This window comes from Dipodomys merriami, unplaced genomic scaffold, assembly GCF_024711535.1.
Source record: "Dipodomys merriami isolate MVZ:Mamm:240054 unplaced genomic scaffold, mDipMer1.0.p SCAF_34, whole genome shotgun sequence".
Lineage (NCBI taxonomy): Eukaryota > Metazoa > Chordata > Mammalia > Rodentia > Heteromyidae > Dipodomys > Dipodomys merriami.
The window spans coordinates 4024052-4163934 of NW_027204937.1; the positions used below are offsets into that span (position 1 = coordinate 4024052).

A 139883-nucleotide genomic window follows, 5' to 3' on the forward strand; every position below is an offset into this window, starting at 1 on the left:
AAAGTATGTGCCAGGCACCGTGCTAGTGACTAGAAATACGGCCATGAATAAGACAAAATTCTTGCTTTTATAAAACTTACATTGCTGGGGAGATGACAGAAAACCTGGTAAACAAATACGTGGGATATGTCATTTGAGGTAAGTGTTACTAAGAGAAGTGTCATTGCCTATGCATCTTCCCCAATGGGAAGAATAACAGACAAACAATCTTGAGGACAGAAACCCTGCCTTGGATGGGAGCTTAGTTCTGGTGCATATTTGTTACATGAACAAATTAATATGTAACACTTTACCCACACTTGTTGAGCTTCAGAGGTGTGAAGTACTTTAGAAGAAGCAATCTTTTTTTTTTTAATTTAATTTTATTTTATTTGAGAACATACTGTACAGAGGGGCTACAATTACATGGGCAGGATAATGCATACATTTCTTTTTTTTTTTTTCTTGTAGTACACAGAATTCTTTTTTTTTATTGTGAAAATACCATACAGAGGGGTTACAATTACATGGGCAAGGTAATGAATACATTTCTTTTTTTTTTTTTAATTTAATTTTATTTTATTTGAGAACATAGTGTACAGAGGGGCTACAATTACATGGGCAGGATAATGCATACATTTCTTACCAAGCATTGCAGCCTCCTCCTTTGTTTACCCTTCACCTCCCTTCCCAGCCTCCCCCCTCCCCCCACCCAATTATACCCCCCTCCCCCCCCACACCGACATTGTAAAGTTGGTTTTGACATGACATTTTGTACTTCTCATTGTTGCAACAGGTCCACCTGAATCCTTAAACGACTTGTTTGTCCCCATCTCCTCCACATGTTATACTGACATCAAATAAAGTGAAAGCGGGGGTTACACTGTGGGGGAGGGACATACAAAGCAACAAAGAAATAATCTTATAAATGCGTTAGAAACACATGCATGAAAGAAACGAAAACATTAAAATACATATTTAAGGGTTCGTTTTCCTAACATCACATTATCTGACCTTTTCCGCTTGACTCATACCTATACTAGATATTGCAAATAAGGGAAACCATGGGACCTATGTTTCTTTGGGCCTGGCTTACTTCACTTAATATAATTTTTTCCAAGCCTTAGAAGAAGCAATCTTAATAGTGGACAAATGCAAACTCAAAGAGAATCCAGAGGATAATATAAAGAGAAAACTTACACACACACACACACACACACACACACACACACACACACACACACACACACACACACACACACCAAAATTACTTTTTAAAGCATTTTTTCAGGAAAAAATAGGATGGTACTGAAAAGAGGTAGGTGGTAGTGAATAGGTGGTAGTGACTCTACCCACGCCAAGAGAACAATAAGAAAATTCCCCAGATGGCAGCGGAGCAGTAGGCGTGGAAAGCAGGCTAGGGCTTGTGGAGATATCTCCATGTTGAAACAAAAAGAGGAGGCTATGAGACAAATGAGCAAAACTGTTGGAAAGCAATTATTGATGAAATAAAAGTTAAATCTATTTACACCGTTCTTCTGTGAACCTTATTCCCAATTAAACTTAAACAATGGGTATGTGATGGGTGGGGGACAGGGGTGTGACAGAAAATGCCAAATGGCCAGATCAACATAGACAATGAATGGCACCTTGGTCAATGTGATACAAAGGGAATGGTGGTAGAAGCATGCTATTTAGAAATGTAGAGATGGTTGGTGAGATAGGTTGCCAGTAGATGGTAGAACCAAGGGATGGAGAAGTGCTAGGTGTGTTCCACTTATACAATGTGCATGCACTAATTTGATGAAAACTTTTAAAAACGAGTGAGCCACTGATTTACAAGGAGGGACATTGACTTACCTATGAAAGAGAGCTGATGCATGTTAGCCAGCGAAGCCATTGTCCAAACTCTTCACTGCTTGTTGAGAGGTACAAGGAAGGCCAAGTGACTACTCAGGGCGATGAAAGTATCTGTGACAATCATGCTAATCTTGTGACATGCGCTCTTCAAAATAAATATTTGGAATTCCATTTTACAGGAGAAGAAACTGGAATTCAGAGGCATTGCTTTCTTCAAGTAATTGACCTTCACTTTCCAAGTTGTTGCTGTTAGTGATGGAGCAAGGATTTAAACTCAAGCTCATTGATTCCAAAGCAAAAGCAAATCTGGAGAGAAAACAAGCTCTAAAAGGCAAAGCTGCCCCATCCAACCTTGTCTTTTACACTGCCATAAAACCTCTCCCATCTGAATGCAACTCCTTGCATACACACCCTTCACCTGAGCAGGGCAATCCTAGGCCTTGTCTCTGCTCCTTACTCACAGTCAACACTGTATATACTCCTCCGATATTTCTACCTGGATACAGATAGATCCTTTCAAAAAACAAATAGGATCACAGGATGCATCATCTGTGTTCTTTTTCCTTTTTCTCAGCTGACTTGTCTCTGCCGAAGAGCAGAGACAGCACCATGATCTATTCCATAGAAGAGATTACCTTCGTGCATTTAATTTATTTGACATTTTCTTGGTGTCATTTGCCAGCATTATGCCATCCTGATGTCTGAGAAAAAAGGTAGTGTTATTTTAGCTTGGAAGATAGAAAATGGAGGCATAGGCAGATAATCTTTAGCATTAGCTCATAACTCTACAAGACAGGTCTGGCAGGGAATATCTGCTACAGAGAAACACACTCAAAATAAAAAAAAAATGCTCCTTGCTGGGCATTACCCTTCGCCACAGACTACTGCCTCACTATCTCTAGGCAACAGGTGAATTTAGGGCTCCCAAGGTCTGGCACTATCTGCCTCAATCTGGACAATCACAGTACTATCCACTGAGAGTTCTGTGGCTCTCATGCTGTGGTTCAGCTTCTCTTCTTCCCAGTCTTGCTGTTCTCACTTCCCCACACTCCCATATCCATACTGGCTCGGATTACATCTCCAGGAAACCCTGTAGGAGATATTACTTATCCGGAATTCAGTTTCATCCATTCTCCAAGTTGTGCTTCTACATGTGTTCATGGCACTTACCAATCCCTGCTATATGATTTTATCCATTATCTGGCTTCTTTTGTCCTCAGAATGTATTTTTGCATGAAAACAGGGATTCTGCTTTGTTCTCTAGTGTCTCTAGCACCTAAAACAGGGCCTGTCACTAACTAACAAGAAAACATAGAGTAATTGAATACAACAGAGAATTATGAACGTGGCGGACAGAGTGGACAGTACAATCACCCTTGGTGTCGGTCTGACTTCCATGAGTAATGGGGTTCCACCTCAACCCCATTTCCAGGAGAAACGTTAATCATCTAAGCCTCAGTTTTCTCATCTATTAAATGAGGCAAGCGATAGGACCAGCCTTACAGGGTTTTGTGATAGCTAAATTAGATAATACATGTAAAGCCTTTAGAATATAACCTAACCTATAATAAACGCTCAGAACTGTTAGATGGGTATTGTTATTCTGAGCAGACCTCTCCAAAAAATAATTACAGAAATCGAATTCTCAATCCTTTTTCTAGACCATCAAGTTAAAATACTTGGGAAAAATACAATTAGGTAATTGACTGTCTCTCCCAAACCTGCTGCTGAAATATTATCCCTAATCACTATGTAGATTCCATTCACTGGATCTGCAACATCCAGTCCAGCACACACACACACACACACACACACACACACACACACACACACACGCACATGCCCACACACACACACATACACACACACACACACTCAAACACACACACACACATGTGTGCGACACAGCACCTTCTGTATTCACTGAGACAGAGCTTTGTGAGCTTTTGGAAGCTCTCAAATGCAGCCACCTGCAATAGTAGGTGTAATTTGGAAAATCTGGGTGGTGGGATAACTGTTTTTCAAAGAGGTGATATAGAATTAAGAATATGAGAAGAAGCTTTTCTCTAAGTCCTTGTCACTCTATCTGATGGCCATGTCATCTGGAATAGGCCACCATCCATCCATCCAACATTCAGCAGGCACTCCCTGTATGACTGATGCAGTGATATGTCAGACCCTGGAGGTAGAGAGGAGCTATTTCAACTCTCAGAGATTACAGCCATCAGGAAAGAAGACAAAACAATTTTGTAAATAAGTGTTGGGCACCTGCATTAAGTCCAACATGTTATGGGAGAGAGTATTGTGTTGGGAAAGAGAAGGGGCAGGAGCCACTTGTTGGGGAAAGTCAGGAGGAAAAAGAAGGAATAAATTTCTGCACCAACCCAAGAACAAACAGATAAGGACATAACACACGGGTTTTACATTCTATTCTTTTTGTTGATTTTGTTGTTTAAAATGGTTCATAAACATAGTGCTTAAGTGTGTCTACTATTCCGTTGTGTGTGTGTGTGTGTGTGTGTGTGTGTGTGTGTGTGTGTGTGTGTGTGCGTGCGTGCATGCCAGTCTTGGGGCTTAAAGTCAGGGCCTGGGCATTGTCTCTGAGTTGATTTTTTGCTCAAGGCTAGTGCTCTACCACTTGAGCCACAGCGCCACGTCTGGCTTTTGCTGAGGAATTTATTGGAGATAAGAGTTTCACAGTTTCCTGCCTAGGCTGGCTTTAAAAAGTGATCCTCAGATCTCAGCCTCCTGAATAGCTAGGATTTCAGGTGTGAGTCACCAACAGCCTGCTGTATCTACTATTCCCAAGTGCAAAGAAACTATGAAGTGCCTTATGAAGAAACTCACCCTTTGGATTTTTTGCTATCAAGTGGGAATGTGGGGATTTGTCTTCTACAAAATTGGCTCCTGGGACCTACTGCATCCATTCACAAGAGAAGCTTACTTGGCCTATGGTTAGTTAGGTAGCTGACATCTACACTTCTCGGTGTTAAGAGGCAACTGAAGCAGTAGGGGTCACTGTAGCAGCAATACTCCACCAGGCCCTATTACTAGCTCACAAGTTCTAACATCAATTTATCAGTAAAAATTACCTGTGACCATTCCTAGCAGTCTTTATCAAGACCCAGGATGTAAAGGGTCTCCAATAATTTCACATGTATTCAGTTTCCTAGATTAAATTTACAGTTGGTTCCATTTCCTACACTGAAAGGCTACCAATACATTTAAATAAGAATACTAACAACATCACTATGAAAATAATAGCTCTGCTAAAAGCAATATAATGGTAGCTGATATTTATTGAGTGCTTTGCTACATTCCAAGCAGTGTTTTTGCTTGTGTTTTGCATGTGTTGACTTATTTATGCTTCCAACAATCTAAGTTAGGTAATGTCCGTAAGTCCACTTAGGTAGGAAGACACTGAGACACAGTTTCCCAAGGTCACATACCTAGCTATAGTGGAGGTAGTTACACCTGGACCTTTCAGAACTGATGCCACAGAATAATAGTGGCCAGAAAAGATTCATTTTTAGGTGTTCTGTTTCTATCACCAAACCCAGAAGTCCCTGGCCCCTCCCTATCTTTAACATTTAAAATCACTATTAGTCCCTTGTAGAGGACCAATAAGATTTGAAAACACAATTTCATCATTCTGATTAATAGTCTCTTCTCAGAATGAATGGCAAAACTAGCTCAGCAAGGTCTAGATAGGACCGTCCCTAAATCAGGTCTAAGTTGGGAAACAGGAAAATTTGTCTATTGACATTAAGAGCTCCAGGAAACTTACAGAGAGGGCAGATCTGGGATTAACCATGGGCATATCTGGAAGTTTACTTATGTGATATATTTTTATTTCTCTTACTCCTAAGTCTACCACAACTCCTCTGGGAGTAAGGACGATATAGGCTATTTTATCTGTCTTTGCTGGGCACATGTGTGACTGATCAGGGCCTGGGTGTTGTCCTTGAGCTTTTTTGCTCAAGGCTAGTGCTCTACCACTTTGAGTCACAGTGCCACTTCCTTTTTTAAAAAATTTTTTGAGATGTAATTCACCCACCATCAAAGTCACCAGTTTCAAGTATGGTTTTAGTATGTTCCATGTTTTGTAAGTATATTACCATCGCCACCATCCAACTCCAGAGTATTTTCACCATCTCAAAAGGAAATCTCATACCACTAACCACTCAGCCCCCATTCCCTTCTCTCTGCCAACCTGGAAACCATTCATAGACTTTCTCTTTCCATAGGTTTATTCCAAACATTTCATGTAAAGAGAATCATACATTACATGGCTTTTCATGTCAGGTGTCTTCACTGAATACAAGGCTTAGCCATGTTGCAGAGTATGCTATTACTTCACTGCTTTTTTTGTGACTGAATTAGTATTCCGTTGCTTGATTATACCACCTTTCATTTATCTATTCTCCCATTCATAGCCAATTTGAAAAGTCTATGTACATGACTTTTATTCAAGATTTGTGTATGTTTTTTCATTGTAAAAATGCTGTACAGAGGGGTTACAGTTACATGAGCAAGGTAATGAGTACATTTCCTACTGAGGATTGTTGTATCCTCCTTTGTTTTCCCCCTACCATCCTTTCCCTACCACCTCCACAACTACCCCCCACCCCACACAATGAAGTTGTAAAGTTCATTTTCAACATAGTGTTTTGTACATCTCATTGTTACAATGGGTCAACCTGTATCCTTATTTAAGCATTTTGTTTTTTCCCTTCCCCTCCCCGAATTAGAAAAGTGTACATACAAGATGCAGGGCACCAACATCAAATACAGTGAAAACAGGGGTTATACCATGGGGGAGGAACAAAAGAAATAACAAAAAAATCACGTGGTACATTATAAATGTTAGAAACAATAGCAAGAAAGAAAAAAAATATTTATATCCCTATCTTGTGTCCCTATGATTTTGCTTAACATCATTTTATATGGTCATATAGATATAGCTATGAATTGATCAAGAAAATGTGATATATATATATATATATATATATATATATATATATATATATATAGTGGAATTCTATGCCTCCATCAGAAAGAATGACATTGCCCCATTTGCTAGGAAATGGAAAGACTTGGAAAAAATTATATTCAGTGAAATAAGCCAGGCCCAAAGAAACATAGGTCTCATGGTTTCCCTTATTTGCAATAACAAGATTTTCTTTAAACAGAAATCTCTGGCTAAGTAAAAGCCAGAGCCGTAGTGGCATAGGTGATCCTACCTTTTAGCATGTGATGATACAGGCTTATGACTTCTGGAACCACTTTTCCCAAGGAACATAAATACCCCCTCCACAATGCCATCTGATACCATTGAGTTCTGACCAGTTCTGCATCTCATTCTGTGGCCAGAGACTCAGCCACATCCAGTGTGCACAACCTGCTGGAGATCTCCTCTTGACCCTGCATGGCTCCCTGGGGCCTTGAGTAGAGTGCTCTCCCTGGCTCTGCCAGTTCACATCCTGTTCTGTCTTCTACTGAGCAAGTTTTCAGTCAGAGAGAGATCCAGTGCACCTACTGCATAGCCTCACCACGCTGCAAACACAAAAGAAACTGCATACTGCATGGAAATGTGAAGGCAAGTGCTGGATCCCATGTCCATGGCTCTTTAGGTGAGCTTGCTGTAGATGATCCTTTCCACCTCCTTCTGCAGCAATGACAGAAAGCCCCTGGGCCCTTCACAGCTTGTGCTGTGTGTGTCATTTTGTTGATATATTCCATCCAAGGAGGAGAAGGAACCCCATTCTGGGGTCCAGAGAGCCAGGCCTGCCCATTTGATGGCTTACCGGCCTCTACTTGCCTCTGGTTAGAGAAGTTAGGCGGCCATGACTCTTTGGGCAAAAGAGAACTGCGGTTTCTTGAAGGGCATGCAGCCACCTATTCCCACTTACTCAGTCAGGGCTGAGGCTGGTGCTCTCCCAGGTACAGAAACCACTTGTTCAAGATTCAGAGCTCGTTTTACTGGCCAACCTCCAAACACCAGGCACCCTTTTACATTGTAAAAGGGATGTTGGTATCTGGTTTTCATTTTTGAATAATTTTCTCCACATATAATGACCTCAGAAAAGAACAGTTCCCCCACCCCACTTCCTCACTTGTAGTAATAAAAATACTTCAAATTTAAATAGGCAAGGATGCTGAAACTTCACAATTGCACACATTATGTTGTACTTTTGATTAGAAAATGCAATTACATTTATAGTGTTATAATCTCACCTGCCTTTGTGTTTTGAGGAAACTGCAAAAGAGGTCATCTTTTGGACCAAGCTGCCTTCGCCAAATCATGTCTCCTTAAACTCTCATTGAGTTTGAGTTAGTAAAGAAACACTTGTTTTTCAGAGGTATTCTGTCAGTCCGCCACCACTGTGATAAAATACCTGGAGCGATAAGTTTGCAAAGAGCAAAGATTTGTTTTTGGCTCATGGTTTCAGAAGTTTCAGTCTATGGTCGCTTGGCTGTCATTTTGCACCTGTAGTGGGGTTTTTAATACATCACAGAGACATGTAGCAAAGCCAAGGTGCCCACCACACTGCACTCAGGAAGCAAAAAGAGACAGGCAGGGGCTGGAATCCTAATATTCAACTCAAGGGCATGACTCAGAGAACTAATTCCCCTGTACTAGACACTTCCTCCCAGTAGTGAGTGCCATGGGTTGGCCCAAGTCTCCAATACATAATCCTTGAGACACATCCAAGATCTAAACTATAGCAAGTACACAACGACTGTACTCTATAATGCTGATTTTTCAAAACATGTTCCTGTCCCCTTCTTGTACTGTAGTATTCGCCCCTCTGTGCTATCTATGGATTGTACAGTCCAAGATCCTGACAGACATCTGAAACTGTGTCTAGTACTAAACCATATATATCTATATCTATATCTATATATGTTTTTAAAATCCTTATACATTCATACCTATGATAAAGTCTGTGAGTTAGTCACAGAGAGAGATGAACAACAATAACTAATAAAAATGGAATGGAATTTTCCATTTAATACGCTTAGACCACAGAAACTGCAGATAAAGAAACAATCAAATGTGGCATCTGTGTATAACAGAGTTCATCCCCTCATGTCCAAATTCTGTTTTCCATTGTTTTCTTTCACTCAGTTACTTGTTCATTCATTGCACTTTATAATTGACAGTAGGTATCATTTTAGGCACTGGAAGTACAGAGTTTAAAGGTAGGTGCCATGATCTTCAGCTCATAGTTCTTGGATAAGTAAAGAAACAAGAGCTGGTGTGACTGGGCTCAGAGAGATACATAATATCAAGGTGCTGGAGGAGCCTAAGTGAAAAGCCCTAACCCAACCTGGAGTAAAGGATGACAAGTTAAGGCAGATTTCTAGGATGAAATGATGTTTGAGTTGAATTTTGAAGGTTTGTATAGAAGGAAGAAAATGGTCAGACCAGGAGAGAGGACCAAACACTAGGAGAAGTGTGTAGAAGCCTGTAGGGATAGGGCTGTACATGGGATTTGCCAATTAGTTCAGGATGATTGGAGCACAAAAGGCAAGGGTGAGGGTGTGTGCACTGGAAGTAAGAAGTGGAAAAACATGAAACTGGAGAGACAAATAGAGCACATCTGAGTCTCCTATGCTTCCATGTAGGAAGTAGTACAGAAAGCTCCATGAACCACTGACGTTTTTATCAGAGAAGTTACACAGATTTGTGTTCCATCAAAAAATGCCTCTGGCTGCAGTGTTGAGGAGATGGAAGCAAGGAGACAACTTTTTTAAAATGTAAGATGCTCTTCTTATGAATTTACTTCCCCCAAGCTTGGCCATACCGTGGAGGAAGGCAACCATATGTAGCAGTTTCTGTCCATAAGACAAGGACCATTTTTTCTGTTGTCTGGACTCAAGTCATGCCTTAGCACATCATCTCTTTGGTTGCTCAGGGAAAGCAGGGATTACCAGAAGTATACATAATCTAAGAATGCTGGATAGAGTGTGTAGACTTTGACCACAATGTGGCCTTTACTGTGCCTGTGAATTGGACAATGAAGTTTCTTCTCTTAAGGTGTGCTTGAGCTAAATTATTCCTTAGGTTCCTTCCAGTTCTGATAGCAGTAAAAGAGTTCAATGAGCTGGTCATTTAGATCTATTTGAATTCTGTTTCTGTCACTGCTGGCTGTCATGTTACTTAGAGCCTTTAAGGTTAAGTTTAAAATAGGAATAAGAAAACTCTTCTAGGGTTATTGCAGGCTCTACATGTGATCCAATGAGAGCTTATCTATCCATACATGGGCAGATGACAGTTATAAAAGAACGTGAAACAAAGATGGCTAACTTGGAGAGACTATGGAACAAAGAAACTCACTCCAGATCACAGCCCATGGGGAACCAGACAAGTAAATGTACTACAGTGCTTATAAATCTGGACGCATATACACAACCTTTTTTAGTGTCAGGATAGAGATCTCCAGGCTTCTCTTATTGTGAGGGTGCACCCCCTAGTGGCTGTAAGATATGAACATTTCATTAAGATGATTGAAACAAATGTGGCTTTGTGGACAGGTAAGCAAACATGAAGTATTTGGGGTGTTGTTAATCTTTGATAAAGCTAATAAAGCTAATCTTAAAGTTAGCAGAATATCATTAATTATATTAATTTTAATAGTAGTTCTTTATTCAACTTTCCCATAAAAGTCATGTTCTGGGCATTTATAAGAAAGATCTTGCAATTCTAAAAGAGAAAATTACATTTTAAATTAAAACATAAATTATATTGAACATTGGAATTGCACATAAAACCTTTAGGGTAGTTCTTTATGTCATAAAATTGAAAATTATTTAGCACCCCCCAAAAGAAATGTGCACTAATTCTGGGGCTGAATAGCCGAACTCTTTAGATATAACCATGCTTCTAATTTGGTTATGTGACTGGAAAAGTTGCTACATTTCTGCAGATTTGTTTCCTCATGTTAAAATATAGCACTCTAAACCTGAACATTTGTAAGGTCTTTCCAGTTTTAATATTCTTTGTTTTGAGACAGGTATTATTATCAGTAGTAGTATTTGGCATATTGAACTCAGGGTCTGTGCTTGCTAGGCAAGTCTCTATCCCTTGAGCTGTGTCCCAGCCCCTTTGCCCTTTTTTTTTTTTTTTTTTGCTCAGTCATGGGGCTTGAACTCTGGGGCTGGGCACTGTCCCTTTTCAGCTCAAGGTTAGTGCTCTACCACTCAAGCCACAGTGCTACTTCTGGCTTTTTCTGTTTATGTGGTGCTAAGGAATCAAACCCAGGGCCTCATACATGCAAGGCAAGCATTCTACCACTGAGCCACCTTCCCAGCCCCGCCTTCATTATAAGTCTCACTTTTGGCTGGGCCACCCTGGACTAACATCCTATTTATACTTCCCTGGTTTGTATAACAGGTGCATGCCACCATAATTTTTTGGTTCTTTTTGCCCAAGCTGGGCTCAGGCCACGACACTCCCAACCTTCTAGCTAGAATTACAAGGCTGATTCATCACACCCAGTTTTGAGGCATGTTAACTAATACATTAGGAAACTGCCTTCACTAATTTTCCTTAAGGAACTTAGGGTCTCAAGCATCATGATTTATAAGGACATTGTGCTTATGACAGTTTTTTCCCCCCCAAATTTTAGCCATGTGGAACAGAGTGCTTGTCACTAATTCATGGGCCCCCCCTTCCATAGGGTAACATAGTTTCTCCTGGAGAGACTATGGAACAAGGAAGCTTGTTCAATAGGAGCTGCTCAATCAGGACTTGATTTAATCTCCTCTGAATCTATGTAGGACTAGTGTTGTGCAAAGAAATGTTAGCAAAAGTGATGTGTATACTTCCAAGCTAAAATAGATACGATTCTCCATTCTTTGTCACCTGTCTCCACTACAGAAGGCTGGAAATAAAAACAATTGGAAATATGCTATTTTAGAAAAGCCAACCACTCAGAAACACTGAAAATTAGGGAAGACATGTGATTAACTATAACTGTATAGAGGAATCAATGGCCAGCAAATGTCTTGGAATAAAAATTCAGAATTTCATTGTATGTTGTCACTTAAATTACTTTTACTGAGGGACCTGAGTTCAAATTTGCTATATAAACAAGAGGAACCATGCTTATGCTACTATGAAGGAAAAAAAAATAAGTCCTTTAAAGGACTTAGAAAGTTTAGTTTCTCCACAAATACTAACATCTCAAAGATGCAAAGTTCTTGACCTAGCAACTAATGCTCTACGAATCTATTCTCAAAACATTGATGATAAAAAAAATAAGAAAATAAAATCATCCTTAACTAGAAAAACAGTATCCTAAAGCTTTACTCAAATGCATCAAGTCAATGACTTCAGATGGATACTGCAGAATGCAAAGGATGACCAGCTCTTCACATGCTCATAAAAGCTGTTTCTTTCTCTTGTTGCAGAACCTTACAGTCTGAGTGAGCAACCCAGAAAGATGTTCTGAGAAACGTGTAGAAGCCAAAGATATGACCTTGTTTTTTAAATGTGTAAGTTTCTTACTCACTAGAAAAGATGAGAAAGTTAATGCTAAGTTAATGAGATTTCCACTTACTTTATATCCTTGCTATAATTTGATTTAGCTGACTGAACGCTGGCTGCTTCACAGTGAACATGTTCATATAACTATCAATGGACAAAGCATTCTCAGCACTCTCAGACTTTCACTTCTTAGTGCAACGCCTTCCCCCAAACACCAATGAACCAAACCCTGCCATGTACCTCTTCCAAAGATGGATCTGTTCTCTCTAGTCATCCTTTATCCTTAAATGTTCTCTGTAGGCATTTCAATCACAGCTTGATTCCTAGTGTCTTAGCAAATTGTGTTTCCCCCCCTCACTTGGTAAATAATAGCCTTCTTTTATGAATAAATGCTTTTCTTTTTGTAATTCAATATGCATACTGCTAATAATTTAGAGACAAAATGATCACCCATTTTATTTTCAAAAATTTATTTTCATGTAATCCTTAGCAAGTTTCTCCTTAATTTTTATAAGATAAAATCCCAAGTCTTAAAGTTAGATATATAATGGTATATCACAAGTAAGCATGGAAGAAAGACCATAATCATTTTGGGGTAAGATATTTCTTAAGTCTATAAACACTGATATTCACCATATTCTTTAACAACAGATATATACAACATGGTATACACAAATGTACAATGGTTGAAATCACTGTATTGTTATAGAATATTTTAAACTTCAAACCAAGGAAAAAACTCCAACACTGATAACATCTGGGAAAAATAACAGTAATTGGTTTATCAACAAATCATGTAGATATCTAGTAAGTTTATATATTCAAAACGTCCTGTATACATCAAATCCACAAGTTTAAAGATATTTGACAGATCTACTTATAACATGCTGAAATGTAAACAGGCTGAAACCAAAGTGTTTGGTCACCTATAAAACAGGAATCAAAAGTGTGAAAACATTTAACAGACTTCAAAAATCCCAAGACAGTTTACTAGGAAACCTCAAAGAAAACAAACCAGGCCCTCTGGAAATTAAAGCTCTCCTGAATATATTCAAAAACACCAAAGGAAGAAAATGATTAACAACCTAGATACTGAGATTAATTTACCTTCTGAATTTTAGATCTGTAGCAATTATGGCTATGGCATAATCATAGCTTCTCTGGGTTATACATGATTTAGTGGGGACACCATGTCCATAAACTCTTGATTCTAGGAACTTGATGGGGCTTAGAAGATCAATTCATAAATATCAGAAAGTGTAATTATAGGTTCAAATGGAAAACAAACAAGCAGAAAACAGAGTTTCGGGTTATATCACACATAAAACCTTAAAAAAAAAAAGGCCAACCAGGACATAATGAACTTAAGTATATTACATTATTCTTTAACGGTGATTTTCTGGTCATATTGTAAAATATATTAATTTGTAAGAACACTATTAAAATTACTGGCAAGCTGTGGATTCAGATCAAATTTGATAATTATTTTTGTGCTTCTGCAAAAGTTTCTCTTGATGCCATGTGTCATGCTAGACTGAGTCTCTAATTATTATTAGCAGAGGAAAGTGTAAGGGGAGAAAATGTGGGTACCCTGACTCAGTTCCCATGGAGAAAACCAGACCGAAGATCTGTTGTTGATGCCTTGTGAATGGGCAGCAACAAACCAGGTGGTCAGGTATAGTGGCTCTTTTGTTGGCACAGGATAGAGTACTACTCCTAGGGATCCTGATTTCAGCTTCCTCCAACTTCCCTTGTTAGGACTCAGCAAAATACATGGGAAATGAAAGAGCATGAGGCATCCGTGGGTGGTACGTTAAGCCCTACCTCTTTCTGCCCAGAATAGAGCCCTTGACAGTTTGCAGGTGACAGACCTCCCCCTACTCCTGGAGGCAGGGAATGCAGAACATAATAGAGAAGGTTGGGGAAGTACTAAACAGCTGCAGAGAAACCTCCATCTCCAGAATTCTGGTCAGAGTGCAAAGGGATGACATTGCAGTGGTCAAACTTTAACAGCGGGATGGCAATGCTCTTGCAGGGGCTGGGGTGGTAGTGGTGGTGGTGGTCAGAACACAGCAGGGACAACTTATCCATGAGGCACAGTGCCTCAGGCTTGTAGTATGAAAAGCCCATAAAAATGTTTTAATTTAACTTCATGAGAGGAAAAAATGGATCTTTAAGGGAAATGTTTCCATTTAAAACATTAATGAATTCTTTTTATACAAGCTGAATCATAGGATATAATTTAAATTCTGTATAGAATGAGTCCAAGATTTGCTTGAGGCCCACAAAAGTTGAGGCAGCTTTGAATTTATGGTCAAACCAACTACAGAAATGGAAAACACAGCTTTAAAAGACTTAAGAAGAATGATTCAGGCTAGAATGGAGGGGCATAGACAGACAGTTTAATCCTGCTTGTTTGCTTGGTGCTTGAGAGCCCATTTCTGAATGTTATTTTGAATTTGTTTGGAACTGAGCTAAATCTAATACCAGAGAAGTGCTAGAATCAATTTTCATTAGCTAAGCTGGTACAAGAAAGAAATTAAGCTCACTATTTGACAGTTGGGTGCAATAATAAAAGTCTCAGAATTAGGATAGAGCTTCGGGATTTTAAAGCCCTTTCTCCATTGGAAAAAGCCTGAGTTCAGCAATGTTCTGGACTGAATAGAGGTCACACAGCAAAGTGGGTAATGCAGTTACAATAGAGCTTAGGTTCCTTGATTTCTGGTCTAGACTCATACTCCCAGCCCTCAAAGTAATTTCATAAACTATGTTGTCATGGGAAAACGACTCATTTTCTTTAAAAAAAAAAATGTTAACATGGGAACTGCACAATCTCAAACTAAAAAATTCCATTAACAAATGGAATGAATGGTAAAATTTTAGACCTGGAAGGACAATAAAAGGTAATTTAAATCTCAGGCACACAAAAGAATTGATGCCCACAGAAAGTAAACTATTATCTCCCCAAATAACAAGGTTGAGACAAGCCCAGGTCACCTAAAACCGCAAACTCCCATACTGCCTTACTCTTCTTTGGTTACTGATTACAAACAAATAAAGCAGAAATGGAGAATAACTTCCAACTGAAATATACTGAAACTGTTCATAAGAATGCTTGGGTATAAATTAGTTTTTTGGTTAGTAGGAATAAACTAAAACTTACGGAATTTTAATAAAAGAGGTAGCATGTTTATTTCTATTTGGAAATTGGACTTAAATGTGGATCAAACTTATGATTTGTTGTCTCTTCACAATGATCCAGTACCAATTATCCTCTTAGGTTCAAAAACATACACTAAATTCTAATGTTTTCAGTTCTCTAAGATCAGTAATCTATAATTTGTAAGATATCACATAAAATGTTTTTACATTTTCAAAAGTTGTAAAACAATACAAAAATATATGAGGGGCTGAGAGGTGTGGCTCAGTTGGTAAAGCGCTAGCCCATGAACAAAGGCAGGAGGTACTGAATTTGAGTCTTAGTATCAGACCAAAAAAAAAAAAAAACCACTTGATAATGTATGTCTGAAATCGTCTAAAAGCTGGATTTTCTATAAAACAAGCACGCTTTCACTTCCTATTCATAAAGCATACAACAATGAGTTAAATATGTAGAATATTAAAAATTAAATCTCTTATTCACTTAAACTTTATTGCAGCGGATGTCTTTTTTTCTTATAGTAGATATACATATACAAGCAAGCTATTGGAGGATTAGTTACCAGGTCTAATTACTACAATACTGAGCAGATAGAAGAGCTACTATTTCATGTGTGTAAAATCAATAAAAATGTTTTTAGAGTGCTGAGAAAAATGTCATAACTTATAGTAATGTTGCTATAAAAGAACAAATATCCATGATTAAAAATTGGTAACTTAATTCTCTCCTTTAGGACACTCCCCTGGTTATTTTTAAGATTCTCTCCTGGCCCCCCTATAGTATGTTATTAGATTTATCAGTTTGTAATTATCGCAGTGACTACCAAACTATATCTCATTTGCAACCCCAAACAGCCAACACAAATCTCATCAGAACATATACAAAGATTCAAAGTCCTGCTAATGAGATCTGAGATGCCAAAATGGAAAATAATAAATGATTAGTTCAGGAAAGAAGTGAAAATTAGAGATTCTTCATTGATAAATCTGAATATAACAGTAAGGCAGACTATTTGCATAAATTTTCAGTCTACTGAGTTACTTAATAAAGGACAGGCCTTTACAGTGCACCCTAGTTTATATAGCACCTATACCCATTGTATAAAAACAAGTTTAATCCCTCCCTTTTCAAGTGATTTAGGTGGTAAATTGAGAATTTTGTGAATTAAGAGAAAAAAAACGCTATTTGTGCCACAGTCAAATTACAGTAATTTCAAGGTTATGAGCTTTGAAAATAGGATCTATCATGTCAAAATTACTTTGTTTCAGTTACATTATCAATTCCTTTGTACAGTTCTCTTCAGTTATTCCATTTTCTTGCTTGCTTTTGTAGTCAGAAATGAACAAATTTTCTATCTGAGTTAAGAATTCCTCAGCAATGAAGCAATTGGTTATGTTGCTCAGGGTTTTCCTCAGACACTCCAAAAGCTAGTAGAGAATAAAAAGTTCATAATTAAGTACCTAGAAAGTGTAAGAAGAGGGTTTTGTTTATAGCTTTCTAAACCACACATTGACAATTAAATAGGCACCAGTTAAAAATTAACTTGTGTTCAGTAATTCTATGCTGGAACAATGAAAACTCTGCTAAGGAACACAGAGTATAGTACCCTTACAATTTCACATAGAAAGACAAAAGTGGAACTGTTATGTGACATTCTCTACTCTGGACAAACTTGCAACTTTATTCACTCTACTTTTTGGGGGGATGAGGAGCAGTTACATTTACAGAAGAAAATAATCTTGAAAGATTAAAAGACACAGGTCTTCTTTTGATGATAGAGCTCCACAGTCATGGTAAATCTTCCTAAAACCCACTGGACTATCTGTAAAAAGTATGGCAGCATCAACACCCCAAAGTGACACTGGCTTGCTGGCTGTTAAGAAATGCAAACATTCTGAACTCAGAGGATATAAGAGAAAGGGCCATGTGATCCAGTCCTGTTTCATCTTTTATTCTGTTATAAAAGTAATAACATCATGAATGAAATAGAAAAAGAAGTTATGGGGCTATGGCCGAAGTAGTGAGCCTGGTCACTATGTACAAGGCCCTGGGTTCCAAGTCCCAGTAGTCAATAAATTGAAAAACAATGAACCAAACATATATTCAAAATTTTCTATTTCTAATTGCTATTAAAAACAAATCAACAAAGATAAATGCTATGATTCATTACAGAAGCAAAACGAAGTGAAATAAAAGAACTTAAACCCTTTATTTCCTGCTTTAGAAAATTTTAAATGACCATTTAAATGTTAAGATTTTTACTATCATTCTTAAGAATGATTAATTGTTAAGGCTAACAAGGAAACATGGTGCTTTTCAGTTTAATAAAATCAGAAAAATCTCCACTGTGCACAATAATAATCTGCTAAGAAATTTATCAGTCAACACTGACAAATTTATTCTAAAATAGTATTACTTCAGTGTAAGCTTCGGTAACAAAACACATTACTAATTATCTTCTAGAAATTAATTTTAGGAAGGAAAAAGCAATAAAGAGCTACCCAGAAAATGTATCCACAAAGCATAAGGCATCATGGGAAAACACATTGAGATAAATAGCTTTGGATTCTGTGAACAATGGAACCAATTATAATAAAGGCAGCTTACTTTCTGCAAACAAGTTAGGTCAGAATCCCGGCGAAAGATTTTATCCATAGGGACACTGCTGTAGGAAGAAATATGAAAACAAACTGATGAAACAAATACTATAAAGTAATCAGTTGTGTAATAAACTATCACTGGTGCCATACATCACAATTTTATATCTAACTTGGGTTTTCTCTGAAACATAATTTAATGAGAAACACTGCAGATGTGCAGCCATCTCAAACCACAACACATACCTGCGGGAGAGCCTGTATTTTTCTATTATCCATCTTGTCTTTTCAAACACTAATCCCCACTGAGGTTCTTCTAACATCTGTTGTACTTCAAATTTGTAAGGTAAACCTAGAAAAGCATAACGAAACACATTTTTTTCAACTATTTCTTAAATCTCCACTCTCCTTTTAATTACTTAAAATTCCCCTCAGTGTTTTTACAACCATAGTTTGGCAGACCCGCTGAACAGCACTTAGAACACACTGGGCATTCATTAAATATTTACTGGCTGAATGTACTTGGTCCATCAAGCATTTTAATGCTGATCTATTAATAATAATGAAGAAAAGTAAGAGTGCCACTTTCATGACAGTTCTATGCAAGGCACTATAAGAGATAGGATGATCACATAATTTATCACTTAGACCAAGAGACCTTCTGAATGGAAGAGAACACAATTAATAACCATGCCAGAACCAAAGGCTACTGTCTTAGGCAAGCCAAGACATACTGCCATCCTAGTGATAAGCACACGTTATTAAGCATATTACATTGCTGTAACATGATAGGTGGCATTATTCTTATTTTACAAATGAGAAAATGAAGCTGAAACAGCCAAGTAATGTGCAGCAAGTGAGAGTTAAAGTCTAAATCCTATTGTGTTGCCTTATTTCTGAGCCCATACTTTTTCCACCTTTCTATAGGCACCAATCTAAGTCTAGACAGCATTAACCCTGGAGAGGCAGAAACCACGCCTAAATAAAAGCTTTAAACCTAAGCTCTAGAGGAAAGAATGTCTCAAGAGGTAGATAGACATCATGTATGTAGCTAGGAAGGGAAGAGTACCACATAGTGAGCCACCTTAACTAATGCCCACATATCCTTCACATTCCCACATAAAGTTATCTGCAGAATACTAAAGAAAAAGCTTACGGTGTGTTGCATGGCTCAAGTAGTAAAATGTCAGAGGTTCAAAACCCCAGGAGAGGGAGGAGGAGGGGAAGAAGGAAGGGTAAGGGAAAGGGGAGAGGGAAGGGGAAGGGGAGGGGGGTGAGAGTGCCAGAGCACCCAAGCAAGCCACGGACTCTTCATTACTAATGAGTATATGATGCTTACCAGTACCAGGCCTGATGTACTTTACATATGTGAAATCATTTAAAGGACACAGCTACCATTATGTCCTTTTTTTTTTTTTTAAATAAGGACACCGAACCATGGAAGGGTTATAAATTTGTTCATGATTGTATATAAGAAGCAAAATTTGAACCCCAGTCAGTTGGAATTAAAGAATATGTGTTCTCAATATATTACACTGCCTCTTTAGTGGTTTGTTTTTCTTTTTTTGCTATAAGGCTTTCAAGCAAAGCCAGGAATGTGCTATAAAAGGGCTCCCTTCGATAATCATCTCTTCTTCCTCTTATTTCTCACTTCTTCCCTCCTGTTTTACTTCACCCCTTCAGAAACTTAAGAATTACAAATACATTGTAGCACAAGTGGCTACTGAGTAAACTTCTGGTGATAACAATAATGTACCTGACATGCTTTGATTACCTACTGTGCAATTACCACCTATAATCACAGCTACCTACTGAAAAACCTATTATTTACTAAATACTTCAATTCCTCACTCACAAGTTTTATAACTATATGTCCTGTAAACCAGTTTTTTTTCTCATTTTACAAAAGTAAGAAAGACATGAGAGAGGTAAATTAATCTGCCCAAGTTAAAATAACTAGAAAATGTCTCAGCTGGGATCTGAATATAGTTGAGTGACTTCCCTTCTTAATGAAAGCTGAAAATGGGAATAAAAGGAGGTAAACAACGTATTTTCAGCCAGGGTTGATGTGAAAAATATAATACATACATACATAAACTATATATAGCCCCATTTGGTATTAAGAAGCACATACTAAATTTTAAAGAGGAATTAAAGTAAAAATTTCTTTTTGTACACACTTTCTATCCACTATAGTATTAAATTAAAACCAATTCTTAAGTATGTTTCTTGGCTTATACAAGTTCAGGACACTGAACCATAAAAGATATTTTAAAGACAGAACGTGGCCTTTTGGCTAAGATCAAGTATAGTAAAAGTACTGTAACACATGCCATCTCATAGCTTGTGGAAAACCTCAATCTTTGCACCAGGTTTGGAGAAGCGAAACAAAGAACCTAAGATTAAAATTAAAAACTCAGTTTTAACAATGGACAAGTCATTTCAACACAGGCGTCCAACAGAACGTTCTACAATGATAGTAACAATGAACAGCTGTGTCCTATCCAGGAGTAGCTTATCCTTCCCCTGCCTGGGCTAGTTTCTTCACACTCATGTGCTGGTTTTAAAGGTATACTTGAAGGTGTATCTTTCACAATACACTGTTTGTTCTCTGGGAACTTAGCTGCTTTGGTCTTAACTCTGTGTCTTCAAGAGTTGGCAGGGCCCTTGTTGGGTTTCTCCTCCTTCTGCCGTATCTGAAAACTATATACACATTACTGGGGATTAAACCCTGGGCCTAGTTCACACTAGGCAAATGCTCTCATCACTTGAGCCACATTTCAGCACTCTGTTTTTGAAACAAGGTCTCCCTAATTTTATCTTGGCTGTCTTCCTTATCCTTCTGCCTCCTGAGTGTCTGGGTTATAAACATGGACTATCATGCTTACCAATCTGAAAACTCAAGACAGTATATTAGGGGTAATATGAAGCTCAACTGATTTGTCTCCCATATCTCAGTAATCACTTGCCTTTGCTGCCTAAAGTTGTATCCTAAATACCACTGTTTTATTTCCTTCGGTTCTGTGATTGCTTCAGAATGGTCTCTGTTACTTTACTTTGGTCAGAAGTTGAATCAAATAAGCTGAATGGTAAAGGTCACTTAATTCCAATGAATTTAAAGTCACATGTACCTAGTGACAACTGTATTAGATACTATCAAAATAGAGGCTTATGACCAAAACCTAAAAGACTGAGAGAAAAAAAGAATGATTTAAATAGAAAACAATTTAATTAATTAATTTATTTTTCTCCTGTAACTTTTTTGTAAAACTATAGTAATTCAAAGGGTTATGTGGTGTGCTCAGATTGGCATACTGGACTAAGGCTAATGCCACCATTACCCACACAGTAAAAACTCATGGTGGTTGACTGATCCTAGATAGAAGGCTGTGAACTAGGCACTACAAAGACTATCCGTTGTTAGTGTTTGGGTATTTAGTTTAGCAAGATTTGCTAAATATGACATGTGGGTAATGCTGAGAAGTGTTGACCAAATATGTAGCATCCAAGGAATATACTTCAAAATGAAGAGGAATTAGCTATTAAGCAAACCCACTTTATCCTAGACCCTGTGTTAAACAGAATAATAAATACAAAGATCTCATGATTTAACAGGGAGTATACTATTGTAACTGCAGTGAGGTATACAGAGGAAATCCCTACTCAAGAAATAGCATTAAGAATATCCTAGAAGTGTCAATTCTTTCTCTATCCATGCTCCATTCCTTCTTCTAGTCTGTCTCCTAGTCTGTCCAAAGTTGACTGCATCATGAGTAGATATAACCTAAGAAGAACCAAGCTGGATGATAAGCTATGCCAATCAAATTTATTCTTAAGTTAGAATGGGAATTAAGACGTAAAAGCAGACCTTAAGTGCTTGGCACCTGTGACTCATGCCGGTAATCCTATCTACTCAGGAGGCCAAGACCTGAGGATAGCAGTTCCAAGACAGCTTGTGGAGGAAAGCCCATGAGACTCTTATTTCCAATAAAATACAAAAAAAAAAAAAGAAATCTGGAAGTGGAAATGTGGCTCAAATGATAAAGCACTAGTCTTGAGTACAAAAGCTCAGGGGCAGTGCCCAGTTCCTGGGTTCAAGCCCCAGCACTGGCACCAAAAAAAATAAGCAAAAGTAGTCTCTAGTAAGCCCAATGTCACTGGGAGGTGAAGGAAAGCTAGAGTCATTTATGTTTTTTTCATTTATATGACATTGCAGAGAAAGCCAATCTACATTTACAAAAATATTTTCATTAGAACAGGAATTCTGTCTTGTTTTTACTGTAGTCTTTCCAGTGTCCAGCACACACACTGCTTGTCTACATTTTCATCCTTTGCTGATGGAGAAGTGATTGCATTAGGCATCACATCTAGTGTCACCTTCCCATCAAATGCTTTGCACAGTTGTTTCTGAGATTCAGAAATGAGGTTAGGATTGATAAGAGGTTGTTACTGTTGAAAACTTACGATAGGAGCCATCTGGGCTCATTTCCTCACTTATTACCAGGCAGGTCATCTGGGAGTATGGGAAAGGATTGTTTCGATTATACGGACTAACAATCATTCCAATGAATTTTGCACCTCCTCTGGAGAAATAACTCTATAATTAGAAGAAAAACATAGTTTTAGCATACATATTTAAATCAATTATTTATCCATATCAATATTCTAAATATCTAATAGGAAAAAAGAAAACAAAAAGGAACATTACGAACCTCATATCCCAACAACAACTAATTAATAACTACAAATAGAAACCTACAGCAAAAACACACAAGTTGCAGAATTTTTAAAAAAAGTTTTTTCTCCAAGTGCAAACTATATTGTTTCCAATTATATTAATTATTCACTCAATCAATCCCTGTCCTAGTTCTTCCTAACAGTTTTTTAAGTTCCTGTAAGAATTTATTCATGTTGCATTCATGGCTTTTCTATAATAAACAAAACTGCTGACTTTCCAAATGCTTAGATAAACATGTATCCCACCAATTGGGAAGAAAAAAAAAAGGCAAGTTAAATCAAAGTCCCAGCTGTAAAATAGTGGAAATATAAAGTTAAAAATAATCAAAGTATATTTAATAAAAAATCAGAGTGGGAATGTGATTTTGTTTTGTTTACTGGTATTGGTCCTTGAGCTTGAATTCAGAGCCTGGGCACTGAGCTTTTGTGCTCAAGGCTAGCACTCTACTACTTGAGTCACGGCTCCATTTCTGGCTTTTTGGTAGTTAGAGATAAGCGTCTCATGGACTTCTGCCCAGGATAGATTCAAACCACAATCCTCAGATCTCGGCTTCCTGGGTAGCTAGGACTACAGGTGAAAGCCACCAACACTCAGAAAGGGAAGGAGTGTACATAATAGTTTACAGAATAAAACCTATGAGCATACCTGGTATTTAGCTTGTGTGTCAATATCTCGTAAGGAAGGATTAGGGTCAAATGCAGGATGAGAATGATACCATCCAATAACGCTGTAGCCTCTTACCGCTAAGGTTTCTGAGGCTTGGGTTTGTGATACAGGGTCCATCTCACACTGCAGTCCTGTACTCAGGCTGTTACATGGTTCTGCTGCACAAACCTACAAATATTGATCCTTATATTATTACACTGAAATCCTATCAGTTTTATTTTCAAATCAACTGTATTCCGAAAGTGACTGACTATGTGCTAGTATGCATTTTCTATTCTAACTGGGTAATAGCAATTAAGAGTAACGTAAAATGGTAAAAACTGTAACGTAAAATGGTAAAAAAGGATTCTTTTAACGAATGATTCATTAATTACAACAATAATTGGTAGAATAATGCATACCAACTTCAACTGTAAGAATTAGCATGTGTTTTTGGCCTCTTAGTTGTAGTTTTATGTTGGCAAAGGTAACCAGAAGCCAAGGCCTAGTAGTATTCTATCCTTGATAGGAAAAGCCAATAGATGCTTAGTATATAGAATATTAAGAAAATATGTAACTTCAGAGAATTTTTACATTTGCATATTTTCACATATATCCTAAGTCATCTACTTTGGTAATATTCATGGAATTCTACAAAATATTTGTCATAGCAGAAGGATAATAGTAACTAAACATTTTTTAAAAAGAAAGCACCTACTTCAACCACCTTATCAGCTTCTAAGTATCTTCCTCCTAATAGGCCAATTACTTCTGCCATAGAAACATGAGCATGCTAAAAAAAAATACGAGATAGACTTAGACCAAATGAACAAACCCATCTGTCAAAAAAAAAAAAAAAAAAGAATAATGCTATCATAGGATAGACAGTCTAAGTATGGTAACCATGCTTGTCTATAATAAAGTATAATGGGAAGGGAACTAGTTGCTGGAGCAACCAGGACTTAGATTTAAAGTTTATCTTTACTGATGATTGAAATAGTTTGAACCAAATGACTCCATAGTCCTACTTTTCACTTACAAAATGAAGATACTACTTGCCTAAATCTTTTAAGTAAAAACCTTCCACAGAAAAGTACCACAAACACAACTGTTAGAGGTACTGATAGTTTAGTGCAAACAAGGAACCTCCAAATTACAAGTGTTGTGCATTGTTTCAGTAATCTAAAAGGCAGCAGACATGGGATATTAGGAAATAGAAACAGGGTTAATAATGGTAAACAGTCTGCAAAACTCACATTAATTTATTTTCTCTAAAATATGGAAACATGCAATTGTCTGGCTTTTCTCCAAAAGAAAAGACTTAGTTTAGATTCCTTGTAAAAGAGGATAGTCTTCCATACTCTTATGCCTGTAATAAAAATACACAAGAATAGAAATCAGAACAACTAAGAAAACACAATAGATTATCCTTACCAAATCCATTATTAAAAGTGCTTCTGAAGCCACTTTCACCTGAAATGGCTCCTGAAATATAAAAAAAACAAAACAAAAACAAATGGGAGCATAAAAACAGAGATTCTGTTCTCATTAAGCAGAGATCCACCCTTTCTCCTTCACCTGTCCCCAAAATCCTCACTACCACGCAAGGAACAACACAAGCAGAGTTTACTATCTTGGGGTTGTTGTTTATTCTTCAAACCCCAGCACAAAGAAATTCCTTCTTTTCCAGCTATTAATACCTATCCCTGTCTGATTTTTTTGTTTTGTACTGGGGCCAAAACCTAGGGCCTTTTCTTTTTCCGGGCTCTTATCCTTTTATATACACATGGCTTATATACCAGAAAAAAAAAAATAAGTATGCTCTGTCTGATGGAAATACTACTTATGATCATTCATTGATATATAAAGAGTACCTGCTTTTCTTCACTGAAAAAATTACAAGGTATCAGTTGGAAGGGATCAAATGAGCTGAAAAAGGGAAAAAAACCATTTTTAATATAATAAGATTAGGAAGAAAATACTGATTTGCAGATTTGAGCATGTGTTATCAACAATAAGCTTAAATTTTGTATTTGAAATTAAAAGAATTTCTCATGACATTCCATACTACCCTTCTGAAAGAAGTACTGTTCAGATTTGACACAAAAAAAGCAAGAAAGAAAGAAAAAAGGAAGACAATCTGAGAAAGAAATTCGGTTGTCTTAAATTCCTTTAACATTTTCCCAAAGAAACACGATAGTTAGTTTTGACTTATATAGAAAGCAGACTTTAAAAAAATTCATTGAATCTCAACCCAATATCTGATATGAGATCTGCAAGTTCAAGGAAGATAGTTTTCAAAAACACTCCAGTCAATATAGGCCATTGTGCCCCTCACAGAGCAAAGACTCATTAAATGCTGAATGAATAATGAAATGTTCTGCTACAGGAAATAACACAAAGTCCTATGACAAAACTCTAATTTTAAAATGTAAAGAGAAAGAAAGGAACCTAGCCAAGGTTAGATACAAAACCATGTGTAAACCCTGAAGAAACATTAGAAAGCTGTGGCTAGTAAAGAATTGAGGTTCAAAATATATTACAAATAATGCAAAGGTTTTTTTTTTTAAATGCTATATTCATTGAAAGAGAAACAAACATGTTAACAGAATATAACACAAAGAGTATGATATTTGGGTCCCATTTTACCAGAGTCTGTTAGTACTGAAGAGGATACATTTGTTTTGCTTGACAGGAACCAAAAACAGGGCTCCAAATACAATATACATTCAAACTGTATGTCAAGTGAAGCTCACAAGTTTTTAAATTAAATGAATAAAAAGAAACTAAAGGCCAAGACAGATGGGGAAAATATTAAACAGCTTTGAAAAACATGGCTGGGCACTTAGGAAGCATGAACATGACCAACATCAATGTTTGTGATGGCTGTAGAATGAGAAATTACACATGAATTTAAATAGGTTCTGACAAAGCCAGGTGCTGGTGGCATGTGTCTGTAATCCTAGCTACTCCAGGGGCTGAGTCTTCAGGACAGATGCTTGAAGCCAGCCAGGGCACACAAAGTCTGCAAGATTCTATCTCCATTAACCGGCAAATAGCCAAAAATGGAGGTGCAGCAAAAATTGTTGACCATGATCTAAAAAAGCCAAGTAAAAGCATGAAGCCTTCAGTTCAAAGCCCCAGGGCTGTCAGAAAGAAGAGGAAGGGCATGAGGAAAGGAGGCAGGAGAAGAGGTAAGAGGGAAGGAAAGAATGATGGACAGAGAAAGAAGGAATGAGAGGAGGAAAGAGAAAGAAAAGGTAAGGGAGGGAGGAAAGAAGGAAGGAAATAAAAGGAAAAGAAAGAGAAGAGAAAAGAAGAAAAGAGAAGTTGTTTCTGACAAGCTGGAATGACCTGAAATGCAAACCTCACATACAGATTGAGAAAATCAAGTATGTGGATTCCGGATGAGGAATTCAGATAAACGATGATTCATATAGATAAACTTTGTTTCTTATATATTCTACCTACTTCATTTGCATGACAGTGTAAGTTTTAATTTGTTCTGAAAAGGCAGTATATAGATATCAGATTACATATTACCGGGAATAAGGATTTTTAAGTTTTGTCTGGCTTAAATCACAACTCCAGCACTATAAACATTAATATAAACAAGTTACTATAACCTCTCTTTCTACTCAATTTTCTCACCTGTAATATGGGAATGATAATGTAAAACTACTTAAGAGGACTGAAATTAAATGGGCTACTCTAAGTGAAGCATTTAAAATTAAGCTACCACTTAATTTTATTTTATAAATGGCAACTCAAGGCTTATGCAAGAACACAGAACTGCTAGCAAAGTGTTCTATTGGCAGTATTAGACATCTGGTTTTAAAAGAAGTAAAATTATAGTCTATTTAATAGGGCAACTGCAGGAAATGAGAGATCTAGAAAACTTAGATATTTAACCTACTTGATGATCCTTAATTCTACAAATTACATTTGTAATATATATACACTCAAAAACAAGTCCTACAACTACCATGTATAATTAGCACAAAGAGAGAAGTTCAGAGGTGAATGGCCACTGGTTGTAAACAAGACTTCTTTGTAACATATTGGTTGGATCCCATGTTTACGAAACCTGAACTTTAAACTTCAGCTGGAAGGTTTCCCAAACTAATAATTAGTGAAAAAATTTTTTACCATTTTTTAAATTTTTCTAACTAGAAAATAGTAACTGATATTCCTTAATATGAATAATGTAATAAAGCTATTGGATATTTTCCCACAAATTTTCTAACCATGTGATTAAGTTAAAAACAATTACACTTGGCCAGATACTGGGTTGGCGCACACCTGTAATTCTCAGGAGGCTAAGATCTGAGGATCAAGATTTGTAATCAGCACAGGCAGGAAAGTCTGTGAGACTCTTATCTGCAATTAAACACCAAATAGCTGAAAGCAGAGCTGGGTTCAAGTGGTAGAGTGCTAGCTTTGAGCAAAAACGCTTAGAGACAGTGCCCAGGCCCTGAGTTCAAGTCCCCAGGGACCAGCACATACACACAAAAAAACAAGTACTAAGTACAAAAAAATCAAGTACCTTTATACAATGTAAAGCCATACCTTTTTGTTGGTCTTGACGCTTTTGAAGATTTAGTAGACTTACATTTTTCCTCTTCCCTTCGTTTTGCAAACTCCTCAGCAGACAGATGCTAAAAAAATAAAAGCCATCAGTTAATTAAAGAGTATATCAAATACTAAGAGTAGGAATAAATATGTCTTTAAAACCAAATTTAAGAGTGTATGAAATTAAGAAAGATTAAATTGGCACAGGGGGTTTCCTTCTTTTAACAAACAGCAAGAATTTACTGGAAATTCTGTCTGTCTGTCTGTCTAGATAACAGTCCTGGGCTTGAACTCAAGAGCCTGGGCACTGTCTCTGGGCTTTGATACTCAAGGCTAGCTCTTTGCCAGCTGAGCCACTTCTAGCCTTCTAGCTCATTTATTTATTTATTTATTTGTGGCTAATTGGAGACATGACTTTCCTGCCTGGGCTGGGCTGGCTTCAAACCTAGATCCTTACATTTCAGCCTCCTGAGTAGCTAGAATTATTGGTTTGAGCTACCCAGCACCTGGCTGGATAATGCATATCTTAACTCATTAAACTACATAGCCACATTAAAAAAGTATTGTTCCTGCTCTTGAGCTGCCCATGTCAATAAATAGGATCTATCATCCAGATTTGAAAACTCATAATCACAGAAGTATATTTTTTAACCTATTTCAAGTTACTGAGATGTTGAATTTTCTTTCACAATGGATAAACAATGTAATGGTTAAGAGCAAAATTCCACAGTAATAGAGAACCTAGCATGTGTGAGTCACTGTGCTCAATCCCTAACACCAGCAAATCCCCAGCAAAGAGGAAACACTACCATAAAGATTCTAGAGCTAGAATGCCTGGTTCTGCTCCTTATTAGCTGATGACCACAGACAAGATCTGAACTTTTAACAGTTCAGTTTCCTATCGTAATAACAATGCCATGGTGTTATAGTAGAGTTAATGAGTGAATGCTTATATCCAGTCATTTCCTTTTATCACCATTCTTATAATCTAGACAAAATCAACCATGCACCTTTTCCAGAATGTATCTAGTATTCTTCATATGTACCTCTTGGCTTGTGCCACTCTCTAAACCTGGAATGTTTCCATCTACTTTTCAATGATCTTTTTGCTGAGCTTGTGAATCAGATAACCTGTCTTTTGTGAACCTTTTCTGATCACTCTTTGAGGGGATCTTTTTTCATGTGTGTATGTGATTTAACAGTGCCTGGCCACTGTCTCTGAGCTTTTGTGCTCAAGGTTAGTGCTCTACCACTTTGAGCCACAGAGCCATTTCTACTTTTTAGTACTTAACTGGAGATAAGAGTCTTACTGACTTTCCTTCCTGGGCTGGCTTTGAATCTTGATCCTCATATCTCACTCAGCCTCCTGAGTAGCTAGGATGACAGGTATGAACCACCAGCTGGAGAATCTTTTAATTCTTGGACTAGTGTCTGGAACTTACCATAGGTTTTTTTTTTTTTTTTTATCTCCTACTAGAAATATAAATTTATTATGAACAACAGCATGTACTAATATGACTAGAAGATTGGGAATAGGAAATGGGGAAGACATTTAGAGTAACATTTATTGAGTACCTGTGCATGCAGACTTATTGAATACCTAACCGTAGGACCTTTATATATTTGGTCTTTTATTTCTTGTAAAAGGTATTTCTTTTAGGAGGTATTACCCACATTTCATAAATTAAAATATGAGATTCAAGCTAGGCACCAGTGGCTCACGCCTATAATCCTAGCTACTCAAGAGTCTGAGATCTGAGGATCGTGGTTCAAAGCCAGCCCAGCAGGAAAGTCTATGAGACTCTTATCTCCAAGAAACCACCAGAAAACCGGAAGTGGCACTGTGGCTCAAGTGGTTGAGCACTAGCTAGCCTTGAGCTGAAGAGCTGAGGGAGAGCATCCAGGACAAGTTCAAGTCCTATGACTGAGAAAAAAAAAAAAAGTTTCAGTGAGGCCAAATAGTCATCCAAAGTAACAAAGCCAGTAAACATATTCATATTCTTTCCTTTTTATTATGCTGGTTATCTACAAGTTATATATTTAGGGCTCATGTTTATATACACACAAAAGCACATTCATTGCTTGTTATGCCTATGACTTTAGGTTTTAATTTTTTTTGTAGTACTGGAGTTTGAACTCAAGGTCTCCTGATTTCTAGGCAAGTATTCCATCACTTGAACTATGTCAATTGCCCCAGGACTCCAGTTTTTATTAGCAGAAATTACATTTCAGTAGTTATAGCTCAGGATGTCAAATGTATAGAACGATCTTTTAATTGGTGTATCAACATTAGTTAATAAGTATTTAATAAAATGAACTGGGTACATTAACTTCTTGGCCTGGCATATATTATTAAGACAATCAAAGTTCAGAAAATGAGGCATGTTCCTAGTTACCTTTACTACAATGGCTTCCATTTGATTGTTTACTGATAAATTCCAGACAGACAAATTGACATGGGAATATATATGATACTAAGATATACAAATATTTTGCCAATAAACACTGACCGAACACTTTTCAATGATGGCTCATGTGAAAAGTCAAAGTTACCTCAAATGTTTGTCCTTCTAAGTCCTTTGCATCACACCAGTTTCCCCAGGGGTCCCGTACCCTACGTCTCCTTGCACGCTATAAGAGGTTTAAAATAAAGCAAAACGATTAACCTGGAGAAATCACAGCACATTAACATACAAAATTTAAAACAATGACTATCTAAAATGATTACTTTATGTAAACTTAGAAATTCATGTTCAAAATAACATTACTGATATCAGAGTAAGTTAAGAGGAAGAAGACTGCAGAAAAAAGCAGGGTATAGGCCTGGAAGTGACAGCTGGGTTTATTCTTAAAAGTTAGTGATGATTTTGTATATTTTACTTCCATTTCTTCTTTAATTTTCAGTTTCATCCATAAAATACTGTAGACCATCAGCAAAATGAATTCTCTCCAACCTTCTCTACTAAAAACTTTGTAAGGACATACAGAAAAAAGAATAATATTGAGAACCAGAAACAAAATTACTTCCTGGCTTTAAAGTAAAAAATTCACTGATTCTATTACTAATGTCTAGTTTTATAAACCTCATTATTGAATTGTTTGAAATGGACCAACTGCCAAAGGGCATTATAGTACTCATATTATCTCTACCTAGTTATTTGAAAACATTCTTAGATAAGCACATCTAGGTAGAAATGATTTATACTTTAAATACTCAGAAAAATAGCTACTCAACCATCTATACACTTTTATTCTCTTTCTCTTACACTACATGCAAAACTAACAAGATCTTTTTATAACTCATAAGAGACTTACTGGATAACTTTATTTTAAAAATATGATTCACCAATTTTTAAACATTTTAAAATTCACTGATTTCAACATATGAAACACAAAGAGCAATTATTCCAAAATGGAAGAGAAAAAGAAAACTGAACCATAAACCATATAGCTTTAAAAGACAGATTTATAAATCAAACTGAATAGCTGAAGGCCATGTCAGAAACACATTATGGTTCTAAATGGTTTGTAAGTCAATTTTGAGAGCTTGTTTCGTCTTGTATACCAAATGGAAATTGGAACAGAACACAGAAAAGTGCAAGAGAAACCAGTCCTTCTAACAAAGTCATTTGTAAGCAGATATAAAAAATAGGCAAGGGGCTGGGAAGGTGGCTCAGTTGTAGAGGGCTTGCCTTGCATGCATGAGGCCCTGGGTTCGATTCCTCAGCACCACATAAGCAAAAAGAAAAAAGCCGGAAGTGGCGCTGTGGCTCAAGTGGTAGAGCGCTAGTCTTGAGGTAAAGAGCTGAGGGACAGCCCAGGCCCAGAGTTCAGGCCCCACGACCAGACTCCCCCCCCCCCCAAAAAAAAAAACAAATAGGCAAGCTGGGCACCATTGGCTCACACCTGTAATTCTAGCTACTCAGGAGGCTGAGATCTGCGGATCATGGTTCAAAGCCAGACTGCACAGGAAAGTCTGTGACTCTTTTATCTCCAATAAAGCACTCAGAAAACCAGAAGTGGCACAGTGGCTCAAGTGGTAGAGCGCTAGTCTTAAGCTGAATTGCCGAGGGACAGGGTTCAGGCCCAGAGTTCAAACCCCATGCCCCACAAAAAAATGGCATACCTTACTAAAGTAAGGAATACAGTGAAAAGACCACTAAGCAACAAAGCTGACTGCTTACCATAGATTGCAAACGCTGGGCAAGTTGGTAAGCTTCTACTGCATCTTTTCTGTCTCTGATTCGTACTTTATCAACTGGTTGTGGCTTGTTATATACAGCTTGTTCTATTGGAATTCAGAAATTATAAAACAATGTATCATTTGTGAAATATGTTCATTAAGTAGGACAATACATTTATAGCTGAACTCCTGTGATTGTTATTTCATGATCATACATCTGGTGTGCTATCCTGCCTTTCTCAAATAAAGCATTGCTATAATTCTAAAAAAAAAAAAAATTTAATAGCCTCAATATTCAGGGCATTGGGCAAACCAGGCCACTGAAATGAAGAGCAGACCTCAAGGCAGATGTGTATTCTCTATATAATATGAAATCATTTCTATCAGCGAGTTTTGTAGTTGTTGTTTCACTTTCATAGACAAACAATCACAGAATCCTGTTCTTTAGCTATGGAAGTTTTGTAGTTGTTCCTTCGTTTTCATAGACAAACAATCACAGAATCCTGTTCTTTAACTATGGAAGTTTCGTAGTTGTTGCTTCATTTTCATAGACAAACAATCACAAAATCCTGTTCTTTAACTATGAGTGGTGAGGTTCCATTTACCTTATGACTATACACAACTATAACTATTAGCTTTCTACAAGTTCTTGTCATGTTAATTCAATGAGAGGGTAGAATACATTTTGAAATTTGCATACTAATCAACTCCAAACTTGATTAAGGTAAAAAAACTTTTTTCAATGAAAATATTTTAGTGCTTTTATTACATGTAAGACTCCTACACTATTTCCTTTTATTTAATCATTGCTAGATACCATTTCCAGTGGGAGTTCAGCACAGGTTCAGTAATCATTATGAAAAACACTTGGGACAAGAAACATTACAAATTTCAGAATTTTTTGTATTTTAGAATATTTGTATAAAATGATCCCAATATCTGAATCATTTTAAGTGCTATACTGGCCTCAAGTTGTATTTGCAAATTAGATAACTTTTCACTACTTTTCCTAAAATTATATTTCCACTTGATAAAGAACTATGTTCCCAAATTGTTTCTATTTAGATCAAACACTTTTAAAATTACACTTTCAATTTTTACTGTAGATAAAAAAGAAACAGTTCAATCAAAAAAATTTTACAGCAAAATCTTAATATAACACATCTATTCCAAAAAAACTATGGTATATTGTGAATTTTACATACTTAAATCTACTTGAATTGTAATCGCCACAGAAATTAAAAGGTGCTATCAGGATAAAAAATGTTGTTGGGTTTTTATTTTTACCACATCCAAAATTGATTGCTCCTATCAACTCGAGGTATGTATGAATCCGTCCAATACAATTAACATCCCCACAGTTCTTCAGGCCAGGACGTACTGAGGTCTTATTTAAGTATTTCGGTTTGCATATCTCCCTAATTAAGAGATGGAAGTAAAATTATTTTGGATGAATGAAAACATGCAAAAAAGATTTCTGGGGAAAACGTCTAATATATAAGAAACCTTAAGAAAACCTTATTTTACTCCTCTCAATGTGTAAATGTGTAGTAAATATAATACTAATACCCAAGTGTATTTTTTTCTGAAATAAGATATCTTTAAATGACTCAATAACTTACAAGTACATGTATTGTGCTATTTTCTCTTATAGGTATCATTCTTTTTCCAATGTTAAAATCCATAGATTCCAGTTTTCCTAGATTTTGAACTCAGAAGCTTCACAGATCTAAACTCAAATCAACATCTTTGGACAGAAGGTTTATTTGTCTGAAAGAATGTAATACTAGACATTTCCAACTGTTTTTCCCATATGGTGCAAATCTTAGGCCTCATACATGCTAAGTGTTCTATCAGTGAGCAATATAATCAGCTTCTACACGTTTCTAACTCTTAGTATTACTACTTACATATTACTCTACCTCTGCCAAACAAACATTTAGCTAGCTCATAAATGTTTGCAAGTTTTACATTCATTTTGAATCATGATACCAATAAATATTAAGTGCTCATTCTCAGTAACAAACAGAAACAGGTATACAGGAGACTCCAGTGGAATTAAGAAACTCATGAAGACTATGAAGGAAATAAAGAGGCTCATATATGAGCCTAAGACATGTATTTACTGAATGAATGTAAGGAGTTGTGCTAGGAAACATAATTAAGGTTTGAGAGTAATAAAAAAGTTAGTATTAGAAACGAGTTTGTAAGTAACTTATTGTGAGTTACACAACTACCTTCTTTACAACTTTATAAGATACATTACTCTCATTTTAGAAGTGAAAGAACCAGTGGGTTCACAAGGCATTTACTTAAGGAAATGAGTGAAACAGGATTCAAGAACAGATACTATTAATAAGTATTCAGATATATATTTTATCCTATATATATTTGTGCGTTGTATACCAAGCACTGTTTTAGAGAATAGGGCCAAGTTCCTGACTTTACAGAACTAATCTAGTGGGGGAGACCATCAAATAATCAATGAATAATGTATACTACATTGCCAGACTGAAATAGTGCTAAAATGAAAAAGAATAAGAGGACTAGAATATAAAAAACAGGCACAAATTAGGCCTTTCTTTTTTTTTAAATAAGTTTTTTTAATGTGTTTAGGCCTTTCGAAACACAGAACAAATTTAAAATCATAAATCTCATGAAGTCCAGAGAAAATAGAAACTTCCATATAAAAGTTTCAGGATGTCTTGAGAGAAAAGGAAACAAACTGTACAGACAGTAATAGGAAAGCAAGAAAGAACATGTCTACTAAACAATATCATACGAGTATACTGACTTTACCAAAAGATTATCTAAATCAAAAGGCTTTAAACAGAACCCAGTAATCTACACAATGGCAAACAAGTGATAAGTACTCTCAAGACTTCCATTCATCTAAGACAGATGATATATACATTCAATAATCTTTTCTCCATAACAGAGCGCCTTCTATATTTGAAGCACTGTCCTAGGCAGTAGAAAATTACCAATAAACAAAACAGAAATCTGTCCTCTTGTTGCCAGTATTCTCAAAATAAGAAGACAATATATTTTCAGTGGTGATAAGTTCTATGAAGAAGATGAAACAGAAAACAAGAAGAAAATACATTTTAGAGACGGTGTCCAGAGTCCTTTCATTTCTCTTGAGGAGACCTGAATGAGTTAAGAAGACAAGACTACCAAGATCTGGAAGGAAAGATGCAAGATAGAATCATCAAGGCTCTGATTTTGTGAAAACACAAAATCAAGACTGAAGTACCAAATTAAGACTGCAGACTCAGTGGCTATGGCAGTAGATGTCAGTATTCCCAGCATTTAGAAGACTCAGGCCAGAAAATCACAAGTTTGAGACCAGCCTGGATTATACAATAAATGTGAGGCCAACCAGGTTGTACAGAGAGACCTTGTCTCAAAACAAAAAACAACAAAAAAGACTCTGAAATCACCTTCACCTAGGGTGACCCGGAACAAGTTCTTTATCCTCTTATCCTGTGACTCTCATTTTCCTCATCTGTAAAATGAGGACAAAGTTGTCAAGAGGACTAGAGAAAATTTAAATATAATGCATGGCATTTGGCAAGAATTCAGTAACAGCATTGCTTACTGCTTTTTTAATTTTAAAAATTCCCCTAGACAAAGAGTCTACTGCATCTGCTTTTATGGAAGGATACTTTCATCTACAAACAAATCTGGCAGGCCTCTTTATTTTTAAAACTTAACTCCCTATCATTGCTCCTTTTTAAAAATCACCACTCTCATCCCTATTTCTTAAGAGAATAGATTTGAATTCTGTTGAAGAACACTTCTTTTGGTTTTCACACTGTTCTACTAAATCAGCATGTTTAAGTAGAAATACTGAGATGATTTCATGAATTATGGTAATGCTTTACAAAATTACTCCCAATTTCATGAATTATGGTAATGCTTTACAAAACTACTCCCATATAATTTATAGTACCTATGTAAATTATTTTGCCTGATTTAGAATCTAAAATTTAAAGTAATAAATTTAATAATCATAACATTAAATACACAGATTATACCTCAGAGGTCTCTAAGTAACCATTAGCAGTTATTCCTTTTTTATCATGATGCAATCCTTAGCCAGTAGTCAAACCTTTAGTAGTTTAACCAGTACAAGATGACCATGTATCAAGATCAAGAACAAAAGTTCTTCTTTCAGCATATGGGCATCTTTAAAAGCCAAATGTTTAAGTGATATTAACAAGTGATTGATCTAACAAGTTCTTTTCTTTTTTCTGATAACAGTCTGAGATTATAGCAGAAAGCTAATGCAACAGGACAGGAAAATTCTTTTTTCTTTTTCTTTTATTGCCTGTCTTAGGGCATGAACTCATGGCCTTAGTGCTATCCCTGAGCCTGTTTGTGCTTGTGGCTAGCACTCTACCATTTGAGCCACAGTGCCAGTTCCAGCTGTCTCTTAGTAGTTTATTGGAGATAAGAGTCTCACAGACTTTTCTGCCCAGGCTGGCTTCAAACCACGATCCCCAGATCTCAGCTTCCTGAGTAGCTAGGATCACAGGCATGCGCCACTGCACCTGGCTAGGAAGATTCTTAATATAACAGAAGAAAAAAAAACAAGAAACAAAGCAGAATCCCTGCAAAGGAAATGGGAATCCTTATGTAAAGATGGCCTTATACAATTCTTAAAAAAAAAAAAAGAGTAATAGTAATTATGAATGTTTAACGATGGTTTGATTAATAAGTTATTAAGAAAAATTCAACTTTCAGAGTATTCAGGTTAATAAGGTGAGAAGTGCCTTCTTTTGCTCCCTCTCTCATGTAGTTCCAGTAAAATATACCAACAATTTAGAGTGTAAATTTCATGCATCAGAAAATTCTTGTATCCTCATGAAGCCGAGTTCTGCAATCTAAACAAATTTCATGACACCATGCCTTAATCACCAAATGTTTCCTTCTCTTTAGTCAAGACATATGAATAAACCTGGAAAGACACTGTTGCCTAGGTACTTATTATATATTTATAGTTTCCCAACACTGTCCTAAGAAATTGCTTCTTAAAGCAATCATCAGTCACTTTTTGTTTCAAGCTCAAACACTCTAAGATGGATTATGCTAGCAGTAGCATTTTACAAAGTCCACTATGACAAACTTTAAATCTTGACTACTGAAGTGATAATAAAGATGAAAGCTCTCTGGATCATTTGCAAAATTTTAAATTCTGCATAGACCTGACTAAAATACTTGAGTGTAAGGTTTTTAAAACAGCATCTAAATAAAATGTAATACTTACCACTGATCCAAAATGTAATTTCTAATTTTCAAGTAACGTTCTGGTGTTTTAGCTTGTCGCCCCTCAAAAAACTCAGGAATTGCTTGTTTTTCTTCTTCTTGAATGACATTTCTATCTATTTCTACTTCTTGTTCTGGTGGCTTAAGCTCTTCTTCCTCATGGCTTTCTTCCATCATTTGGCAAGGAGAATGAAAAAGCATTTCATTATCACTCATATCTTTCTGCCTTTTACAAGGCTCTAGAGAAACCCACTGTCTGGCATCATCTAGCATTCCATTTTCACCTTGCCCATCAAAGCTTTTAATCTGTTTATATTTCTGATCAATTAATTCAACTGAACTTTTGTCACTGTTGCTCTGTTTTCCAGTCTGTAATGCAATTTCTGAGCCTGAAAGTAGTTCCATTTCTTCTTGTTTTACATTCTGAAGATATTCCTTGGAAGATTTAGAAAAGGGACCAGACTCTGGGTGTACAAATTCTCCATGACTGGTTTCATTTGTCTTACTATCAGCAATGTCTAGTGAGAGAACACTGCTAGAATTCTGTTGTGGTGGTAGGGAAATCAATTCATCTACCTCATCTGTGATATCTACTTCTTCATCATCAGATAATGTTTCAATTTTTATAGCATTCAAGTTGGGATCAGCACGCCCCCTGAGAGATGACAGTGTCCATTCCTTTGCCCCTTTATCTTCATTTTTAACCTGTAGATTAATGTTGCTCTTCTGAGTTGACATTTCTGTCTCCAGACCCAGTTTCACCTTCAGAATCAGAATAAAATCCCCATAATATTAAGACTTTGAAATTTAATGATCCAGCAGACATAACATATTAACAGATATAAAAATATTAAACTGACTACATGTTAATCATACTTAACCTGACATTATATTTTCAGTATGTTTTAAATTCAGAAATAAACCATACTTTTTCAGGTTCACTGAATGCAGTTTCAGCATAATAGTTTGTATTTTAAACCACAAAATTATCTTCAATATGTCCTATTACAGAAATATTTATCCTCTTATAGATAGAAATAACATTTTTCTACAGAGGCAATGAGTAGGTATGACCTTTTCCCCTTGGTTTGTGAATAGGTTGGTCGGGGTTGAAACGAAGGCCTCATCCATGTTAGAAGTGTGCTATATTACTGAGTTACATCTCTGCCCTTGAATATAACTTGAAATGAAAATTTTGAAGCTGGAGGTGTGGTTCGGTTTGTAGAGTGCCATCAGCAAATGAGCAAAAATGTCAGGTTCAAGTTCTAGTCCCAGTCTTGTACAGAAAGAAAAGAAAAAAGAAAGAAAGAAAGAAAGAAAGAAAGAAAGAGAAAGAAAGAAAGAAAGAAAGAAAGAAAGAAAGAAAGAAAGAAAGAAAGAAGAAAGAAAGAAGGAAGGAAGGAAGGAAGAAAGGAAGGAAGGAAGGAAGGAAGGAAGGAAGGCAGGCAGGCAGGCAGGCAGGCAGGCAGGCAGGCAGGCAAGCAAGCAAGCAAGAGAATCTTTATAATAAAGTTTCTGATAAGCCTTGTAAATGGTAGCAAGGGATATGGTATCTTTCAGTGAGAAACTATTTATAGATCCTTTACTGAATCAAGTTCTAAGATCCTATATTTGAGGTTAACTGGCTTACTTTGTAGAAAATACAAAGGCAGCAGGAGGACAAGAAAATTAGCACATACAACTTTACAATAGGCTTTAACAACCTTCCCATTTATGTGCAGTCTCCTGTTTACAATCTTAAAATTTCAGATGAAATTTTGCTTTGGGTTCATGAAATACTAAGTCTGTTATAATACTGAAGTATATCCTCTACCCCTAATCTTTGAATATAACTGAGGACCATGGTGATAAAATAACCAGGTAAGCTTTTATTTATTTATTTTTTATTTAATACCTCAACCTTATTTAGCTACCTTGAAACTACTTTTGGTAGTTGAAAATTGAGGTATATAATGAATCTATTCCAATACTTACCACTTATTCCTAGCTAACACTATGCCAGATCTATCTCGTATACAAGGTACAATACATTTATATTAAAACACGTTTCACTTAAGATATTCCCAAGTTTTATATAATTTTTCCTAGAACTCAAATAAAACATGCTAAAAAAAATTCCATATATCAACCAGGAGCTGGTGGCTCATGCCTATAATCCTAGCTACTCAGGAGGCTAAGTTCTGAGGATCATGGTTCAAAGCCAGCACAGGCAGAAAAGTCCTCGTGAGACTTTTATCTCCAGTTAACCACTCAAAAACTAGATGTGGAACTGTGGCACAAAGTGGTAGAGTGCTAGTTTGAGTAAAAGGGCTTGAGGTCAGCACCTAGGCCCCACAGGCCCTGAATTCAAGCCCTACAACCACAAAAAAAAAAAAAATCCATGTATCAAAATCACACAGCTGAGCCAGGTGTGGGTGGCTCACACCTGTAATCCTAGCTACTTAGGAGGCTGAGATCTGAGGATCATGGTTCAAAGCCAGCCTGGGCAGGAAAGTGTGAAACTCTTACCTCCAATAAACCACTAGAAAGCTAGAAGTGGCGCTGTGGCTCAAGCAGTAGAGCACTTGCCTTGAGCTGAAGAGTGCAGGGACAGCACCCAAACCCAGAGTTCAAGCGCCACGACCAACCCTCCCAATCACAGAGCTGCATCAGCACAAATTTCTTGAAAATTACATCTTTCTAATCAATGTAATCAGCTGTATCTAATCAATGTAATTAAAGTTTTTGATTCTTAAAAAAAATTGAAAAACTTGTGATTAAATAGATTCCATTATCATTTATATTATATTTATCATTTATATCATATTATCATTTATATATTATAATATTATATTATATCATTTATATTATCATTTATAAGCTCTAAAAAGTTTATTCTGAAGTTTCAATAATACCTATACTTAAAATTCTGAAGTTTCAATAATATATATATATACTTAAAAGAAAACATTTTCAGAGGAAACAGTAAGATAAGACTTCTAAGAGTTTCTCTTTGGAAGATTATTTGCTGTATAGGATGCCACTGACCACTTATTTGTTTGGCTGATAAAATTTCAACAATAGGATTTAAATGCTTATATTAAATAAATATTTCCACTCACCATTTTATCTTAAATATTGCTGTAATTAAGTAGGCTATTTCTATTCTGCTTACCTTATTTTTAAAGTACTGTCTGGCATAACTCTTCACTTGTAAAACAGTACGGCTTCCAATTAGCTTTGCAATTTTGGTCCACCTTCGGCCAAATTTAGCCTGTGATATCAAAATGGAAAAATACTCTTTTCAGTTAGCTCACTTATATTTCAAGCAACTGCAACATTTCAAAAAACAACAAATGAAAAATTCATCTTATCTATCTTCTAAAGCAAAAAATGAAACCCCATCAACAGATTCAGCTTTTAAAATCAAAGCTTACCTTCCTCATTGAACTTCGAATTCCAAAAATTGAACAAAATGACTCACAATACCTTTCTGTATGAATTCATACTAAACATTATAAAGTTCTAAATATAAGATATCTTCTTAAAAGAAACAAGTGCCTAAGAGAGAAGTAGATTACATTTTCCACTTGTAGGATCAACTGAATATGTGCACTAATTACAATTGTTCTACTCAGATTCTATTCATATCTCAATATTATCCACAGAATGTCCCACAGCAGATACTCCTATATACGCTAATATCACAGTGAGTTGACTCAGAAATAGAGCAGAATTGTTATCGGTATCTTCCTTTCAATGTACCTCCTAACACCTGAAACTGTTGAGGAAGAACAGAGAACATGGCAGGGGTCCCATATAAAAGTCACCTTTGCAATTTTAGAGATGACTAACTTACTGAAGAATTAATTCTCTTTATCATGAGGTAAACAAAAGTAAGTAAGAGGACAGCATGAAACACTTTTGAAGACAAGAGTAACTGGGTAAATAGATCACTTGGGATGATAGGGGTATAGTCACAAAGAAAATGGGAGGAAGAGAGTAAAAAAAAAAAAACTTTCCAAAATGTTTAACAGAGTAAAAAGATAGTCCTATGCCAAACAAAAAGAAGAAATTCCCTTCAGAAAGATTCAGTCTTTAAGCAAACTTTATCAATGGACTAAGGTAGAAGGATGTATTACCAGTAATTCAGAGGATTTTGTGTGTAAGAAAATATTTTAAAATACCTTCCTGTACATATATTTCTAATTATCTCTGTGTAAGTAAATTCCCATTTGTTTATATATGGATAACGTATCTTTGGAAGGATACAGAAAGAGGAGAGCACAGTTTACCTCAAAAGTGAGGGAGCCTTAACATCTGGTAACTTTAGGTAGTCATCTGAACTTTATTTGTTGTTGTTTTTGTCAGTCATGGACTTGAACTCTGGGCCTGGGTGCTATCCCTCAGCTCTTCAGCTCAAGGCTAGTGCTCTACCACTTGAGCCACAGCACCACTTCCTCATCTGAACTTTGAACATGTAAATTAAGTCTCTTCAACTACCACCAATATCAACAACAATCAAAAAAATAAACCCTAAATTCATAAGCCACTTGCATAAAGGACATATCTATCGAATGTCAAAATAAGACTACGGATCTCATGCAAAATTGTTAGAAACCTTAAGTAAAAGATTGGTAAAGTTAGACTACCATGCAATGTGTTAAAGTGCTGATACAAAAAGTATCAAGAGCACAGAAAAAAATTTTCAAACAGATTAAAAACTTGAAAATAGATTCTGTTTTTACATAAGAACATCATGGAGTATACATATTATAGTCTTAAAATGCATTTTATTTCTCATTCATAAAAATGTTAATATTTAGCCGGGCGCCGGTGGCTCACGCCTGTAATCCTAGCTACTGAGGAGGCTGAGATCTGAGGATCACGGTTCAAAGCCAGTCCAGGCAAGGAAAGTCCGTGAGACTCTTATCTCCAGTAAACCACCAGAAAACCAGAAGGGACACTGTGGCTCAAGCAGAGTGCTCGCCTTGAGATGAAGAGCTGAGGGACAGTGCCCAAGCCCAGAGTTCAAGCCTCATGTTCGACAAAAAAAAAAGTTAATATTTTAATTTGCATTCCAAATCTGTAATTATGCTCTCTATATAATACATAAATATAATCTCAAAATTAGCAAAATACTGAGTAACATACAGCTAAAATACACAATGCAGTCTTGATCGTTTAAAAAATACTAATGATAGTTTTAAAAAATGAAACTGGGCATGATGGCTAATAACTGTTATTCTACGTATTCAGGGAGAAAAGATCTAGAGGAACTATACTTGAGACCAATCCTGCCAAAAATTTAGCAAGATCCCATTTCAACCAACAGAGGGTGTAGTAGCACGTACTTGTCATTCAGGTGCATCAAAATAAATAAATAAATGGGAAGGTCAAGGTGCAGGCTAGCCCAGGCAAAAATGTGAGACCCTATCTCAAAAATAACTAAAGCATCAACAGCAAAGCACCTGTCTAGAAAGTACAAAGCCCTGAGTTAAAACCTCAGTATCACCAAAAAGAAAAAAAGATCTGAATATTTTGCTAAAGATTTCTTTCAGAGTCAGGAGTATTTTCAGAATTAGAACACCATGTTTTCCCCCCTTATATGACTTCTGTATATTTAAAAAGATCTCAGTGAGACACATACAGTAAAGAAAAGTTACTGGTCTTCAAACATGTGTAGTCAAATACATGGACAACATTATCCCAAACAGTCGGAGGAAAAAAGAACTCAGCTGACCACTCAGTTTCAAATACACAGGTTATTACTTGGTTTTGTTCTGTTTTCAGAGAAAACAACTAAATATTTAATAGTTTTAGTTCAGGTACTTTTATTTCAGATGTCATATAAAGAAACAGCCAATTTCTCAGATTTTTATCACTACCAAAAATATGTAACTATCCAATTTTAGTGCCTTGGAAATAGGTGAAAAAGAATTTTCTTGTACTTACACTATAATTGTGAAAAATGAAAGGTAAGAGTAATAGCAATTACAAGCTTGGTCTCTACAAATAAGTTTAATCTTACAACTGTATCAATATTTGCTTCTAGAATCATTTTACTACAAATTAAAAATTGCTCTATTTACCAGCCCTTGTTCAAACAGTTCTTTTTCTTCTATCGTCCACTTTACTGAGTAACTGGCTGGTTTTGTAGGAGAGTGTACCCTGAGGGGAAAAAGAGGAATTGCAAAAAAATTTTCTGAAATGGAACATTCCATATTTATGCAACTAAAGGTTATAGATAGCCATGGGCTAAAATCAATATTTTTTTGAGTCTGTGAATTAAAAAAAACAAAAACAAAAAAAATGCTGCAGCCTCTACCCAGGGGAATAGATTTACCCTGTTATATATCTCTACTCACAATGATAGAAACCCCCAAAATATATGATTTGAGTGAAGATAACACTAAAAACCATCTAAGGAAGTCAAGAGGTAACAGAGGCATGTAAGTTTAAAATGGTTCTACAAATAACTCTTTGGTTCATCTGTATAAATTACATAAATACTGAGCCAGAAAAGAAGTCAGAACTATGACATTACATTTATTTCTTTTTTAAGTTAGTGTTTCAAGCAATGAACAACCATTAAAAAAAAAATCACCATTTACCTTTCCATTCACTTTGTTTATTCAGCAAAATGTAAATGCCAAAGGCTGCACAGCGTTCAAACTCCTGAGCACTTAGAAATCTACCCTTAAATAGACCATAAACTTGCAAGTCTACAAACTGTAAATAATGTCAAATTTTATCCAATTATAAAGATATTTTAAAAGTTAATTTCTGTAGATAATTTTGTGCATGTGCGTGTGCTGGTCATAGGACTTAAAATCAGGACCTGAGCTCCTTTGCTCAAGACTGGCACTCTACCACTTGTGCCCCATCTCCACTTGTGGCCTTTTGGTGGTAAACTGGAGGTAAGAGTCTCACAGACTTTCCTGGCTTTGCACTGTATTCCTCAGCCTCCTGAGTAGCAAGGAATACAGGTATAAGCCACCAGCACTTGGCAACTTCTGTGGGTAACTTTTAAAAGCCACAAATCAAAGTTAATTTTGTTGAAAATTTAAAATTAGCTGATAGAGCAATAGGAATCAAGCCAATTCATATTAGGTAGGCGCTTCTAATAATGTTTCCCTATAGCTCTAGTCATCTTTTCTGTAATATGAACTCCCTATAAAAGGTCATTAAAAGAATTTGGCAAATAAACAACATAAAATTATGCATTCCAACTTCTGTACAAAACACTTTGTTTTTACATTTGTTTTTCAATCAAGAGTACCTTTCCTCTAGCCAATTATAAATTTAAAAAAATTCTCTCATAAACTCTAACCAATCAAAAAGGTTTAAAAATATAAAACAAATACATACATGATTTTTGCTGTTTTCTGCAGACTGCACATGTAAAAAGAAAAATAAGGAAGCCTGTGAAAAAGTTTCTAAAAATACAACTCATATTTTTAATAGTATTATAAATTGATTTTTTACCTGTTCATGTATTTTTTATTATCTTCCTTTTGATCAAGCCAGAATTTTCCTGGATGTGATTTTTTTGATAAATAATATCTATATAATTATTAAAGAAATTTAAAAATTGTTATTGGTGATAATGCCCTTATGTGATTTATAAAATGGGCATTCCCAGACTCAGAGTTCAGTAAAACTTAATATTTAAGTCTACCAAGAAATTTCTTCTCAAACTTCTTCAAAGGAGCCTACTATATAATACTGTTATATTCGTCTGAGACATTAATCATTTAGCAAATATTTACTGTTTATTATATTATATTATGCATTACAAGTAACTGTATTGAGGACAAAATTATAAAAAAAAAACCACCATCCTAGTCTTCTATGCTTCTACTAAGTAACTGATTATGTATCTCTTATGCTTATATGTAACTAAATATTTATATAACCCTTATTCTATTTGCTTCCATATCTGAAAAGGAACAAGTGGCTACTAGCCAGCCACATGTGTGACTTCTGAGCATTTGAAAATTGGCTTGCATGAACTAAGATGTAATATACAAATAAAATACACATTGGGTTTCAAATACTTAGTATGAAACAAAGACTGAAACATTCTGCTAATATGGACAAGTATTGAAACAAGAGTATTAAAATTAAATATGTATTATATAACTAAAATTAAGTTTGCTTATTTTAAGTGAAGCTACTAGGAAAATTTATAATACTTATGCTTCTTGTTGAAAAGCAATAATCTAGATTATAACTGCAATGTTTAGGGAAAGTTAGCAAACAAGAAAACACAAAAGGGGATAACCTACAATAATTAAAGTTACAGATTCTAAAATTTACAGTAACAAATAGGAACAGGAAGAACAGAAATTATGGCTTACTGTGTAGAAATCTATGAAATGCAAACAGAAGAGTTAAAAATAAATCTGTATTTATTAGACTATTGCCAAAAATTCAATTGTTTTGTTCATTCCTTTCATCATACTTGTAAGAAAACCAAGTCCCAAGAAGTTAATTACAAACAGCAAGCACAGATGAAGGAAATCCCAAGAGGCAGCAAAATGGCTGGACCTTAGGGAAGTATTCACAAATTTGGAAGAAAAATGTTCATTCTGCTATATATGTTTTGTGTTTTTTACATAAGTTTCTTCCCCCAAAAAAGTTATAAATTGTAAGAATTGAGAATCAGTTGAGAATTTTGCAAATTCTAATTCTGTGTCCTTGGGCAAATGGACATATTTGAGTTTTAGCTTATATAACTAAGAATGAAACTGTGGACTTAGGTTCTAACTTAAATATTCTATAATTCCTCCTCAGTATTCTTATATCATAAAGAGTTGGCTGAAAAGATGAACTGGTAGTAAAGCAGAACCTGAAGAATACAATGGTGTCTTCTGTATCAGGAGGTAATGTGATAACAGCAGTATGCAGCTAAATAAAACTCATCTAGTAATTACAGTGACCTATTTCTGTAACTTTTGCACTGCTTTTTTTTTTTTTTTTTTGGTCAGTCATGGGGCTTGAACTCTGAGTCTGGGTGCTATCCCTCTCCTCTTCAGCTCAAAGCCAGTGCTCTACCACTTGAGCCACAGCACCACTTCCTGACAGATTTTTTTTTTTAACCTTGAAACTTTTACGTTCTTCATAATCAGTAAAGGATACTCTTCTTCCAACAACATTTTCTCAATTACAGCTTTGTTCTCTTCACTGATAGTGGTATCCAGAGTCCAAGGCTATTTAAAAAAAAAGTTTTATTAAATGTATTAATTTGTTTTGTTAAGTAAAATACATAATTATATAATAACAAATATTAACAGCCTGTGCCTTTGATTCTCACAATAACATTATGACATAGGCATTAACATTTCATATACACATCCATCTCCCTGCTAGCATTTCCAATGAAAGAGATTTGACTTAGAGGCATATATTCTGGATTCCAGGGTTCATGTTCCTAACCCATGACAGGGTAAAATGGCTGATATCATGTACAAAAGAACATGATATCAGACATTCTACTAAACACTTAACCTAGTTCCAAAACTCAATACTTGTGTCCCTCAGCAACAATCTCTATAGATCATCCACAGGATGGATGGATCCTATTGATCCATCTATGGATCAATTCTCAAGGTTACATATTTTCAGCTCATAGTGCTTTTCCAGGCTCTCGACTATTTTATCAACTACTCATTTGAAATTTCCACTTAAATATATAATTGGCTTCTCAAAGTTAACATAACAGATCTCATTATCAGGTCTCCATCTACTTCTTCCCCAGCTTTTCCAATTTAGCAAAATATATTAATAGTCACTAAGTGAATCTACAAAGATAGAATTGTGTTTTTCCTTTACCTTAATTCTGATATCCAATCTAACATAAAGCTCTACTTCTAAAATATAATTCAAATCTATCCGTTTTATCTTTTCTGCTACCAACCAAGACAAAGATTACTATAAATGTTTCCTAAAGGGTACTTATAATTTTATTTCTGCTTCCCTCCCTTCTAATATTTATTCATTGAGCAAGCAAGATAAATGTTATAAAAATGAGCCTACATCTGTATTAAAAATATTTATGAAATGTATCAATGCTTTAGTTCACTTATAAACAATTAAAATGCTTTGGCATGATCTAAACCATAGGCAGAGATCTTACATTACTTTTCAACTGTGTCACTTTTTTCTACCACATTCTACACAGAGATTAGAGTTCTTTCAACCACAGCTGTTCCATTTGCTGTTTATTCTGCTTCGAATTTTACTTCTCATCCATTCACATATCTACCTAGTCTTCCCATGACTTTAAACTTAAATACTTCCTCAACATTTTCTTCATTCACAGCTTTATCTTAATTATCCTCCTACACTGAGTATTCTGTCAATACTTTGATTTTTTTTTCCTTCATAAACTGTAGTAGGGTTTTTCACTTGACTTTTCTTTAGAATAAAAGCTCCTTGAAAGAAGGGCTATGTCTATCTTGATTATAATTGTATTCCCTAAACCTGGCCCAGTGTCTGGCACATGGTAAGTATTCAGTAAATAATTGTGAAATAACAAAAACATTCTGTGGTATTACCCATTTCTTAAATTGAAGAAACCAAGACTCACAAACTTGAGAAGTGGTAACAATTTGTACCTAACTCCGCCTGACTCCAAATAGCCTCTACCAGACCATTTTTTAGTTAAGAAAGACAGTTCTCATATTTTCAAAGTGAAGTACTGCTTCTTTAATTTTTGAGAACAAGAACTTGGGCAATGAATAATATTTAACAAAATACTTACAATAAGGCCATTCTCATTTCTCCATGAATCAAGATAGTGATCAGCATGTAAAACTGATGCTTCATTTCCATCATTTCTGTAATAATTAAGGGGTAAAAAATTATAATGTCTTAGTAAATGGCTTTAACTTATATAGCAAAGAAACTAGCCAGCTGTTCATGTTAAGAAAATAGTTCCACACTCTCCTCAGCAGATTTAATACTACAGAAACACCCACTTTACTTTTACCCTCTGAGGAAAAAAATAACCTAAATGAACCAAAAATCCAGATTTATCTGTGTGGGGGGAGGTGTATGTGTGTATATAAACTCATTCAACATTATTAAATTCTTTAGTTGTATCTAAGCCATAACATCTACCATTTCCAATACCACCCCAAAATGAAGGAAAAAATGAAATTAGAAGAATCAAAATAGAAAGTAATAAAGGAAGTCTTAATACCATCTCATAAAATTTTTTAAATAATTTGGGTTATTTGGAGGATTCCTACGTTCATGGAAAAATCAATCTTAGTTATTTCTCTCATTCATTTTATTGAACTAATACATGACAATGTACACTTCATATGAAAAAAGGTTTAATAGTTAAGTTTTAGGGGTCCCTATCTATGACATAATTTAGCATTTTACTTTTGCCTGTATGAAACTACAGTTTCTGAATCAAATTACTGAGTATTTTTTCCTCAGAACTAAAATTTTGGAGTTCTAAAAGAGCAAAAACTTATCAATTAACATATATACCTTTACCTTTAATTAGACCTATAATGGTTACAACAGACTGAGGGGCTAACAGGTATTCTCTACCATCAACTGAAAGCAGTAGTGTCTTTCAACTGTTTATAGCACACAAGTTTTAACACATGTCAAATCTAATCTAGACAAGGTTAAATACAGGTTATAAGACATATTAGCAGAAGGAAAGCATTGCAGAAATAACTAAGTCTTCCAAGAGTATAGGAGGTGGGACTCGTACCATATCACATTCATTGCAGAAATCTTTTCATTACTATTCCTTAGTAAGGATCAGCAACATCCACACTCTGATATATACATATGGACACCAATCTGAATCTTTATAGGTACCACAAGTTAACAGGTTTAAACCTAAATCACCTTTCCTTCCAAATCTAGTATTCTTCCATTGTTATGAAAGTTGTCTTAGCCAATGACACTTCTATTTTTTTCATTGCCCCAGCCAGAAATACTATAAGCCTGAAATATAAGCCTCCTTCATAATCCACAGTCTGTTGCCATATTGTCACTTTTTTCCAAAACAATCCTATGGTATATCCATACTTAGCAATGAGGTCCCATAATTTCAGGTCTTAGTGTTTTCCTGGGCAAGTATAAGCAATAAAGACAAGCCATTTATCTTCCTTCCATTTACCTTCATCTGACATACATAGTTTATATGAGCTTTTTTCAACAAGAAATTACTTCTGAACATGGCTTTTTATAACTGTTATATGCTCAGGGCTTGGACTATAGAAGGTACTCCATCAACATTTGTTAAATGAGCAAAGAAGATGTATATGGACCACGAAGGTTTTCTGTAGGTAGGTAATGAAGAATTTTATGACAAAACCAATTGGAGAATGAAGGGAATATCATGATCAGATTTGCATGCAGGAAAGACTATCTTCAGGAAATAATAAAAGGGGCCAAGGAGTAATAAAGTAATAGTGATTAAGGTGAGAAAGGTGGTAGTAACCTATATCTAAAGAATAATCTTTGCCATTAGCTGCTTAAAACAGAATAATCAGCGTAACCAAGAGGAGTGAGTACATATAAGAGAATAGTTAGACAGGATGAGCAAGCCCTTAATAACTGATAAAATGCAGGAAATGGAAATTAGGAAAAAGACTGAAGTTCAGGTTTGTTCTCTGGGTGACTGAATGGATGTTGGTGCTGCTCACTGAACTAGGAACATTAGAAAGGCAGGTTGGGAATGTTTGTAAATTGAGACTCAGGTACTTGTGAGATACCCAAATGCAGATAGATTCAGAGTTAGGCAAATGAGTCTGAAGCTTAGGACAAAGATTTGGTTGATAAGAGATTTTGGAAATATCAAGTATTAGGTTGAACTTAGGTAACTGACATTTTTGTAGGTCAGAATGGTAGGATATTGGCAATACTGCAGTAGTGATAAAATATCATATAGAAATTAAGTCTGAAGAGATCCAGGGCTATGTGTACATAGTTCTATGACAAAACCTCTTCAATCTCATGACTTAAACAACAAGAAAAGATGAGATGAAATGGTAGAAGGAAAAGGTAAAATGCTATCTTTTAACTTTGTACCTTACACTTAGCAAGACCTTACAAGTAGTATGTTCTCAATTCTCAAGAGGTCCACAAATGTTCTGTTGTGCTGTATCAACACACCTCAAAGGGCATAAGTCAAACTCAATCACTTATTGTAGATCCAACACTATGACGCATCATTTGTCAGAACATAATGAAAATGCTGCTCCTTGAAATTATATAAACAAGGCTCTGACCATCAGAAACCAATATTTGTAATTTCACTTTATGACATCAACACTACCTAATGCTCAATATGAAAAAAGAAAGAAAAACTACAGTCAGAAAAGTTACAATAGACTACGGAAGCAGCATATAGTCAATGCCATCAGGTGATCATCATTGTCTCCAAGACAAATTCACTTCTTTATAGACTAAATGATACATTCCTGACTACTTTTCTCACTGACTTGTGAAAATTTTATCAAACATGCAAAAAATACTTAAAATTCAAAAGCTATTTTAAAAATATGAACATTAGGGGGCTGGGAAGGTGGCTCAGTGGTAGAGCACTTGCCTTGCATGCATGAGGCCCTGAGTTCGATTCCTCAGCACCACATAACAAGAAGGAAAAAAAAGCTGGAAGTGGCGCTATGGCTCAAGTGGTAGTGCTAGCCTTGAGCTGAAAAGCTGAGGGACAGCGCCCAGGTCCAGAGTTCAGGCCCATGACCGGACCGGAAAAAAAAAAAAAAAGAACATTATTATTATGAAAGGTTCCTTATTGATCTGCACAACTTTGGATGACTTTAGACTCAAGTGACTATGCAAATTTAATTATCCCTCACTTATTTTTTATAGTGCTTTAAATAGTTTACTTGAGCAAACCCTCCAGAATGGCTTTTTGACAGTTAACTGGAGATAAAGAGTCACAAGGCCTTTTCTGCCAAGGCTGGCATCAAACAATGACCCTCAGGTCATAGTTCCCTGAGTAGCTAGGATTACAGGTATGAGCCAGCAGGCAGAGAGAGAATTCATCGTTTTTCCTTAATGCTTCATGGTTAGGTCTGATATGTAATATATGAAACTGCCAAGTTACAGGTAAAAAATAATCTAGTATTAGGAACTCCATAAAGTTCAACTTAATGTTATTGACAGTTACAAGTCACTTTACACAACACTTAGAACTCAGGTCTTGAGAGTTCTAGACCTCTTCCAGAAGGAGACAAATTCCTTACTCAAAAAGAAAGGAGGTTCTATTTAAAATAACAGGCCCTGGAAGGAAGGGTGAGAAAATGTAGTTAATTATATTCAACGTGCATCATGTAAAAACTGAACTAGTAACTTGACGGTAAAGGTGTGTGTGTGTGGGGGGGTGTTGATGAGGAGATGGTGGAAGGAGTGACACTGATACAAATTTATCACCCACAACCTGACTTATGGAACTGAAATCTCTGTACAACTACAGTCCTGCAGGACTGTCTTCCGTGATTTCACCTGAGCTTGCCAATATCCATGCTTTTTTTCCGTTTACACCTGGGCGCTGTGGGACTCAGACAGACCGTGCGCCTGTCACTCGGGGAAGCAGTAGGGCCAGCAAAGACAGAAGGAAGACCTCCAACTGTTCCCCTCTGAAGTCTGACTCCTTTCACGTCGGTCACAACGCGCCTCCCGTGGCAGGAGCGAATGCAATGACGGGCCCGCGGGGGCCGGAGCTCGCGAGGGGCGGCAGGAGGGTCCCTGCGCTTCGGGCCCGTCGGTGAGGCGCCTGGTGCTGGTTACTGTCCGGTGGATTCTGCGATGGAGTGGACGTGAAAGGAACCGACTCGTGCTTCCACTGCAGGCGGCAAAACGCGAAAAGCCGCCCTCCAGGGCCCCGGGCCCGCGCGCCGGGCTCCGGGACGCCGGCGGCCGCGATGCGCCGGGCCACTTCCGGCCCAGGCCCAGGCCCCGCCGACGGCCCCGGGAACACCTGCGACGTTCCCAGGACCCCCGCTCACCCCTGGCGGCTCTCCCAGCCCCGCGTCCCTCCGCGCCCCGGCCAGACCCAGTCACTACGCCTCACCCGGGGTGTCCGGCTGCCACCACGTCCCCTTCGACATCCACATCCGCCTCTTCTGCCGCCATGATGGCACCTGACCCCGCCCGTGCTCCCGAGAGATCTCGCGAGAGATCAAGAGGCTGGAGGCGCGAGACCGGATGTATCTCGAGACGAGAAGCTGAGCCTGCTCCGACCCGAGCCAGGGGGGCGGGACTTCCAGTGGACACCCCGCCCCCCTCCCCCAGGGGCCAGTGTTGGTTATTTTGAATTGGTCGGCCTGGGAAAACTTAGGAAAGCGGCCCTGTCTGGACTTCTCAAGCGTATGTTGTTGAGCAAATACTTTTCTCTTGTGTAAAATGTAGAAAAACAGCAAATGGCTTTCTAGATCAAAAGTCATGCCAGATCTGCTTTCCTGAACTGTGCAGTGCAGGTGGCAGACTGAAAGTCAGTGTCTCAGCCTCCGTCTCTAACTCTGCCTCTGCCTCTCTCTCTAACTCTGGATCTCCGCCTCTTTCAACAGTTTTAAACATTGATGTGAGGATAAGAAGTTAACTTGTAATTTTTATAGAGATCCTTAGAATTTAAAAATCACTTTCATAGCTGGGCGCTAGTGGCTCACACCTGTAATCTTAGCTACTCAGGAGGCTGAGATCAGAGGATCGTGGTTCAAAGCCAGCCCAGGCAGGAAAGTCTATGAGAGTCTTTATCTCCAATTAACTACCAGAAAACTGGGAAGTGGCGCTGTGGCTCACTAGCTAGCCTTGAGCCAAAGAGCTCAAAGACAGGGCCCAGAGACCGAGTTCAAGCCCCATGGCCAACAACAAAACAAAACACAACTTTCATGACCATGAACCCTTAGAATAATGCCCTAGTAAGGTAGGTACGTATGAGTTATATTTCACAGGTAAGAAAACTGAGGCTCAGAAAGTTGACAGAGCTAAGATTGCATGCCTTTTTGACTGTTGAGTAATACCATCATATCTGCCAAAAAAATGTGTGCTTTTCAAGAAATTAGACATTGCCTTTTACTATACTTCTACCTTAGCATATGTCATTTGCATTGTTGTAATTATTGCTTCACCTGTCTGCCTCCTCCATTGAATTGGGAATGCCTGAAAGACAAACCTAGTTCTTACATGACCATTCAACATGGTGTCTAACAAATAATAAGTTCTTAATAAACACCCATCAGGTAAATGAATGCAACAATCAACAAAATGTACCTACTTCTCACAATTTCCTGTTTGTCCCAAATCACCTGTGTTCCCAGGGCAGTACTATGAATATTGTAGCAGAAGATGGAGAGCAAGATTTGAAAAGAGAGAGAGCCAGTATTCAGAAACTGAACATTGTATGAACTCCATTGTCAGACCACCTGGAGAAGCGTGCTTTCTATTGTTAAAGGGTTTATCCAACGACCACTCCCAATAGTAACCCCAAACAGCATAAAGAAGGTATTTTAAGCTGCTTGTCAAATTTAATTTAGAGCAAGGATTTATTTGTTGTGCTTGGCTAAACAGTTAAAAGAAGAGAAAAATGGATATGCCTTTCACTGACTTTATATAGCAAATAGAGATTGGGACCATGACAGGACTATCTAAATATATATCACATTAAATGAGAAGAGCACCTCCTAGAAGAATAATTCAAAATAAAATGTGTACGGTGTCTCCTGCAATGCTGTAATAAAGGTTTCTCTGTCTATCGCATCAGTAGACATTGAAATATATGTGGAAGAAAGTAAAATCCTGTGCCACGTCCAAAAAGCTAACCACTTGTGGTTTCTTAAAGTTAACAAGAGGAGTTGTGGAGTTACCAACAGACATAAATCTGGCAAGCAATGGAGCAGAAATTCAAACCAAAATTAACTTCAGTGGTGGTGTTTTTCCTATGACAAATATTTTTCCAGTGGTGAGTGTGTGTGTGTGTGTTTGTGTACGTATATGTGTATTTTTATAAAAGAATGTACCAGACACAGTAGCTCATGCCTATGATCCCAACTACTTGGTAGGCAGAGATTGGAAAACCAATTTCTTGGCTAGCCCAGCCCCAAAGTTAGGAAAATCCTACCTTAATAAGTCGGGTATAGTGGTGTGTGCTTAGCCTCCCAGCTATACTGAAGGCTGTAGGCAAGTAATTCGTAGTCTAGGCCAGGCCCAGGTAAAAATTCAAGACCTAACCTGAAAAACATCTAAGCATTAAAGCGTTGGGAATGTGGTACACATAGTAGAACTCCTGCCAACCAAGTGCAAGGCCCCAAGTTCAAAACTCAGTACTGTCGATCACACACACACACACACATACACACACACACAGGACAGATCACACTTTATAGCCAGTTGCAAATGGAAGTTTTAATTCTTTATGCAAGCAATCATTTGTCAGGCTGGTGGCCATATCATTCTTGACAAATTTTGAAGTCTGGCCACTCTGCACATTGAGGGCCCAGCCAGGCTGCAGTCTTCCCACACGTGCTTCCCACTGCTGTACATGTACCATGTCCCTTCACTTTTCATTTTTGTCCTAAAGACTAAGAGCCAAAGGACCAAACTCGAATTAAGCATCTTTCTAACTCCATACCTTGTTAAGCCCAGGAAATATTCTAATGATTGTACATTTAGCTTTTTCTCATTAAAATGTACTTTTATTTTTAGTGCTAATTCTCTTTAAATGTGTGTGTGTGTGTGTGTGTGTGTGTGTGTGTGTGTGTGTGTGTGTGTGTGTGTGTGTGTGTGTGTGTGTGTGTGTGTGTGTTGTATTGGGGATCAAACCCAGGTCCTATTTCATACTATGCTCTACCACTGGGCTGTATCCCTAAAACTATAATTATATATTTTAAAAATGAATAAAATATCTATAGTGCTGTAAAAGGGGAGGAAGATTACTTATGGACAGACAGGGCATATGAGGACCAATAGTACCAGATCTCTTTGATATGTAAGGCAGTGTCTTCTTTGAACCTACCAAGAATTCTTCCAAGAAAGCATTATCACTCCTTAATTTAAAGGGAAGGAAACTAAAAACTCAGAGAGTTATGGTTTCATGGATAATGAGTACCAGATCTGGGATTCACATGTGAGCCTTGCTGGCCCTCTATGCTTATTCCATTGTATTTTCACATTACAATGGAAAAAATAGGGTATATATATTTGCAATGCTCTGTGAGCTAATAGCATTCTATTTGGTATAAAAATAAATCACAAGTAGATGATGTTCTGGTTCTTTTGAGTTGCTGAAGTCAAGAAATGAGTAGAAAGTATATTTTAAGGATGAGAGCTTTGGCCCATGAGTTTACAAATTCCTAAATGCAGTTATCCCCTTTGCCTTGCTCTCTTCCTTTTGCTGGCCTTAAAACAAAGTTAGCAGAAGGTTCCATGCCTTTAAACCCTCACCTTTGTTGTAAGGGAACACTGAGTCAATAACATGCATGTCTCATATTTCAGCTACATTGGTCTTGAATCCTTTGGGAGACAGCTTGCTCACTTCTTGAGTCCCTCACCCCCCATTTCTAGTGAAAAAAAAAAAGATCACTGGTTTTTTATTGAAAAGACAAAGTATAATTGCAACATTAATCCATAAAAGCTGGCATGTTAGCATTCATGCTAATTAGTTCAGATTTGTAAAGTGCTTTAAAAGCAGGAAGTGTGGTACAACTGCTCCTAATGTTATCATTACTTTATGAGCTGAAACTGTCAGCTAAATGACTGCCAGGGATTCAAAAAAGTTTGCATTTTAAAAGTACAATAGCTGGTATGTAGGGAGGAAAACCGCTCTATCTATACAGAGGTGAGAGAACAGATGAATGCAGACATAGATTCATGGGCTACACTTGGCAGGAATTGGATATGGCTTGAATTGTTCCAGGAAATCAAGCTGCATTTTATTTGCCTTGCCCTCTCCAATTCCCTGAAATCACATAAGGTAGCTACTGAAAAAGCTGTCCTCAGTATGTTGTAAGGAAAGTCTGCCAAGCCACTCTTACATTTTAATTACAGTAATGCTACATCCATCTGACATTATTTGGAAGAGCAAAAAAGTGATGCCTGCATTAATGAGCTCCTACTGTGTGCCCAGGCATTTTACATATATTATTTCTTTACAGTCGGCATCAGGCCTTTGAGATGGGAATTGTTACTCTGTTTACAGATGTGCTAACAGGCTCAGAATAGTTAAGTGGGTAGCTTGGAAATATGGCTTATCTATCATTATGCTGTCTTAGCTTGGGACCAATAGCATCATTCAGACTTCTCAGCCACCAGCAGAGCTCCAGGTGGGTAGGCAGAGCCAAATGTGGGTCACATGCCCACTTTGAATCAGTGCTACCAGGACTACATGGACTAAGGAAGAATGGTGCCTTTTAACCAAAGTAAGTGTAGTGTATAGTTTCAGAAAGGACTGAAAGGATGTTGGATAGGCAAAACAACAATGCCAACTGTGTTGTCCTAAGTTCTAATTCCCTATTGTCCCTTTAATCTATTGGCTAGTTATTTTGGACCTCTCTTAGTACTACATTGGACAAGTTATTCAACTACTATAGATTCTCATTTCTCCATTTCTAAAATCAAAATGGTCAAATGGCTTATAAAATAATCTTACCCAAGAGTAAAATTCTTGAATTGATCTGCCAGACATTTATTGAACAAACAAATTGACATTTATTGATCATAACAGGGTAGGGCAGTGTTGGAGTTTGCATAGGTATGTAGTCACTGGTTATTTAAGTGTGAACCAGAGTCAAAATGCCTGGAGTCCCTACCTCTTCTCCCATTCCCAGTCCATCCACATTTGCAAGGGGATTCTGGCTCACTCACTATCTCTGATGGGCCACAATTTCTGACTCAGCCCTGATCTATTACTGACCTTCTGGAACTCTGGCTCAAAGTTGCTAGATGTTCTGATTTTCCTTGTAAGGACAGATAGAAATCAAGATTAATTGTGAAAACTAGCTCAAACCTTAAAAAACGTAACCTATTGAATCAAATACTCATGTGGGCTACGTCTGACCCACAGTTTTCATTGTTGACCTCCATTCTCTTGTTCCACATGTTAACCACTATTTTTATTGGCTGATATGCCTGTCTATCCCATTATTCTGAGAATAAGAAGTTTGGAAAACATGCCTTTGCTTCTCTGTATCTATGATCTGGCATAATGCTTGTGACATAGTAGACAACTAAGTGATTTTTGTTGAATGAGTGACTCAATAGGGAATAAGACCAGAAGTTTTAAAATTAAAAACAGAAAACTTAATTATCAGTGTACAGGTATTTGATTCTTCAAATAACAAAAAATAAATAAATTCTGAAAGCAACTGATACCTTATCTCCTTAGGATTGCCACTGTCAAAATCAGAAAATAAATACTGAGCAGGTTATGAAAACATTGGAATCTTTGTACTTTGTCAATGAGAATGTAAATTGATGCAGCCATTATGGAAAATAGCATGCCTTATCTTCAGAAAATATTAGAATATCCAGCAACACTTTATCTATGAAAAAATTAGCATTCATATTGATTCCTTTGGCTATTCTCCTCCTTCCTGTGTGACCCTACGCCACTCAACATGTGCTGTCCAGCACTCCTCACTCTGGATGGTAATTGTTTGAGGCCTTGCATGCTGGAGAGCTTTTTCAGTATAACAGGGTTGTATCTAAGTGATCCATTCCTAATCCTTAGCAAATGTCCCATCAGTTTGACTGGCTTGTCTTCTATTATGAAGTCAATTGTTGTCTCCAAGGTTCAAGATAGTCAATCAATTCCATGTAATATTTAGTATCTGCTGACGAATAAGAAAGACAAAGTCCTATATGCTGATGTGACTTCCTAATAGATGATTGAGGCAATAAACAATACACACACTAGATTAATTATACATTTGTGCAAGGGCTTAAATACTAGGAAAAAGAAAATATGCAGTAGGATAAGGAGTCTAGAAAGTATATTTTGAGGATGAGAGCCTTGTCATGAGTTTACATTTTTTAAATTTATTAATTTTTTATTGCCAAAATGATGTACAGAGGGGTTACAGTTACATAAGTAAGGTAATAAGTACATTTCTTTTTTATTTTTTATTTATTTTTTATTTTTTTATTGTGAGAATACCGTACAGAGGAGTTACAATTACATGGATAAGATAACGAGTACATTTCTTATCAAGCATTGTAGCCTCCTTGGTTTCCCCTTCCCAACCCTTCCCATACTCCCTCCACCCCCCACCAAAGTTGTAAAGTTCAATTTTCAACATAATGACTTGTATATCTCATTGTTACAATGAGATGTATCACTAGTTAAATGATTTGTTTTTTCCCTTCCCCTCCACAAATTATATCAACATCAAATACAGTGAAAGCATGGGTTATACCGTGGGGGAGGGACATATGTTAGTAACATTTGAATACTTATCTGGGGGTTCATTCCCCTAACATCAACTTATCTGACCTTTTCTGCTTGACTCAGACATATACTAGTTATTGCAAATAAGGGAAACCATGGGACCTATGTTTCTTTGGGCCTGGCTTACTTCACTTAATATAATTTTTTCCAAGTCTTTCCATTTCCTAACAAATGGGGCGATGTCATTCTTTCTGATGGAGGCATAGAATTCCATTGTGTATATATACCACATTTTCTTGATCTATTCATCTACTGAAGGGCATTTGGGTTGGTTCCATATCTTAGCTATGGTAAATAATGCTGCAATAAACATAGTCGTGCTGGTAGCTTTAGTGTGGTCTTGTTTGTGATCATTTAGGTAAATGCCCAAAAGTGGGATTGCTGGGTCATAGGGGAGCTCTATGTGGAGTCTTTTGAGGAACCTCCATACTGCTTTCCAGAGTGGTTAGCTAAAGACCTATAGCCATCTAATCTTCGATAAGGGAGCTAAAAAATAGAATGGAAGAAAGACAGCCTCTTTAGTAAATGGTGCTGGCAAAATTAGTTAAATACTTGTAGAAAACTAAAGCTAGATCCTTATATATCACCCTACACCAGAATCAACTCCAAATGGATCAAAGACCTTGGAGTCAAAGTAGACACTCTGAAAACATTACAGGATGGAATAGGAGAAACCCTAGGTCTCCTTGGCACAGGCCGAAATTTTCTTAATAGAGACACAGAAACACAACAAATCAAAGAAAGGTTAGACAAATGGGATTGCATGAAATTGCAGAGCTTCTGCATGACAAAGGACATAGCTCGCAAGAGCAATAGAAAGCCCATGGGTTGGGAGAAGATCTTCACTAGCCATACAACAGACAAGGGCCTCATATCTAAAATATACCCAGAACTTAAAAAAATTAAATCCCCCAAAAACAAATCTTCAAAGAAACAACTGCCCAATAAATAAGTGGGCTAAAGACTTAAAGAGAAACTTCTCTGAAGAGGAAAGAAGGAAGGCCAATAGACACATGAAGAAATGCTCAACCTCTCTAGCCATAAAAGAAATGCAAATCAAAACAACATTGAGATACCACCTCACCCCAGCTAGAATGGCTATAATCAAGAACTCTAATAACAACAGATACTGGAGGGGATGTGGACAGAAGGGAACCTTACTGCATTGTTGGTGGGAGTATAAACATTTCTTTTAAAACTTGTTACCCCTTTCTTCATTTTTCTACTACTTACCCTCCCCACCACAAATTTCGTTATGTAACTATCAATAACCTCTCTTCCCTAGGTCTATAAACTGCCTGTAAATCCTCGCAGTTGTTGTAAGGGAACATTCAGTCAATAAAATGCATGTCTCATATTTCAACTACATTGGTTTTGAATCCTTTGGGGCACAGCTTATTCCTTTTTTGATGTTTTCTTGATCCCCATTTCTAGTGAAAAAAGATCACTGAGTCTAGTGTTCAGACAGTGGGGGCTTTAGATATTAAACAGAGAGCCCAGATAAGTCCTCACAGGAAAGGTAACATTTGAACCATCTTGGAAAAGGTGAGAGAATTTGCCAAGCTAATATTCGAAAATCAAATTTTAGGCAGAAGTTAACAGCCTCATGCAAAGTCCCCATGCTGGAGTGTGCCTAATGAAGACCACCTAGATGGAGATAAATGAGCAAAAGGAAGTTAAATAGGAGGCATAGGTATCATAGAAGGAATATGAGCTTTAAATTCTAAATGACTCAACAAGTATTGTAAAGGAGTAGTGTGTGTGGGGGGGGGGGGGACCATGACATGTACTGTCACTGAGCTTTTAGTGTAAGGTTAGTGCTCTACCACTTAAGTCACAGCTCTACTTCCTGCTTTTCAGTGGTTAATTGGAGATAAGATTCTTGTGAACCTTTCTGCCCAGGCTGGCTTTGAACCATTATCCTTAGATCTCAGCCTCCTGAGTGGGTAGGATTACAAGCGTGGACCACCAGCTCCTGATTAAACATAGGTTTTAAGAATATGAGTTCATTGGAATGTCTTATGATTATATATTTATTAGTACTATGTATAATTATTTTTTTTGTTAGGTTTCTTTGTAAAAAAATTCAACCAGTTATTACTGATAATTTTGTTAAAATAATTCCTTTTTCCCCATGATCATAGATGATCTTTTACTATGTCAATTCTTTTAATCAATTCCTTTGCCCTGCATATCTTTATTTGTAAGATTTCCCTTGAACAATCCACGGCTTGACAAATGGAGTAGCTGTCAGTAAGTGATTCATTCATTTTAAATTTGTGGTTTCTGTCCATTGGTCCTAAGAATATATGCTAGTGCTAGTAATTGTGTTGTGTACAGTACTACTAGGGTGAACAGAATCTTATCACCACTGCTAAGAAGTTCATATCCAATATATAAATTACTGATTATTACAAAGCAACAGAACAGATGCCTGGGCACCATGAAGCTTTAACATGTCAAGTTAACTCTGTGACCTCTTGTGCACTGCCCCTCATCTTTCAATTGATCTTGTATTTTATTGCCATGACAACCAGAATCGAATAGGCAGATGTGACAGCACTAGTGCACTTTTCATTTTCTGCACTAGGACTTCTCTGACCTATATACAACTTGGAAATGCAAGGGTGTTAACATCCCAACTGTGACCAGTAGGGAGCAGGAGCTGATAAATCTCCTACCAGTAACAATTCTGAAGTGCATTTTTCACAAATCTTTAAATGGTCCCACAGAAGGGGACAATGTAATGATTTGTATTGACTTTCTCTCATACTTCTCAGTCCTCTCTCAGGATCCTTGAGGTCATTTCCAAAATAAATTACTGTCTTTAAGGACTGTCTTTCAAGCTCTACTTTCCTGCAGAGGTATAAGCACAGACACTGGTGTTGGACATAGTTTTAGAAGTTTAATGTGTGGAGAGATAAGAAAAGGGCATTCTAGGCAATGGGAGAAAGCTTGAACAATGACAAGGAGGCATGGACAGCCAATGATGTCATGAATCTGTGCTCGAGATATATGGAAGGCTTGAATAGGAGAAATTACATTATTGTTGATAGAGAAAACGTATCAGATACACTGAGCTGAGAATATTGGAGAAGCTGTTCATCCAAAGTATTGCTTTTTCTTTTCTAGGAATCAGTGGTCCATGGACTGAGTAATGATATTGAGCCAGTCAATCAAGACATGATAGAATGTTTGGGTGAAAGTTCAGGTTCTGGAAAATAAAAGTCATGTAAGGACTTCAGGTGAGTACAGTTTCACTGTGACTGAAAGAGGAGGCTTTTGAAAATTTTCAAGGAAGTAAAGATTATAGGAATCAGTTGAGTAACATCCATGGTTATCAACTGAAGTTATAAAAATTGTAATATATTTTATCATTTTATTATTGTGAACAAATTTTGCAAAATGCTTCTGTGAAATCATTCCTCACTTTACTCTCTTATTCATCTATCAGGACTTAAGTTCTTCAACTACAAATTCCTTTCTAGAGAGAGGTAGTAATTTTAGATTTGAAATAGAATATCAAACTTGTTTCTGCACTGTGTTCTTCTGTCTTGCACAATAGTACTCTTATTCCACACACATAAACTTGCTTGTAACAGATTGTAAGTTATTCTATTATTTTGTGTGCCACTAAAAAAGGAGCTCTGCCAGTCATGCTTTGACATGGTGTTAATTGTAAGATAAACCCCAATTTCAGATGAGACCAGTTGTAGCTCGAAGTTTATACCTGTAATTTCATTTCTCCCGTCTCTCCGAGTTCTGGAGGTCAGAGATCTGATTGATCCACTGACTCTAATATTTGGTGCAATGTTTGGTACATGTGCAGTTCCCATTCATGTAGATTCAAATGTTTAGTACATCAAAATGCTCAGGTCCCTTTTATCCACTTTGACAAAACTCCCAGTAACATACATTAGACACAGGACATTTCATAGGATGAAAATTTTCACCATCCAGATTAGAACTCTGTATAGTAAAATGGAATATTCCCAGTAACTGTGAGCACCAACAAAAACCTCACATTACCATCCTTTTGTTTATACAGATTTGAGAGCTTCCAATATAGAGGATTTTCCCCACAACGTGCTGTATGTATGTTTGTCTCCATGTCATGGACTATATCTATCACATTTACAAGAAAACCAAGGACTTCTCTTTTTTAAACAAATCATCGTTTTGTTAAATGTGGTAGGAAGAATAATTTTTATGTAAGGGTGTGTTTGGAAGGTCACATGCTTTTTGTAATGGCACTAACCGTTTGAAAGGATTTACACTGGAAGAAAAAAAGTGGGACATCAAGGAATAACTCATATACATTTCTGTGGTTTTCATTTAGGGTGGGAAGGGATCTTTTCAAAATTTTCCATGCCTTTATTTTATTTAATTTCACGCTCACCGAAGCTTGTTTCCATCCCAGAAACTGACACCTTGAACTCTCTGTGTTTTCTTCTGGTAAGCAGCCCAGACGATATTTGGTAAGATTCTTGGCTTCTAAGCTTTATGTCTTGGAAACAGACCTTACTGCTTTAGGGAAGCATCTCGGGCATTCTTCTTACCAATCCAACTAAGCCTTTGAAAATACACTATGACCACTAGGATTTTTCAGCTTTAGTCTGGGTCTAGCATAAAAGGAGCCAGAGACTTGGAAGGCTCCAATGCCTGTGGTGCAATGGTCACACCTCATTAGCGCCAGATCAGGGGCTCCCTTGCTTCTTCCCCTTGGGCCTCCACATCTTTCATTCTGGCCTGGAGCCAAGGCAGCCTGGGCCATGGGAAGGGGGCACAGAGCCATCAGAGATGGCTCCCAGGGGAGGTTATAGATATCTCCTTCCCTACTCTATGGCAGGAATTCCTCCTTGAGTATGAGTTTCTCTCTTTCTTATGAGACAAGGTCTCTCAAAGAAGCCAGGCTGGTCTTGAACTAACCATCTTCCTCCTGAGGCTCCTGAATGCTGAGACTCCAGACATATTCCATTATACGTAGGCTTCGTCTTCATTTTCCTTTGTCTGCTAATAGTTTGTTCTTACTTAAGGGATCGGGCAGATTCTCAGAGTGAAAAAGGTGATATTTGCTGGGGTAAAGAGTGAATGGTGGCAGAATAGAAGCAAATAACCTGTAATTCTGGCTTTATCATTTATTTTTGGTGTATCTTTGGAAATAGTGGCCCTCAATTGGTGAGAGGTGTATCCTCAGTGGATGCTCTAAGTTATGGATAGCACTGAACCTTAGACTACCCCCCTCCACACCTCTATGGTAAAGTTTCACCTTTTCTATTCAATAAAGTATTTTGTGGCCTCTCTTTAACATACCCAAATTTCCAGCTTCACTATCCTTGTGCTTTGGGTTATCATTGATTAAAATAAGAATTACTTGAACAGTCAACCTGAACCAACACAGCTACTAAGTGACTTGTCAGGGAAGTAGTATCCACAGCCTGCCATGTAGGACAAAACGAAGAATCACCCTCTAGGCACAGTAAAGCAGAAGGCACAAGAGCTTATCATGCCACACAGAACTACATGCAATTTTAAACCAATGAATTGTTTATTTCTGCATTTTTTACCTCACATTTTAGAACCTCCATTGACCACTGGAAACTGAAGCCACAGATAAGGGGGACTGTTGTTCTTGGGCTCACTGGGCCTCAGTTTTACCATCTGTCATGTGAGAAGGAGGGAGTGATATGAGATGAAATGAATGAAGATGCTACTGTTGAATGGAAAGGGCTCACCTGGGACTGGTGCTTATATCTGAGATCATCTGACTCTGTCTGCATTCTGACTATAAAAGGAACAGGGCAGAGCAGGTGCTGGTGGCTCACACCTGTAGTCCTAGCCATTCAGGAGGCTGAGATCTGAGGATCAAGGTCCAAAGGAAGCCCAGACAAGAAAGTCCATGAAATTCTTATCATTGATTAACCACCAACAAGCCAGAAGTAGGAAAGGCTCAACTGGTACAGTGCAAGATTTGAGTAAAAATTCTCGATAGGTTCCAGTCCAAGTACACCAAGACTAACATACAAAGAGAGAGAGAGAGAGAGAGAGAGAGAGAGAGAGAGAGAGAGAGAGAGAGAGAGAGAGAGAGAGAGAGAGAGAGAGAGAGAGAGAGAGAGAGAGAGCACTCACAGGGTCACAGGGTACCTGGACTCTAAAGCAGTGAAGTGACAATAATCAAATATACACAACTTTTTCTAATACTTCTTCTAATATTGTGGGAAGCCATAAAATTTAGAGACATAGAAGTAGCATCTTATTGGAAACATACAATTGTTTCTGCTTCTAACAAACACAAGCAGCTCATGCCTCGCTGATCTGGAACTCAGAAGTATCTGTGAGCCAGAGTAAGTATTGCTATCAGGATTCTTCCTGTGGTAAAAGGACTTGCAGCCATCTGGGGTTCAAGTGGCGAATGGCTCAAATGCTTGCCCTGATAGGCAGTGGATTCTGAGACCTGTACTATGTAGCTCTGCTCCACCCAGAGGCAAGGAGGCCATATCGCATGTTTCCTTCTTTTCGAACCATCTATCCCAGGAAAATGGGAGGATGGATGCTTACCATTGCTTTTCTCCTTGCTTACTTTATTCCCCTCTAGCATTATTTCCCTTTCCTCTGCCTTTGTCTTCTTTCCCCATAGTCTTGGTAAAATGTGAAGCTGTGTGTCAACTCAGAGGACATAGATTTTTTTTTCTTTATTACTTTGGAACTGTGAAATCTGGGTCAAGTCATTTAACTCTTTTGGCTTTTTGGCCTTTATAAACATTATTTTATTTAAATGTTTTTATTGTTATTAAAAGGTGGGCTACAGTAGGGTTACAGTTATGAAAGTCATATAAAGACATTTATCAATGTCACCCCTTCCCTCACTCTCTCCGTTTTTCCCTCCCATCCCCACCCATAAGTTGTATAGTTCACTTTCAACATGGTGTCCAGTGAGTCTTTTGATCTTTAAATGAAAACCCATATTTTCACTTATCCAAGAATTGGTTAATTAATTCATTTATTAATCAAGTTAACCCTCTGAAAGGGACGACAGGTCCTAAACTGAATATATAAGAGATATGGACATAAAGATTATTGAAATATGCTCACTACTCACTGAATGGTCACAGGAGAGTAGAGAATAATACTTAGCTCATCAGTGTTGTTTCAAGAATTAAATATATTGCAGTTAAAAGTGTTTCTGAACTATTAAATAGCCTATTATGAAAAGTAAGATATAAATTTTTAGGGGAAGGATTAGACAAAGTTGTGTTTGTTTTTGTTTTATCACTTTTTAATTGTCTTCTATATGGCTTAGTTTCTATATCAAAACGTTCCCCATTGGGTTTACCCAGATTGTTAGACTACAGGAATGCATGAAGTAAAGGTCATCTTATGTCCATTATCTGAGGTATGATGTAAATTTGACTTTTCTTTTCTTTTTTTTGGAGATCCGGTCATGGGGCCTGAACTCTGGGCCTGGGCTCTGTCCCTCAGCTCTTCAGCTCAAGGCTAGCACTCTACCACTTGAGCCACAGCACCTCTTCCGGCTTTTTTCATTTTGCTTACGTGGTGCTGAGGAATCGAACCCAGGGCCTCATGCATGCAAGGCAAGCGCTCTACCACTGAGCCACCTTCCCAGACCCAAATTTGACTTTTCTTACAAAGACCTCATCAGAGAAAATTGGCCTAAGTCTGGTAAAAGTGTATTTTTAAAAAAAATATATTATTAGACTAGGATTAGTGAAAGAATTCTGTGATGGGTCACTTGTTGACTCCCTGAGACATGATCCAAGGTGGCAGCCAGAGTGACAGTGAATGCCAGCCAGCAAAGCAGGAGAAAAGGCAAGTGGAAAGCCATTTCTGTTCCCTTGGAGAAGTGGTTTACCTGCTTCTGCTAATAACTCATGAGCCAAAATGTAGGGTTACATGACTCCCCTGTGCTTCAGTGAATACTGGGAGGTCTTCCTCCTGAGGATTCTGTCACAGACATAGGCAATCTGTCAAAATGTATCCAGAATCCAACCGTGACTCATCATCTTCACTTTTCACAACTGACCAAGCAATTATCACTCTAGTCTAAATGTCAGCAAATGCCACATAACCAGTTTCTTCTATTCCTATCTTCCTTCAACATACATAGGCCATAATTTAGAATTTAAGCTAGATTGTAAACTCCTTTGCTCAAAACTTCACAATGGCCTATGGAGCCATCTAGGATTGGATTTTGGCTACCTATGGCCTCTTTTCTTCCATTTCTCCTCCTTCTCTCACTTTCTCCAAGATGCTCTCTCTCTCTTGTTCCAGATGGCAGGACCACTGTTGTGTAAGCCTTTTACAGGTCATTCCTTCAGCCTGCAAGACCCTCTATCTCAGATATTCACTGAGATAACTCACCTACCTCATTCAGATCTTAGTTCATGTCACCTCATAGTTCTACCATGAGTACCTTATTTAAAATCTCAAGCTTTACTCTTCTGGCACACCTAATTTGTTTCATATGGTTCTATTTAAAAAGCATCAGATATATTTTCTAATATAGTTGTACCTCTGTGTCCATAAAAGATTAGTTCTAGGGTCCTACTAAGATACCAAAGTCTGTAGATGATGGAGTTGTTTATATACCGTGGTGTAGTATGTGCATATAACTTGTATATACACTCCTCAGCACTTTAAATCATTTTTAGATTTATTTTATAATAATGCATACCTGTTGAGTATAAGATTGAACAAACAGAGGTCACAATCCAGCTCTGACAATGTCATTTGAATACATTGCACCTGAAGCAAGACTAATTCTAGACTTTTGAGTACCATGATTCAGTAACTTTCTTTTGCTTATTTATTTGATTAGGACTAAATCAATTGGAGTGTGTTTTTTCATATCTAGAAGAAAAGAGCCCTGGCTTCCATAGGGAACTAATGCAGTTTGGGAAGACACTGAAGATCTCTGTGAGGAAGTGACATTTAAGTTGACATTTGAAGTAAGACTAGAAAGTGACCAGAGTAAAATGGCAGAGAGGAGAGACAGTGCAGGGGAAGAATATTGCAGGATGGCAGATGATGGTGTAGCAGGAGTTTTAGACCAGAGACCCAACTCTAAGGATTCCACATGACAGACCCAGCTCTTCACTCCAACATGTTAGATAAAAGGATGAACAGTGGGAAACAGGTTTATCACTGAAATATTAAAGATATTAAAGGACAGATGGAAGTATAAAAGTAAGTACAAATATTAAAGTATTAAAGGACAGATAAAGAAGATTTATTATGTGGCCTGGGTATACCATGGGAAGAATCCAAGGAAGTACTTCCATCTATCTTTGAAATATAGATCTGAGCTTTAGGTTTAAATAGAGGAAGAAGAGGGGCAAGGTCCAAGAAGTATGCAAAATTAAACATTCCAGGTTATAGGTGTAGTCTGATAGATAATCATTTCAAGATGGTTAGGCAGCATTTCGACTCTTTCTTATTAAAAACGTTTAAAAAATTATCTCTAAGTATATGTAAGAGGGGTTCCAGTTCAAGAAGTCAGTTTATGAGTGCAGTGCATCTTGATCAATGTCACTCCTTCCATTGCGCTCCCTCATCTCTCTCAACCTCACCCATGCTCTCAAGTTAAGTGCTTCTGTTTTCACATATGTGCATTGACTATAATAACTGTATTTGCCTACTCTTCCTCTCTCCATTCATCTACCTCCTTCTCATCGTCCACCCCCACGACAAAACATGTTTCATCTATCAGTGTGAGTCTTGCTAAAATATAGTTATCACTTCCATCTTTCATCAGTTTCAAGGTGACTTCAGAGAAAATGGGTCAGAGCAAAGACAGATGCAAAAGAGTTTCTAAGTTGCCTGTTATGATGGGAACCCCAGGGCAGGCAATAGTTGATTCCTGACTGTTGAGACTGAAACAAAACGAATCTGCTGAAGGCAGATCCCAGGAACCTCTGAAAGCAACAGGGAGGATATTTAACGGCATTCTGCCAGGAAGAGAAAGCCATTTATTGGTTTTAGGCAAAAAAAAAAAAAAAAAAAAAGGGCATGACCGCATGACCTAGGATAGTATCCTAAGAGATCACTTTGGGTTTTGCATAGTCGTTTGAATGGTGTGTGTGTGTGTGTGTGTGTGTGTGTGTGTGTGTGTGTGTGTGTGTGTGTGTGTGTGTGTGTGTGTGTGTGTGTGTGTGTGTGTGTGTGTGTGTGTGTGTGTGTGTGTGTGTGTGTGTATGAATGATGTATTTGTGTGTATGTGTGTTCATGTATGAAGGTATGGATGGATGATAATGTGTGTGTATTTGTGTATGTATGTACGAAGGCATGGATGGATGATGTATGTGTGTAGGAATGTATGGATGATGTATGTATGTGTGCATGTGTGTATGTGTGTATACATGTCTGTGCGAATGTATGGATGATGTTTGTGTGTGGGCATTTAGGGGAACTATTGTGTAAATGGGGGAGATCAGGGGTCCAGATGGGAAACTATAGTGTTTGTATGGCAGTGGGGAGAAGTAAGTAAAATAGAGATGTATCTTGGAGAGCTAATCAACAGGATTTGGTAACAGATTGGCTGTGGGGGTGAGAAAGAGGGAGGAAACAAGAATAACTTGTAGGTTTTTGGCTTGAGCAGTGCGAGGGATGCAGGGGATGTCTGCTGAGACACGGACGATTGGAACTGGAGCAGATTGAAGAAGGCCCTGGTCAGAGCAGCCTGGCCTAACGTAGTGTGTTTTTCTGCTGAGCCTTGATGACATTTTCTACTAGAGTTAGACACTGATATATCATGAATATGTTGGACAAGCAGTTTTATGTAGCACGTTAAAATTCTCTTTTCATGAGGAGAAAGCAAGGGTAATACACCGTTTGCTCTATTTTTCTCTGAGGATAATTTGGCTGTGTAAGCTCTTACATTTTAAATCGCAGCCCAGCTAAAAGCAATGGCTGCTGGGATTGTGGTGCTGAGTGTGCACTTACGCCTGGAGAGCTGTTCATAGACTAGACCGTGGAGATCTACAGTGGAGGGCATGTGGAAGGCTAACATTACATGGACATTTGGGATACATGAGACGTTGTAGTCCTTCAACTTTGAGTTTCTCTGTTTCAGCTAGCTGCAAGGCATGGTGAAGAGGAAATAAGAGCTAATATGCAGAAAAGCCTCTTGCATGAAACAAGTTACTAAGTGGCCCCTAAAGAATTTTGCTTATATCCTCAAGGGAAGAATTTACTTGTCTAGGGCTGAGAAGGTGGCTCAGTGGTAGAGTGCTTGCCTTGCATGCATGAGGTCCTGGGTTCAATTCCTCAGCACCATATAAGCAGAAAAAAAAAAGCTGGAAGTGGCGCTGTGGCTCAAGTAGTAGAGCGCTAACCTTGAGCTGAAGAGCTGAGGGACAGCACCCAGGCCCAAAGTTCAGGCCCCATTACCGGACCTCCCCTCCCCTCCCCCAAAAAAAGAACATACTTGTTTGGAGCTGGGTGCTGGTAGCTAAAACTTTTAATCCTCGCTTCTCAGGAGGCTGAGACGTGAATCATTGTTCAAAGCTAGCCCAGGCAAAGGAAGTCTGCTAAACTCCGTCTCCAAATCACTAGCAAAAATGCTGGACTGGTGATATGGCTCAAGTGGTAGAGAGCCAGCCATGAGCAAGAAAGCCAAGTAGGTGTAAAGTCCTGAGTTCACACCCCAGTACCAGCACACATATATGCACACACACACATACACATATATACATACAGATAATTTATGTTTCCAGGCAGCATGGACTTTTGAGGTATGTCAGTAAGCTTATGGTCTGTCCATTGATATGTGATTTGAATACAGAAATGAATTTTGTAGTAACGTAGTATTTTGTAGGAGTGGCATACTATTTTGCATGTGTACCTGTGAAGTGAGGACAAAGAATATATAAAGTTGAGCTTTTTGGCCCTTAAAAAAATTATAAAGTTGATTTGGGGTTTGAAAGTTTACTTTATCATCGTCAGCCATGTGATCATTAACCCATTAGTCACCCTTCCTGGACCCCACGCTTTCCATGTGCAAAGAACAGGAATTTATAGTTTCTGTCCCATGTGATCATTGTGGGGAACAATTGAAGTCCTGAAGCCAGTATGGAGTAAGTATCCCGTAGATATTAACCTCCATTAACTATTTTTATAAATAATTAAAAAGAAGTTGAAAGAGAGCATTTTTGATCACTTTTATCACCCTTTTCTACAGATTTTTGTTCTATACATTTGTATTACATAGTTGATTGTATTTGAATTTTGTATCCTGCCATCTTAGCCTGTGCACAGAAAGTGTGACTAAAACAACAGAAATATATTTCTCAAGCCAGGTGCCAGTGGCTCACGCCTGTAATCCTAGCTGCTCAGGAGGCTGAGAACTGAGGATCATGGTTCAAAGCTAGCCTGGGCAGGAAACTCCATGAGACTCTTATCTCCAATAAACCACTAGAAAACCGGAAGTGGTGCTGTGGCTCAAGTGGTAGAACACTCACCTTGAGCTGAAGAGCTGAGGGACAGTGCCTAGGCCCAGAGTTCAAGTCCTACAACCTATTTATGCTTCTTGTCATTGGTGAAATGACAGATATGCACCGCCATATCCAGCTTTTACTGGATGAGCTAAGTCTCTTGAACCTTTTTGCTGGGATTGGGCTTGAGCCATGATTCTCCTCATCTCCATCTCTCAGGTAGTTAGTTTTACAGATGTGTACCACTATTCCTGGCCTTGACTGTGTATAGTGTGTGTGTGTATGTGCACAAATGTGTGCGCACACGCTTCTGTGTCAGTTCCTGGCCTTGAACTCAGGGCCTGGGTGCTGTCTCTGAACTTTTTTGCTCAAGGCAAGTGTTCTAGTATTTGAGTCACATTTGTACTTCCAGCTTTTTTGGTGGTTAATTGGAGGTAAGCCCAGGCTGGCTTCATACTATGCTAGGATTAAAAGAGTGAGCCAACAGCACCTGGCTGGCCCTGACTTTTAATATCTTTAGGCCATGAGCATTCTCCTTTTTGTTTGTTGATTTTTCAATAAATATTTTTTGAATAATGATATTAAGATAATTCTCATGCCACAAATTTCTCTCTTTGAGGTATAAAATTCTAAAAACAACCCCACAAAGCATAGTCAGAGTTGTGTTACCATAAACATTAGTTAATTTGAAGGTATCGTCTCTCTGGATAGAAACCTAGCTCACCAGCAGCAACTCCCTATTTCTCCCTTCCTTCTAGGCTCTGTCAACCAGTAGTCTACCTTGGGTCTCTATAAACTTTTTTCTATTCTTTATAATTAAAATAAATAAAATAAAATAACATATGGTTCTCAGTGAGTGATTTTCTTTTCATGTAGGTAAATATTTTCAAGGTTCACCTGCATTGCAGCACGTATAAGTGCTTCATTCTCTTTTTATTGCCAAAATAATATTCAATGGCATTGTTTTGTTTACCAATCCTTTAATTCATGGACATTTAGTTTATTTCCTTTTTTGCTCTTATAAATAATGCTGCATGAATGTAGGTGTACATATTCCTTCCTGTTATTTTTAACTAACTCTGTGCAAGTATACTCTTCATAGATACCTAACACTCAGAGGCAGTGTTAGAGTTTACACACTGACTCCTAAATTGTTGGATATTTGAGTTGCTTGTAATATTTTTTTCCTCTTGTGACGCCAGCTAAGTCAAGGAAAACCTTTCTCTGGGACTTTTCTCTGTGGCAGGAGCCCCTCCAGCTCTGCTTATGCAGCTGCCAGCTCATGGGTCCACATGCAGGATGCTGGCCTGGAAGAGTGGAAGCTGAGGTGTGTGTGTGTGTGTGTGTGTGTGTGTGTGTGAGAGAGAGAGAGAGAGAGAGAGAGAGAGAGAGAGAGAGAGAGAGAGAGAGAGAGAGAGAGAGAGAGAGAGGAGATGTCACTGCTAGGGCTTGAGTCCCTCCAGCTGTCCCTGTGATCAGATGCACTCCTGTGCTCTCTGGAGTTTTGCAACAATCCTCACACTTAGCTTTCTGGTTTGATTCATTTTGAGCAGGATTTCTGAACAGAATCCTGACAGAACTTACATACTATGCTGTAATAGCCCCATTTCCCAGCAGCACTGAGATTAAACGTCAAATGGCCGTGTTCACAAGCAGCAGTCCAACGTTCGGGGTGGAGCTGCACTTTCTGTAGGAAGTTTAAGAAGTCCCAGAGAAGGGCTTTCACTGATCTGGTTGGGGCTGCTGTGATGAGGGGTTGGATTGCAATGGTGTATTCTGCTTGAACAATGGATGCGGACACATGACCATGGGTGATTTAGGTCAAGACCAAAGCACAATTTATAGAATGCAAGTCACTTTGGCAAGGAACCCTAGGGATAGTCATCAAGAAAGGGTTCTACAGCAGAATAGAGAGAAAACAAATTGGACCCAGGCAGGCCTATTTTCGTATCTTGGTTCTATTTACTGGCTGTGAGACTGGGCGTATTACTTCATCCCTTTAGACCTCAGCCTCTTTTTCTGAAACAATAGGCCCTTCTTAGGGTTGCTGTGGGATCAACCAGGATACCACATATCACAATCATGACTTGAGTCCATTTCAATAGAGGTTTATTCTTACGTTTGGCAGTTCTGTCGCCCGAGGTTTTGTCAATGAGGTGATTGAGGGATAACAGATGTAAGGTGAGCTCACCCAGTACTGAGTAGCAAGTTCACACTCAGCCTTGAATGCTCAAAGGTGGTGGGTAGCTGAAAATAACATCCTTGGTGGCTCTGCCTCCTTGATGCTGTGTGCTTCCTGGCTACAGCACTCATCTCAGCATTGCAACTGCAGGCTCCTTTTGTCTACTTCCATTCCCTGGGAGGGAAGAGGCCTGACAGTGTCTTACTTATACGCCTGTGCCCAGGACCTAGCATAGGCTCAGATTCAGAGGAGGCTCCAAATAAAAACTCATTGAATGAATGACAGGATAGTAAGATGAATGAATGCATGAAAACGATGATGAAGAATAGGCACAAAAATGCCATACGTGTTACTTTCACCAAATTTCTATTTCCTTCCACGTCCCAAGAAGGAAGAATGAGAGAAGCAGTGCAACAATAGTTAAAATAATAACGAGGGCCCAACACAATTCAATAAGCAGGTGCACAGCTGTGGTTTCCTGGTGACTGAGAGTTGTGTGTAAGACATGCTGGCAATCTCTGAGGCTTTTTACTGGTGGAAAGTTTCTGTCATGCTTTCTGCAAAAAATTAAGACAAGCGATCCATCAAAGCTGCTAGAAAGAAAGCCAGCAAACCTACTCACAAACCACGGTTACACTTACTTAGCGTATGTGTAAGTCACAAACCACAGTTACACTTACTTAGCGTATGTGTAAGTTTGAAGAAATTAAACACATGATTAGCAGTGTGGGCAAGAATGGCACATACACAGGGCACAGGGTAAGGTAAGAGCCTGCCTAATACCTGACAGTTTACTCTGCTGCATGTCAAATCTCTAAAGCAACTTAGGGGTCCGTCTGAGGTGCCATGGTCCAATGATTAATTCTGAACCCGTGGAGTTAAACAGGAGACGAAAACATCAGATCCGGACCACAGGAAGTAGCCTCAACCTGAAGCAGAATTGTCTTCCTGAGACATACCCACCAAGTCACAGGTAAGATCAGCAAGGCAAGCGTCAGGGGATGGAAGAGGATGCTCACAGCTCATGAAAGGGGAAGGGAGAGCTGGCAACCCGGGAACAGTAGTCTTGGGTATCTTAGCCAGGGCCTACACAGAATTGTAGGCTGATGGAAGATAAACCACTGCCAAGTTCTAAGGGGGAGAAAGATGTAAGGTTTTAATCTAGTAATTAGAATGCTTTGGCTATCTGCTATTGCTTCACAAACCATCCTAAAACATCATGGCTAAAACAATCTGTGTGTAAAATGCATATGGCATTGCACACATATGTTTATCTTTTGTAGAAAGTATATGCTCATATATTACATAAATAATTCAGAACCCCTATCTTTGAAGATGTGAATAAATAAGTAAACAAAATATTAAAACCACCACAATTTTACCAAGAAGAGAAGAATTATACTCTACTTTGTGATGAGGGGAAGAGGGGAAAAGTTGTGACTTATTTTTAATTTACCCTATAGAAGCTGTATCACAGAAACATAAGAATAGAGTGGCAGCTAAAAATATTTGACTAGTGTATCAAAAGCACCTTGTTAATATCTGTAGTTCTTATAAGAATTCAGAAAACTTGAGTTATATTCAGGTAAGAAATCTGACATTCAAAAATGAACTGACTTGCTGGTAAACAACAACAACAACAAAAAACGCCAAGAACCCAAAACCCTGATTCTAAAGTCTCTGTTCTTTCTGCTCATTGGAATATCATTTTTCTACTACAAGTCTTTCATTTTGTGGAAGAGAACATTAGACTCTTTAAATTCCTGTGAACCTGGACTTTGAAAATGATTTTCATGATAGTTTTACTGGTCTCATGTTTGCTCTGGGCCAATGTATAATGAGCTGATCTTTCTTAATTTTTTTTTTTTGTTGTTGTGGGACTTGAACTCTTCAGTTCAAGGCAAGCACTCTACCACTTGAGCCATAGCACCACTTCCAGTTTTCTGGTGGTTAATTGGAGATAAGAGTCTCATGGAGTTTCCTTGCCTGGGCTGGCTTTGAACCATGATACTCAGATCTCAGCCTCTTGAGTAGCTTGGATTATAGGTGTGAGCCACTGGCACCTGGCTGAAGCTGATCTTTTTTGTTTTATGGAATGTCCTTACAGAATAGCCTACCAGAAGAAAGCAGCAGGCTGCTTTTAACCATGATCCCACCAAAAACCTTCCCCTCCAGCAGTGCTCATGGCAGAGTCCTTACCTACTCTATTGCTAAAGTATGGAATTTCATAGGCTTGCATTCCCAGGGCTCCTACTTAAAATCCCAGAGCACATTCATTGTACTTCTCTCATTAGAGAGAAGTACAACCCAGTAGTGGAGCATTTGCCTAGCACACACAAGACCCTGGGTTCAGTTCCCAGTGCTGAATAAAATTTAACCGAGTGGCAACATAAATAAGCATTCTGTACTTATGATTCTCAATGGCAGGACTGACTTCTACTGATAAACATGTATATTTCCTTTAAGAATCTTGAGCCGGGCGCTGGTGGCTCACGCCTGTAATCCTAGCTACTCAGGAGTCTGAGATCTGAGGATCACGGTTCAAAGCCAGCCCGGGCAGGAGAGACCGTGAGACTCCTATCTCCAATAAACCACCAGAAAACCGGAAGTGGCGCTGTAGCTCAAGTGGTAGAGCGCTCGCCTTGAGCTGAAGAGCTGAGGGACAGCGCCCAGGCCCAGAGTTCAAGCCCCATGGCCGACAAAAAAAAAAAAAAAAAAAAAGAATCTTGAAATAAAAATCATGTGACAAAGCAACAATGCTCAAAAACAACCACAAAAGGGAAATCCAAAGAATATATTTAGAGTTTAAAAATGAAACTTTAAAATGAGCCTTTAAGCCATCTATATCTCATTCTGACTTTCTACTAGATAGATAAAAGGCCTGGGAGCCAGGAGGAATGACATTCTTCAGTCTTGATTCAATGTATAAAAGATATATACAGGCGTCTGTCTGTCTGTCTGTCTGTCTGTCTGTCTGCCTATCTATCTATCTATCCTATCTATCTTTCTATCAATCAATCAATCAATCTATCTATCTATCTATCTGTCTGTCTGTCTGTCTGTCTGTCTGTCTGTCTGTCTGTCTGTCTGTCTGTCTGTCTGTCTGTCTGTCTGTCTGTCTACTTGAAGCTCCAGTCATCTGAATATTCAGGGCCTTCCATGTGGTAATAGTGCACAGATAGCTGGCTCTGTAATGTTAGGAAGACATTTCCTTCTTGTCTGGTATCTCGTCTGAGATGACTGGCATACCTAGACGTCTCTCCCCTTGTTTGTTTGTTTGTTTTTCATTTTTAACTTGGGTATCCTCACAGCATAAGGGACTTAGAGTAATCAGTTTTTAGATGGAAACTGGCTTCTTTCATAGCTGATTTGATGAGCTGCCCGAATGAAAGCTGCAGGGTTTCAACGCCTTTGCAAGCAAAGTATATGCCCCTCCTGAAGTAGTGTGGAGAGGAGAGGATGAGAAATTAATTGGCACATCTGTTATGTCTGCTCGTGAGCAGCCTGTGATCACAAACAACCTGCATCTTCGGTCTCTCTCCAAGAGGGTTCCACCCCCACACCATTTGTGGTGTGCATGCTCTGTTGAGTCACCTAGGATGAGGGGCCGTTGACTCACAGCGTAAGAGAGCTTTCGATTAGGGCAGCTATTACCCCGAAGTCTTGGAAAGAGAACAAGACAAGATTTGCAGGAAAGGATCACTATCCCTTTGTCGACTGTGAGACAGTCACAGCTGGAAACCACCTCGCTACCCACCAGCAATAGCTTCCAAACTCCTGCAAGCTCCAGAGGCTCAGACCTACCACAGCTGGAAGGGGAACTTCGCCAGTCAGTTCTGCAGTGCGATCCAGGGCTGATGGCTCAAGCATGACATTTGTTGAGCATTTATTAAATATATTAGGCACTAAACAAAATAATCTACATATACTCTTTCATTTTATTCTCAAAACAAGCCCAATATAGTAGCTCCTCTTATCCATGGGGAATCTGTTCTCACACCCTCACGCCCTAAAACTATATAGTACTGAACCATATAGATAAATAAATAGGTAGTATATGAACCCTATGTATACACGTAAGTGTATATTTATTTATACACACTATATATACATATATCTTCTTTTTTTAAAAAAGTATGTTACTTTGGATATATGCTAGGAGTGATATAGCATCATTCTGTGGTATTTCTATTTTTAGTCTCTTGAAGAACCTCCATACTGATTTCCATAGTGGCTGCACTATGCATAGAGTTCCTTTCCTCTGAATCTTTGCTAGTATTTGGCTTATTTTCTTGATGCCTGCCTTCAGTAGTTTCTGATGTGGTTCCTGCATTCTTCATGACTTTCTTTCAGGAATCTACACCATGGTTCAGCATGTCAATGTTCAATGCTCAGGAATCTACACAATCGTTCCCCTATGGTGTGGATGGTACACAATTCAGAGAAGCCACAACTTCCCTTGTCTGACTTTGATGATGCAATTCAAGATTTTAATAATCATTGACAAAATCATTATGTTCAAAACATCTAGACATAATCTTAGGGCTTATGACTACTGTGGTCCACAGCAGCACAATAGCCCATCTTTTGATCACTGAAACCACGGCTCAGTGTAGAGGAATGGATAAGGATAAGTAGAAATCAAGAGCTCAGAATCCTGCTCTTTGTGATCGATACCAGGCTCATTCCGAGCCAAATGCTAAATGCCTTGCACATGACTTCTCATTTAATCCTTGACTCTAACACTGATTGTGTGTGTGTGTGTGTGTGTGTGTGTGTGTGTGTGTGTGTGTGTGTGTGTGTTGGTACTGTGACTTAATCTCAGGGCCTTGTGCTCTAGGTTTTTTTCCTCACAGCTGGCATTGTACCACTTGATCCAGGCTTCCAATCCAGCTTTTTGCTGGTTAATCAGAATTTTATTGGCTGGCCTGTCTTTGAGGCAAGATCTTCAGACCTTAGTCTCCTGAGTAGCTAAAATTACAGTCATGATCAATTTATCTATCAATGATAAATATGATTTAACTAGCATTCAGCTACAGTGTTTAACCATTTTTTTAACAAATAAAGAGACTGAGGCATAAAGAAGCTCATGCTATGCCTCCATCTCTAGCATTTAACTTCCAGTCAGTCTGGTCATTCAGACTCTCTTATCTGCCAAATGGAGATGATAATAATACTAACACCTGCCTTGGAGAATTATTGAGAGGACTTCCAATAATGATTTAGTGAAAGTGATCATTAAGACTTACACACTTGTAATATATTATTTTAAAGCTTCTGATTTTACAAAAGGCTTTAGGGATACTATCTGGAGATCTAGATGCCACTTTTCTCTCCTTGTCTACCTATTCCAGATTGTTTGGAGTCCACATTAAAAAAAACAAAGAATGTTCCTTTTGCAAATCCTGGACATAGATAGATAGGCAGATAGATAAAGAGCAATTGCTTCCAAAGAACAATATGAAAACACATCTTCTGCCTAACATACACAAAAAAATCCATAAATACAATTTTATTATTCTTCATTAAATCATTTTCAAGTGAAAACAAACTCCAAATACTGTTATTTCCAGGCTGGTGGCATGGTGTTGCACTTAAGTTCCAGCAGAGAGTGCTGTTTCTCTATAAAGTGGACAGCACAGATTTCAGAACGGGGCTATCAAACTTTATTTTTCCAGAGACCTCAGAGTTAGATACATTCCTAAAAGTACTAGGAATTAATAATAAAGACCATGCCATTTGGATTTACTTCCTGAAGAGAAGGTCCCTGTTTGTTCAGAAATCCTGATTTTCTTTTCTATTTTGTAGTATCCACTCAGGCATCTCCTCATATAGAAATCTCAGGAAGCCTGCAGTCCACATTCAATCTGTTTTTGCATTTTGTTTGCCCTGCATAATTTTATTATTATGCCTATGATCAGCCTAGCAGGTTAACCAAAAGATTACACATTGAATACAGATTTATTAGCATTTCTTTTAAAAGATAAAAAAGTTCTCACAGTGCTGAGTCCACCTGCCTGTGTGATACTATTCCAAAATTCAGTGAATTCCCATTCTTTTGGCTCATTTTCCAGCATTGGTCTAGCTCATTAGTGTCTATTATCTACCAGAATCAAAGAGAATTAAGCTTGTGATCTACAAATTCTAGTCCAACCCCTTCATCCTACAGATGAGACAACTGAAAACCAGAAATAGGTTACAATACAAGTGGAAGCCTTGGTTTTCTTACTAAGAAAAAAAAATATATGTAAGGGAGACCATTAATTGCCTGGCCAGCATCATTTACCTCCTCTTTCTTCCTTACAAGCAAAAAGCAGATTTGGGAAGTCTCCAGAAGTGGGTTTGTTTGGTCCTGAGTTTATTCAATCACTCTTCTTTTTCCAGTGATTGCTTAGGAATGTGACTTTGGCCCACTTCTGTTAAATAAGAGGTTAGAAGAGGCTTTGAGAAAAAAATATTAATTAATTAATTTTTTTGCTCCTGAGAGAGAGCAAGAAGGCACTCCATCGCAATTTGCTTTGGCATTTAGAACTACTGCCATCTTGTAACCAACCTGAGGATGAAGGTAGCAGAAGGACCAACACTTAAAGATGAATGTTAGTTAACTGGTGATTTTAGGTTAAAGTCACAAGGATGATAAATAGAAAATAATTAACATTTACAGTGTCCCTATCACGTACAAGGCCCTGTATTAATCTGAGTAGGAAATTTGCTATTCCATGTTAACTCTGACAACTGTAGTCTGATAGCATAATGTAGTCAATCTATAACGTTAGACTAATGATTTTAATTTTAGCTCCAACATTTAAGCAAATACTGTAATCTGTTTAATGACAAGTTTTTTTGTTAAATTTATTTTTTATCTTTAAATAGTTCTACTAAGGAGTTTCTGTTCAACCTGTAATTTATGAGTGCAAAAATGTCCCTTCTCCCATCTCTCCTAGCCCCTATGCCCTCAAGCGACCTGATTCCATTTACACTGTGCAGTAGGAATAACGATGCCTTCCTATTTGGGGTTGTTGGAAGGATTAAATGAAATAGTGCATGTAAGTAATTTAGAACATCATTAGAACTCAATGCAAATCTGATGGTCCACTTATGTAATCTTAGTGCTTGCCTCAAGAGGCTGAGAACTGGATAATCAGGGTATGAAGTGGCAAAAAAAAAAAAAAAGTCCATGAGATTCAGTCTCCAATTAACCAGCAAATAAAAACAGGCTGGAGATGTGGTTCAAGTGGTATAGAGCACCAGCCTTGGACAAGCAAAGTAAGCAAGTGTGAGGCCCTATGTTCCAGCCTTGGTAGTAGCAAAAATGGAAAAAAAAAATGTATCTTTTGATAAACTCTTCATCGCGTTATTATTATTGCTATTGTTGTTATTGTTACTACCATCTACTTTTTACATATGACCAAAATGGGAATTAAAGCCCACATGGACTTGTCTAAGATCACATTCTAATCTGCTCATGTTTACTCTCCCACTTGCCATTCTCAGTTTTGTAAATCCCAGCATTCTCCTTCGGCGAGTGGTGCATGGGGGAATTCTTCCCCAACACAGCAAGAGTAGAGAAAAGGCAAGGATGAGCCCAAGGCAGGATGTGACTCAGTGGCTGTGAAAAGACAAGAGAGCCCTTTCAGCAGGCCACATGTCAGACAGCCAGACCAAGCCTCCTAAGACCACAGAATCTCAGGATCCAGAGAATCTTTGGAGATCCCGTAGCTCAAGACATCTCATGCTAAGCCTCTACTAGCCTAACCTTTTGAGATAGGGTCTTCCAGCATTCCAGAGTGGAGCAATTTTAACGGTTAAAGAGAAGTCCTACTTTGTTTTCTTTCTTTACTTTGAGTTTTCCTTCCCTTCCCTTTGCTCCCCTCCCCTTCTCTCCCCTGCCCTCCCATTCCCTTCTTGTACTGGGGCTTGAACCCAGATATTTGCTGGTTAATCAAGTACTCTACCTCAGTCCTTATATTTTTTTTTCCTTTTTTTGCTGGTTTTTTTTTAATACTGTTTGCTCATATTTGTTTTGTTTTTATTTGGGGAGCCAGAGTCTTTCTCTATAGCCCAAGCTAACCTGGAAATTGTGATTCTCCTGTCTCACGCGCCTAAGTGTTGGAATTCCAAACAGGTGCTGCCTTGTCTAGTCTAGCTTGGAAGCCCTATTATTTATTGAAATGACATTTTCTTTGTGGAACTTCCACCCACTGGTCCTAATTCTAGCCTCCAGAGAAACTAAGCGACAAGCAGTCCTTAGCAGGCAGAGTGAGCCAGTTTCACCCCAGGCCTTCTCCTCCTCACCCCCAGCCTCTCCCCACCCTTGGATCTCTCTCTCTTTTTTTGATATAGACAAACAGAAATAGAATCAATAATTTGGATTTCCCTTCCTTTCTTCTTTTTTTCCTTCCTTCTTTTTTTCCTTCCTTCCTTCCTTCCTTCCTTCCTTCTTTCCTTCCTTCCATCTCTCCTTCCCTCCCTCCATCCTCACCTCCCTCCCTTCCTCCTTCCTTCCTTTTCTTTCTTTCCTTCCTTCCTTCCTTCCTTCCTTCCTTCCTTCCTTCCTTCCTTCCTTCCTTCCTTCCTTCCTTTCTTTCTTTCTTTCTTTCTTTCTTTCTTTCTTTCTTTCTTTCTTTCTTTCTTTCTTTCTTTCTTCTTTGGTTTACTTAGCTCGGGCTTTAATTGATGTTTTGCTTGTGCATGGTTGGGAAGGGTTTTCTAACAATCAGAGTAGTAGTCTGACACTTCATTACTTGTGTGGAAATTATTCCTAAAAACAGTTACAGGAAAAAAATGATTCCATAATGTAGTAGCAACTTTGGTTCTGATTTGCTCAGTGTCCATTCTATTTCCTTTGAGACTAAGATGAACATTCACTTTGGTAAATAAGCAGGGTGCTTCAGATACAATTTTGTCCAAGAGAGTCAGCAAGGTGATCTGGGAAGAAAGGTGATATTCACAGACTGGCCAGATTTCCCCTTCCTACATGGATGGGAATTTGGGCGCATGCATGGAGTCTGCTGATCGTCACCAGGGTGCCTGGAGGACAGTGTGTGCAGTGTGGGACCCTCTGGGGGCCCATTTGCTCTTCATATCTTCCTAAGCCTTGCTTTCTAAGCTTGTCTTCCTTCAGAAGTTTCGGATTCTCTGTACTTCTCCAACCAGTTCTTGTCTGGTTAGGTATTAGCCAGTTGCAGTTTCTGTTGTTTGCAGCTAAAGACCCCTGAGGTCTTAGGTAGCAGAATAAAGGGAACAAATAACATCATGAGATATTAATAAAAATAATCTCCAAATGAAAAGAATTTAGTCTCTATTGCCCACACTTAGCATTATAAATCTATAAACATTTATTTCGTATGACACAGATCCATGTTGAATATTTTTATTTTAATATTCTTTGTGTGTGTGTGTGTGTGTGTGTGTGTGTGTGAGAGAGAGAGAGAGAGAGAGAGAGAGACAGAGACAGAGACAGAGACAGAGACAGAGACAGAGACTGGGGCTTGAACTCAGGGCCTACGTGTTATCTCTAAGCTTTTTCACTCAAAAACTCAAAGCTAGTACTCTACCACTAGAGATATAACTCCACTTCCAGCTTTTTGATCATTAATTGGAAATATAAGTCTCACAGACTTTCCTGTCCAGGCCACCTTCGAACTGAACTCCTCAGATCTCAGACTTACAAGTAGCTAGGATTATAGGCATAAGCCACCAGTGCCTGGCTGTTTTAATAGTCTTAAAGTTAAGTTTAGTATAAATTTGCATGTATTATTAAGCAATGTGAAAATACAGAAAATCATATATGATATATTATGTATGTAAACTTATTACATATGTTAAGAATTGTGATTCTCTGCCCAGTGCAGGATTTATACCATTCTATACTGGCATCTTAGTTAACTTTTGATTTGTTTTTGTTTCACAGGGAATGTGGGCCAGTGCTTATTTTCACAGCCAAATTAACTAATGAGAAAAATCCTCAGACTTTCCATTTATCACTTCCAAACACCCACTTTTGATGAGTCAGTTGCCATTTGAACAATATAGGATGATTTTCAAAGTAATTAAAAGAGTCCTACAATACAGCCCGTTTCTTAGTCAGGTTTCTCCAAGGGATTATGACTTCATTAATCTGAGGTGGACCACCACCTCAGACAGGGTAAGACATTAATTACCTTTCTCCAATGAAAGAGAACAGAACTTAGAGCAAGTGAGTGCTGCATCAGTTATAGAGAAGAGAATGAGTAATGGAGACCATCCAACCATTTTGAAGTCTTTCTCAAAGCATTGTTGGGGGGGGTCACTATACATTAATCAACATATTTATATATTTAGTGACGAGATGGTATGTGCTATAAGGACTCTAAACATGAAATATGAATCACAATGGGATCCAATGATGTGAGACAGGTCTGTAAAGAAATGAAGTGCACAGACACAACTGTAATGTTCATGAAACATAAAGAAACTGTTGCTTCTTCTCCGAAGACAGTCTAAAATCTGATTTCCTAGCAATCTGCAAGTATTTGTGAGTGTACCTCATCTGCAAGGCAATTTGACCTCTGGCTCTTCCTGTGCTCACACCACCCCATGAGGCTGTGCTTCTGCTGCTACCACATCAGTGGGATGAGCAAGTCACCTGGCATGGAGCCTCTCTGTTCTCCCTCTCCACACACCTCCTGCTTCCTCTCCTGCACCTCCAAACTCCTCACCACTGTGCTCAGGTGCCCGTGCCTCTCTCTCACCCAGCTTCCTTTCCCTCACCTGAGCTTGAGAAACAAAACTAAGTAATATGAGACAAGCCCATCTAGATATCTCACAGGTGTATGGAACTCAATATGTTCCAGACCAAAGCCATGTCTGTTCCCACCTTCACCCCTCTCCTCCTCCTCCTCCTCCTCCTCCTCCTCCTCCTCCTCCTCCTCCTCCTCCTCCTCCTCCTCCTCCTCCTCCTTGCCCTCCTTGTCCTCCTCCTCCTTGCCCTCCTCCTCCTCCTTCTCCTCCTCCTCTTCTTCTTCTTCTTCCTCCTCCTCTTCTTCTTCTTCTTCCTCCTCTTCTTCTTCTTCTTCTTCTTCCTCCTCCTCCTCCTCCTCCTCCTCCTCCTCCTCCTCCTCCTCTTCCTCCTCCTCCTCCTCCTCCTCCTCCTCCTCCTCCTCCTCCTCCTCCTCCTCCTCCTCCTCCTCCTCCTCCTCCTCCTCCTCCTCCTTCTTCTGTTCAGAATCCTGAGACTCAGCCTAGATGCTTCTCTTTTCTACAAGCCTTTCTCTCAACCAAGCAGCTAACTGATTCCAAACCATTCCTTTTCCCTGTCTTCATGATTATGGTCCAGGCTCTTACTCTCTAGCTGCTATTTACTGCATTAGGCTTTCTCTTCTTCTCCAATATTCACCCCTCTCCAATACATTCCCTACAGTACAGCTAAAGGAGTCACCTGTAAGTGCATTTATTTTTTATTTATGCTATTTATCGGATTTCAGATTATTCAACACCTCCTCAATGCCCTGGCTATAGACCCTTTATCCATAACATCCACCTCTGGCCTTGCTTTTTCTCTAATGTTTTCTCCTCACTTCGTGGGGATATTCACTTCATTCCCTTAGTTACTTACCAAACTCCAGTCCATGTGTGAGATCCGACTCAGATACCTCCTTCCACAGCAAGTCTTCCTTCTCTTCTTCAAGATGAGAAAAAAAAACCTTAGTAGAGAAGGAATGAGGACAGTTATTTGTTTCCTTTACCCCTTCCTTATACGGTCCTCTGGTGAGACCATAGCTCTTCATGGTGGGGTCACTACTCCTTTCAGAGTGATCTTCTTGTCACAACTGTTCCTCCCCAATTTCTGCACCCAAGTCTCACCTTTGTTCTTTTGAACCTAAGGGTGGTAGCAGCCCACTGCTGCTAGCCCTAGATTTCACACTGCCCTCCCTTCATATGTAAACTATTTTTGAATTGTAATGTAGGCATCTCATCCATTAGCTTATAAGACTCTGATTATCATTTTTTATCTACCAAACTTCTATTCATCTGCCAAGACCTAGCTCAGACGCCACCTCCTACAAGAAGCTTCTTTAAGCCTAATGATGAGATGAAGGTTGGTAGAGGATAGGGATTTCTTTCCTTTTAACCTTCCCTTTCTAAGGAATTTAAAATGTTGGGAATGGAATCACAACTTTCACTGCTACTGTTTCATTTCTGACTGATCTTTCATTGTCCTTAGGCTGTAACTCCAGCTGAACTGTGTGGGAGAAATGACTCTTCTAACCCATTTACCAAGAAAGTGAATCAAAAAAAAAACCTATTGAAATCTACTGTTTGTATTTCCAGGACATGGATCTTATCACAAGAACAATTAACAATGTTTGTGTTCTGTCTCCTTCATTAGACTGCACACATACCTGGATGGCAGGAAGGCAGGACCTGAACTACCTCACCATTCATACCCAGCCTGGGCCTGAAATACAGTTGGCACATATTAAATATTTACTTAATTTAAAAAGTTGTACAATAGGGGCTGGGAAGGTGGCTCAGTGGTAGAGTGCTTGCCTTGCATGCATGAGGCCCTGAGCACCACATAAACAGAAAAACCTGGAAGTAGTGCTTAGCTCAAGTGGTAGAGTTCTAGCCTTGAACTGAGGGACAGCACCCAGGCCCAGAGTTCAGGCCCCATAACCGACAAAAAAATGTTGTACAATAAAGGAATGCGTAAATAAGAAGAGAAATAACTGATACCCTAAATCTGGAAATCTTAGGGATTACAACTGTTAACAGTTAAGTCCCCCTTTTTTGTCCCCCTATCAGGACTCTGGAATGTTATTTTGGCAGATTTGATCATTTCAGAAAAGGAGTTGGAAATAATATTTCCTAGCCCAAACACTTCTGGGCCACAAAAAGAGAAGAGAGAGCAAGGGTAGAGAAGAGCCAGGAACCCAATACTCACGCCCATCTTCTCCCTAAACCATTATCCTTCCCCTTCAGATTTGACAACTCAGTAGTAAATCAATTTGCTGTTATCCACAAGGGAGTTTTATTTACTCTGCTGAAAGAATTAGAAAGCAGTCGCTTTTTATTAGCACCACAGCTGGCTCTTGCATCGGGAGAAACACAATTACGTATCTTCCCATGGCCCAATGCCTACAGCCACAACCTCATTCATTTAGGTAGGAAGTGGCCTTTATGATAAGCAGGGGAAAATGCATCCAATGATCATTTTTAAAGGGAACAAACCTCAGTTTCTGAAGTGACACTGCCCCTGTCACCACAAGGCCTTTTTGTTGGTTACATAATAGAGCATGATAACTCTAAAAGCAGAACCAAAGGCAGTCATTAGGATGCTGTAGGGTGGTGTAGGGTATGGGTACTGGAGTCAGGCCAGCCTGGGTTCTCACTCTGATTCTTCTTCTCATCACTTGTCCATAGGATCCTGCCAATTCTTCTGAGTCTTACTTTCCTTCTTCTCCCTCCCTCTGTCAATACTTTCTTCTTTAGTTATTTTTGGGATAGGTTCTAATGTTTATACGTCAGTGGCTTACTGGACCATGATCCTCCTTGATAGCTGAAATGACATATGCATGCCACCATGACCAGTTATTGGCTTTGAAGAGGTCTTGTCTGGTCTTACTTTGAACCATGATCCTCCTAACGTCTGCCTCATGAGTATCTGGGATGATAGGCCTGAGCTTCCACATCTGGCTTAGCTGATACCTATTTTTTTGTATATTATAAAGTTATTTGGGGCTGATACATAATAATACACATGTATGGGATGTAGTATGTTTCAATAAGTATATACCTTGTGTAATGATCAAATCATACCCAGTGTTTTAAACATTTGTGTTAAGAACATTCAAAACAATGCTTGATAAGAATTATATACTCAGTACCTTGCTCATGTAACTGTAACCCCTCTGTAAAGTATTTTCACAATAAAAAACTTATTTTTTTCCTCTCTAGAGTTTTTTTTTGTTTGTTTGTTTCGTCAATTGTGGGGCTTGAACTCTGGGCCTGGCTGCTGTCCCTGAGCTCTTCAGCTCAAGGGTAGCACTCTACCACTTGAGCCACAGCACCACTTCCGGTTTTCTGGTGGTTAGCTGGAGATAAGAGTTTCATGGACCCTCTTGCTGGGGCTGGCTTTGAACCATGATCCTCAGATCTCAGCCTCCTAAGTAGCTAGGATTACAGGTGTGAGACACCAGTGCTTGGCTCTCGTAGCTTTTTTTTAAAAAAATATGCCTTTTTTGTTAGTTATGGTCTCTGAACTGTGAAACAATACACAAGAACTTTTTTCTTCTATCTAAGTATAACTTACTACCCACCAACCAACTTTCCTTATGTCTCACCATCCTTTATTTTCTCAGCATCTGATAGCCATTATTTTCTTCTGTGAGATCAAAAGTTTTTAGATTCCGCACGCGTCTGGTCACATGGTACTGTCATTCTGTGCCTGGCTTATTTGACTTGACACAGTATCTTCCAAGTTCACTCATGTTATTGAAAGTGACAGGATCTCATACAGTTTTTTGGATTCCATTGTGCATATATCACATAGCCTTCATCCATACCTCCTTTGATGGATACTTAGTGATCTTCCTGTTGACAAGTTGGAACTAGCAACAAAAAGGATTCCCAGGGTAGCAGTGAGGATTCTAGATTACATTGCTTACACATAGTGTTTGGCACCTGTTGTGGTGTGACTTGATAACTCCTGGTGTCATTGCCCGCTCCTTAAAGCTGGCATCCCTGCTGCAGCCTGACTGAACTGGAGACAGCACCCCAGAACTGGCCATCCTTTTCCATGACCCCTGACTTTGCACCTGTTAAAGTCACATGCCTTTGTCACTGCCCTTGTTCATCCCATAAAATTCTTAAAAGTGGTGGCTTCCTACTCTGGAGGCGAAGATCTGAGGATTGTGGTTCAAAGCTAGCCCAGGCAGGGAAGTCGATGAAACTCTGATCTCCAATAAACCACCAGAAAACCGGAAGTGGTGCTGTGGTTCAAGTGGTAGAGTGCTAGCCTTGAGCCAAAGAGCTCAGGGACAGCACCCAGGCCGAGTTCAAGCCTCATGACTGGGAGGCAGGGGTGGGGTGGGGGGTAAGGAGTGATGGCTTCTCTAAAGCCTAGGCAACTCCCAGGACAGGCCCTGACACCCCTGTTTCCATTAGACTTTGGAGAAATGGCCACACATGGCCACGGAGTTGTCTGCTTGTATATCTATTCCCAGTAACCAAATGTGCTTTCCCTTTTCTATGCCTACTGTGGGTCCAGTGCCAGGCATAGCTTGTGGTCAGGACCTGACATGCAGAATGAGTGGATACAAATGTTGCTGAACCAAGGACATAGCTAGCAAGATCAATAGAAAGCCCATGGATTGGGAGAAGATCTTTACTAGCCATACAATGGACAAGGGTCTCATATCTAAAATATACTTGGAACTCAAAAAATTAAATCCCCCAATAACAAATCCTCAAAGAAACAACTGCCCAATAAATAAGTGGGCGAAAGACTTAAAGAGAAACTTCTCTGAAGAAGAAAGAAGGATGGCCAATAGACACATGAAGAAATGCTCAACATCCCTAGCCATAAAAGAAATGCAAATCAAAACAACATTGAGATATCACCTCACTCCAGTTAGAATGGCAAAAATCAAGAACTCTAACAACAACAGATGCTGGAGGGGATGTGGACAGAAGGGAACCTTACTTCAATGTTGGTGGGAATGTAAACTTGTTCAACCACTTTGGAAAGCAGTATGGAGGTTCCTCAAAAGACTCCACATAGAGCTCCCCTATGACCCAGCAATCCCACTTTTGGACATTTACCAAAATGTTTACAAACAAGACCACACTAAAGCTACCAGCACAACTATGTTTATTGCAGTATTATTTACTATAGCTAAGATATGGAACCAACCCAGATGCCCCTCAGTAGATGAATGGATCAAGAAAATGTGGTATATATACACAATGGAATTCTATGCCTCCATCAGAAAGAATGACATTGCCCCATTTGTTAGAAAATGCAAAAACTTGGAAAAAATTATATTAAGTGAAGTAAGCCAGGCCCAAAGAAACATAGGTCCCATGGTTTCCCTTATTTGCAATATCTAGTATATGTCTGAGTCAAGCGGAAAAGGTCAGATAATGTGATGTCAGGAAAATGAACCCTTAGATATGTATTTTAATGTTTTTTTCTTTCATGCATGTGTTTCTAATGCATTTATAAGATTATCTCTTTGTTGCTTTGTATGTCCCTCCCCCAGTTGTTTAAGGATACAGGCAGACCTGTTGCAACAATGAGAAGTACAAGTTGTCATGCCCAAAACGAGCTTTACAACGTCGGTGCGGGGGGGGGGGGAATGGGGGGAAGGAGAAGGATTGGGATTGGGGGGGAGGGGGGAGGCTGGGAAGGGATGTGAAGGGTAAACCAAAGGAGGAGGCTGCAATGCTTGGTAAGAAATGTACGCATTATCCTGCCCATGTAATTGTAACTCCTCTGTACAGTATGTTCACAAATAAAATAAAATTAAATTAAAAAAAAACACAAATGTTGCTGAACCACTTTTTGCTCTGAGTGGATGTGGCAGACATGGGTGATTAGTCAAACTGTTCTTAATATTCTCCCTTGCAGGTACCCACAGTAGAAGCCTCTGAGAGAGCCTGGTACCCAGTTTGGGCCAATGAGAGGCACCTGGGCTTCTGTTACTAGGATACTTGAGGAAACAACTGCATCTTGGCATATACAGAGTTGTCAACTCAAAAGGCTGATTTACTTTTATCCAGCCTTGTCTCCTTGATAGCCAAGCCCGGCTTCTGGAGCTAGAGTGATGAGGGCTTGGGTTTGATCTCTGGCACCATTTTTAAAATAAGAAATGATGCAGTATGGTGACTAAGAAAATTACCTTGGGAACCAGACTGCCTGAGTTCATGCTGGCTCCATTTTGAAGTAGTTTGACCTTGAACAAAAGGCCTTATTTTCTGGTATCTTTATATCCTCTGGTATTAAAACCAGGGTAGTGAAAGGGTAAGTAGGCTAATGGATGTAAAGTACTCAAGAGAGAGTCTGATACACCATTAGGCTATGAGTGTCAGCATTGTTTTGTTCAGAGACTAGTTGTGAAATCCGGCGTTTTCATATGCTCTCTGGGTTTAGTTTGCATATTCCTAAAATGGGAGTTTGAAATGCCTGCCTTACAGGCTTGTGTTAAGAAGGTCAATTCGGGTATGTGAGGCACAAAAGACAGTTCTGGAACAAGGGCATGGCTGTGCAAAGAAGGAAGAAAGACTTGCATGAGCTTTGAGGCTTGTTGTGTCTGAGAAAATCCAGATTGCTCTCACCTTGGCTCTCTGGCTTCCCTGAGCTCCAGACCCTCCCCATACTGCCTCCTCAGGGACCTGGGGCTTTCCATTCAGCTCCTAACACTTCAGCTGTTCCCTGTCCACTTGCTTTTCCCCAAAAAAGTATTTTAATAGATTGCTGTCTCTCCTACCATAGAACAAATACCTTCTCTCAAGAACTGGAAAAAAAAAACCTGCCCATTCCAACTCTCCTTTCGTCTCCTTCTCCTTCTCTCTATCTTTCCATAGCCAAACTCAGTGTAGTACTTGTCTCTACAACCTGTTTCTACTTCCACACTTCCCACTCAAATCCTCCTGATGGTACAGCCTTTCAAAAACAGCTTGAAACTTGGAGCCTGGAGGAACGTAAGAAGGGCAGGAATTGTTTACATCCTGGAGAGGTGTCGCTGGGATTTGTTAGTGAACTAGGAATGGACTTGTTTTGGTGCATCTTGGCCTTTATTGTCTGAAGAGCAACCCAGGTTTGTATTGTGCAAAACCTCCCGTTTGCTGGATTCATGACATAGCTATGCATGCAGCTCCTTCCAAATTATCAGCCCTTTCCCTGACAGTGACTGCATTCTAATCAAACCAAATCTAGCCAGGACCAGTCCTGTTGTGCCCTTACAACAAGAAAAAAAACCTTCCTTGCAATAAGGAAGAACCCATGGGATCAGTGCAGTCTAAACAACTCCCAGACCAGAGAAAAGTCAAGATGAAACACATATGCAGGTGTGAGGTGGTTTTTTTTTTTAGTTCTTTTCCTGTATTACCCTTTCCTTCATTTTTTTTCCCTTTCTGCTGTTTGAAATACATCCATGGTACATCACAGATCTGAGGCATTTGCAATGAACTTAAGATGCAGCTCCAGAAAGTGAGTGTTGAAGTAGCCCTTTTTCTGAGATCCCTGGGAACAGCGGCAGGTGTTGCTGGGGGACATGCCCCACCGTGTACTAAACAGCTGGCTCAACCTCTCTGTAGGTGCTCCTGAAGGGCAAGCTCTTGGTCCTACTCAGTGCCATGACATCTTCGGGAGACATTCCTTCCCCATCATACCAACTGCTCTGATGGCGAGGACCCTATCTTAATCTTATTTATCTCTCTGCCCCAATATCTGTCAATAAATTGTCAATTGGTAGATGGTTATAATCAATGGATAGTGACAGAACCAAGGGGAAAAACCCTAATATTTTAAAGGTCCTGAAGGGAAATACCCTTCACTTACAAAAGAGCTTCCACAAACGAACTTACCAGTGACCCCAGAATCAAACGTTGCAACTAGAAAGGTTATGAGGAACCTGTTTACATTTGAAAGCATCAAATCTAGCACTATTCTCTTCCTTCTTGTTTTTTCTTTCACTCCGTATCCCACAGAATGGCCAGTTCCTAAATATAGGCTTGCTTTTCTGCTGTCAAATCCCTTATAAAAACTAATTGTAACAAAAATGCAATTTGTTCTGAGGGCTTTGGAGTCTGATAGCTGTTGGTTCAAACCCCACGGGGCCTCTGACTACTGGGGTGATCGACAGCAGCAACCCTCTCAGGAGCCCCATTTCCCATGTGTGAGGTGGAAGAGATAACACCTCTAACACCTCCCTCACAGGCGTCTCTGCCAGGTCATAGAAAGGCTTTGGTTAACCTAAATTAGAGGTGGGATGGAAGTTTCTAGCATGCCAGGTCTCTCATTGTTCTGTGTGATCTGTTGCTTCAGAGCAAGGAGTATTTTCCCTTCTTCATCTTTTTGAAATGTGGCTTAGAATAGCTTCCTGAATGTTCCATCTGCCTTCTTCACTGGGCTTACTCTTATGTATTTTCCAGCCTGCTGATGTAGACCTGTTTCATCTAGGACACAGATCAGTTTGTGTTGGTTTATGGGTTTTTCTTCCTCATTTTCAACTGTTAATGTCTGAGCTAAGGCTGTTTTCTCTGAGCTCTCAAACACGTGTCTGCTGCCTGCTACCACCACTGACCCTCCTTAAGACTGGCACCAATATCAGCCAAAAGAGTTCCACTCAGAGCTCATGGAAAAGGTTTCCAGTGTAGGCTTGCTGTGAGTTTCAGACAAGCATAGATGTACTGTATAGAGAGCTGGCTGATGCTATCAGCCCAGAGAAGAGTTCTGAATTATGGGACTTAAGAAGCAACATCTCTGCTTTCTGCCAAGAAAGCTGGAATGCCACAGGCCTCACCAGAATGCAGTGGCTGCATCCACCTAATGCCCCTGTCATTCATTACTCACCAGAAGTCAGTTTAGAACACAGGAAGATGACTCGCTCCTCCCAAAAGATTCAGAAAGGCTTTCCAAAGAAATGATTTGAAGTGTTTCAATACTCTGTCTGCTTTTCTCCTGGAAATCTCTTAGCTTGGTGTGGGGTTGCTGGGGGGTGGGGTGGGGATTTTATCTGCAGATTGACCTGTTTGTAGCATCTCCCCCAAACTGACATGGTTTAGCACCTCTCAATCACCCTGCTCAATTTTCAATTTGTACTTATGCCTGTTACTGTACTCGGCAATCAGTTCCCTTGATGCTCCTGCTGTACAAAGGATGGATTTGTCATAGCAATAGCAAAATAAGTGTGGCTGTTTTTATAGTTGGAAATGGCACACAATTGTGGTGATCAGGCATGAGTACAGGTCTCTAGCATGCCAGAGAAAGTGGAAAGGGGAGAAGGCAGAATGGCGATCCACTTCTTGGCCTCACATAAAGCAGTCTAGGGGCAGGGAAGCTTCCCAGCATAGTGACCAAGGGGGTGGGCTAGTCTGGTTCTCATACTCAAAGACAGATGAACCTGAAGTGGAAACTGCATTCTCTGGAATGAGGTAGGACAGACCTTTGGAAAGGTCTGTCCACCAGCAGCAGATGTCTCACCAGATGTCCTAAAAGCAAAGACAGTCTCTGGAACTCGGCCTTCATGGAAAGGAGCTAGAAAGAGTTAAACATGGACCAAGGTTATAGCCAATATACCCAAAAGAACAGTAGGCTGCAGGCTTTGGGAAGAAATACTGAGGCAGAAATTAGTCATAAGATATTGGGGAGTGTAGCACGGTATTATGGTGAAACCATGACTTTGGACTTGAGAGATATAGATTTTGATCCATTGGTATCTACCAGCTATGTGACTTGGGGGAGGAGGGGAGGAGTCACCACTTCTTGGAATGTATCTGCACAATAGAAGGACAGTACAGAGACCAAGATAGACTTAGGTTAGAGACTCTGGCCCACCATTTATTAACCATGAACTAATTTCCTTCCTTCCTTCCTTCCTTCCTTCCTTCCTTCCTTCCTTCCTTCCTTCCTTCCTTCCCTTCCCTTCCCTTCCCTTCCCTTCCCTTCCCTTCCCTTCCCTTCCCTTCCCTTCCCTTCCTTCCTTCCTTCCTTCCTTCCTTCCTTCCTTCCTTCCTTCCTTCCTTCCTTCCTTCCTTCCTTCCTGTCTCTGTCTCTCTCTTTTGGTTTTACGGACTCAGGGTCTCTTGCTTGCTGGGCAAGTGCTTTACCACTTCAGCCAAATCCATTCTTTTTTGCTTCAGTTGTTTTTATATAAAGTCTTGCATTTTTCCTGGGACCACTGTTGGACAATGATCTTCTTATCTCTATGGCTGGGAATACAGGTACGTACCAGTATAGTCAGTTTGGTTTTATTGGGATAGGGTCTCAGTAACTTTTTCCCCCCTAGGCTGGCTTCAAATGTTAGTCTCCCCAGTCTTTGCTTCTCTGGTAGCTCAGATTATAGGCATAAGAAATCATGCCCAGTTTCCTGTTAGTAAAAAGTTAACTATAGTTATCTAGAGACCTAATGTGAGGATTTGCTGAAGTAGTTCAGGTAAAAAAAATTTAAGCCCATAAGATGGGGTCTGTATGAATGGGAGCTAGTATTTTGGGCCTGGAACATTGTGTCTTGATCTGGTTGGCAGATACAGCATAAGAAGTAGGACTCTGGTGTGTTTGGGGTATGGCAGAAGTATGTAGGGCACCTAGAGAAGCCCATAGCCATCTAGTCTACTTGATTCTGGGGTCCTGCATGAGGCTGTGCTCTGCTTGGCTGGGTAAGCCACTACATTCCATATATAAGAACATCTTTGAAGTCCTGTTGTATAGGATGAAGAGGTGGCTGAGGCAACTTAAAGTGAGCTTGATAGAAAAGGCTTGACTCTAGAACTTGGTACCAGGAGGGCAGGGTTGAGCTTAACCACTTTATAATCTGATCCCATGTGACTGTTTCCTACAGCTTGCATCCTGTGAGTTCTTGGTTTATGAGGGAATAGGGTCCAGAGAGTTAGTGGTGGTGCAGGCTTTAATTGCAGATGACACTGCGAAGTCAGGCTCTACCTGTATCACTGTAATGCTAAAGTATCCATCTTTAATGCATAGGACCTGACCTATGTTTAATTCTGTCAGAGTGGCTAATAGTGTCCACCCTGTTCCTTCTCATACTCAGGTTGTAATAATTATTCTGAGGTTGTAATAATTGATACTACTGGATTGCCAACTATGTGTGCTAACTGCTTTACATAGAGAATCTTATTTTTTTCCATAGAAAAAAATGCTATAAATAGGACTTATGGTATCCTGTTTATAGATGAGGAAAGAAAGGTTTATCAAGGTTGTACAAGGATACACAGCTAGAGGAAGTGCTGGGATTTAAGGCCCTAGGAGCACTTTCCTCATTCTTGACGACATTCCATTTCCCTTCCTGCTATAGTTTATTGTGCAGTTAACCTAAGTCTAATTATATACAACACATTATGAAATATGTGCCATAGGATTCTGTTATGAATTTCCTATTCCTCTCCCACTGAGCAACTGACAAAACCCTTTATGGCTAGATGGGACTAATGAAATTATTAATGTTCTGTTGGGATTTTAATTTCTACCTTGATAATTACTGAAAGGGCCAAGTAGACAAGTATGAGTATTTTATAGCTAAGATTCGTTCTCTTTCTGTCTCTCTCCTTTTGGGCAAGGAGGTGGGGAAATGGGAGAGTAGAGGGACAGTTGTTCATGTTTTATCTCATAGAGTTATAAGAACACATTATATATCAAGGAATCTAGTTCTACTTGTTTTTCATATTTTTAAATACTTTACTCTAAGTGGCAGTGGCCTATTAACTGCATATGCAGTATTTTGGGAAACCATGCAATAGAGTTGTATTATTTTAGGAAAGCTTTTTCACGCCAAGAGAAAAAAATTATATAGGTATCTGCATCTGACAGGCTTTTTAAAAAAAAAAAAACAAACTTTATTTTCTATTTTCTTCTACTGAACTGTCAGTCTATTTCCCAGTCCCAAATTTTTGCACTATTTATAGCTTTAAAATTTGAGTTAACATTTGTCCTCTTTTAGCTATTCCCTGGCTTCTGTAGCATGTTTATATTTTTCCATTTATTTAAAAAACGTTATACAGCCAGGCACTGGTGACTCATGTCTACAATCCTAACTACTTAGGAGACTGAGATTTGAGGATCATGGTCTAAAGCCAGCCCAGGAAGAAAAGTCCATGAGACTCTTATCTCCAATTATCCACCTAAAAACTGGAAGTGGAGCTGTAGTTCAAAGTAGTCAAGAGTACTAGCTTTGAGCAAAAAAACTCAGGGACAGGGCCCAAACTCTGAATTTAAACCCTACTACCAACCAAAACAAAAAAAGCTATAAAAATGATATACCCTTGTTGTATAAAAGAGAAATATATGTAAGCATAAAATATCAATGAAAAATGAAAATAATCCAATCTAAATGTTATTCCTAACAATATTTTGAAATACCTTATCCCAATCTTTTTCCTAGATGACACACACTCTCTCTCTCTTTCTCCCTCCCTCCCTCCCTCTCTCTCTCTCTCTCTCTCTCTCTCTCTCTCTCTCTCTCTCTCTCTCTCTCTCTCTCTCTCTCTTTCTCTTCCTCTCTCTCTCTCTCTCTCTTCCCCCCTCTCTCTTTTTCATAGGAGCACATTCACATCTTCTTTCTAATAAAAATCAGGTCATGCTCTTGTAGCAAATATCCTATCTGAAATTTGAACGCTCATTACCTAATCAGGATTTCTGTTGTCTGATATGGTATGTTTTATTTATCTAGTTCTTTATTGTTGAGTTCTTTCTAGTTTTCCATTTATTTTATTTCAGCCTGGGAGTGAATAAATCCTTTTGCACATTGATCAATGTCTAGTCTACGATATTCTTTAGCACCTTGGGGTTTGTGATAGCCACATCAGCTTATCAGTGTTTCCTCCAAGACTCCTTTCTCCTCACAAAAAAAATGCCATTCAGTCTTTTTCTGAGTATAAGGGAGACTTAGTAATTATTGTGGCTAGGAAAACACACTTTAGAATCAGACAGAACTAGGTGAAGTTGACTTAAACTCTGATTCTCTTTCTTTTGCTGTAAATATTGGACACTAACAACGACTCATTTGGTGAGATTGGGTGTTAAATATGTTAAATCTATAAAGTCTTTAGCATTATATCCAGTAAGAAAAATTGTGTGTGTGTGTGGGAATGCAGTCATAATATTCAATGCATATCCTATGAAACTAGGAAAATAGAAGGGGGAGGTTGGGTTGGGAGGGTTGGGGAGAATGATGAGAGGGGTAATATTGATCAAGACACATTGTACTTATAAACTGACACATTAACCTCTCTAAAGAAGAAATATGAAGGGCCAAGAGACACATGAAGAATTGCTTAACATCTCTGGCTGTAAAAAATGCAAATCAAAACAACATTGAGATTCTACCTTACAAGTTTGAATGGCCATAATCAAGAAATCCAACAATTAGACGTTGGCAGGGATGTGGCCAAAGGTGAACAGTACTACACCACTGGTGGGAGTGCAAACTCATTCAACACTCTGGAAAGCCGTGTGGAGCTTCCTCAAAAGACTAAACACAGTGTTTCCCTAGGACCCAGAAATCCTACTTCTGGAAATTTACCCAAATGACCACAAACAAGGCCACACTAATGCTACTTGCACAACAATGTTCATTGCAGCATTATTTACCATAGCTAAGATATGAACCAACCCAAATGCCCCTCAGTAGATGAATGGATCAAGAAAATGTAGTATATATATACAATAGAATTCTATGCTTCCATCCGAAAGAATAACATTGTTCCATTTGTAAGGAAATGGAAAGACTTGGAAAAAATATATATTAAGTGAAGTAAGCCAGACCCATAGAAAAGTAGGTTGCATGATCTCCCTTATTTGTAAGAACTAGAATATCTATATAATATTCTTAACAGGGGAATCTCAATAACCCAACTGCTTAGTGCATAGGACCCATACAATGAAGTATATCAACATGAACTCCAATGTATGGAAACAAGAGGTTCCTGTTAGACCCTGTATGGAGGTTGTTCTTTTTTTCCTATTGTTTTATTTTTTTCTTCATTTCTCTTAGTTTCTTTGTACCTCGGGTTTTGTATATAAGTCAATGCAATATGTGGAAGGGAAAGGGAATCACGGAAACAGCAGGACAATGGATGAACCAAAGCAGCATTGATACTTACTTGACACTATGTTAAATATGAACATTACAACTTGGGAGAGGAAAGGAATAGGGAGGGGTAAGTGGGAGATAATGAGGGATGATTAAAAACAAATGTACTTCTTGCCTTATTTATGTAACTGTAACCCCCTGCTCATCACTTTTTCAATAAAAATAAATTAAAAAATAAATTAAATCAACTTTTTTTTAAAAAACGGACATGTTAATGGTAATTTTGTACAACTGTTTAATGAGAATATAATCAAAATAAGATGCTCAATAAGTGATAACTAAGCAAATATGTCTTTCCCACTATTCAATGATGTCTGTTTTGTTTTTTTTCTTTTCTTTTTTGTCGGTCATGGGGCTTGAACTCTGGGCCTGGGCACTGTCCCTCAGCTCTTCAGCTCAAGGCTAGCCCTCTACCACTTGAGGCACAGTGCCACTTCTGCTTTTCTAGTGTCACAGAGTTTCCTGCCCAGGCTGGCTTTAAACCATGATCCTCAGATCTCAGCCTCCTGTGTAGCTAGGATTACAAGCGTGAGTCACTGGTGCCGAGCTGAGTTCATGGTTTTGAATTCCAAGTATTATTTGCCATTGTTTATCCACTCACTAAATCTTAACTGAGTTAAGGTTTATGTACTATGAGATACACAGTGCTAGATAGAGGAGAACACAGGATCAGAGGAGGAATAAGGACAAATTAGACAATTGTAGTGTGCTATAATATATAAATACCTAAGGTTAATATTATCATAGAGACCTCAGGATGAACTGCTTTGTCTTGTTTTGCTTTTTACTTTTTCTTGATCATGGGGCTTGAACTTAGGGCCTGGGCACTGTCCTTGAACTTCTTCTCTCAAGGCTAGCACTCTACCACATTCAGCCACAGCTCTGCTTCCAGGATGACATGCTTTTAAGGAATTGGGAGATTATTTCTGGAATACTAAACATGTTAGAAATGGCTTTCTAACAGATGGAGCATCTCATTGGGCCTGAAATTATTGGGTTTTGTCCACTGATTCAATCACAGTGCCTCATAGAAGATGCACCTGAGTTGGGTATAATAAGAGTACAGTTCATCAATCGCTAATTTTCTAAGATTTTTCTCATTTTTCTCTCCCATTTGTACACTTAGTTTGTGGAAGTTCAACTTATAGTCCACATAGAGAATTATCAGAGTTGCTTCTGCTAACTACTGGTTTCTCCAAGCCTGTGTTCATTCAACAGACATTTGTAAAGTATAAACAATGTGCCAGACAACATGGTAGAAATCCTAAATAAACTAATGAGTGGAGGCATTATCTCATTCATCTCATTCCGGTACCTGTAGAATTGTAATTCTGATGATGCTCTGAGGTGCCCCAGACTTATAAGGGCAGGTATACATGTCAGGGGGTCAGAAAAGGCTCTTCTGAAGCATAATGCCTGGCTGTTGACATAGTCAAAGTGGAAATAGGAGTTATAGTTGAAGAAGGAAGGACAGTTTGGAGGAAGCAGTGGGAAAGAAAGTATGGAAGATGAAGCTGGTGGCACAGAGAGGGGTCTGATGCTACGCAAGGCTCAGGCAAGCAATGCTGTCTTTCTGCAAAGAATCTGGAAAAGCCTCTCATCATTTTAAGCAGGAGTGGACAATGGTCATAGTTACACTTTGAAAAGATTCTTTGATTTGCTAGCTCTGGCTTCAACCTAGTTGGGTTTCTATACTTTCTGACTGAGGTTGAAGGGAGGGACAAACACAAGGCAGGACGGAATAGATGGGGAGGCCATTTTGAAAGCTAGTGTTGTAGTTCAGAGGGAAGGCGATGTGCTTTTGTGGAGGCAGCTGGTGATCATGGAGAGTTGGGAGTAACCTGAGAGATGGAAAGGAGCTAAATAAACACCGTAATAGGCTGACCATGAAAAGCATCAAGTAAGTCTCCTAAGTATCCCTTTGACATGGAGCACAGTTTCTGAAGTGAATTGTCAGTCAGGCGTATCCCAGGGCTGTCTCGAGCTGTTGTATTGTCTGAATTGTGCACTGCACTAGAACATTTGGCTAAACGGCAAAGGCAGGGCTAACTATCAGCCCATGCTCTGCTTACCACCTCACATATCCCAGTGTAGGGCCATGTCTGTCCAGGTGGAAGAGCACTTTTTATTTGTGGTTAGCATTCCAGGCCACCTAGAGCTTATCTAGTTTGGGAGGAGGAGTCTAAAGGTGGTAAGGCTAGGATGAGCATATGTTGGTAGTGGAGTGGAGGGGATGATGAAGAACTATGAGGGTGAAACCAGCACTAGCTGTTTATTTATCCTGCAATGGCTGTCTCTGGCCTTTCCGGGACTCCTGACCCCAGGAAAGATCCTGTCTGTGGCTCACCCTTCCTGTTGCTTTGATTCTCTTGTTGGATGCCTTTGATGAAAGTAGACATGGAAACTCAGGTTGTCAGCAGAAGTGCCTTAACAACCATCTAGCTCTATCAGCTCAATACATGGTGCAGAATTCTAGGCCCAGGGCAATGGAATGCTTTGTCCTTGAGTTTCCACACTAGGACTAGACCCCTGGGTTCTCAGCTCCACATATCAATGCTGTCTTTTCCTCTAACAAGAAATCACAAATCCTGAAAGGCACACAATTTCCATTTTCTCTCCATTAACTTTATTCTGCTAGATTTGGATCTCAGCTTGCCATTTCTTTGCTATGGACAAGTTAATCTCTTCTTTTAAGCTCCAGAAAACACTGACCTTGAAGTGTGAGGCTTAATATGATGACACTGATCAGATTCTGACATTCTGACCCCGCCCTCCCCCCTTCCAGGCTCTAGAACTGCTCTACCCTTTGTGGGTTCCAGAGAGTTTGGCAGAGACCCGTAGAAAAATTATTTCTTTGGAAATTGTTTGAGTACTATAACATAAACTTAGCATATTAAATAAACAGTAAGGAGAAATAACCATGCCTCCCCTTAACCTTTCATTTGATGCTCTGATGTTTAAAATACAAGTGGGAATTAAGCCCAGGCTACCAAACCATCCTCCTACTCCCCCCTCTCCCCCATGACGCTACACTCATCTCAGTAAGTTTCATGTTTCTTAAATCAAAAACAAAAGAAAGACTCTTCTAGTTTTGAAGGTGGGTGTAGGGACTCAAAAAAAAAACTGCTCATAGAGAGGGTTTGTTTTTTCTTTCAAAGTCAGTTTTGATGGCACATCGTTACTTTCCCTTGTGCCTTGACTTTTGAGAGGCTGACAAATAGCAGTTTTTATTTTGAATATCTATTGTTACTCAGAGAGGTTATACAGAATAGAAAAGATTGTTTTGAACATTTCTCATGGATAAGTGGAAGCTGCACTCTTGCTACAAATGATTCATCTGGGAGAAATGATACATCAACAAGACTGCCTGCTTGGGAAATAGATGGGAGGGTGAGCTATTCCAGAAGGGCTTTTCTCTCCCATGCCAGCTAATGAGAAAGAAGAAGAGCTCTCAACATAGCAGGGTGCCATGGAGTGGAGACTTTAACAAGTTTTTGACTCTTATATCTCATGTTCAATATTGAAGCGAACATTTCTTACCCAGGCTAGTTGCTTTTCATGCTGAGGACATACCAATAGGTTATTCAGTCTTTGCCCATAGCCTGTCAGTGTGACATGGCTGAAAGAGCTGGAGTCCTACTCAGCAGAGCAGAGCAGAGATTTAAGTGTGTGCCTAGGGTACACAATTTAAGGAGGCACCTCATCTTAGTGTCATACAAACATACACAGAAATCACTTGCATGACCTTCAGAGCAAATACCTCCTTAAATTCTGCATTCTAGATGCTATCTTGTCTCACTAGTTTGGGCACTCGAATTGAGTTAGAGTTAGGGTTTCATTGATAATTGGTTATATAACCATTGGGAGTCAGAATTAAACTAGGGTGCTACAGAAAAGTTACAAATAAAAGCGGGTTAATACTCTATGACATAGAAATTCAGAATAATATACACCAAGTTTAATATAATGACCTTATATCGTAGTTACCAGTGCACTGTTCTATCATCCCTTTCATTTCAATCTTACGGTCCAAAACGGCACCATCCGTGATCTAAAATGAAGACATCCGTGTTCTAGGCAGAAAGATAAGGAAAGTAGATGAATTGTGTAAATAGATTACTGTTTTTTTTAAGAAGGCTGTTACATTTTAATTAAAATATAGATTAGATTTTAAAAATACAAAATAGAATATATGTATTAGTAGATAGTCAACCCTCCTGTAATTATTATTTCCATCAGTCCCATTTCTAACCTCAATGTGGGTATCAAACTTATTGTAGATATTAGAGCTAGAACAGCAGTCATCTTTTTCTCCAGGAGGAAGGAAAATATTCAATCTTAAATCTTGAAAGAACAAAATATTCTTGTGTTTTCTTATGAAATGATCCACAGGTTTGAAAATGAGAGTTACCTAGAGTAGAATGGCAGTCATGCCGTGTGTGTGTGTGTGTGTGTGTGTGTGTGTGTGTGTGTGTTTGTGTGTGTGTGTGTGTGTTTAAGCAAAACTACCAGGTTTCGTTACTTACATAGTATCAACTGAGCTGTGAAATTGGAGAGGTAGAAATAGAACCAACATCACAGGTCCCTCTTTTATACAAATTTCTCTGTTGAGGATAGAAAAAACAACACAAAAAATATGATCAAGGACCATTCTCTCTGACGGTCCTTTCTGAAAACTTGTATCTTGCCTCTGATGACCCATGTCAGGAAACCTCTTCTGTTTAAGTTAGAATCCAGACAAAAACAATTACTCATTTTTCTATTTCCTAACTTAGAATCATACGATTGATCTCCCTTGTTAATTTCTATTTTCTAGTAGCTTTTGAATGAAACTACTAATGGCTCAGACTTACTATGCACAGACTTAGCCATGTCTGTGCAAGATCTGAAGACTTTGGTTTTCTACTAAGTAGAACTATAGTCATCCCATATATATCTGTGTTTTTATGACTGATCCTTTTTACTGTCTTCAAGATAGCAAGCAACTTGTACACAGGCTAACAGAGAAGATGTCTGACGACCAGGCTGAGAAACTACCTAAATGGTAGCATTCCAAGAAGGGAAGTCTCCAAGTGCCATGTAGACTTTATAAAACATAGCTTGCCTGTCTTACTCTCCGCTGTATTCCTATCATGAAAAGCAACATCTGGTCTGTGGGAAGGCAGTAAATATGCACTGTGTCAAGAAATGGAAGAGCAGTAGTAGGCAGAGTACTGAGATTGGTAGCAGACACCACATAAAGAGGTCAGGTAGCACTACAGAAATGGAAAGAGTGATAGTCAGCAAAAAAGGGTCTGTAGAGCTGAAAATCCAAGAGAAATTGATTCTTTTTTATTTATTTTTATTTTTTGTAAGATTTTTAATGTGAAAATACCATGCAGAGGGGTTACAATTACATGAGCAAGGTAATGAGTACATTTCTTATCAAGCATTGTTGCCTCTCCTCCTTTGTTTCCCCTTACCATCCCTGTCCTCCCATCTCCCGCCCCCCCCCCCCCGCCAAAGTTGTAAGGTTTGTTTTTCGACATAATGTCTTGTACATCTCATTGTTACAATGTTTTTTCCCTTCCCCTCCTGAGAAATTGGATTCTTAATGGTCCAACTAGGCTTGATTATTATCCCATGGTGCAAACATATTTAATATTCCCTAAAAATCTAGGTGCCTCTCAATTCCTAGTCTCTTTTCCAGGTGGATTGGGCCATGTTTCTAATATTCATGTCCAATAGGCTCTAAGGAAACACATCAATTTTTTTTAACTGAGGCACTTGAAAGTCAACATACCATCTCCTGAGCTCTTTTCTGGCACAACTTTTCTGGAAGTCACATGATATAAAGCAATACCACAACACAGAAGGACCGGATCCTTAAGTCATTGGATGTAGAAGAGCTCCCACAGACCTGCCGTTGGATGACACTTTAGGTGAATGAGAAATTAACTTTTGTTAAATCACAGATAATTTTATGTATTTGTTTCTACAACACAGATAACTGTGCCTGAACAATAAAGTCTATTTTTAAAGAGATTATCAGCAATTACATAACTTGCCCCAATTAGAGAACTACCAAGTGATCAAGTTTCTCTAACTCATAATAGCCAAGCTCAATGGCTTCTTTACCTACCATTACTTGGCCTCTTGACCCTGTGGGGCTCTGGTCATTTGCTTCAATCCAAATCTTTCCTTCTTTTCCTCTCTTTTTTTTAAATCCTTGCCCTTCATAGATAAGAAAGCCCCAAGTTATGACACAAAAATCACAAAATTGCTTCTAATGCTGTAATTCCATCTTAGAATTTATTTAGAGTTTTGGCTGGTTGAGTGGAGCATTACTGAAAATGGCTTTTTAGCATCTGGCTCCTATTTTGTCTCTGGCTAAAACAAAACCTCAGAATTCAATTCTCCATTGGATTTGTACAGAATTATTTTCTTGTTGAGTACAGTGGAGACAAAAAGTGAGATATGTATGTCCATAATACTGTGTTTGAATCATTTGGATTATTGGATTAGAATAACTTGTTTATACGAAAAACTCATGTATTCAACAATTCTTATATTTCAGAGTGATAGGTGCAGGGGATGGGAATAAAACTTTACAAAGAACTTTTAGCTCTTACTTTAAAAGAGTATCTAATTTAATGCTTGAAAAAATAAATTGGATGCAAAAAGGGTGATAAGCCCATCAAGAATCAGTATGCAGAGACATTGTGGTGACACAGGAGAAAATGATTCTTTTTCCCATCTGGAGTGGTCCTGATTCATGCATGAATGGGTTTTAGCAACTGGATTGGAAAAGTTGCTGAAGATTCTTCTTTTCTCCATTACAACTTGTACATCTATCTCATGGATGACTCAACTGTTGTTCAAGTATGGTAAGAAACTTGCTGAAAGTCACACATCTCGGATTCTAATTCAGTTCTGCCCAAGTCTGGAACTATGCATCTTCTCCTGTACACCAAGCTGGTACCCCTGGTAAGGCAGCTGAGTTTATTGCAACAAAGCAAATCTTCCTCATCTTACTATCCAGTGAATTCCCTCAGCCAAGACCTCCTTAGAGCCATCACAGCTTGGGCTTCTTGGAAAATCAGTGCTAGTTCCCAAGGCCTCCCTACCCGCTGGATCTCATTCTCTATTCTCCGTTTCTGAAATAGGAGCTGGCTGGTAAACAGCATCTGGTACTCACTTCCTGGCCTCCTCTGGTAGAGCAAGGGCATTTCTAGTGCATACATTTTCCCATTCTGTTAAAACAACAACAAAAAATGTGTTTCTACTTGGTCAAGGCTGACACTTTGGTTGAATTGGTTGGCTGGGTTTTTTAAAATCGTTTTTTCCTGCTTTATTGTAATACTTTATTTATTTATTTATTGTATTTTAAGGGTAATGTACAGAGGCATTACAGTTACATAAGTCAGAGAGAGAGAGTACTTTTGTTTTGAACAAGGTCACCTCTTCCTTTGTTCTCTCCCAGTTTTTCCCTCCCATCTGCACATACAAGTTATATAGTTCAAGTTCAGCCTAGTGTCTAGTATTACTGCGGCATGTGTTTGCCCTTTGTCCTACCTCCTGACCATATAAAATAATACTTATTGAAATGAACTCCAGGAAATGGAAATGAGAGGGGTTCCCCCCCCCCCAATTTTGTGACTGTGTTTGTTTTCATGTCTTTCTGTCTTGTTCGTTTCTCTGTCTTTGGGAGGGTAATGGCTAGACTTTTTCTAATCCTTTACATCCTGAGAAGGAAAGCACATAATTTCTGCACTCTGGTGCCATCTCCTGGTGCTATTCACATCCAAAGAATGTGCCCCCTACTTCTGGAAGAGTTGTGATGTATTTGATAATTCATGGGTTAAACCCTGCCACACTTCATTAGCAGACTTTTTTTTTTTAACTTTAAGGAGTAGAGAGTGACCCAATGGTTAAGGAGATATGTAGACAATACATTAAAGAGACAAAAGTGTCCTCTGTTCCTCATTTTTCCACTCCACCACCAGTGACATTCCTTCAATTCCATTTCTTTCCTTCTGAAAATATTTAGTTATTTATTGTACAGAAAGGAGGGTATAGGGCACACAGACGCACACCTGAGCAAACAGATGATTCGTGGTGTAATGAAACTCATTAGTTTTGAGCTCATTACTGTGATTCCACAATGAAAAAACAAATCCCACTTAAGACTCACACATAAGTCTTCAAAAGGGTTGTTGTTCCAGGTTTGTGACTGACAAATGTGCTGCTTCTGGAAGTCCTTGCATAGGAATAACCCAGGTTTGCAGACCCAGACTCATCAGACCAAAACCAGTCCTGGCCTCCAGACCTTGAAACAATTCCTTGAAACAATCAAAAACTGCACTTTACTGGCCTATTTTCAAAATACAGGCTGTTTTACTCACAAAATATAGCTCAGCCATATGGTGGCCGCTCCTTGCCATATTCCATATATTAGAGAGAATCTTGACTTCTACGTTTTCCCCCCGACTTGGAATAGCTTGGAAAAGGTGTTTTATTGTTGAGTTTGCTTGCTGTGAAAAGCTGAAATGGAACCTGAAACACCAAGGGTGTGATGTTCAGAGGTAGATAAAAGAGACAATAAAAAGGCCTTTTATTTACCCTTCTATGTTAAAGAAAAGGAATTGACATTCACTGTAACCCTACTGTGTGTGGACGTAGCTGAGACCAGCTGAGCCACTGGAATATTACATGTCTAATGTTTTTGCTTTTCTTCTTCAGAGGTGGTTTGATATGGTGTTCAAAAGCTCCCCCTTCAGGTGGCTCTGTGGTACAGCACTTGCCTTGCATGCATGAGGCCCTGGGTTCAATTCCAATTCCTCAGCACCACATAAGCAGAAAAAGCTAGAAGTGGCACTGTGGCTCAAGTGGTAGAGCACTAACCTTGAGCTGAAGAGCTGAGGGACAGCGCCCAGGCCCAGAATTCAGGCCCCACAAACGATTAAAAAAAAAAAGCTTCCTTTTCAGGTCAAAGCCTGTTTCTGACCTTTAGAGTCTGGGACCCTTAGCTCTTTCTTTTCTGTAACCACCTCAGTTTTCTCATCTGGAACAGATCTGTGAGACTAAAGCAAGGTAATGCAAGACACTTGCCACAGGTCTGATATGCACGAGTTACATAAATAAACAGCTAATGTCATTCATCATCAGTCCCTCATGGCCAGTCATTAGATTTTATGCCCAAAGAACAAAGTGGTACGGCTTTCACAAGGGGCCTAGGTTTCCTTTGTTCCCTGCCATCTAACTTCTTGAGTTGTTGCAGACCCGAGGGTTTAGGTACTGTATTTAGATGTGGATGCCTATCATCTGGAACACCTGCCCCTGGGGCCTTCTCTCTAATGACACTGTCTCCTTCCCTCTAATACATGCCTTTGCCAAAGAGCTGAATGCTCTCCCCTCCCAACCTCCCATGCCAGATTAGTTCTTTGGATAGTAACTTTGGGCTCCTTGGGGGGCCCTTCACTAGTGACCGGGCTGTGCTGAGATTCTCACTGCCCTCACTGGATGCTCTGATAATACTGCCACAATACCTTGGTGACGCTGTCTGAAGCACTTTTGCAGAAATACTAGGTTTCATAGACTGATTGCAATAATCTGTGCCAAGTCTGTTTTCCTTAACTGGTAATACATGACCAGGAGCTCCATCCAGTTTGCCCGTGAAGAGTTGAGATTTGATTGACAGACACTCTGAATCTTGCTTATTTTAGTCCCTGATACCCTCTCTTACTTGGACACCAACACCCCATTTTACCAAACTCCTACTAATTTTTTTAAATACAATCCCAAGTAAGCCATTGTTGGACTCCTTTCAGTGGTCCTTGTTCCCAACATTTTTCTCCCACAGCAATTAGCATGTTGACTGCTACTGGTTTTTGATAGTAGCATTGATGACTAATGTATTATATCATGTCTCACCTCCAGGGTTCAGTGGATCCCTGGCAGAGAGAGAATGATATCAATTCAATCCTATATCAGTATTCTGCATTACAAAGATGGTAAGACTATGCTAGGAATTTTTCTTCCTTATTTCTCCTAAATATATCTCAAGCAGATATCCACCCAGCTGCTTGGTATTACATGCTGTAACACTGGATATCTTTTTTTTGGTCTTGGGGCTTGAACTCAGGGCCTAGATACTGTCCCTGAGCTTTTTTGCTCAAGGCTAGTGCTTACCACTCAGCCACAGCTCCACTTCTGTTTTTCTGGTGGTTAATTGAAGATAAGAGCCTCAGGAACTTTCCTGCCAGCGATGGCTTTGAACCATGATCCTCAGATCTCAGCTTCCCGAGTAGCTAGTATTACAGGAGTGAGCTACCAGTGCCTGGCCATGGTCTACTTGTTATGTTTTCATTTTCTTTTTTTCATTTTTTTGTTTTCCTTTTAAAGACATACTAGATCCCAAGTGTCAGGATCTTCGATTCATTGTGGAGATACAGAGAGACAGAGACAGAGATAAAGACACATACAGAGAAGTTGAAGCAGCAATTCATTGTACATTGGTATTTCTTAGCCTTTAATCATGACAACAGTTTATCTCTTCTCCCTCCCTCTTTTATTATTCAGCCATTGAATTGGAAATATTGATACAGACATTGATAGTGATTTGATACAATGAGCAAGGGAATAAAGAAAAACAGACTGTGGAAGTAGATTATTAAGTATGCTTTTGACATTTCAAAGTCTTGTCTAAAGAATCTTTAATTGCCTTGATAGGCCTGGATGAGTTTATATATACATATATATATATATATATATATATATATATATATATATATATAGTAAAGATACTGTACAGAGGGGTTCCAGTTACATGAGCAAGATGAGTCCATTTTTTATGATAAACTTCATAACAGTAATACAGAATTTAACATTTTATGTAAGTTCTAGCATTTAATATAACCTTCCTGGACATTTTCCATCAAGAAAGAATATACATGGATTCCTTTCAATTAATTAAAAAATGACAACAACAAAGAATAGATCATGAAGTCTGATGCAGTTTTAAAAGAGGACTAATGGCTTCTCCATCCTGATCTGTGAAGTTTGATAATGATATCAACAATAACTAACTACACAATGGATGGACCCTAGTAATTGACATTTTCTGTTTGATTCTCCAGCATCTATTTCCTTCTAAAACCTGAATTTTCTTTGAAGATCTCCCCCTCCTTCAATGTCAGCCATGTGATTTGACCTGTAGCATATCTCTCTACCCCATCCCCCAATCACTGTGATTGGTTCTAGGACATGTATAAGACCTAGCAGACCAATAAAGCACAACCTTGGAAACACATGAGAAACTGCTATCCCCATCTTATATCTGCTGATAGAGAGCTCATAGCTGCTGGGCACTACCACATGGAGACTAAAGACGAAGCTAACTCTTCCTGTAGCAAGCTGAGTAATGGCAGGATACTGATGCTAGAGCCCTATTGATAACCAGATTTAGTGCCATCTCCACCAATAGTTTTTCAATCATATGCCTAGTGAAATTCACATTTGCTAAGTTTTCCTTTCACTTGTAATCACAGAATTCCAATGGAAACATTTGTAACTTCTATGTATTAGCTTACTTAGTGATTGTATCCAAGTGTTACTACCTTCATTTCATAACTAATGAAACTAAGGTATAGAAAAATTACATATCTAGTCCCAATCCACTGTCATCTAGGAGTTTGATTAAAATGTAGATCTGTTAGAGAACATGACCTGGGGGTAGTGGAATCTTTTCTCAGAATCCTTTCCATATTCTCATTTATTATTCCCTCCCTAACACTCCTAACTCATTCTATCTCCCTGCTCTGTACCACACTTTGACTCAAGATTCCAGAGAGTAAGCATGAGCCCCTCTAACCACCAAACTCCCAGTGCTCAGGTTAATTATCTCATATCCAGAGCTGGGGCTGAATGTACCCCGTTTTGCCATCTTGCTGGTGATTACTTCTTTATTTTCTGGCACAGATCCATTCTTGGGGGCTCCTTTGACAGCACCAGGGCAACCCAGGCTGATAGGCACCCTGCTTGGGAGAAGCATTTCATTGCCTGGGCATTTGTGTGCAGCTGGCTGTGTTTGAAATCCTGCCTCCTTCTGACTTCACTTCCTGAATGTGCTGACAGGCCTGTGAGCCAAGCCAAACAGGTTCACAATGCAGTGCCTGGAGAGTGTTCCCCTGTGAGTACAGCTGGGGAAACAAAACTTTTCTCCAGCCTGCAGAGAGGACCTTCCAGCCCTTATATGTCCAAGATGCAGGCCCTGAGAGACCTTGTTGAATCTTAATGGGAAATGTTTTCATTTCTTTTGGGTGCTCTCTCTCTCTCTCTCTCTCTCTCTCTCTCTCTCTCTCTCTCTCTCTCTCTCTCTCTCTCTCTCTCTCTCCGTCATTTCTTCTTAATTGACAAGTCTACAGTGAAAAAATGACTAACAATTGCCTTCCTTTTCTATATAGGTGCTTTCCATAAAGGATCCTCTGGATAGCATCCTGTGGTAGCTATGATTGGCTTCACTTTTACAATGGAAGGATTTGAAATTTAGCAATACTAGAGACCTGCTCCATGTCCCCAGCAACAAGCAACAGAGGCAAGATTTAAATGGGAACGCTTAACTCCAAAAGCTCTGCACAACTCACTCATCACACCTCAGTTTTCTTCTCCAATTTCATCATGCTTCAATACTTGGTGTATTCTGAAAGGTAGCGAGGAATAAGGAAAACAGCAGACACTCTGGTGTCATTCTAGCACTGTAACATCTGTAAAGTTAGATTTCTTCTCTGAATCTGTGTCCTAATACACAAAATGGAATGGTAACTGTGCCTATATTGCGGACAAGTTGTGAAGGGTAACTGACATAGAAATTTACTTGGTAATGCTACTCAAGAGCAAGGTCATATGTGGATAAAGCAAGCTCTCTGCAGTTACAAAGACTTAGGTTTGGCAATAGGCTCCTACTAGTTAATTATTTCATGAACTTGAATGAGATCTGAACCTGTTTTCTCATGTATAAAAGATAGTTGTAACATTTATCTGGTAAGTCCTGGTGGAGTTCCTGCTACAATGTAGAAGTTTAGTAAATTGTACTTATTATGAGTGTTATGTGTCAGTTTCTATTAGAAAACAGGTGTGTAACAGATTAGTTCCTATTGAGGATGCTACTCTGACTTTTGGTTCTTATTTGAGTTAGGATAGTCTATGTAATGCCTTGATTACAAGCAGTCATCAAATCTCAGTATTCCAGAACAACAAATTCAGTTTTCTTGCTCATACTGAATATGCAGTAGGTACAATGAGGGGAGGGGGTAAGGGTAGAAGACTCTGATGACTATCCTTATTATTTAGTGATTCATGTTGATGAACACTGTGTTTCCAAAGTTACCAAGACATGGGAAAGGAAGCATGGTGAATCCCATACTTACTTTTAAGGCATCTACTTGAATATGATATATGTCATTATGGTTTGAATGTCATTAGCTGACAAAAATCAGAAGGCTTCACTTTCCCACTCAAGTTCGAAAAGGTAGGTGATTAGGGTAGCATGGTGGGCTTGTTCTGTTGTCAGGAATGAGCCTGGATGTAGACATCATATGACTTGTTCCTCACCAAGAGGAAGTATACTTCAGCCAAGGGCAGGAAATTACCAGGAATGGTTTATCTGGCTAATAAAAGGAAAAAAGATGAGAGTAAACATCTGAATATGGCCAGTGGCTATTTTGTTTATTTACTCATGCTGCCAGGAAGTGCTGCAGGTAACTTGAGTCCATATAAGAAATGTCCTTAACACACTAGCAATGGTGAAACAAAAAAGATAGAAGGGGGGCTGGGAAGGTGGCTCAGTGGTAGAGCGCTTGTCTTGCAAGCCTGAGGCCCTGGGTTCGATTCCTCAGCACCACATAAGCAAAAAGAAAAAAGCCGGAAGTGGCGTTGTGGCTCAAGTGGTAGAGTGCTAGCCTTGAGCTGAAGAGCTGAGGGACAGCGCCCAGGCCCAGAGTTCAGACCCCACAACCAGACTCCCCCCCCAAAAAAAGATAGAAGGCAGTTGGTGATGTTATTGAACCACTGTATTTGCCTGTTTCATATCTGGATTGCTTGTTTAAGTTGTGTCCTATGTTCTTGACTCTTGTAAGCATTCTAGCTAGTAAAATGGTCCATAATATAATAGCTCACCGGCCTGCTCACCTTCATGTAAGATTTCAAATAAAGCCAGGCAAAGTTCTTCCCCAGGAAACCTCACATGAGTCAATACATCACATCAATAGGAATGGATGAATAAACAGTCCTGATGACAGCCGAGAAATATCCAGATTCAGTCCTGGTGGCTAGTGAGTACTTACAACTCACAAAGGCAGTAACTTAATCAATGGTCTGATAACTCCATGTTCAGAAGCGATAAGGAGTCTAGTACCAAGCAATATATCTTAGTGTTCAAACGTATAGGAAGTTTATACAGCAAGAAACAGAGCTTCTCAGCTTGGTGTATTTGCTTCTCTCTAGAGTGGGGGGTGGTGTGCAGAAGGGCAAGCAGAGTTCATTAGACATTGCTGCAGCGTGGACCAGATATCCTTGGAGAATATCTGATTACCTTTGCTCAGATGCTGTGTACATCAAAGGACCTTCTGATGACTAATTCAGTTCCTCAGGGTCCTAGATGTACAAGTAGAGGAAAGGCATGTTCTGGGTGAGAGAGCCGAGGTCATCAGGGTATCTGGTTCCTGGAACAATATAGCAAAAGAATATGGTTGCTGGTTGTCTGATGGCTGAATCATGGTCCCACCAGTTATTGGATGTGTGATCTCAACAGAGGCACTTAAACTTTACTGGAAGCCTTGGCTTCCTCTACTGTAAAACATACCTCCTATTAGCAAGTATCCAGAATAGTAGTGAAAATACAGTCTAACCGAACTTTTTTTTAAATTGGTGAGTACAAATCTCATTGTTCTTAACATTCCTCTTAGAATGAGTCTGCAGGTCCTAACCAGTCTTTCCCAAGTTGACCTCTACTTGAGATTCCCTAACCCTCCTCTCATGCTGTCTACCTGAACACTTAGTCCCCCCAAGAATCTTCAGCACAAGTAGTTCCCCCTGGATGGCCTTCTCTTCTCCTCACGCTGTTTAGATTGTATCTCTGCTACTGTCCAGTTCAATATTGCACTTCTCAGTGTGCAACCATACACTTTGTATGTTTTTTCATTTGCTAGCTCTCTTTCTATATGATACACTCTATGAGGGTCTCCTGTCAATTTCACACTTGATTGTTTTATTAGTACATGGCACAAAACAGACATTTACTATTAGTTATTGGAGAAGATAAGTGGTATTACTCAATTCCACCAACATTAATAAAAAAAATCCATATCAGAATTGGTATAGTCTAGGTTAATGAATCTAACTGGGCTTAATGCATTCTGGATGACTAGACAAAATCAGATTTGGGTCTTACAGGACCAATTCTGAACTCTCACCCTCTGAGAGGCCTGGTCTAGCCAGTTATAGAGCTACTTTTCACATTTGTCTATTTGAGCTTCCTGACACTGAAATTATAAGATGGTTTTCCTTCAGAATGTCAAATTGACACAAGGGAGAGGAAAACCTAAGTGTGTGACATGTAGCATAGGTGGAAAATGCGTTTCCCTATATTCTTATTTAGGCCTAATTTTCCAGAAAGTCATGTGAGAAGAAATGCAGTATGGTATAGTTTGGAGCAAGTTATCTTTTTTCCATTTCTCCCCAAACTCTAGGACTACTTTTAAGCCATAGGCATCCTAAGTAGAATCCAAATCTCTTTTCTGTTATTACTCCCTTTATAAAGCCTTCTTCTCACCTGTCATTGCAGTACGCATCCTTCCTAAATTGAGTGTCAGTGTTCCTGCTCTTCTATGAGTCTCTCTGCATTTCTCCATCACCAATAAAATAAGAGATGAATAGATGTCACTGTACAACCTGAGCCTCAGCACTGCCTCATCATTTCTATTTTCCTCCTCATACCTTCCCAGCCTCTCCAGGCAGCTTACAAAACCATAAATATTCTTTTTTTCCCCCATGCATCTATGCTTAGCAACCAAGGTCCTGTCCCATCATTTCTGCCTGGAGAGTTCTACTGGATCAGCTCAAATACCACTCTTTCCCACAGACTTTTTCCTTTTAATGGTCTCTTCTCCACTCACCTAGCACCTCTTTCTAATAGCATGTGTTGTTTACCATTAGATGAGTGTCTGCCTCCTCTCCATACTCTCTCACACAAGACTGTGAGTTCCTTGTGTATAGAGATGATGTTTTGCTCATCATTGCATCCCTATAACCTCACAGAGGGCCTTGAAGAGACCCAGGGAAATGCCCTCTTTGGGGATGTCCACAAGCCCCAAACCAAATTAAATCTGTTTTCCAGATTGAGGACAGAACACCTCGCTTCAGCATCAGTTTCAGCATTTGATCCTCTTCCCCTCTTCCATGAGACCTTGCTTGGCTCATGTGGAAGTGAGTAGTGGAGGCCAGAACTATGGTGAGCTGGAAAGTGTTGTTTTCCCTCTTGGTGTTAACTAATGTACTTCTTCTCTAACTATAAAGGAATATACATAACAGATGGTTTAATATGAACTCTGTGTCAGCAAGCAAACCTTTAGTATAAACATCTAGATTTCTGAAATACATGTATACATATACAAACAGAAAGTGCCTTTGTCATTAACAAGGGAGCTGGTTGTTTTTAACGGTCACATCTGGAGCTACATTTTTTTGTGTGCCTACTGAACGACATGCATGTTTCCTTCCCCATCTCCACCTCCAAGCCTAATGTTTTGGGCAGACTCATTTTATATAAGATGCTCATTTGCATTAGTGGAGGCAGAAAGGGATGCTATGTGTGACTTAGAGTTATGAATGTGTTAACAGCTTAATTCCTTGAAGAATGCTCATAGAGAACTAGGTGGAAAACTTTGGTGATTGGCCAGGTGTAACTTTGAGGGGTGTATGTGTGTGCATGTGTGTTCAAGTCATCTGGAATTGTACACTAAAAAATGGATAAAGTATATGTATATTTTTTGCAATTATGTTGGAGGAGAATTTAAGTTCACTTGCTCAGTTATCAAAAATTCATTTCACGAATATCTTCTATGTATGTGCCAGGCACTATACTAGGAGTGTGAGGATCCTTTGATGAATAGCACAGGGTTCTAGCCAAATAAGTAGGCATAGATATTCACAATTTTTATTGTCGGTCATGGGGCTTGAAGTCTGGGCCTGGCACTGCCTTAGCTCTTCAGCTCAAGGCTAGTGTTCTACCACTTGAGCCACTTTCAGCTTTTTCTGTTTATGTGGTGCTGAGGACTCGAACCCAGGGCTTCATGCACGCGAGGCAAGCATTATACCACTGAGCCACCTTCCCAGCCCATATTCACAAATTTTAAAGTGCTGTCACAGAAGTTTTAAGGAAATGTTTTGATGCTCAGAGGGAAAAATTTCAGAGTAGGTACTATGCCAATCAAGCCTTAAAGAATGGGTAAAATCCATCATTTGAAGCAAAAGGAAAGATGGTCCAGGCAGAGGGATGTAAGCAGGAGCTTAGAAGAGTCAAAGGTCATGGGATTCAGATTTATACAAAAGTATAGTTATTATAAACATGTAGCCATTAAGTTCAAGGCTTATTAAACATCTCTAGTCATAGAGCTCTGGGAAGGTCAAATAAAAGTCATTCAGGAGGCTGAGATCTGAGGATTGCGATTCAAAGACATCCTGGGCAGGAAAGTCCACGAGATTCATCTCTCTAACTAACCACCAGGGGAAAAAAAGCCAGAAGTGGAACTGTGGCTCAAGTGGTGGTGTTACCTTGGGTACAAAAGCTCGGGACAGTTCAAGTCCCAGGTCTGGCACACACACACATACACAAAGCCACTATCTCTTTCCATGAAACCTCTGTCCCAAGAGTTCAAGCATTCATAATGGAGTTGGGCACTGGTGGCTCACACTAGTAATCCTATCTACTCAGGAGGCTGAGATCTGAGGATCAAGGTCAAAAAGTAGAGATGTGGCTCAAGAGGTAGAGCATCAGCCTTGAGCAAAAAAGAGCCAAGAAAGTGTGAGGCCCTGAGTTCAAACCCCAGTACAGGCAAACACATAAAAAAGAATCCATGATTGAATTATTATATGACTATATACAACAAATTGAAAGAGGATTAATAATGTTACATGCTGTGAGCCTCATCCTAACTCTGAGTGTTACTTAAGATGAATAACTCATTAGTACATAATAGATTAAGCATTGAGTCTATAAGTAAATAGTTGATTTTGTTCCCAAAGTTTATAGGATATTATAATCTCTTCCCTACTTCAATTATTTATATTTCCACCCCTCTAGGTTAGAATTTTAGATATATGCATTTAGAATGTTAGGTCAAAGATTCAAGTATAAGGATAAACCTAAATATATTTTATTTCTTCCTTTTTCTTTTTTAGGCATTGGGTGCAAACTGGGGAGTAGTATGGCTTTTCTGTGCAACTCTGTTGTCTGGGCTTAGTGTACCTTTCCAGGTAATTAATTCCCCAGCCTGCTTATTTTTTCTAGTTGGCTCTTGTTTAGCTTCCACAGAGCCCCACCCTAAAGTGCTTTATTGTCCCTCTGCTGACTTATTTCTACATATGGTCAAAATCAACTCACCTTCCCGGATTGCTGACATCAGCAAATTCACTGTTTGGCAAACTGGGCTCTGCTCCCAGTAACCCTTTGTTCAAGAAGTGTTATTACAACAGAGTGCATCTGATACCTAACAAGGCTGTCCAATCTCTTGCACTCCCAAGGAGAAACCCTTTGTGCACTTGGGTTTACAGCCACAGGCAGGATATTAGCACTCTTGGACCTGTTGGGTGCTAGAGCACTCACTGCTAATGAGCAAACAACCTTGCCTCAATTAGTGGCTTGGGAAGTATTCCTGGATATCAAATTGCTTTTGCTGCTTGATAATCACAGTAGCTCTTGGGATGAAACATCAACCAAGCAAAAATTGTTTCCCCTATTGAGTACTGCTTGTTGATCTAAGTTGTATTTGTAGATGGAATGGAAGTTTGCCATTTCCCCAGCTGAGGTTTGATTTACACATGTAATTGTTGTGCTGGTGTTCATGGTTTCTCCTGTGAATCTTTTCCAGATTGGCATCTTCCCAGACTGATTCTATAATAATTACTTAAGCCAGATTATTTTAGAAATAAATATAGATTTTCATAAAGCATAGGTCATCTAATTTAGAGGTGGAAGAGGGAACATAGATATGGATAGACATACAGACAGACAGACAGATACATAGATAGATATTGGGAGAATGTTCTAGTTCGACTCTTCATAAATTATTTGCTTCTTAATTACTGTGAAAATCCAGAGTGTGGTAATGTTAGCCCCAGAAACTGAAAAGCTTCAGTATACAGCTTGGGAAAGAAAGAGAAGTAAAGGGAAAGGAATTCAAGATTTGTTTTTCATGTTTGAATACATTTATTGTAACAAGAATGCTGTTATATTCATAAGCAAAGGTCATCATTTTTATCTAAGAATTGTCAAAGTGAAAATTCCAAATTGGAAGGATACATCTTTTGTGAAACTTGCCATGAGTCCCTGCTTTGAGAATAAGCAGCTACTGTTAAATCTCTACTAACATTACAAATGGTCACAGCACATGCCACTTGATACAATCCAAAACTTTGAAGTGTTTGATTCCCCAGCAGACTGCCCCTCACCACTGCCCCTCCCCCCTCCAGCCTACTGAAACACCATACTATCTTATGCCAAGCATTCAGTGCAGTTAACTGGGGAAGGGAGGTGGATAACCTTATGATAACATCAGATGCATTTATTTCTAAAGCCTAAGGGAGAATAGAGTTCTTACTGCATGATAGCATGAGGCACTGCCATAATTGACACTCAACCCTTGCAACTCTGTTGAAATCTAACATAATTTTATCTATAGATAATGCAGCAAAGAGGTTTTTTTTTGGGGGGGGGGTACTTTTCAATATTTTATTTTCTTAAATATCCTTTCCGGAATTCTCAGAAACAAAACATAAAAAAAATTATATACTTTATTACAAATGGTAAACTCAGAGTGCTCCAAATCTCTTATTTACAAACAACACTGGGCAGGACACCCAAACAAACAAACATGAAATAACTTACAAAGGCAGGAAGCTGTTTATTGACAGTAATCAGCTTTCATCAAATTAAAAAAAATATGTATATGTACATACACCGTTGACGAGGCAGGCCAGGAGTTCATTGGTGGGCGCAGCAGCCTCGCCCTCATACACCTCCCTCCAGCCTCCCCCTCCCCACCCTCCCCGCTTTGTGTTCTTAAGGAGTACTACAGAAGCAATCTACAGTCTCTATTGCAGTTTGAACCCCCCGCCCCCCTTTAATACTGAATGAGATCGAATGTTAGGTCCATGCAGTTCTTGGTCAATGTTAAAGTCAATCTTTCTGCTCGGGCGCCCGCGCGCCCGCGCTCGGGGGACTGCCCGTCCGCAAAGCGGGGCAGCCCGCAGGCGGCAGCTCCCTGGCCGCGTGCCCAGGCAAGGCGCGCCAAGTCCTTCCCACTCGTGCACACTGGGGGCGCCGTCAGGACGCAGCCCAGTCCAACTTGGATACCCTTGGCTTTAGTCCTCGGACACCTCTCTCTCCCTTATCTCTCTCTCACTCTCTCTCTCTGGCGCAACCTGTCAAGTTCTCAAATCTGTCTCTGTTATTACTTGCTCTCCGTTGTCTCTAAGTCCCGATAGTCTCTCCTCAAAACGTTTGCAACTGCTGCGTTAGCATGAGCTGGCACCCGCTGTTAACGTGGTTCATGACTTTCTGTTTAAGCTGTGCCACCTGTTCCCTGAGCATGTTGGCCGTGGACGCCAGCTCCGAGTTCTGCGCTTTCAAGGTTTTCACTTTTTCCTCCAGCCGGGCGATCCTCTCCAGCTTCCTTTTCCGGCACTTGGAGGCGGCGATGCGGTTCCTCATGCGTTTCCTCTCCGCTTTGATCCGCTCCTGGGACTCCATGTCGATGGGGGACAGGGGCGGCGTCTCGCCGGGCATCTCGGGCACCGTCTGCGGCTCCTCCTTCAGGGCTTGCAGCCGCGGATGCTGCACGGGGATCTGCTGGGGCAGGTGGTGCGGCTGCGGCTGCGGCGGCGGGGGCTGCTGCTGGGGCTGCGCGGGAAAGGCCAGGCCCGCCGCGCCGTAGGAGGGCGCCCCGCCGCCGCCGCTCAGCGCGCCGGGATTGAAGTTGCTGAGGTTGGCGTAGACCGGCGGCTCGCTGTGCAGGCCGGCGCCGAAAGCGCCGCTGCCGCTGCCGCCCGCCACCGAGGCCACCGCGGGGGCCACCATGCCCGCCCCGCTGACCGGCTGGGCCGCCGACGTGACGCTGGGCAGCGTGTTCTGGCTGTGCAGTTCGGCCAGCGCGCGCACGAAGCCCTCGGCGAAGCCTTCCTGCTCATCCGTCACGTTCTTGGGGCACAGGAACTGGGTGGGGGTCGGCGTGGTGGTGATGTGCCCGTTGCTGGATTGGATGATCAGGCGCTCCAGCTCGGGCGACGCCAACTTGAGCAGACCCACGTCGGGCGAGGTGAGCAGGTCCGAGTTCTTGGCCCGGAGGTGCGGCTTCAGGCTGCCCACGGGGTCGGCCAGGTTCAGGGTCATGCTCTGTTTCAGGATCTTGGGGTTACTGTAGCCGTAGGCGCCGCTCTCGGACTGGAGGAACGAGGCGTTGAGGGCATCGTCGTAGAAGGTCGTTTCCATCTTTGCAGTCATAGAACAGTCCGTGACTTCACGCGGGGTTAGCCTGGGCGGTGGGCAGAAGTTTCGGGGCCCCCACAGCGCGCTGGTCCCGGGTTCCTTCGGCAGGAAAGTTTGTCTGAGCGCGCGCGCTCCCGCGGGCTGGCCTCCCCCTTCCCGCGCCCGCCGGCCCAGCTCGCCCCGGGGAGCACAGGGTTAAGACGCCGCCCGCACTCTTACTTGTCCGCTCGCTGGCTGGCTCGCTCGCGCGCGCGCGCGGCCGGGCTTTGAAAAGTCGCGGTCACTCACTGAGCGCTCCGGGGTTCGCTCCGGATCCTCGGGAGCCCGCGGACGATCGCGCCTTCCCCGGCGACGGCGGCTCTCCCGCGGCGCTGCTGGGCGCCGAGCCCCCCGCGGTGACGGCCGGCGGCGGGTCTCGGCCGCTCCCCCCCCCCCGCCCCGGGACTCGGACGTCGGTCCCCTCCTCCGCTGCAAGGGGGAGGGGGACGCGCGGCGACCGCGGCTCGCGCTCGCCCAAGTTCAGCAACCGGTGCGCGCCACGCCGAGCTCGGGTCTCGCCTCCCCCTCGGCCGCTCGCGGCTGCCTTCTCTCGAGCGCCGCCGGAGACAAGGCGGAGCAAAAGTTCGCTCCGGGACCCGGAGCCACTTGTCCCCTCGCCCCGGTGCCTCCGGGTCGGGGAAGTTGCTGACGGCCGCAGCCGCTCGGCGGTGTCTCCGCACCGGCCCGTCGGGGGCTCTCCGCGCTGTCCGCGGGCGCTCGGCCGGCGGGGCTGTCCTCCGCGGGTCGCAGGAGCAGGGGATCCTCAGGCGCTCCCCCAAACACCAGCGCGGGAGCCAAAGGCGCCGGCTCTCAGCAGTCGAGGAGAAAAAGGCAAGGCAAGGCAGATGGGCAGGTCGGACTCCACCGCCTTCCTGGCTGAGTCTGTCTGTCTGTCTGCCTGCCTGAGTCCGCGCACCTCCACTCCCGCCTCGCCGACTCAACCACACTCAGTGCAACTCTGAGCCCTTAACCAGCCCGAGCTCAACACTTATCTGCTACCAGTCAACCCCTAAAAATAGCCCATGATGTCACCCCAAGGCCTTCCCATTGGCTCGCGTCGCTCTCTGGGGGGCGGGCCCACCCGTCGCCATGGAGACCCCACCCTAGAAGATTCTTCTCCCGGCCCGCAGAGGCTCACGGGATGAGGTAATGCTCCGCTGCCCTCCCACAGTCGGGCCCTTTTTTCTCCTCCTCGCCCTCCCCCTCCCGCGCGCCGCTCAAGCCCCTCGCACCCCCCCTCGCACCCCCCCCCCGCCACCGTCCCCTCCCCGCGCGTCTTTCCCGGCCCGCCCGGTGCATTGTGGGCTGACGTCTTGGGGTTTGTCTATCGAGTGACGGCGGCTGTCGCGAGCGATCGGCCGCTCGGCGTGTCTGCCCAGGGTGGGATCGAGTTCGAGACGCGCGGTTGCAGGGACTTGGGGACCCCCCCCCAATCCCGGGAGGCCGGGGGCAGAGGGCGCGGGCCCGGAGTGGACTCGGGGTCTTCCGCGCCTGGAGCGGGGAGGTGGGAGCTGGGTCCGCGCCCCCCCGCACTTCCGGGGGGGGGCGGGCGCACCGCGTTTAAGGTGGCTCGGGAGGTCCGGAGAAGGGGGCGGGCGCCAGAGTGAGCCCAAGTTTGGGGGACAGTCTTGGGAGACAGCCCCCCCCCCCACATGGAGGACGCGCGAAAAGTTGGTCTCTTGGTCCAGAGTCCACGCGGCCGTGTGGCCAATCCCGGAAGCCGCCGAGTGATGGGAAAATTTGGAAACTGAGGCTCAGCGGAGTCCGGGGGGGCCCCTGGCCGCGCGTTCCGAGAGCCGCTGGAGACGCGGGCAGGGCTTCACAACTTCGCCTCCGGGGGCGAGATGAGAGGGGGACTAAACGTCTAGGTGAATTGAGCGTCCAGACGTCGTGGTCTGAAACTCGGGGAACCGTGGCGATCGTCGGTGCCCCCGCACACCACCCCACGCGCGCACGCGCACGCACACACACACACACACACACACACACACACACTCACTCCCCTCCCGCCCCGGCTTGCTTCCGGGAAAACAATCCTGAGAGCAGCAGACTCTGGCCCCAAGTCACGCAGTGGAACCGGGAGTCCCGAGTCTGAGAGCCAGCTGCGCTCGCCACTCCCCGCCTGGTGGTGGGCGCACACCCCGCGCGGCCTCTAGGAAGCGCTAGACACATGGAAGTGACTTCTTCGCCGAGATCGTGTCGTTTCCTCCTCCCCAACTTCCTAGGACTAGCCTGTGTGCTCGCAAGAAGAACACTGGAGCCCGGGTGTGCGGGCGCCACGGTGCGCAGCGTGCAAATCACGAAACTTTTGGGCGCTTCATTGGCCCCATCTACGCGCAGGTGGTGCCAGCGAGAGCCATCACTTGGGACTTGAGAGGTGGTCACCAGACAATCCCCCTCCTGCCCTTCCTCAGAGTTGCCAGGGTAGGAGTGTGACTTGGCTGGGTCGGTGGTACCTCCTCTCTCAGAGGAGCAGGAGGAAAGAAGGAGAGGGAGGAAAAGGATTCAAAGTCCGCCTTTCCCCCCATCTTCTCTCTCCACCGGGGACTCAGGTTGGATCTGCAGCCATGTAAAAGTTCCCAGGTTTCAATTCAGACCTTGCTGCCTCTAAACTTGGGGGTGGGGAGTGGGGGGAATTCAGCCATGGGTCTGTAGCCTGGAGGCCTTCGGGTATTTGTGGTTTTGAGAGTTCAGAAACCGACAGCAGCTGGTATCAGTGGGACATCATCCAACTTTTCTTCACTCCAGGCACTTCGCTTGCTTTTCACTCATGCAGCAAAGAATACCTGGCTACTGCCAGCCTGGCACGGAGCAGGGGTGGGGGTGGGGTAGGGATCTAGAGATCCAGTTACTTTCCCCAAGAAGGGAACATGCCCGTATCTCTGTTCTCTGAATAATTACCTGTTGTAATCACTGAGCTGGTATTCTAAATAATGTTTTATGATAACAGTAACAAAAATAAATTTCATACATGAAACAGCTACTATCTGCCAGGTATTTTAAGCAATTTTTTTTTCTGGTTAGAAGTCTTTTAAAGTAAATATATATTGAAAAGGTGATGAACAGAGGGGTTACAGTTACATAAGTAAGGTAATAAGTATTAAGCAATTTTTAAATACTGTTTTCTCTCTTGAGAGGCATGTAGTATTGTCCAGAGTTGGCCTATAAGGAAATAGACCTAGAAAGGGCTAGTGTCCTGCTTAGGTCACACAGGCAGCTGGAAATTGACCTCAAGTTTGTGCTACATTCTCTTGTCTTTTCTCCATCCTGGCAAACTTTCTTGCAAAGTAATAGTTATCTGACCCTGGTGGCATAGAGGAAATGTTTTTGCCCAAGTATTGGTACATTTGTTTTTTTAGAGCTCCTGTATTTAGATACTTCAAGATCTAGGATTTTGTGTAAATATACATCTTTTGCCTTGGAGTTCTGTGTGCTCCTTTGCCTTGTGTGGTTTAATAGGCTGAATTTCTCCTTAGGTTGAGAAATAGCATATTTCATCCAAAACGTAACAAATCTGTTCATGTTAACGCCCCTGCTTGGAAGCCTTCACTGCTTCTCCTTACAATCGGGACAGAATTTTGATTTCTTTGCCTGGGAGAGTCTTCCTTCCTTCCTTCCCTCTTATTCCATTATTATTATTATTATTATTATTATTATTATTATTATTATTATTCCTTTTCTTCCTCCTTCTTCGTTTCTTCACAATCTAACTCCTGCTAACTCTACCCTCATATCTCACTCCCAACTCTGTCAGGAAAGGCTGTATTATGCCTCCCTAAGGAGCATCCTTAACATTGCAGTCTACGTACTGTTGTTTATTTCGTGCTCCTGTTACATGCTGTATTACATGTTCATTGTGGATCAGCAGAGAGCTCTGCTTCCGGTATTCACTTAAAGACTCTGGCTGAGGGGAGCTGGGAAGGTGGCTCAGTGGTAGAGTGCTTGCCTTGCATGCATGAGGTCCTGGGTTCGATTCCTCAGCACCACATAAACAGAAAAAAGCTGGAAGTAGTGCTCTGGCTCAAGTGGTAGTAGTGCTAGCCTTGAGCTTAAGAGCTCAAGGACAGTGTCCAGGCCTGGAGTTCACACCCCATGACCACCACTACTACCACCAACAACAAAGACTCTGGCTGAGGAGTTTCCTCTGGTCACGTGATTGTTCCAGTTATTGTGGATGGGGGACAGGTGAGGAGAACTTAGCACATCATTGCCTGGCTCACAGGCACATCCACCTGGAAGAGGTGCACACCATCTCGGCCCATAGACCACTGGCCAAAACAAGTCACAGGGCCATGCCTGAATTGAAATCTCTCTCAACTCTGCCAGATGTCTGGAAGGGCTTGCCAGGAGTATTTGGGGGAACACTGATGACTAACAGTCTCCTTTTCTGTTCACCAAATGTTTGGTTCACTGTCTTCCCATGGGCAGAATTCCCTCACCTTTTCCTCAAGGGAATCAACCTTCAAGACTCTTCTAGTCACAGCATTCATTAGAGTCAGATTCCTTATCTCTATCAGAAGAAAACCCACCTTAATCTACCATGTGGTGATGCCAGGTCATTCATTTAGAATGAAGATATGAAACAAGTCAGTATCTTTCTAGCACAATAGATGCTAATCGAGTAAGCCAAAAAATTGAGGATGCCTCTCTTCCAGTTCCCCAGTTAGACCCTGGTTCTGTTCCCTGAATGTAACTTCCCTCCATTGTTTTCCTTAACCCCTGGATTTGCCACTGAAAGAGTGAGCCCTCCTTTCATACATTAAAATAGGTCTTGGGAAATAAGCTTTTAAAATTTGTGAGAGATGCAGGATGGACTTGTACCTTGAAGATGGTCTTCTTTAAACCAGGCTGCTAATCTCTGGGAGAACAACTCTGGAATGTGGGCTTCTTGACTATTTGGCACCAGGCGAGCAGTAGCCACAGCTACAATTCTTGGCCAGGTATGCTTTTATAGTTTGCCTTGTTTCTTTGCTTTCTTTCTTGCTTTCAGCTTGGATCTGAGTGCTTTAGACCTAGTAGGTATTGGTGGCCCAGTCCTACCTCCCCTTTTCCAGAGCTAGGTATTGTCTTCATTTGTGATGAGATGTTCACAATATCTTAATATTTACCCCTTCACTTGTACTCACTTCAAGCCTGACTTTTTTTTGCAAGACTGTTTCTTGTAGAAAACATTTCTTTTGAAAAATTGCATAATGTATTAGTTGTGATTAAAGAAACTTTCACTTTTTATTTAATTTTTATTAGCATAGATTAATTGTACAAAGGGGATTTCATTGTGACATTTCCATCCATCCATCCATACCATGTAACCCATCAACCTCACCCCCTCCAACTCTCTCCCTAATTCTCCTTCCCTCTTAAAACAATTTCAAATGGTTTCATTGCTCTATATTCATACAAGATGCAAATTTTCCTCACCCTGCAAACCCCTGAGTTTGTGGGTTGTCTATTCTCTTTTGTTCCTGTTTACCAAGTGACCACATCTTTATTGAGTTAATCTTAACAGCCACTCAAGCATGCTATAGAAGTTCTGTTTGTAAGTAGATTATAATCTCTTGCTTTCCTTTATTAGGTTCATGATCTGCCTTCTAAGTCATCTCGGGTGACATGTTCATCAAGCAGATCACAGCCTTTCAGCTTCTGATCAGTAATTCCCTCAAAGCAAATGTTTAGTTGCTGTCATTTATTGTTGTTATTGCGTTATCCTGTGTCTCTAGGTGCCAGTTTTTATATCAGGACAGGCTAGGTCATGCTGCCATAACAACAATCCTAAAATCTCAGTGGCCTAACGAAGAAACTTCATTCTTACTCATACTGACATGTTCAAGGTCACAGGGGCTGCTCAGTGTGTTTGTCAGCTCCAGAGAAGGTTTCTTCTTGATTCATGCAGCCTCATTCATCCTGACCTTCTTGGTAGGGAAAGAAAGCGAGGTAAACTCACATTGGCTTTAAAAGCTCCCTCCAGAAATAGTCATATTACTGTGTTTACAGATAAGTGGCCAAGATAAGTCACATGACTATGCCTTCTTAAAAGGTACAGGGAAGTACAGCCCTACTATGTACCAGGAAATTAGAGAGCTAGAGAGACATACCTCTGTCTGGGCTACTTTATGTCTGGGCCACGGCGTTAGTTCTCACTTGTACTACATGTCCATCAAAATCACTTGAGTCTCTGCTGTGTCTCTGTTTTACGTACATCTCTGCCACAAGACCCTGGCTAAAAGATCATCTTCTTTCTACAGCATTGCTGATGGTTGTGGCAGAGAGCACAGATCTTAAGGCTTCTGCTGAGAGCAGTTCATATGGCCAAGCCTGATATCAGTGGCAAGGGACAGCAAGCATTTGTGAATAGTAATGCAGTCCACACCCTGCACTCTGCATTCCCTCCATACCTCTTCCTCTCCACCTCGCTAGACCCTTCCACTCCTCTTCACATTCTCCATCTTTCCATTTACTTCTGTTCTTAAAGCAAAATGTGAACTGGCAAACTCCTATTCATCCTTCAAGACCCAGTTCCAGACTTCACTTCCTGAAGCTTCCTCACCCTGTCTCCCACCTGTCTGTCACACAGTGTGGCTCTCATTGAGTGCATAACTGAAGGAGAGGATGTCTATCACATTATCTTGTAAATGTTTTCTTAAATCTTTGACGCCATCCCCAAACTATGTCATTTGTTTTGGATCTTCAATACTGGCACAAGGAAGGCTTAAAAGATGCTTTTTTTGGGAGGGGACGGGGCATCCTGGTCCTAGGGCTTGAACTCAGGGCCTGGGCTCTGTCCCAGAGCTTCTTTGGCTCAAGGGTAGCATTGAACCACTTGAGCCACAGTGCCACTTCTGGCTTTTTTTGAGTAGTTTATTGGAGATAGGAGTCTAATGGACTTTCCTAGCTAGGATTATAGGCATGAGCCATTGGTGCCTGGCTGGTGAATTCTTATTGATGGATTTTTGTGTTTTGAAAAAAAATTTACTTTTATTTATTTTTGGCAGTACTGAGATTTAAACTTAGGGCTTCAGGTTTGCTAGGTAGGCATGCTAATGCTTGTGCCGAGCCTCCAGCTCTTTTTACTCTAGCTATTTTGAGATAGTCTCATTTTTTTTTATTAGATCCACCTAGACCATGGTCCACCTATTTATACTTCTCATCATAACTGAAGTGACGGACACATCTACCATTCCCAGGCCCAGGCTTTGTCTGTTGAGATGAGGTCTTGCAAACTTTCCCAGGGGCTGGCCTTGAACTGTGTGATCCTCCTTATTTCTGCCTCCTGAGCAGGATTGTATCCTAGCTGTGATTACAAGGGCGAACCAGCTGTGTCCAGCCTGGATTTTGTTCTTAAGTAGGCTTCCCACAGGGAGATTAAAGGAGTGTTTGAATAGTGAGGTAGAGAGTACCTCATTTTAATATGCAATGCTGGAACCTGTCAGACGCCCCTGCTGTGATGTTAGTCTGAGGTGCTAGCATTTCTCTCCTCAGTTAGCTTTTTCCAGCCATGTTGGCTATAGTAAAGATCGTGTATTAGGCTGCAGTGAAAACACCTCAGTGACTTATGACCAAATCTTTCACTCCTTGCTCCTGCTACATGTCTGTGACGGTTGGTGGAGTATCTCATCCCATCACCTTGAGGAACCTGACAGATCTCATGGTAGAAGGAAAGAGCTTTTCAAAGAGTCTTCTCTGGGCAGTTAGATGTCTGCTTCAAAATGTCACATATTGCTGGTCTGGTGATATGGGCCTAGAAGTAGAGCATTTAATGAATTGGGAGGAGAATTGAGAGTTCCAGATCAACTGGGGGAAGATCAGGTCTATAAATAAATAAATAATTTTAAAAATCATACGTTATTTGTTACAATCATTGGCTAACATGAATCTCATAACCCCACCCAACCACCAAGGGACCAGGAAGTGCAATCCTGCTTGCCTGGAAGGCAGAGAGCTGGAATTATTTGGTGACCAGTCCTATTGACTCCCACACTGGCCTTCATGTATTGGTTCCCCAAGTAAGACGAACTGCTGCCTGAGAATCTATACAAGACCATTTTCCCTTCTCCTTAGCCAATTTCTGTCCTCTTTTGAACATTAGTGACACTAACAGAGGCTTTCTCTGATTTCCATGTTGTATCCCTCTGCTCCTACCTAAATTAGATCCCTTTATTAGCTGCCCTTCTTACATTCTCTCGAAAGTCTCTATAATTTTCCTTTATAGTCACTGGGTGAATAACGTCCTTTTCTTTGTTTCTTGGGTTCAGAGCCAGTTGAAAGTTAAACACAGGAACCAAATGAATGGGAATCAAAATCCTAACTTGTCAGGTGACACAGCCTGTCTCAGAGGGTATGGCAGACATGAAGTTTTGGTGGATTTTATGACATTTCACCTCTGGCTTAAACCCCCTACTTGTTCCTGGCAGGGATGGGCAGTCTTACACTGCTTCCGAAGGGCCACAGGCTTTCCTCCTTGGAGTCAATTGACTGAAAGAAGAGGTCAAGTTGCTGAGGTGGGAATGCTTGGGCCGTTCTCATTCTCCTGCACATGGAAGTAAATGAGACTTGAGGGAGTGAACAAGAGGAGGATCTTTTGTTATCCCATGGAAAACAGGCTAAGGAAAGGGCAATGTCCTCATACTACCATAATTTGTTGTTATGTATTTCTTTGTGTAATTTTGCAATTTTTGTTTTTCATGGTCTGTTTTACCTACTAGGGACAGTATCAGGAAAGCAACAACAAAAAAGTAACTTTTGGTGTCCACTGTTCACAGAGCATCCAGCATGGTGCGGGCCCAGAGACAGTCCTGCGCAGTCTCTGTGCAGTCCTCTAGATTAACTAGGGAGGACTGTGTCACTGACACCTACCATCTCCCTTATGGTGATGCCTTAGAACTTAGAACTTCCACAACACCTACAGAGCTGTAAAGAAGTCCAGTCCTTAGAGGTTATCTTCTAGGCCATTCTCTCCTCCCATCACAGACCTTCCTTTGCGACATCTTCATGGCTTAAATACTTCTAAGTCACAAAGTAAGCATGTAAGCATGTGATGCCTGGAGCAAGGAGCAGTCATTCTACTAAGTGCTGCTTGATGGATGCCCCTGGGAATATTGGTGGGTGGGGAACTTAGCAATTTTGGGGGGCCAATCATAGGGATCTCTGGGAAGGGTGACCATGTGGCAAAAAGTGTGAAATCATGCCCCATGCAGAAGAATGGAAGGAACTGAGATGAAGAGGGCATGGGTTGAGAATGTGGGAGGAATGCTGAGAGTACAGATAGAAGTCATTAGCCGAGCAACCATCCTTTGTGGGACTACAGGAGCAACTCTTATGGGAGAGTTAATTTATTCTATAGGCTGTGAAGTAAGAGCTCAGATAATGGTTTGAACTTAGTGAAGAAAACTCCATTTAAGATAGAGTTTTTGAAGTTAGAGTTTATTTACCTCAAGTGTAGAATTTAAACTCTCCCACTTATTGTCTACTATGTCTAAAAGACGATGTCAGTCTTATTAGTGATAATTCACAGTACCTGCAGTGATGGTCAAATTATTCATAGAAGCCATCTTAAACGAACTCATTTAGAGTTTGGGAGTACTCACCAACACCGTGGTTTCTCAGTTCTAGTGCTAACCCTATTTTACCTAAAATTTTGTAAATCTGGAATCATATTTTCTTACATCCAATGTTAGATGCACTTTCTGCTCTCAAAACAACTCTTTTCATCATCTGTAAATCAAATGACCTGTTGTTAGGCCCACTCAACAGTCTAGACATTCCTTTACCGTCTGTGGCAGAAGAACTACAAAGTATGTGCCAAAACCCTTTTCCTTTTCACATGTGTATACAGCTGGACTACATTTGGGGGCTCCTTTGTAAACAGATGTGCCTGAGTTTTTAGCCAGGCCAAAGAAGGTGAGTGTGATCTGTGTTGCTTGTAAGCCTGTTTCAGAAGCCAGCTCTTCCCATCTCCTGGTAAAATGCTAGGGACTCTAGGGATATACAGAAGGGCAAAGCCACAAATGGAAGGAGCCTTGATCCTTGAATGACCATTAATGTGGAAGGTGACCCACTGACCAGTAATAGTCTCACAGGATTTTGTCTAAAAGAGAAATCAACTTCATTGTGTTGGTCCACTAGGATTTGGGGGTATATTTGTTAAGGCTGTTAAAGTTTTCTTATCCCAGTGATTGCTGCAGGAAACACTTTATGAGAGTAAATGTAGGAATGAAGTTGAGGATTTTTGTCCTGGTTTTGTCCAGTTTGAAGAGAATTAGTAGAGGAGGCTGATGTAAAGAAGATAGGACCTGACTGATTATATACTGAGTCTTCCCATTTAAGTTATAAACTTTATGAAGCATGTTAGCACATGTCATCTTCTTTATTTAGTTTCTCAGTTTATTGAAACATAACAAATGCCTTGGATGATTTGAGGAGAAATACAAGTAATGCATATTGTTAATTTTTTAAATTATTTTAATAATTTTTGAATATTTATAATAGGCCAGTCACTGGCAATTGTTGGTGAATATAAGCTGCATGGTGTGACCACACATTGGGTATAATAAGAAAAATAGATAACAAAGAGAAAGTACTAGTCTAGTATGGTAATACTATGAGACAGAAGGAATAGGATTTTCTGGGTGCACAAAAGGGCATTGGGATACATTGGAAATTAAGAATTGTCCTTTAGTCAAATAATGTGATGTCAGGAAAATGAACCCTTAGATATGTATTTTAATGTTTTTTTCTTTTATGCATGTGTTTCTAACGCATTTATAAGATTATCTCTTTGTTGCTTTGTATGTCCCTCCCCCACAGTATAACCCCTGCTTTCACTATATTTGATGTCAGTATAACTTGTGGAGGAGATGGGGAAAAACCAGTTCTATAAGGATACAGGTGGACCTGTTGCAACAATGAGAAGTACAAGTTGTCATGTCCAAAATGAGCTTTACAACGTCTGTGCGGGGGGGGGGGGGGAAGGGGGGGATGGAGAAGGATTGGGATTGGGATTGGGGGGGAGGGGGGAGGCTGGGAAGGGATGTGAAGGGTAAACAAAGGAGGAGGCTGCAATGCTTGGTAAGAAATGTATGCATTATCCTGCCCATGTAATTGTAACTCCTCTGTACAGTATGTTCACAAATAAAATAAAATTAAATTAAAAAAAAAAAAAGAATTGTCCTTTAGGAAGGTGGTGAATAAGCCGAGAATTCCAGGTTGAGTTGAAGTAGAATGCAGCAGAGTATTCTAGAAAGTGGGATGCATGGAAGATCTAGATGTTACTGACTGTAGAAGTGTTTTTTTTTTGGTCAGTCATGAGGCTTGAACTGGGCGCTGTCCTTCAGTTTTTCAGCTCAAGGCTAGCGCTCTATCACTTGAGACACAGCGCCACCTCTGGTTTTCTGGTGGTTTATTGGAGACAAGAGTCTCACAGACATTCCTGCCTGAGATGGCTTTGAACAGTGATTCTCAGATCTCAGCCTCCTGAGTAGCTAGGATTACAAGCATGAGCCCCCAGTGCCCAACTTTGTGGAGTGTGTTTTGAGGGACAAAATGGTAAGCTGGAAAGAAGAATGGAGAGGATGAGCATAGCAGGAGAGAAGAACATGGCAATCACATGTGGAACATGCTAAACACTCAGAGAGCTGTGGACAACGCTCAAGCATCATGGGCAGTTTGTGAGTTTACCTAGGAGGAACTGGGACTGAGCCATCCAGATGTCCACAGTTGTGCTATTAGGGCAGGTTCCACTTTCTTCTTTGTGCTTTCCTCTTTGTTTTAAAATATTTACAGTGAAGCCATGTTGCACTTGCAAATTTTTGAAAACTCAAAGTAATTTCCTTTCATCTTATTTGCTGCAACTGTACCGTGGTCCTCCAGGAGGTTCTCATAGCAGTGTCTTGAGTGTTCTGAGCTCTGGAGCTGGAGTAAGACTTCCTACAGTCAGCTACCCTAGGCTTCCTTTCTCTCTATTGCCCCTGCCTTCCCTGGAGTTTTCTAAGAAGTGATGATAGCTTTTCCTGGAAGCACAAACTTTATTGAAGCATTGTATGTTTGTGTGTATGTAGCTTGCAACTTGGAGAAGTTGAGTTGAAGTTTTCATGATACTTACCTACCTGAAAAACTTCATAAACAGAAAGGATGATCCTCAACCTACTGGGTTATATAGATTTTTTTCTGTTATATTCTCATGCTGATTACCTAGTGACTTGGTGGTTAAGAAAGGGCCTTCTCATAATTTTCTAAAATGAAGTTAGGAAGGCAAATTTTGTCAATCATTCCATCAATCCATATCTAGCATGTGGATGATTGACCAACCAGTGATGAATGCATATTTGCAATGAATACTCAAACCACTCGAAAATCTGGAAAAGCTCTATTAGCATCCTATGAATTATGTTGTGGAAGTAAGCAAATCTCAGAAGCTTGAAACACCATGAGATTATTTTATTCAGGCCTGAGCGGTTTAAGACCCAGAATGAAGGAGCTCTGCTCAAGATATTACTGGAAGTATGTCACAGAAGAAAGAAAGATAACATCATTGGGTAGCTTTTAAAACGTTCCTCAGAGATCATTTCCATTGACCAAAGTGTCACAAAGTCACATTTGAGACATTCTAATGCCATGTTGAAGTATATGCAGTTGCAATCTAGAGAAATAGGGCTATGGGTCAAATTCAGAGTTGCCCTATACATATCATTCAATAACTCTTGATGAATAGGCAGACTATACGGGGGACATGTTCTTATCAGGTCATAGAATGGGATAAGTAGGAACATGGGAAGTTTTTTAAGGCCTAGTCTTGGAACTAATATGTTGTGATCTGCTCACATTCTAATAGCTGAAGCAAGTCACAAATTAAATATCAATGGAAAGTCTAGGGGGTTGTAATGAGGAGGGAGTAGAAATTTGTCTAGTAGTAAGATACTAAAATAAACATGAATTGCTTTATTAGCCAAAAAAAAGCTTTTCAATAAAGCAAGGAAATGAGATTACTTATCGTGGATAGTTTAAATTCTGTTCACTATATTGTCCTATGCATTTCTGAAAAATACAAACCCTGTATCTATAATTATACTGAGAGCAGTGTTATTAACGTGAACATTTAATTAACTAGAGTACTCATTGCCTGCTAGAGCAGATAAGAGTTTATACCAGCTTGTCTTATGCTGCCTGTGGTATGATATTAATAATAAGCATAATCTAGAGACTGTTTAATGATCCTCTGTGTATATTACTGCTACTTGTGTGGCCTTTGCAATTCCAGAATCTAAAGTCATGAAATCACAGACTTTCAGTCCCAAAAGTGGTCTAGTGCCCACAGTCAGCAGGTTCCTTCTAACTAATAGGGAAGCTGCTTTTGCTAATGTAGTTATTCTAGATTGAATGTGTCTTATATTGCTGGAAATGGTTTTAGAAATCAAAACCCTGTATTGATTTAGAAACCAGTAGGGAAAACACTGAGGTCCTTGGCTATGACTTAATTGAGTGATATAAGAAGTTAGCAGCCCATGTTTTAAGTGATCCCTAGCCTTTTACATTGTGTCTCTGAACAACTTATACAGTAAGCATTTGGAGTACTTGGGAATGCTCACTAGACTGTGAAAATTCCCACTACTTTCTTAAAAAGTGCTTAAAGTTGGGCTGGGTGCCAGCGGCTCACTCCTGTAACCATAGCTACTTAGGAGGCTGAGATCTGAGGATCACAATTCAAAGCCAGCCCCAGCAGGGAAGTCCTTGACACTCTTATCTTCAATAAACCACCAGAAAACCAGAAGTGGTGCTGTGGCTCAAGTGGTAGAGTACTAGCCTTGAGCTGAAAAGTTGAGGGACAGTGCCCAAGCCCAGAGTTCAAGCCCCATGACTGACAAAAAAAAAGTGCTTAAAGTCATCTACTTACCATATCCTAAAAGGACACACAATTTTTTTTTATAGTGGCTACCCTCAGAGTCCTGTGAACAAACAGCAAGTAACACAGAATAATGACATAAAGAGTAGCACATTAGGTTTGTTAAAGATGCTGCCCAGGGGAGCAGGGCACCAGCGGCTCATACTTATCGTCCTACTCAGGAGGCTGAGATCTGAGGATTACAGTTCAGAATCAGCCCAGATAGACAAATCTGTGAGACTACTATTTTTAAATAACCAGGAAAAAAACCTACACAAAAACCAGAAGTAGAGGTGTGGTTCAAGTGATAGAGCATCAGCTGTGAGAATTCCCCACTACCTCGTTTGCCAAGAGAGCAAGAACATGAGTTCAAGTCAGAAAAAAAAATGCTGACCAGGGTATCAGTGATTTAAGAAAATAGATAATGTGCTAAATATTTTCTGCCAATAAACCTATGAAAATCAATCATACACAAACTTGTTCGAATTAAGTCATATTTCTAAAATTTCAGTCATTTACTCATAATATCATCCATTTTCCTATACCCAAAACTGATTTGTTTAACATATTTCTTTCTATTTTTTTTGGGGGGGGTCTGGTTGTGGGGCCTGAACTCTGGGCCTGCGCGCTATCCCTCAGCTCTTCAGCTCAAGGCTAGCGCTCTACCACTTGAGCCACAGCGCCACTTTTTTCTTTTTGCTTATGTGGTGCTGAGGAATCGAACCCAGGGCCTCAGGCATGCAAGGCAAGCGCTCTACCACTGAGCCACCTTCCCAGCCCAATGTTTAACATATTTCTTTAAATCACTTGCTTTTGTAAAACATGAAGGTTTTTATGTGAGAAGATAAGTAGATAGTATTGAATTGGATTGAATACCCTTCTAAGTGAATAGCAAGTATTAATTGCCACAGACCTGTAGTCAAGATACAAATGATAAATGACTAAAACAAATAGCTTTGTCCATGTATTTCTGAAAGTTATCTCTATAAGGGGTAGGCATAGCCCATTGATCCAGTAGAGAAGCATGGACTTTGGAATCAGGTAAACTTGGGTACAAGTCTCAGCTCATTTCTTTCCCAGTAATGTAATCTTTGATAATTTCATTCAGTGATTAAGCACCAGTGTCACATCTGTAAAGTGAGTTAAAAATACTATCTCCCACCTGTGTGTGGGTATTTAAAAGTTTTCTAGTAACCTTCTTAGCTTGTAGTAGGAACTACAAAATTTTATTTTCCTTCTTCCTCTCAATGTTCTTTACTTTTAAAAACAACCCTCATGAACTATATTATTAGATAGATAAATTATCTAGATATTGTCTTATATGTCTTAGAAATTACTGATTATTTATCCACCCTGTATTGAGACATATTTTGAGTACTATAGGTGAAAGGAAGACTGTGAAAATGGAACTGAAGACTTAGATTCAAGATCTGGTTCATCTCCACTGGATAAAATCACAACAACTCTGAACCTCCATTTTTTTCCTCTGTGAAATCAATGTAGTAATTAATATTTATTTCAGAGAACTTGTATAAGGAGTATCACAATAGCTATGGGGAAGCCATTGGTGAACTGAGAGAGACATTTCTGTTTTACCGTTATATATCAGTTATATCACACATACCACACACACACGCACATACACACACACACACATTCCCCACAGTGTGTATTCTCAAAAATTGTACTCTAAAAACAACAGTGCTTAGGCAAAGATAGGTTTAGTGCAGACCATGAAAAACTGCCACACTATTGTGACTGCACTAAAATCCTAAAACTCCTAGTGAACATAAAAGGAGATGAAAAGACCTGTAAATTCAGAATAATTACACACATATATTCATGCTTCAACTGATGTGGGACTTTGCCTTAAGACTGATGGAAGTAAGGAAAGGGTGCAGCTGCGGAGTTGTGGAGTTCAGGGAACATGCTTAAAGACATGGGGACACCAGGCAGCAAGTAAATCCAAGGAAGAACATGGGAGCAAGTAGCCCAGGAGGGTGGTGGAGGTGTATATGAGTGGAGGGGAGCGGAGCATATGTAGTACCTCCAGTGCCCTATTCCTCTGGGGCAACTGCATTCAGTTGTGTTCAAGTACTTCTGCTCTGTTTCTGCTTCTTGGTTGAACAAAGTTTTAACATCTTGAGGAAAATGCAGCAACTTGCTTGTTACCCTGCTGCCATGCCTTGGGTCATTGGTCTCACCCTGTCCTGCAGTGACAGGCATTAGAGAAGAGTTGTCTACACAGGCAAGTGACAGGATGCATCTCTCTACAAAGTACCAGGCTTTGTGAGCAGAGTAAGCAATAGCTCTCACAGGCAAGAGCCTCTTCTTCTTGTCTCTCTTCTACCCTTCTTAACTTGATTAGGTTACTGGCCCCTCCCTTCATGGGTTCAGGATTTCTCTTCCTCACTAGTCTATACACTCCTTTAGAGAGAGCTCTGTTGTACTCATCTGTATGCTCCCAAGGCCTACTATAGAAGCCCTGGAGCAGAACAGTTGCATTATAGTTGAACTTCCTGGTTGGGACCTACTAAGGTAGTTCCAAAGTTCATGTAGGGTCATCATGAGCTGAGGATCAAGGTAGTCCTTCAAGACAGGGACAATCTCTCACTCAGCTCTATCTCCTGCCTCTGCGTGTCTATCAGGTATGGTGGAGCTGCTCGGTGGTCTCCATTCTTGACCCAGGAGAGGGCCACACTAGGGATAGCAGCATATCATTCTCTCCAGCCCTCCTTCTCCCTTCCTCTCTTTTTCCCTGTCTGTCTTCCTTCTCACACGTGTTTACTCAACCCCTGCTATTCACAGTCATTTTACAAGGTCCTAGGGATGAGGTAATGGGTAACAGTGCTGTCTTATAGCTCAAGTGCTAGATCAGCTGGGTCCAGAATTTACCTTCTGCCTTTTTACCCACTATACAAACTTGACCAGATTCCTCTCTCACTCTCAATTTTTCATCTATAAAGTGAGACTCATAATAGAATTTGTGATGAAGCATAAATGAGCTGATATGTAGTTACAATAGTACCAGATATAGTAAATACTCAATGAATATTAACTATAATAGTATTATAGCTACTATATAGAAATAAGAAATCAACAAAATAATATAAAATTACAGTAATCAAAATGTGTTGGAGAGAAAAGAAGCCTTTATGAACTGCTTGTAACGTGGAATTGTGTTTTTCCTATGTTGTGGCTAGATGATCTAGTTTTATATGTAAATGGTAACTTGCAGCAGAGTTGGAAACCACTGAGCCTTTGGATCCAGAAGATCTTTAAATATCCTTCTACTTTTTGGATATGAATAACAATGAGGCCCATCGTTCAGGTGATGATCAAAAATGACCTCCCTAAGGAGAAAGGACAATGACGTAAACATAAACTGGCAAGAGGATGACATGAGAGGCTATGTCAGGCAAAAGAAAGACCAAAACTATCCCAGGCAAGAGAGATTCACCAATAATGACCAGATGGTAAAGACAGAGTCTATACTTGGCCAGTTTTGCTCAGTGGACCTTTGTTCCTAGAATACCAGTTTCAAGGTCACTGTATATGGATCCTGCTGTTGTGTCTTTCAGATACTTATGTCCAGGCACCGATCCATTGGACATCCTGAGAAATCGAACTCTACCATTACCCTGACTGCTTTCCCTCACTCCTACCACTCTTTACATCCCTGCCCAGTGGGCACTAGACCACCAGGCACACTGTTGTTTTCCCTTATACTTGTGTACAGTAAAGAACAAAAACACAATTAACAAGAATTTTTATATACTGAGGTTTAAATTTATCTTCCAGGCCCTACGTTTACATCAGTATATGGTATTAGTTGTCTACAGTTCTGTTAATATTGGTGACACTGTCATATAATTAACTTGTTCCTTCATGGATATTCACCAACAGATACCAATTGAGAAAGAAGTATGTGTGCATAGGACACATTGGAGCCTCAGCTTCTCCATTCATGGAGAGTTAGGCCAGATCATTGTTTGTTAACAGTAGAATAGACTTCTAACCTCTGTTTTACTTTAAAAAAAATAGAGGGGATTCAAGGTTGTTCCTTTAATAGCTTTAGCCTCATTCTTTCTCTCAGAGAGAAAATGGTACAGTAATAGCTAGCAGCAGGGAATTATTATTATTACTATCCAGAAGTTATTTCTCATGCATCATTAAGATGCATGAGCCTTGCTTGTCACTGGTTGCCATGGAAACAAACTGAGCTTTACAAAACTGGATGCTCTCTGAGGACCTTTCTAGATCAGGGTCCTGGGACAAGTTTTCTTTCTTTTTTTCTTTCTATTTCTTTTCGTTTGCTACTGTTTCATATTCATACGTCCTAGAGTCCACCTGGCTCAGCCTCTAGTCAGCCTGAGGCTTAGTGCTTCCGTTTTGCTCAGCTCTACTTGTCAGGTCCCTTTGCTTGACTCTCCCTTTTACAGACCTTTCAATGAACCTTATTGTGCATCTATCTTCCCCCACAAATGATCTTTACCACCCAGAGGTACTCAGCAACTGCTAGTTGGATAAATTTGAAAATTCTTAATATTTTTGTCAATGATCCTAACAAGCACACACCTGTGGGTGCCCTGCTCCTCCTCCCCCATGCTTTTGGATTATTTGATTTCTTTTGTGAGGCTGTCATCATGGCACTGCTAAATCTAAAGTTCTAAGCCGGTTTCACATCATTACCAGATTGCTGTGGCACTTGTTTTGTGTAAGCAGAAATATTGCTGATAACACTTGTGATAATTATTTATAACGTTAGCTTAAATAAATCAAGGAGTACCTTCCATTGTTTTCTGAATATTGATATTTTTGCATGGCACTAGTCTTGCTAAAGATACTCAAGTTGGTCCTTTGAGCTCTGAATTCAGCCAGAGATGCTGAGCTTCTCTGAGATGCTTAGCATCTCCTTATGATGTGATCATTTTAGTATCCTGTGAGGATAGTATTAGTTCCCTTTTGCAGATGAGGAAGCCAAGGCTCAGAGAGGTGAGGTGACTTCCATCAGTCACACAGCTATGAACTAGCAAAGCCAGGATTTACATTTGGCTCCACATGACTCGAAGGCTGCTTTCTTGCCACTCAACTATAGTATACCACTCCCAAGGTGGACGCTCAGGGTCAGGAGCAGCAGGTCTGTCAGGTTGGGCAGGGCTGAGCTGTTTATCATTGCAAAGGACACTCATCACTGTGCTAATTACATTAATTGCTGCCCACTCTGTGGCTAGGTGGGTGGCTTAACAACACCTAGCAACGTGGTAATGATGCCTGAACCTGCCTTTATGCCTAAAAACATCTGACTTTTTTTTTTAAACTCCTTCCTGTGGTGGCCAAAGATAGTAATTAAAGATTCTATTGGTTGGAAGTTAGGGACTGTCCACCATGTAAGGGAAAGGTCAAGTCTCTGAACTTTGCTCTCTATCAGCCTCTTGACTAGAAAAGGGACGGAACATGCAGGTTTATTAAGAATCAACTGCGTGTTTGTGCTTGGCATTTTATTTCAGGGATTTTTTTTCCTAATCCTTACAATTACGGTTATTATCCTTATTTTGTTTATAAGAGAACCTTGCCACCTGCTTGGTTCACATGGCCAAGGAGGGGTGGGAACAGGCTTGGGAACTAAGGACTACCTGAACACACGTTTGTCTGTACTTATTTCCCTACGTCATAGTGCCTCTGACTTTTGGCTGTTCTTTCTGATACTTGGACCTGAATTACAGACCAGGAGAGTTGAGTCTGTATTTTTCAGCGAGGCATTAAAATTGGTATTCTGTGAATTCTGTATTCCTAAAGGATAACTATTTGGATCTTCACCCCTTTCCCTGAACTTGTGAAGGAATTGAGATGTAAAAGTAATAAATGTAC

At 39.8% G+C, this 139883-nt stretch overlaps 2 protein-coding genes and 1 long non-coding RNA gene across 6 annotated transcripts; 1 reads left to right on the top strand and 2 right to left on the bottom strand.

The window, feature by feature from the left end:
- Positions 1-12819: 12819 nt before the first annotated feature.
- Mysm1 (Myb like, SWIRM and MPN domains 1) lies at positions 12820-52627 on the bottom strand. Of its 2 annotated transcripts, none has more exons than XM_069987157.1 (20): positions 52553-52627; positions 48248-48323; positions 46624-46694; positions 44968-45045; positions 44851-44874; positions 43572-43650; positions 40655-40753; positions 37502-38262; positions 33517-33647; positions 32231-32334; positions 30600-30677; positions 28044-28132; positions 25349-25403; positions 24909-24959; positions 24193-24267; positions 23571-23663; positions 22556-22688; positions 18338-18443; positions 18102-18159; positions 12820-16921 (listed from the first exon to the last, which is right to left on the bottom strand). In XM_069987157.1, the coding sequence occupies exons 1-20, from the start codon at positions 52612-52614 to the stop codon at positions 16763-16765; spliced, it is 2382 nt and encodes a 793-aa protein (XP_069843258.1). In that variant the 5' UTR covers positions 52615-52627; the 3' UTR covers positions 12820-16762. The 2 variants fall into 2 exon arrangements, with proteins under 2 accessions (XP_069843258.1, XP_069843257.1); XM_069987156.1 differs by having other exon boundaries at positions 23475-23663.
- Positions 52628-52762: 135 nt separating this feature from the next.
- LOC138803233 (uncharacterized) lies at positions 52763-111389 on the top strand. 3 transcript variants are annotated; one of them, XR_011364917.1, is made up of 4 exons: positions 52763-52848; positions 53799-53982; positions 62054-62166; positions 110808-111389. It is a non-coding gene; the product is annotated as an uncharacterized lncRNA (long non-coding RNA). The 3 variants fall into 3 exon arrangements; XR_011364916.1 differs by lacking the exon at positions 110808-111389 and adding an exon at positions 74373-74585; XR_011364918.1 differs by lacking the exon at positions 110808-111389 and adding an exon at positions 62970-63686.
- Positions 111390-118392: 7003 nt separating this feature from the next.
- Positions 118393-121117, bottom strand: Jun (Jun proto-oncogene, AP-1 transcription factor subunit). Its single transcript, XM_069987158.1, has 2 exons — positions 120323-121117; positions 118393-120202 (listed from the first exon to the last, which is right to left on the bottom strand). The coding sequence occupies exon 2, from the start codon at positions 120116-120118 to the stop codon at positions 119111-119113; it is 1008 nt and encodes a 335-aa protein (XP_069843259.1). The 5' UTR covers positions 120119-120202; positions 120323-121117; the 3' UTR covers positions 118393-119110.
- Positions 121118-139883: the final 18766 nt, after the last annotated feature.

Coding starts and splice junctions, on each gene's coding strand:
- Mysm1 (XM_069987156.1), bottom strand. CDS start 52,614: ATGGCGGCAGAAGAGGCGGATGTGGATGTCGAAGGGGACGTGGTGGCA. Junction 22,689..23,474: donor ACACACAAGCTAAATACCAG/GTATGCTCATAG, acceptor TTCTAATTATAG/AGTTATTTCTCCAGAGGAGG. Junction 18,444..22,555: donor GAGCCCAGATGGCTCCTATC/GTAAGTTTTCAA, acceptor ATGCTTTTCTAG/GTTTACCTTACAAATTTGAA.
- Jun (XM_069987158.1), bottom strand. CDS start 120,118: ATGACTGCAAAGATGGAAACGACCTTCTACGACGATGCCCTCAACGCC.